This window comes from Paroedura picta, chromosome 1 (genome assembly GCF_049243985.1).
Source record: "Paroedura picta isolate Pp20150507F chromosome 1, Ppicta_v3.0, whole genome shotgun sequence".
In the NCBI taxonomy this organism is placed as follows: domain Eukaryota; kingdom Metazoa; phylum Chordata; class Lepidosauria; order Squamata; family Gekkonidae; genus Paroedura; species Paroedura picta.
The window spans coordinates 140,679,157-140,823,335 of NC_135369.1; the positions used below are offsets into that span (position 1 = coordinate 140,679,157).

Here is a 144,179-nt window from a genome sequence, read left to right on the forward strand (position 1 = left end):
GGAGGCTGCCATGCGAGGACCGGCGATCCGGAAGGGACCCCCCCCCCCCGCGGAACTCAGGGGAACCCCCTCCCGTGTAAACACGCACAGGGCGGAAAGATCCCTTGGATTAGATCTTGGGAACCGCTGGGATATGCCAAATGATTAGATAGATAGATAGATAGATAGATAGATAGATAGATAGATAGATAGATAGATAGATAGATAGATAGATAGATAGATAGATAGATAGATAGATAGATAGATAGATAGATAGATAGATAGATTCAGTGATGCCTCTCCAGCCCAAATATTAGGTGTGTTTACTCAGAAGGGGGCTTCATCGGGAGAGATGGCCTGGGGCGGCAAGCGAGCAAGGTTTGGTCACTTTTCTTATTCTGCACAGGCTGGGGAAAGCACTTTCCCTGGACTTTCGAAATAGATTTTCCTGTTCCGCACAGGAACCTCCAGCGGCAAAAGCACATCGAAAGGGGATGATTAAACTACGTGCGGCGAAGCAGCGCCGCTGCAGGGCGACGGGAGCGCCGCTGAGCCCCCAGAGCGTCTTTTCCAGCAAGCAGGCAACGAATTTCCCGGCGCGTCAGTTCATTCTCGTCGGAGCTGACCGGCCGCAGCCCAGGAGATCGACTCGCTTTCTCTCCCAGGAGGGTGGCGCACGAAAGAGGGCGAGGAGGCCACTTATTTCACACATACACCCCCCCCCCACCTCTGGCTGCCCCCCATTCTTGCCTCAGCCGTCCTCCGTGGCAAAGCATTCCCAGGTCTCTCTTTTCTTTTGAACAGCCGGCGACGACGAAGCCGCCAATGACAGCGACAGGAGGGGAGGAGGGGTTGGAGGGGAGAGTCCGGCTCGGGGGGCCGAAGTCTCAGGTAGGCGTTCCACGTGAGATCCGGCGCTAGGACCCGGCGGGACGCCGGCGGGGGCAGGCAGAGGCGGGGCGGTGGCGAAGGGCCGGGAGTCGGCGCTGGGAGAGTGCCGCCACGAGTTGCCGCCTCGGGCTCGCGCAGAGCAGAGGGGAAGCCGAGCGGGCGGTATATATAGCCCCGGCAGGAGCCGCGCGCCGGGCAGTCGCTTGCCTTCCCCGGGAGCCACGCTGTGCGGAGGCACGCGCGCACGCTTCTCCCGCCGCGCGGCTGCTTACCTGGGCGCAGTCCAGACGTCCGGCGGCCGCAAAAGTTACTCGCGTCGGCGGCTCGCGCAAAGCTAAGCGGAGGTTCGCCCGCTCGCCGGCACTGATCTCTCCTGCCGAGAAAGGGAGGCGCGCCCTGCAGCTCCTCAGGCAGACTTTGCTCGAGGAGCCCGCGGTGCCGCCGCCGCCGCCGCCTCTTGTAACTTCTACCGAAGCCGCCTCCTTGGGAGGAAAGCGGGAAGATGCGTCGTCGCTTGGACCACGGTATTGGCGGCTTCCACTGCAGGTCGCCTGGCCGGGAAGTCCGCACGTGCTGAGGCGCCGGCTTGGTTTTGGCAAAGGGCGGGGGGCTGGCGGCGCGAGCCATGGTCCGTCGGGACGCGGGAGGCGTCCCCATTGGATGAGCACATGCCCGCCCCCCCCCTGCCCGCACCGCTTTTGCGCGGGCTGCTCGTGAGAGGCGGCGCGCTCTAGGGGCGCCGCCCGCCTGGGGTTGCTGAGCCTGGCAGCCCTCTGGAAGCAGCCCTGGGAGGGATGGAGCAGCCCAGACCCTGCCCAGAAAGTCTGGACAGCCTGAACGCCTTCCATACTAATGACTCCTACCCTGCCCCCAACTGCAGCGAAGAAGGGGCTGCCTACCAAGATGCCACCCCTCTCTCCTGGAAGGTGGTCCTGACCATCATCTTGGCCCTCATCACTCTGGCCACCATGCTGTCCAACGCTTTTGTCATTGCCACCGTCTACCAGACTCGAAAGCTCCACACGCCAGCCAACTATCTCATTGCTTCTTTGGCTGTCACTGACCTTCTGGTGTCCATCCTCGTCATGCCAATCAGCACCATGTACACTGTGACAGGGAAATGGACCTTGGGCCAGGTAGTCTGTGACATCTGGCTCTCTTCAGACATCACGTGTTGCACTGCTTCCATTCTCCACTTGTGTGTCATTGCCCTGGACAGATACTGGGCCATAACTGATGCCGTTGAATACTCGACCAAAAGGACTCCTAAGAGGGCAGCTGGCATGATTGCTTTGGTGTGGGTCTTCTCCATCTCCATTTCGATGCCCCCCTTGTTCTGGCGCCAGTCGAAAGCTGAAGAGGTGGCTGACTGTGTGGTAAACACAGATCATATCTTGTATACAATCTATTCCACGGTGGGAGCCTTCTACTTTCCCACCCTGTTACTGATCATCTTGTATGGAAGGATCTACGTGGAAGCCAGATCTCGAATTTTGAAACAGACACCAAAGAACATGGGCAAAAGGTTAACCCGAGCTCACTTAATAACTGATTCTCCTGGGTCAACTTCATCGGTCACTTCCATAAACTGCAAAGCCTCAGAGGCATCCAGTGAAACAGGATCTCCGGTATATATGAATCAAGTCAAAGTGAAGGTCTCGGATGCCCTGCTGGAAAAAAAGAAGCTGACGGCTGCTAGAGAACGGAAAGCTACCAAGACTTTGGGGATTATTTTAGGAGCTTTCATTGTGTGCTGGCTGCCCTTCTTCATCATCACCTTGGTGTTGCCTATTTGTAAAGATGCTTGCTGGTTTCACATGGCCATCTTTGACTTTTTCACTTGGTTGGGATACCTTAACTCATTGATCAACCCCATCATCTATACCATGTCCAATGAAGACTTCAAACAGGCGTTTCATAAATTGATACGGTTTCGATGCACAAGCTGAATTTTTGAATGCAGTTAAGTGTAATTCTCCAGGGCAGGAGGCTTAACTGCATTCTGTGCATCTGTTTCTGCAGGTAGGTGGATCCTTCTTACCCTGTTACTGTCTCTCTGGAAAGCGATACTGTAATGGTAAAAAGGAGCTCCGTGCAGAGGAGAGCCATGCAAATCCTGCATAGCTTCTTTCTGGAAGTAGCTCTAAAGCAGTGTCTCTCTCTGCACCTTGGTTTAAAAATGCTGCTGCATCTTGCTATGCTCCCACTAATGTTGCAAAAGGAAGTAGTTTTGGCCTTAACGTTATAGTGTCTCCTGGATTTTGCCTCATAAAGCCACTGTGGTAGGAATTGGAAAGCTTTCAGACAACACCTTTGGGGAGTCCTCCATCCAGCGTGACTGCTCATGAACTAAAGTTTGCTATCCACACTCCTCTGCTAGGAGATCTTTGCCTCTCAACCATCTGTATTTTGAAAGCCCTTTGCTGATGTTTCACAACTCTTCCCCCCCCCACACTAGCTTGTTTTAAAGACTATGCAGAGTGGACTATAAATGAATTGTGCATGCTGCTCAAATCTTTAGTAGTTCTACAGAGCAGAGACCCAGAAGAATTAGCATTGGTAGTCTGATTATAATGGCTCCTTGACATGTATAATACATGGGTTTCCTGGGTGTTGGTAAAGTTGGGAAGGGATGCTCAGATAAGAAACCAGCATGAGAAAAGCAACTCATTCCTGTATGGGATATTTTTTGTACAGATGTGTGCCACCTGTTTTGTTTAACAACTTGTCAAACTGCAACTAACAAATCAAAGAAAGTGTGTGTGTGTACGTGTGTGTCTGCCCTCACACTCTGGTGCCAAAGCTTGCAAGCTGCTTTCCATTTTCTTTTGCGCTGTATGTTCTTGACATTTTTGCATATTTAAATAAGTGACTCATTTTGATCTGCTGTTATTTCACATATTGGATGCATATAGTATAGTTGGTGTTAAACAAATCTTGTTCTCTCCCTCCTTTCTTAAAAGCTGTTTGTGCTCACAAGCTAATATTGTACGTCTGTCCTGGGAATGAAAAGTTGATGTCTGATTGGCATCAACAAAGAATAAATTGCCACTGTTGTGACTAAAAAGAAACATTAAATGAGCCTTAGTATTTTCTTTTGGATGGTAATTTTCTGTTGCACAGATTTTATATGCAGATACTTTCCATTTTAAAAATCTGTGTCATATTAGTCACTTTTGGGGACATAGTCTTATTAAAATGCCGTATTGTAAGAAATTATATATACAATTTTCTCTGATTCTCCATCTCCTCTCCCCCCTCCACTTTCCTCCATAAGTTTGATAAATTTGGGGAAAATGTTTAAGTGTCATATACGATTTTCCTTATAGGTAGCTGTGTTATCACTTAGAAAACTGTGAAACTTGTCCTCTCCTTTTTAAATACTGTGATGAAAAGGTCCAGTTTTGTACAGTATTCGTTGCCTAGGATCAACCGTGCATTTTGCAAGCCCTGTTACATTCTGCACTGTGCCATCCCTGGGAGTCTGGTGATTCCACTCATTGCCACTTTTTCAAAGAGAGTGACATTCTTCTTACAATAGGATTGACTATGCAGGAAGGCCCTAATCCCAGACACCTTTTGAAATAAAGCCTTTCATTTTGTCTCCATTAGGCTTTGATTCTGATCTCACATTTAAGAGTAGCTTCAACTCTGCCTTTCTCACTGCTTGAGCCTAAGCCATATCTTTGTGTAATCTGAAAGATTCACTTTTAATACTTTCATCTATCAATTGCTATAGATGGGAATAAAGCTAAAAATAAAAGGAGCCTTAGAAATGGAAAGTTTGTTGAAGAGCACGAACCATATAGTGACAAAGCTTTCCAACAGAGGTATAATTAATGCTGTTTAAAATTTGGTTGCAAAATACTTATGTCAAGTACTCAGTATTTCTACGAATCTTTTCCTTTTCTTGTCTGCAGAATCGAGTTGTTGATGCAAACATTTGCTTCCTGTCACTTCTCTTATCTAATGTCCATGATGCTGCAGAAACATCCGTGCCACCAGATCGTGCTGCCACAAACTCAGTAGAGTGACTCACTAAGATTCTGTTCTAGTCATGATAAATATCAGATGCAATAAGAGCGAGCTTGTGGGGTTTGTGTTTTGGCTGGGGGTGGGGAAAACCTATACAATTCCGAGTGTGGAATGTTATGCCAGTGTTGACCCACCTGGCGCTAGACTAGACATTATTTTTTTAGCCTAATAGACAGAAGCAATAGATAGAGGTAACTGAGGTAGAAAACTCAAGCGATATTTCCTATGATGGTAAGCATAGTACTGCAAACTGAATATCTTGCAATCTGCCATTAAATCATGCTATCACATTTGTCACCTATCGAGGCAAAAGTGGACCAATGGGAACAGGGTATCTACTTATTTCTCCTGCCCTGTTCACCATCTAACAGGGAGTTTCACTGTCCTTTTCTCATAGAAGCAAAAACAGCAAAAGGGTTGTTCAGAATTGTATTACTGTACTACCATTAATGAATGTAGTGCTTCACAAATTAGTTTAAAAAGAGTGGAAAGTGGTATGTTCCTTGGAATAGGAACTTATCTACATTTTGATGAGTAAAGGCAAGAGTACTGAACTGAGGGGAGCAACAGAAAGGCGAAACAACAAACATGAACAAATGTTTTGGGTCAGGAACTAAAACATAATTGAAGCTCATTTGATTTTTCAAGGTTGTTATGGCATCCCTTGTTTAAAACAATTGTGTCCTCAGTTGAAAAGGAAATGGATAGCAAATATTTTATTGATATTGCAGGCTTCATTTTTATATTTTTTTTCTCCCCTGATCTGCATGGGTGTATAAACAACATTCAGGTGTCTGTGTATTACCATGTTTGTTTAATTTTTTATCCCTTTTACTTGAAAGAGTTGCTAATCTCAATCTAAAGGGCAGAAATGAAAATCGGCACACTTAAAATAACCATATGCTAAATGGTGTCTCTTCACCAAGTGAAAAGCTGAGATGAAATATATACACACATTCATGTTTCAGAGTGGCAAATGCTGGAGCAATGAGATCTAGATTATATACAACTACACTTGCACACATGGCTGAGTTTGCAGCAGAGTATGCAATGGACAGTCTGTTCCTGAATAATTGGTACTGCTTGTACTACAGATTCCTTCAAAAATGAAGTACCTTGCACTCCTCCTTTGGGAACATAAGAGGAGAAACATGAAAAACATATCCATGCCCCCTCAATGAAAGAACACGGAATAAAAATAGCCATTTAATGTTGTGACTTTGTAGGGTCTTTTTTCCATATTGGCCTCAGCTGCACATCCTTACCTCACCAGACACTGAGGAATCCAGCAGCATTGGAAATGCCAGTCCTGTGTTCTGATGCTGTAGAATACTAATGGAGGGTTTTTTCCTCTGCTACATCATCTGCAAAGTAAACAATAGAATCGGAATAAACTGATGTTACTGAAGTTTGATCCTGCACCCTTATATATTTTTACTCATTATTTTTCTAAGGTTAGATATATGATCTCTACATAAAGCCAGCAGTCAGTATTAAAATTCAGAACATGTTCCATCTGCTTTGATAGGATTGCGTTTTGAGTGCTCTCCCTAAATGTAACTGAAAATCAACCAATAAAAAAAGCTTTGCTGAGTTATTTGATGAAAAGTGTGTTACTAATGATGGGGATATTTACCTGCTAACTTTTTTCACCATATTGTCTGTTTAAGCAAGGCTTATTTGGTGATGATGATTCATAGAAAAAAGCTGGTGATTTCAGTAGTGATCAATCAGATTTTGTTTGCTGTGGTTTTGTGTGTTTCAGGGAGATTATTTTGAGTCTTGAGCAATGCTCTATTTACAATGCAACTTTAATTTTTATTATGTTCATTGTGAAATACAGCTGAATCAGACTAAGATCAACACTTAACAAAAGAGTATTGTATTACTGAGCAGAAAAATGCCTTTTTAATTACATACAAGAAGAATTCTCACAGTACTTCACTGAAAATGCTAAATTATCTCAGGGTTATTGACAACTATGATAAGACTTTTTTCCCCCTCCTGACTTTTAATTACTTAAATACCAGGGTTTTTCCCCCCTCAGTAGTGGGGATTTCTTAAGCAACATTGACATTTACTGCTCTGGCCTGCCAAATGAAAATTGGAGAATTCATTCTTGTGCACTGAAGATTTCTGCTGGTAGCTACTGTGTTACTGTTTTATTTTTTTACAAGCATTGGGGTGGGCAGCTTCCTAGCACTGAGATTCACCCAAATAATAATACATTCACAATTTTGAATAGTAGGCATTCTTGTTATCTAAAGCTCAATACTGACATTACAGCTTCAGTCCAGATAAAATTATTCCTGCTTAAGTACTGCTTGGAATCAGTTGAAACCACTATTTCTGAACTGTAGCCTACAAACTGAAGTTCTCTGCTTACAGCTTGGCATAGTAGTTAAGAGCACTGACTTCTAATCTGGTGAGCTGGGTTTGATTCTGCACTCCCTGTTCCTCCTCCACATGCAGCCAGCTGGGTGACCTTGGGCTCGCCACAGCACTGATAACGCTGTTCTGACGGAGCAGTAATATCAGGGCTCTCTCAGCCTCACCCACCTCACAGGGTGTCTGTTGTAGGGAGAGGAAAGGGAAGGCGAATGTAAGCTGCGTTGAGACTCCTTCTGGTAGAAAAAAGCGGTATATAAGAACCAATTCTTCTTCTGCATATAGTGAAGGAAAGCACTATCAATTCACAGCCAATTTAGGCCAGCTCCATAGGATTTTCAGGGTAAGAGATGTTTAGAGGTGATTTGCCATTGTTGCAACCCTGGACTTCTTGGTGTTCTCCCATCCAAGTACTAACCAGGGTCTACCCTGCTTAGCTTCATATATGGGATAAGCCTGGGCCATCCCATTCAGATACACTGCTTACACAGGAGAAGTTTATATACTTCTGTCTGTGAGAATCATAAGGATGTAAGCCACCCTGAGCTCCTTGGAAGGGCAGTATAAAAATGCAATAATAAAAATTAAAATAAAATGCCACCTGTTTCTTTCTGCAGGAACACCCTCCTATACAAATAACACCTTATCCCTGCTAGAATACTGGGATAAATGAGTGTATGTCAAAGAATTTATGTGATTTTTAGTGTAGTCTTTTGCCAATACAATCTTGATGGAGGTGTCCTGTTTATCCTAATGTTTGAGTGTCCACATATATTCAATCATGCCATATCATTCACATAAAGGAGACAGTTCACACGTAAAATTTAGAATCCATAAGTGATTTCTCAAATAGCCAATAAATAAAGTATCTTCAAATGTTATTAGAGACAAGCAGAGTTGTTGAACATTTGTTTGAGTTTTCCTGTTAGAAAAAATGCACATATTCTGAAAGTCAAAAACAAGCTTACAGTGAATTAGTTAAAACATATGTCCTTTTCAGACTTTTTTATCAGTTTTATATATATGTCAAGCAAATTCATAATTTGAATTGGTGTCTAGCTCCTGCTTATGCTAGGAAGATAAAATCACAAATGTGAGAATAATCATAATCTGTCTACTAAGAGAAAATAAAAGGTAATAATTTAAGTGAAACCATAGAACATATGCCTTGTCCTAATGCATCCAGTTACCATTTACTTGCTTTGCTACCCTTTTGTGCACAGCTGAGGACCAAAATAGATGTGACAGCATCCTCATGGCAGCCACAAAGATGCCACCACTTCAAAATCATTTAAAAGTGCCATAAGGACTTGATCCTGATCAGGCCCACAATATGGTGGGCTGAGGTACTCCTATTCCCTCCACCCCCAGTAGGCCTTATAAACAGCCACAATGGCTACCCTCCCTGCCCCCTTTGAGATACATGGAGATAGATGCAAATGTTCTGTACTCTGGAATCAGGATTGGTACTTCGGCATTTTTGAATGACTTTGAAATGGTGGTGGCAACCTCATGGCAGCCATAAGGCTGCCATCACACCTAGTTTGGCTTGAGTGCTGATTATTAAGGAGAAGTAGTTGAAATAGAAATGGCTTCTCCAGTAGTTCATATCTAGTATGGGAAGTAATATTGTTTAAATGTGGTGTGGCCTATTTAAAAGAAAAGCAAATTCCTTTTCCTTACCCATTAAAAATGGTTGTGTTTAGCAAAGGAAGACAGTTTGCCAGTACACCAGTATAAATCTTGCTTGATACACTGACTAAACTGCCAAATATTTTAAGTCTAGATAAGTACAACTGATTTTCACTATAGGATTTTAGCATTGGGGCCTTATGTGCATAATGCAAATAAGAATTGTACAGAGAAGAGGACTTATGCAGCATGAAAGAGAAGTTTGGCAGATTCAGCTTTTCACTCTGCATCACTGTGATACCACAAGCAGCACTTGTTGAAATGTCATCTACATAAGCACTAAAGATTGCATACAAGAGGCCTCTTGCATCTGGGCACCTTGTGAAGCTTATGAAGTACTGTATATACTGCCCCTTTGAGGGTAATGTAAGGAATGCTGCAGAATACTGTGTCAGTTCTATCAGACATTCTGTATTTTTCTGGCACTACGGGTTGATTCCTGGATCTTCAGCTTTGTGTCTATTGTATGTACATTTGTATAATCAGAGACTGTTTTTTTATCTTAAATATAAGCATTTTTACTTGCTATTTTTTTAAGTTGCAAAGAAATGCACAACAAAATTTGAGTCCAATGGCACCTTTAAGACCAACAAAGATTTATTCAAGGATGAGCTTTGATGTGCATGCCCACTTCGTCAGGCAATGGAACAGGGATCATAAGAGTACAAATCACTTTTAATTCTTTTCACAACTGGGGAAGTGTCTGCCATTAATCACTAACTTTACATTTTTTTTGCCCCAATGTTTTTGTGAATGACAATTGAACCCAAAGGACTGCTTTTCTAGCAAAGAATTACCAAACTGATATTTCACATGGGCTGGAAACCACCAGCTTATTCGTTCCCACAGAGTGGGTACTCCAACTTTCTCATAACAGGGACCCAAAGCAACTTACATCAATGTCCTCTATTCCATTTTATCCTCACAATAACCTCGTAAATTAGGCTTTGTTGTTGTTAGGTGCAAAGTCGTGTCCAACCCATTGTGACTGCATGGACAATGATCCTCCAGGCCTTCCTGTCCTCTACCATTCCCCGGAGTCCATTTAAGTTTGCACCAACTGCTTCAGTGACTCCATCCATCCACCTCATTCTCTGTCGTCCCCTTCTTCTTTTGCCCTCGATCGCTCCCAGCATTAGGCTCTTCTCCAGGGAGTCCTTCCTTCTCATGAGGTGGCCAAAGTATTGAATATTTCATCAAAGTATTTCATCTTCAGGATCTGGCCTTCTAAGGAGCAGTCAGGGCTGATCTCCTCTAGGACTGACCAGTTTGTTCACCTTGCAGTCCAAGGGACTCGCAAGAGTCTTCTCCAGCACCAGAGTTCAAAAGCCTCAATTCTTTGGTGCTCGGCCTTCCTTATGGTCCAACTTTCACAGCCATACATTGCAACTGGGAAGACCATAGCCTTGGTCTTAGGCTAAGATTGTGTAACTGGCCTAAGGCCATCCATTGAGCTTCCCCAGTAGAATGGTGATTTGAATCTGGATCTCCCATATCCTTGTCTGAAGCCCTAATCACTATACCACACTGGCTTTTTTAAATTTTTCTCTGTGTGTGAGATGGAGGGAGGGGGAGTTGCTGAGGAACAGAAGTCAGTCATGGGTGATTAATACTACTTGTGTGATTTTGAGTTGCCCAATGTGTACTGCCAGGCCTAGCCACATGAGTCCTCCCTTAAATGCCAAAACAGCTCTGGAAAGGGCCTTGTCCCTACCCCTGTCTTTTACTGAAGGAGGGCATTACTGTTGTTGCTGCATAGCAATGGTCATTGAAGGTATACGTTTATTAGAGCAACAGGAGCAGCTTCTGTCCTTTTGGAGGGTTTTAAGGCCCAGTGTATTTTTCTTTTAAGTTCACATTTTCCTAAGTAAATTTTGCCATTGAATTGTCACCTTTTCTAAGCTGTTTGTACAGTACAATCCTTTGCAGAGTTGGTTCAGTCTAAGCACTTTTGAATCTCTGAATTTATAGTGGAGTAGTTTTGCATAGGCTTGTACCATTGGCTCATAATGTTGTGGATTTCGTTCATGACCTTCACCAATACAATCAGCATAATATTTTATTGATTGTGTTACTGTTAATGCATCTTTTCAGTGCTATAGAATTTCTCATGCTATAGCCCTTCAATTAAGTCTGTCTTTCAAAAGAATTCAATCATATACCATTGAATGACCATAATAGACTTCAATGACCTTTGAGGTCTATTATGATGTATCAAACTAACTTTAGTACAGTTATTGCCACTGATATGCCAAGCATTAACATATATCTAGCATTTCACACAGATCCAGATACTCCATTAGGCAGACAAGAAAGAGAAAATAATTAAAATGAGATAACAAGAGATGAGCATGTATAATTATTAAAAAAAAACCTTTATTGGCAGATTAATTCTATGATCTTATGCTACAAATGGCTGCTATGCCAGAGCTAATTGACTAATAATAACCACAATCCTATGTTCAACTAAGAGCAGAGGTGACATTATAAAACTAAAGTTTGTCAGATACCATACTGATGAAGTGTGCATGCATGCGCATTCCTTTGTTGGTCTTAAAGGTGCCACTGGACTCAATTTTTTTGTGCTGATTCAGACCAACATGGCTATACATTATAAAAATATCCATAGAAACACAATCCAGCACTGGTAATAACACAGGTCAACATGTGCAAAGCATTCCTGGTACCTTTGTTGCCCTCCAACACTTGTCATTTGGAGGAGGGCAGGATGCTGTTTCTGCTGGCTGCTGGCTGCAGAGGAAAGGACACGCAGTAATGGGTTTAAACTTCAAGTACAACGATATAGGCTAGATATCAGGAAAAAGTTTTTCACAGTCAGAGTAGTTCAGCAGTGGAATAGGCTGCCTAAGGAGGTGGTGAGCGCCCCCTCACTGGAAATCTTCAAGCAAAGGTTGGATACACACTTTTCTTGGATGCTTTAGGATGCTTAAGGCTAATCCTGCGTTGAGCAGGGGGTTGGACTAGATGGCCTGTATGGCCCCTTCCAACTCTATAATTCTATGATTCTATGATTCTATAATTACAAAGCCTGTAGCTGATGAAGCCCCTACATTGACTAGGAATGGATCAACTCACTGTGACTATCAGATCTATGATGTCTCCTAATGCCAGTAAAATTTAATTTTCTACATACAGTGGCACAATTGGGCTGTAAATAAGCTGTAAATAAGCTGCAGCCCTCTTTCCTGAAAAGGGTGAAGGGCAGAGGAAACACGTCAGGTGTTTATGCAGCTCAAATATGGCTGTTCTACAATTCATCACTCTTTTGCTAGTGAAACAATTAAGTCCAAATGAGAAAAAGGAGTGCTACTGTAGCCACTATGCCCACAGTGCCCTGTCAGCTCCATAAGCACAGTGAATAGAATATGCAGGGAGAGCTACTGGACTTCCCAGAGAAAGGGTTGTATTCTCACAGGGGGAGAAATGCTACTTCACGAGAAAGTTATCACAAAGTTGTATAAGAGCTCTTATGAGGGAACAAGAGAGAGCGATATGAACAAGGGAGAGTGGAAACTATAACAAGAAATTCACACAAGACCCATTCATTTCCTGAAAACTTGGTGGGGAAAGAATTACAATGGACAACAAGAAATGAAAGTTACATTCTCACCAGGTACTAAAAAGTTATCTCCTTGAGGCTTTGGAGTATTCTTTTAGCTATAATAATAGTAGATGCAAGGTGGAGCAGCTGTACTAGAATGTACACCCCCACTCCACAACTTCCTACCTTGACAACTTTAGGAGTAAAAAGAAAAGAAGCTTATGATATTGTTGGGGTTGCCAACTTCCAGGTGGAAATACACACAGGAAGATGTGACAGGCAGGAAAAAAATCTGTGGTCAATAAATCTTATAGTTAACAAAAGAATTTTCCTGCCTGTCTCATGTTCCAGGAGGTGGCTGCAGATCTACTGTGATTACATCTGATCTCCAGATAACAAAAACCAGTTCACCTTGATAAGCCTCCTTTGGAAGGTAGACTCTATGGCATTATACCCCACTGAAATCCCTCTCATACCCAAATTGCACCCTTCTTAGGCTCCACCCCTCAAATCTCCAGGTATTTCCCAACATGGAGCTGGCAACCCTAGATAGGCTTCCATAGTTTCCTAAGGCCCAGCCTCTTACTGTCTGTCATCCAATGGCCAGCCATATAGATCAGGGTGGCCAAACTGAGTTTTCAGATGTTCCTGGACTACAGTTACCATGAGTCCCTGCTAACTGGCCATGCTGACTCATGGGAATTGTAGTCTATGGACATTTGGAGAGCCACAATGGCCAACCCTGATATAGCTCAAAAAGACCCCAATATGCCTCTGTATTACACTAGAAAAACTCATACGAAGTACACAAGGAAGCTTAGGCCATGGTCTCTCTGGAGAAAGACTTTGATCAAAGGCATTGATCAATGACAGGCTCTCAGAAGGAGTACAGCAGGGGTAGTCAAACTGCGGCCCTCCAGATGTCCGTGGACTACAATTCATTCGCTGGCAGGGGCTCCTGGGAATTGTAGTCCACGGACATCTGGAGGGCCGCAGTTTGACTACCCCTGGAGTAGAGCAAGGACCAATGGTCTCATTAGGTAATCCAGGAATGCCTTTCTTTGTGTCCAGCACTGTTGATCTTTCATACAGCTAGAGGGGATGAAATTCATGTTTTTTGGTTGATGGACAGTGCTGCTGAGGTTTTTTCTAAAGAAAAAAATAGCAGATGTTTTTAGCTATCTCCTCTATCCACATTATAGTGACTATGCTGCTTGGTTTATTTATTTAATATTTTATACTGCTCTCCCCAAGGGCTCAGGACAGTTTACATCACAGGAAAAACAATAGATGAACATAGTGATTGATAAAACATAGTCAGAAATTCAATGCAGTAAGTTTAAAATCATTAAATATTTAAAATAGATTTAAACCATTTCCTACAATGCTATCCCTCAAGGCCTAGGAGCATTCTGCCTTCCTCAACGAGTGCGGAGAGGGGATAAAGTGCTAGAACAGGATGTTTTTACGCATGTATGTGTGAATGCATAGGGAGGGCAGTTTTGTTGGTGGAATATGGGCCTCAATCATAGACCCAGTGGAACAATGTTTGTCTTGCAGGCCAAGAAGAACTGTGTATAGTCCTGTAGATCCCTGATCTCATTTGGGTAATTGTTCCACCAGACCAGATCCAGGTCTGAGAAGGTCTTGGCTCTGGTTGAGGTCAGCTTTACTTCTCTGGGGCTGGGGATCTTTAGCAGATTTTGAGTGCTGGAACATGGGCTCCTTTGAGGGGCATAGTAGAAAATGACATTGGGTGAGTCAGGAGGACACTGAGCTGATTAGACCTCTCCCTCCTATCTTGCTGGTGCTCTAAGTCAGTGGTCCCCAACCTTTTTATCACCGAGGACCGGTCAGCACTTCACAATTTTACTGAGGCCCGGACGGGGGTAGTCTTTTGCCGAGGGATGTTGCTGCCGCTTGAGTCCCTGCTCCACTTGCTTTCCCGCTGTCCGCTGGGGGGCGGTGCCTGCAGCAGCTGAGCAGTGCTACGCCGAGAGGGAGCCCCAGCCATGGTGGCTGCCAGAGAGCACCAAAGGTGAGCTGGCGGCAGAGTGGCAGGGCAGCCTCCCAGGCAGCAGCCAGGAAGGAGGACAAGGAGGAGTCGCGGAACGGTACCAACTGATCCGTGGACCGGCACCGGTCCCCGGACCGGGGGTTGGGGACCACTGCTCTAAGTGGCCAAGATCATAGCTGAGAGACAGTGCTCCAGGACTGATAGGGCACTGCAGTGAACCCGTTGCCCCTGCTTCCTGAGTGCATGCCCTATCAAAAGACTGCTAAGCTGAGCAATTAGCTGTTTGCTGCCATAAGAACAGATGCAGCTGAAAAAGTCAGAGATGATAATTGATGGAAAAGGTCTTGGGTGAAGTGAATTTTGCAAGGATCATCAACAGACAGGATCACAAGCATTTCTGTTCATGCAGTGTCACTCACCATGCAGCTGATGAGGGCATGGATAAAGCAGGGTTATATGTTCAGAGTTTTTCCTTGGTGTATTCTTATGCTTGGAAATGTTGAGGTTCTTAGGTATCTTTCATGCAATCTGGAAAGGCTGAGATCTCTTAATGGAAAATGATTGTATTCCCACAGGACAAGAAACCTGGCTTCCTATTGTTAATTGCTACTTCTACAGAGAATTATCCAGATGCTGACAGACAAGAAAGACATGAAAAACGAGATGTGTGAAATTTAGCAGCTGAGGATAGGTTGAGTGAAGATGGGTGCTGCAACCATTAGCGTTCCCAAGACTACGCTCCTCTTCCCCAATAACAATGATCTCTGTGAAGTCAATAGCTGAGAATTCTTCTGTTGGGGGCTAGGGAATGTGGTCATTAGGACAATAATCTATATCATACCATAGTTGAGTTGGAACACTGTCTCAAGTGACTGTATGATTTGTTCCCTCTATAACTGTAGAACTGTATTTATCCAGATTGCATATCCAGAGAGAACAAGGGGAACAGAGATGATCTGCTCATTCTTTAACTTTTGATATTACAGGGAAAGATGAGTCATGATACTTGACTGGCAATACTAATCAGTAGAATGCTTCCAGCTCTCCAGCAAAGGCAGCTATACACTTCATTGCTGTCATCGATACACTGTGCACCAGTCCAGGACACTAGGAAATTATCTGTATTTGGAGATAGGTGAGCAACAGTCCCCCTTGTGTAAAATTCACATTTATCTGGTGTCCCTCATAAGTAATGGATGTTGCTGAGTCAGTCCATACTTTCCCTATATAAAGGGGTGGGGGCTAGAAAGAAAGGCACTGTATGATCCTGTGTGTATGAGTACTCTTTGTACTTTTGAAGGGAATTAAGAGTTCCCTTATGATGTATGACTCCTCTGTCCCTTGTCTATCTGTGTGGGATACCAGGCTGGTTGCAGTTCCAGGTGAAAAGTGGAGCTGAGAAGCCTAGTGGCTATTTGTCACATGAATCATCAGGCAGGGTACCTGCTGATATGTAAAATCTCCCTTGGACATGTTTTAAAAGTCACTGGTGGTATACGGTAATTGCAGTTAGCTACAATCACAGGGATCATACAGCATGGCAGCGACAGACAGGAGAACCATCCAAGCACAGGGAGGCAGTCACAGGGTGCCAATCACAGGGAGATATGAGCAGAAGGATGGAGAGGTATAAGGCCACTCACTGCTGGTAGGGTTCCTAGTGCCCCAGTGAGGGTGGGCATTTCCACCCTCAGTTTGCATTTCTTATCACCACTCATCACCCTGGTCTCTCAATGTCCTGACCTGGCAACCCTACTGCTAGGCCATGTTCACAGCTCACACCATGCTCCCATAAAGGCACAGACCTGGCAACTCTACCACTGGGTCATGCCCATGGCACACACCCTACTGTGTAAAGCCTTCATCAAATATACTGGAGGCAGCAACACATAACCCTCCATGGGCCTCAACATCCTGCATGCAAGGAACAACCCCAAGCAAGCCTATCCAGGAGTGAGCCCTAAACTAAGCCATGGAGTTAACTCTCCAGAAAAGTAGCACATAAGCAGCAGAAGTAATACAGAATGGGCCATAGATTCTGGGTGCCAGGGGCATGGCATAGCTCCACATTACCAGCCCCACCTTGGACTGCAGTGGCTGTACCATCAAGGACCAGGTCAGGGCACATCACAACTCCTCCTATCTCCTGCAGTTCCACCCCAATACCATTTGAGGACAGGGATTCCCCCTGTTGCAGCAATTTGTCCATGACTGCCCTCCCTGGAGAGTCCCTGATGCTCAGAATCAGAGCAAGACCATCCTGGCCTCTACAGCCTGTCTTAAATGTGTGAGGGAACAAAAATGTCACTAGAGGAAAATGCCAGAGCAAAGGAGGTTAAGGTAGCAAGAGAAAGCAACACATCAGTTGGCAAGCAGACCCATGCCATGTACAGGCCCCTGGATATGCCCTACACCCCTTGGCCACTTCTATCTCTATCCACCCCTGTATGTGGTGGATAGAAATAGAAGTTCTGCATAATGGATGGCAGGTGTATCACCTGCTTGAAGGCCTGATGACAGATATTCTGTGGTGGTTGGTTGATTGGCCCATAATGGCAAAAACTTTTATCAAGGACTGAACTGAACCCATGCCATGAGCACTTCAGCATCTGCAGTTCCCCCAAGAGCACCTAGCTGGAGTGGTTTTGCCTCTGTGGGGAGTTGGGCCAAGTGCTACAGATAACAAAAAGGGAAACAAAAACCCAACCTGAAATACAGACAATAACCAAAAAGGTTAGGGATAAGGAGCTCAGATATTTAAAAAAGCATAAAATAATGTCTATTTGGCGTACGTAAAACATCAAAGTGTGTGCACCAATAATACCAAATAATTTTTTTACCTTGACCTAATGAGTTTTGATCAAATAGATCTTCACCAGAGGACAATTGTACAAATACACACAGATACAATTAGCACATTTTTAATTTTCAACAGAGGGTGAAAAACTTATTTAGTCTGTTCTGGTCCTGCAAGGTATTCATAACATCAGAATCTTCAGCCAGCAAATATTTCTTGTTCCCCCTCTGGATATCGGTGAATCCTATTGTGTACCGCTGTAAGACAGGTAAAAAATGATTACGATTCTCCAATATCCAGGGGAAGAACTCGAATGGCCTTAGACCGGACTAACTCAGCCTAGGACTACACTGCTAGTATCTTAGTGCAGTTTTAATTAATAAAATCATGACTGGTCTGATCTTAAAACTATTTCACATGGGTGATTTTGTGTTAAATTTTATTTTCTATTACTTGCTGTACTATTTACTTATACTGTGACGTTATTGCAAGGTAACCTTTTCAATTAGATTCTGATATTTGAATTTCAAGGACCATTGCTTATAAGAAATCAGATGAGTATGCTTAAGTAACTAGATTTAGAAAAATAAGAGCAAAACAAGTGGGCCAAAAAAATTGTTCCTCATGGTGGCTCTTGACAGGAAAGAAGAAATATTTCTCCAAGCGAACACAGAACATTTTGCAGATGTAGAAAGGGAGTATGATAAAAGGCTGATCTACTAGGAAATTGCTTCTCCCAATGACAAAGAGGCAAATAATTAAATCCTAACAGGGGTACTGTAACAATTTATTTTTAGTATTGTTAGATGATATTAAGAGCCATTTCAATATGTGGTTGCTGAAGTTCCATGACTACCTACAGATGTTTTTCTCTATGGAAAGAAGAGAAATCTTTTAAAAAGATGTAAGAGAATGCTTCAGAAACAACATGGAAGAAAGTGGAGTATTACATTGAAAAGAAGGGAGAATAGACATTTTCCTAGCTGAATGCGTAGGAATACAGCACAAAATGAACAATGAAATTATAGAATGGGGAAAAATCTATCCGTCTCTTAATTCAACCAATTCATTTTGCTGCTATAAAATTCAGGGCTTCTTTTGAGATAGAAGATCCCCAGTGCTTAGTCTGTTGTCCTTTTTTTATTGCCAGAGCACAGCACTTCCATAAAAGGGACCCCTCTGGGCATGTTACTTTCTTAACCCTGAGTTGGCATGTCTGGGCTGAGGAGGCAAACCTCCAGGTAAAAGGTGCCTAAAAATTAATCTCTTGAAAAGTTAAGCAGGCCACTTTAAGATTACCTGCACTAGTAGCAAGTTATTGAAGACTCAGTGACCACTTTCCAGATTACTCAATTGAGAGGAAGCCAAGAATTGCTTTTTTTCAAGGAGAAATTGGAGAAAGTTAATTGGCAGGAAGTGCTGGAGGACTTTACAAGAAATATCTTGTACCTTCCTCTTTGGCAGGTGGAAGATTTCATTCTCCAAGGCATTCAATATTAGTTCACCACTTCTAAGGAGTAATGCATTCACTTAACATTTAATGTCAAAAAAGTCTTGTATCTTTTAAAGTAGTGACTTTATTTCCTGTTGTCCACTTTGGTTCTGCAGCTTTGGAGTTTCACAACTGCTTATAAAAATCCAAGGTAGAAATTGCTGCAAAAGTCAAAGATGTATTAACAATGATTCACTGCAAATAATAGATGTCATAACTTTACCCAATTGATACTTTTATCAAACAAAAAGCTTATCAATTATCTCTTCGAAAAGTCTATAGAACTTTAGAACATACATTTACTTTAGTCTATTTTTGCTGTCCCAAAGGATGGGAGGGGCTGTGGTTTAGTAGCAGAGCATCTGCTTGATGTGCTGAAGACCCAGGTTCAGGCCCTGGCATCTCCAATTAGAAAGGGACCAGGCAGTAGGTGATGTGAAACACTTCTCCTTAAGAACCCAGAGAGCCAGTCTGAGTAGGCAATACTGACTTAGATGGACCAAGGGTCTGAATTAGTATAACGCAGCTTCATGGGTGTTGATTTTAAACATTTGGAAAATACACTGACTGAAACAAAATATGAAAGCATGTTATATTTTATGGGTAGTTTGTGAAACCAGGATTCAGCTTGCAGATAATGGTTCAGTTCTGCATTTTACCCACAAGTGCATTTCCTACTTCCCGCAGAGAGACGTGTAAGAGAGCACTGGGGAACAATGTGAGATTAAACTAGGATGCTCACATTCCTAATCATATAAAACCTTAATCAAGACAAACTGTGGTTAGCAAACCACCCTAGAATTCATGTTTTTAGATCCTGCTATGATGTATCCTAACCACCAGGCATTTGGTTGAGACCAGGCACAACCAACAGCGAATGAAGGGCCCCCGCTCCCCCCGCTCCCCCCCTCCCCCCATCTCCCCCCTCTCTCCCCCCTTCCTCCCAGAACTCCACCAGAGCGCTCTGGACCTGTTGTGGTATTGCACCGTTCCATCGTTATATTATTTTATTATACTGTTATACTGTTACATTATTCTGTTATATGGTTACAACCACTGTTATTATTTACTGTATGTTTTAACGAAGACTGTTTCATGTTTCATGTATCGTTGATTAGTTTTAATGTAAACCGCCCTGAGCCTTCGGGGAGGGCGGTATATAAATCTAAATAAATAAATAAAATAAATAAATAAATAACTAGTGGCTTTATTCAGTGACTAGATTTAAAGCCCATTTTAAAATGAAATAAAATGGGTGCTAGATGGCTTCCCCCTCCCCCCCGAGAGTTCAAAGGGCTCCAGGGTAGGCAGGGATTGCGTGGGGTGGGTGAGCGAGGCGGTCCGCAACGTCCATGGGGCCGGAGAAGCCTTGCCCCTCCCGGAGGGCAGAAGGCTTCTGCGGGTGCGGCCGGGGAAGTTGAGAAGTAGGCCTACCTGCATGCTCGTGGCGCGGCTCCGGAGCGGCCGTGAGCTGCGGAGATGGTGGGCTGCGGTCGGCTGCGAGGCGGGCAAGCATGTGGACCGGTGTTGCAGTGGCGGAGCAGGTGCGGCGCTGGTGGGAGCAGCTCAGGCGTGTTGGTGGCACCGGCGGCATAGCGAGTGCGGGGCAAGTGCAGGAATCCACGCAGCAAGGAGGTCGGCGGCGGGGCAGGGGGCGAGGGCACCATCTTGGGTGGAGTCCAGCGGGCGGGTCGTGTGGGTGGCGGAGCGGCTTGGGCTTAGAGAGGCTGGGCAGGGATTGGGCCGTCGACATTCCTGCCGTGGCGCATCGAGTCGGCGGCGGAGGAGGTCAGTGTTGGTCGGCGGAAATGGGGGGAAGCGGCTTGGCATGCCTCTTCGACGCGGCCGCCCTGCTCCTTTCCCGGCAGCGAACCATATGGGGGCGGAGTGTGGGCAGGGAGTCTGGGGCGGGCCAAGTGACCAATAGGGAGGCACGCTACATGCACCTCCCAATTGGCCACTTGGCCCTTGAGTGGCACTCAGAGAGGGCCAATCAGGAGCCACTTCACGGCTCCTGATTGGCCCTCTCCGAGTTTTTATCCCGGATGGGTCCCGCTCTAACTCCTCCCCACAAGCCCTTACTGCTTTATTTAGTCCGCGGCACCCGTGGCGTCGCGGGACGTTTAAAGATATTTATTTTAGTTATCACAATGAGCCACTGCCCCAGTCCACACTCTGAAATGAGTCTCACATTGACTTCAGGAAGGTTTGGATCTATATGGTTATGCTTGAGATCAAAGCGAAGAGTAATACACATATGAGCTAACCAACAGCAAAAATCTGAAGCTGAGTCCACATTTTCAGTAACTCATAACATGGAAAGAGATCTGATGAGAACTGAGTGTGAGGAATGCCTTTTGTCATTTCTTTTGCTCCCTGATGGGACAAGGACATACCTTTCATGTTTCCTGGGGAGAACCTTCAAACATTTATTCAAACAATTCCATATCCCACTTATGCTGGAGATAAGAAAATGCCAGTTACTTTGTCCTTATCTGACACACCGTCCTAGATGAATTCTGGCCTTTGCCAGACAATTTTTTTTAACTACATAAACCCCTTATTTATTTATTTATTTATTTGTGTAAAGAGTGTATGGAATTGCAGCCAGAGGCATCAGAACAAACTGAAAACTGAAGCCTAACATTGTTTCAAAGATAAATGAGGGAGACAGAGCCAGAGACAGTTTGGTGCAGCATACAGTTTTGCAATTACACTGGAGAGACCTGGGTGTATTATGCAAGGCAGGAAACCTTGCAAAAAGTCTGTCCAAAAGGCATTGGTGTTTTTATTTCTGCATGTGGAGCTGGTTTCGCTACAGAAAAGCCACCACAGTATTTTGGATTATACCTGGCATTCTCCTCTCATAGCAGCCACTGAGTCTTTTGATGCAGTATTTAAAACTCGCTTTACCACAACTTTCAAATCCCTGTTTTTGAATGCATTAATGCCAATGTGTTTTTAATCTCTTCTCCTGTGCCACCATACGCCAATGGGTGAAGAGACAGCCTCTAGTCCTTCATTCACCGATGGGAGTTTAAGGTGCCCCTTGTTCGATGCAGACCCTCCCACCTCTGCTATGGCAATATCACAGAAATTAATTAATTCATTCATTCCCTCAGAGGCATTTGTAAGCATTATAATCAACTATGAGGAACAGCCTACCTCTGAGGGGGAAAGATAGTGTTTTCAAAAGGCTGTGTGCCTCACCAAAAATTTCTTGTTGAAGGCTCCGTGTCCATAAAGTACAATTCCCATAAGGCCTTGCCAGTAGCATATGCCAGAGCAGCCATCATGTAATACTGTAGCTGACCATGGCTTGCCAATGAGCATCTAGCACAATGGAGGAATCCCCCCCCCCCGTATTTGCTGTTGTAAATCCGTCTTTCAGATGCATAATCCTTGCAGAAAAGCATGACCTTTTTTAAAAATGACAATTTAAAAGGGTCAGAGTGCTGACTTTGGTAAAACCCTTTACATGCAAAACCCACCCTGGACTCAAAGCCCTACTCTGCCATAAAGATCTGTAAGTTAGACTAGCCTATTTGCAGGACTGCTGTAGAAGCCCTTTATATGTAGAAGCCCTTTCAATCATCAGAAAGGCCAAAGCTGAGAGTGAGCTAAGATTGGCCAGGGAAGCCCATTGTAACAAGAAAAGATTTTTCAGTTATGTGAGGAGCAAACGTAAAGTAAAGGAAGCAATAGGCCCACTGTGGGGTGCGGATGGACAAACTCTAACGGAGGATGCAGAGAAAGCAGAAAGGCTTAGTGCCTATTTTACATCTGTTTTTTCCCACAGGTCAAAGTGTTTAGGCACATCTAGAGATGGCCGTAGCCAAAGGATAGTGTCTGGGTGGCAGGTTAACATGGATAGAGAGGTTGTCGAGAGGCATTTAGCTGCACTGGATGAGTTCAAATCCCCTGGTCCAGATGAAATGCACCCGAGAGTACTCAAAGAACTTTCCAGAGAACTTGCACAGCCCTTGTCCATCATCTTCGGAACCTCTTTAAGGACTGGAGATGTCTCGGAGGACTGGAAGAGAGCAAACGTTATTCCGATCTTCAAAAAAGGGAGGAAGGATGACCCGGGAAAACACAGACCAGTGAGTCTGACCTCTGTTGTGGGGAAGATAATGGAGCAGATATTAAAGGGAGCGATCTGCAAACATCTGGAGGACAATTTGGTGATCCAAGGAAGTCAGCATGGATTTGTCTCCAACAGGTCCTGCCAGACCAACCTGGTTTCATTTTTTGACCAAGTAACAGGTTTGCTGGATCAGGGAAATTCGGCTGATGTCATTTACTTGGATTTTAGTAAAGCTTTTGACAAGGTTCCCCATGATGTTCTGATGGATAAGTTGAAGGACTGCAATCTGGATTTTCAAATAGTTAAGTGGATAGGGAATTGGTTAGAGAACCACACTCAAAGAGTTGTTGTCAATGGTGTTTCATCAGACTGGAGAGAGGTGAGTAGCAGGGTACCTCAGGGCTCGGTGCTCGGCCCGGTACTTTTTAACATATTTATTAATGATCTAGATGAGGGGGTGGAGGGACTACTCATCAAGTTTGCAGATGACACCAAATTGGGAGGACTGGCAAATACTCTGGAAGATAGAGACAGAGTTCAACGAGATCTGAAAACAATGGAAAAATGGGCAAATGAGAACAAGATGCAATTTAATAAAGATAAATGTAAAGTTCTGCATCTGGGTCAGAAAAATGAAAAGCATGCCTACTGGATGGGGGATACGCTTCTAGGTAACACTGTGTGTGAACGAGACCTTGGGGTACTTGTGGATTGTAAACTAAACATGAGCAGGCAGTGTGATGCAGCGGTAAAAAAGGCAAATGCCATTTTGGGCTGTATCAACAGGGGCATCACATCAAAATCACAAGATGTCATAGTCCCATTGTATACGGCACTGGTCAGACCACACCTGGAGTACTGTGTGCAGTTCTGGAGGCCTCTCTTCAAGAAGGACGTAGATAAAATTGAAAGGGTACAGAGGAGAGCGACGAAGATGATCTGGGGCCAATGGACCAAGCCCTATGAAGATAGGTTGAGGGACTTGGGAATGTTCAGCCTGGAGAAAAGGAGGTTGAGAGGGGACATGATAGCCCTCTTTAAGTATTTGAAAGGTTGTCACTTGGAGGAGGGCAGGATGCTGTTTCTGTTGGCTGCAGAGGAGAGGACACGCAGTAATGGGTTTAAACTTCAAGTACAATGATATAGGCTAGATATCAAGAAAAAATTTTTCACAGTCAGAGTAGTTCAGCAGTGGAATAGGCTGCCTAAGGAGGTGGTGAGCTCCCCCTCACTGGCAGTCTTCAAGCAAAGGTTGGATACACACTTTTCTTGGATGCTTTAGGATGCTTAGGGCTGATCCTGCGTTGAGCAGGGGGTTGGACTAGATGGCCTGTATGGCCCCTTCCAACTCTATGATTCTATGATTCTATGATTCTATGATATGCTCTCTTTCTGCTTTCTACCAGTGATCCAACAGTCATTGTTAAAATGAAATAATAATGCTCAAATAAAAAAAGAAAACAGCACTTTGCATGTCCACTGCTGTACCCTAGCAAGACAGTGTAAAGTCCCCAAACCTCCCACCCCCAAGAGGTATATAAGGTAAATTTAAATATATTATAAGACTTCATGATCTTTATTGGGAAAGGGAGGAAAGAAAATGTGATGAACCCCAAAAAGCTGAGACCAAGGAGTGTTGAGTACATAGTCCAATCCCCGCTCCCAAATCAACTTTCACTTTAAGGAGAGGTAAGGCTGGATGGTATGTATAGGAGTGGTTCAAGAATTCATGGGGCCTGGGTGCACCATAATCAGTTTAAGAATTTGTGGGGTCCTAGCAGAATACAGTTGTGGCAAGAGCAGTCAGATCCCAGAGGGCCCCCAGAGTGGAAAGAGGTGTCATGCTGAGTGTCCTTAAAGCGGGAAAAGGAGAGAGGAGAGAGGCTACAGCCCTGGTCCATGGGGGGAAGGCACTACACGGGGCACATGAAAATGCAGGGCCCATAGCACATGCTACATATGCTACATGGATAAAATTATCACAGGCATGTGTGCCTCTGTGTATCTGTATAGATAGGCTGGGAACAACTGGGTTCAGCTTCTGTCCCTCCTCTGTTGCAGGTATATGGCGAGGCTGTGTGGGTCAAAGAGTTTTTTTGGCAATCCGGGATAATATCACTGTCACTGGCCCAGGTCATTGGTGTATTGTGGTATAGATATCTTTGGTTTTTTTCCACAAGTTGTTTTGACTCCCCAAATATAGCACATAAAAAGGGTATAAATTGCCAGTAAATCTTATGAAATCCAAAATGACTACTCACCCACTATCTGGCTGGCCCTCCCTGCGGGCGTGCCACCAATAGAGATGGAGCACTCTGCCAATCAGTTCAAATTGCATTCTCCCAATGAGAGCCAATCAGTTAAAAATTGCACTCTGCCCATGAGGGCCAATCAGTATAAATTGCACTCTGTCAATGCAGGCCAATTAGCTCAAATTGCATGCAGATAAGTCACTCCTTACCTGATTCCCCCCCCCCTGGAAATATTCCCCCAATAGGAGATATGAGATGGCCATCATCCAGGTAGTTTAACTTTAATCAGGAGGGAGCCAGGAAAGGCTAATGACTGGTTAACCCTCCAACTTCCTGCCAGTTTCAGAAGTTTGCTGGGTGGAAGAGGATCCAGTCTCACAATATGCCCTGCTGCCAATAAATTGCCCTGTCCTCTTCCAGCTTGGAGGAAATGGGGCTCTGGGAGATGTGGGGGTGGGAGGGAAGGAGGAGCCCCCTATGGACTTAGCCTGGCCTTTGGGAGACATGGAGAAAGGGGTAGGAAGGAGGCACCCCCCCTTGGGCCTTCCCTGCCTAGATTTTGGGAAATGTGGGGGGGGAGTGGAGAAAGGTGGCAGCCCCTCCTCCATGGCCTTCCTGGACAGACCTTTGGAAGATGTAGATTGTAGGAAGGTGGCAGCTCACCCCTCCACAGCCTCATCGGCCTGGCCTTTGGAAAATGTGGGGTTGGATGGGAAGGTGGGGACAATGGTGACCTATGTAGACACTGTTGTAGGGGTTGGGGGTAGGAGGGCTAGTTCCCCGCCAGATGCGCTGTTTTTTCCAAGAGAACTGAGCCCTTCCTTCCCTTTTCCCTTCCCTCCTCCCTCTTCCTTTCTCTTTCTGTCTCTTCTCTCTCTTTCATCTTGTCTTTCATTCATCTTCCTGAAGGTTTCAGGCCCCCACCTGGAAGTTGGCAGCCCAGCTGACTGCATATGGAGGAGGAGTCAGGAAACAATCCCAGTTCTTGAGATTAGAGTCTGCTACTCTTTAACCACTTCACCACACTGGATCTCATGATCAAGCAGGGAGTGGGAGGGAGAGCCAGAACCCAGGAAGGTCACAGTACAGGTGTACATGGCCTTTTTGATGCTTCATAGAATTACAAAGCATTCCACACAAAAATCTCATTATTCCGGTGCAGCACTGAATGTGCTCCGTGTCTGCCCTGTATTTTGGGAAAACTGCTAAAACCGGTTTCCCCCCTGTCCCTGGGGGTGAATTCGCAGTAACCTAAAGTGTTAGGTCAAAAGAGTTGTTTTGACTTCCTCTACTGTTTCCTGCCTCAAAATGATGACATTTGAAATCCAACCATTGTTGTGTCTCTGCCAGTCCATCTCCCCTCCCTTCCGTATTTTTAATTTTTTAAAATCATGATTGCATTTCAATGCTGATGTGCAGTCTCCTGCAGCCTGCCTTCTTGATACTGCAGTGAATCCCCTCCGCCAGCCACCTCCTCCTTCAATTCCTGGTTGCACTCAGTGCCCCGTCCCCTCCTTGCTGAACTCTCTCTCCAAGCAGAGCAGCTCCTTTGGACTCCTTCAGTCAAAAGTAATCTCCAGAGAGTTATGTGGGCCATGCTTACACAGGTTATCTTCCACAAAATGCTGAAGTGTTTGATTGTTCTGGAGTTACAGTCAGAGGCTGCAGAAACTCTAGATTCAGAAGAAACAATTTCCTTTTACAAACTAGGGTTTCCTCGGTTTTAGAGGGCAATGTAGCAACGTGTTTATATTGTGATTTAATTAGATAGCTTGCCATCAATGGAACAGCTAAGGGGGAAGGAGAAATTGTAACAACTGAATTATTTTGTAAAGCCCCAGCAGCCAACTTTTGCAGGGGGGGGGGGCTTTCCCCCAGCAGTTCCTGTTCAGGTTTGCAAATCCTTCCCAATCCCTTATAGAGTCAGCAGGCAGCTCCAACATGGGGGGGGGGGGGGTGGCATGGGGGGGGGAATCCAGCAGAAGAGCTCATGTTCTGGTCTGCAACGGGTTGGGAAATTCCTCCCAGTTGCTTACAGAGCCAGGAGCCAGCTCCAGGATTGATGATCCCGGCCAGCCAACTCTCTGGCCAGTAGAGCAACAGCTGCCTTTGTTTTGAAACTCACCTGACATCATTTTTCCCAAGCTATCTTTGACCAGAGAAGGTTTTTTTTGGGGGGTGGTGAGCCACACAAATTTATGAAACAGGGGAACATTTGGGTACTTTTCCCATTGGAAGGGGAGGAAGGGAGAGAGAATGGCAATGAGAGCAAAATATGAGAAGAAGTGGGGGTGAAGGGGGGCATTTTCCTGTTTAGATTGCATTAGGACACATTTGCATGTGTCAGATTTTTTTTAGAAAGAGAGAAGGGAGGCAAGGCAGGAGCCAGGGCTGCCCACTCTCCTGAAAGAAGTGCAAAATGCAAGACAGGAATGGTGTCTAAGAAAACCACAAATGTAGAGAGCCAGATGCAAATTTGAGGTCTGCATCCAGAATTCAATGTGGTGAGAAGGTATCAACAAATAAAAACTGGAGAAATGGTGCTACTGTTCTCACCAATGAATGAGACAAAGACAGGCAGGTTGTGCAGCAGAACTGGCTGAAAATTATGAAATAGGGTGAAGAACATGCTACCTGCTCTGCCAGGTGACTCTGAGGGCCATTCCGCACTCAAGTTATAATGTGAAATCCTAACCGTATGCAGATGCTTTTTTTTTAACCTTTTACACAACATCATCTGCACCCAGCATCCCAGCAGCAAACCAGGAGCTACATCCTCCATTTAAAAGAGATAATTGGGGAATCCCAAAACGTGGATTCAGCCAACCATCTAGCGCTAGCAGGAGGAGAGGAAGCAGCAAGCCACACACCAAGGACAGGTGCATAACCAATGTGGGCAAAGCAGAGTGATCTCCATTTCCAGCGCCCACCCTCGAGCCCACCTCCCTCTCCCTTCTACCCAAATGGGGACTCTCTGCTGCCTTCATTACACCACAGCAGTTGTTCCCTTCCCCAGTTAGGAAACACAGAAAACACACCCGGGACTGCAAACTCAAGCTTTCTTCCAGGCTGGTTGGAGAGGCAGCCTTCCTGGGTTTGCCTTGGGGATATTTCTACATAGGCAGGAGGCTGCGCCTGAAAGCCCAGGGTGGCTGCCCAAAAGACCCCCTCTTCCTCCAAGGAGCACCTTTGAAGTCCCCCCTGGCATGTGCCTTTGACAGCTACAGAGAGGCAATGCATCCTCCCAGAGCCATGCCCCCTTGCCCCGTCTCTCGCCTCCCTCTCTGCCACACAGGCAAACACAAAATGACAGCTCCTGAGCAGCAGAAAGACTAAAGCCCCTCACCTCACTCCCTGCCTTAATGGCCTGCCTTTGATTCTCTCCGTTAAGCCGCCCTTCCTTGTGCAATCCCCCCCCCCACACACACACCAAGAACAAAAGAAAAAAGCCCCTTCAGGACAAAGGACACAGAAAACACATCCCAAGGAAAATCGCTTTCCCTTTAAAACTGGGAAAAAGTTGATTGACTGGCTGCCATGATTGACAGCTAGGGGGAGACTCACTGGCATTGCAAGTCTCTCTCAGCAGCAATTTTATTCAGCTGTGCGGAGTGCCAAAAAGCGTGAGAAAGTGGAAGGAGAGTGAGGAGTGGGGGAGTGCGTTTTTAATAACATTAAGGAATTTCGGTTGCTTAATGCTAAATTTTTAGAAGTGCAGAATGGCCCTGAAGTTTGGAAAGAGAAATAATGCAGAGGTGGTCGTAGAGACATTTTCCAAACCACGATTCCACTCTAAAGGGTTTGGGCAGGCCTGAGTTGTGAAAGGCTTTAAACAATGGGTGTGTGGGAAATCACTCAATAGTTGCAGAAAGAAGGCTGCAATCATCCTGCAGGCATAATGGGTTGAGCTAAATAAGACTAGATATACAATACAATTTATAACACAAGATTGGAATTTTATCCAGCTTCCACTGAAGGACCAGCAGACAGAAGTGGCTGATAAATTGTGCCATTAAAATATTTTGAAAAGTACACCATTGCAGTTTTCATTATCCAGACAGACCTGCATTCATATTATAATAGTGCCAATGCAGCAATGCTGTCTGTGTGCAGAAAAAAGGTTCAGCACAGATTAGTCCTTGCAGTAGGCATTTTCATGAAAGATGCTAAGCATGTCAGTTAGGAAAGGCTGCGCTTGCAAATGCTGCTAATGCTGAACAGGAAATGCAGATAGGAAATACAAGAGGGACACCATCCAATCCACTAAACATTCAGGTATATGCCAGGATTCACAACTGAATTACAGATATGGGAAACATAATTTTTATCATTGTGATTATTATTGTTGTTATGTCATCACGTTCCTATTCCAAACTCCTATTCCAAGCTCACATAAAAGCCACAATAGGGGCCATTCCGTATGCCATAAATGTAACGTTATACTTACTCCCTGAAGATGCTATATTCCGGGCGCTCTACATGACATCACGAACCTCCTGCATCCAGCCAGCAAACTTCATGCTAAATCCGTCATTTTAAAGCGCAAGTTGGTGAATCTCAAAATTCACCAACCGAAGAAGCCATTTCCCCCAGCAGATAACCAGCACACTACACACCAAAGAAATGTCTGGAGGCGAAGAAGCACTATCTCCACCTCCAATGCCCTGCCCACATACCCACCTCCCTCTCCCTTCTCCCAGGGCCGTTTTTTTTTTAAGCAATCTGCCTGGAGCAACAAATAGGCTAGTACAAAAATGTGTAGCCATAGAGCACGAAACCTCCATGAAACACTGAGCCTGAGGGACTATTTATATGATAAAAACCACTGAGGAAGAAAACAACTTTGAAAACAGGCTATTGAAAAAAGAAAAATAATTGTGTTTATCAAGAACCCATTTTGGTTTATGTTTGTACAGCATATATATGAAGGCAATATCTACAGAATAAATTGGAACAAATATAAACGAAAAAGATTACACTTTTGTACTAGCCAATTGGTCGAACTTTTCTAGTTTGGACTACTCCATTCAGTCAGCCCTCTTTTGCATGGAGCAATGAATAGGCATAAAGGCATTCAGGCAAAGCCAAAAATAATTTTTTCCAAAGTTATCACCCAAAGCATGCCTCTTTATATGTCCCCCCCCCCCAAATGAGGAACGAGATTAATTTTTTAAAGATTCAAGACTCAGGATCCCAAAAGGGCTGATGTTATAAAAAGCACTATGCATCTATGATTAGATGCATAGGTGTTTCAACAGAGAACTATTAATTAAAAAAAAATGGTGGGCATTACGGGACCTTTAAAAAAAGGACAAAGGAGATTGGCTGCCTGGCTTGATTGACAGGTGGAAGAGAGTCATGGATAAACCGCGTTGCTCTCTTCCACCATTTCCAGCAGTGCTTGTGGAGGGTGAGAAGCACAAAAAGGCGTCAGACTATAGTGAGATGGCAAGAAGGTGAGGAATGGCCAGAAGTACGATAATATTTAGCGCTATGCCATTCAGCTGGCATAATGCTATTTTTTGCGATGTGCAGAAATGCTGTAGATGCCCCCATATTGTTCTTCATAACAACTCCGTGAAGTAAGTTAGGCTGAGATGGGGTGGCTGGCCTAAGATCCCCCAGTGAAAGTCATGGCTGAATAGGATCATGATCCTCCGGGTTCTAGTTCTAACCACTATACCACACCTATACAAGAGCAAATGAAGAGGTCAGTGAGCAGATGCCTCATTTTTAAAAAATGAGTGTTTCTGTGAATCACATTAGAGCCCAGGATGGAGCTTTTCCCTTACCCTTTTCCAGTTAATTGAGTCTGCCTATGCTGCTTTCTGTCCTGTAAAGGAATAGAAACTAGTACAATATGATATTGATATTTAAAGCAGGAGAGTTGAAGGCAGCTAAAAATAATGGAATGGGGGTATGAAAGATTAAGGTGGGTGGCCGCATTGGTCTGAAGCAGCAGAGCAAAGTTTGAGCCCATTGGCACCTTTCAGACCGACAAAGTTTTGTTCGACACAGTTTTATTGAATAAATATTGAATAAAACTGTGCTGTTCTTAAAGGTGCCAATGGACTCAGACTTTATTCTGGGGAACAGAAGGTTGTAGGTAAGGACATGGTTGGCAAAGAGAATGAAAAGTTAGGGAGGAAAGTGCATTGCCGTATCTGACTGACATGTAAAATGCATAGTCCAGCTGGTGGATTTTTTAGTCAGAGGACTGCAGTGTGATGAACATAAGATGTTTCTGTGCGGAAGAAATACATGTATTGGGCATCTCGGGGCTGGTTCCTCCTTCCTTCAGCAATGGACAGGTGAGTTACATTGTCACTGTCGGGTATGTTTGCATGCAGTGGAGTCCCATTGCTTATAAAGTACCAAATAGCCTGGGTCAAGCTTTAAAAGACTGCCTGTTCCCTGTTCCCATATTTTTTTTAAAAAAGACTGCCAAAGTATTGCTCACAAGGTGGGATAATTGTAGGAAGGGCCACGATTCCATAGACAGAAGCCATAATAATTATGTCAGTAACAAAGTTACTTGTTTTTAACAGTTAAAGGAAATATTTGGCCTCGTTCCAGCACAAATTTGTTTTTAGTGAGCTGAAGCTTGCATTACTCTGTACTAGATCGGGAACTTAGTATTTCCTTTGTATTTTCAAAGTACCAAACGTACTTTTCAACAAGGAATTCTGGATTCTTTCCCAGTTAAATGATCTTGCTTTAAACCCATAATGTCTAATCTGAATTATGACATTTTGTTATTATACCATTAAACCACAGATTATGAATTCATTAAAACCCAAGTTGGGGGGGGATGAAAAAAGATGGAAAAGGCTTATTACAAGCACCAGAGTCTCGATCATCTATTAAAATGCTTAGCAAAAATTATATGTAAAACAAAGTACTTTAGCAGAGTTCACTGTTTGCATATATTATAATTAAAATTCAACACAAATCCTAATATAAGGTGGTAGTATGTAACTTTTCTAAATGGCACCCCAAACCATCATATTGCCTGTTCACAGAGCGGGGTGGTCTGCAAATTTAAGATTAAAAAATAAATAAAAATAAATGTAATAAGAAAATTAGAAAATTTAGAAAATCTGAATACTTCCTTCTCGCAATATATGGGCAGAATGGTTGTAACTAAGCAGGTGAACATCATCTGTTCCTTTCCACCTGGAAAAACAGTGAAAATTGTTCTGGTCAATTTCTGTATAGTCTAAAACTGACTGAAGTTGGGGCTCCATTTTGATTTCCAGGGAGGATCAGGGATGCCAGCCTCCAGCTGGGACTTGGGGATCCCTTGTAATTACAGCTCGTCTCCAGACTGCAAAGATCAATTGCCCTGGAGGAAGGGGCTGCTTGGGATGTGGATGTGAAGCATGGCTGTGTGGCACTCCCTTCCTCACACACCCACACACACCAACAGAGAGAGAGAAGGAAAAGGAAAAGGAAAAGGGTCCCATAACAATCCGTGAGCAAAAAAGACACCATCCTCCTGCAACAGCTTGTTCTGTCTGTGCTCAAGCTACATCTCTTTAAGGCAATGACAACTTGTACATCTTGGTGTAGTGTTTAAGCATAGCAGCTTCTAATGTAGTGAGCTGGATTTGATTCCCTGCTCCTCCACATGCTGGGTGACCTTGGGACAGTCACAGTCCTATTAAAATCTGTTCTCACAGAGAAGTTTCAGATCTCACTCAGCCTCACCTGCCTCATAGGATGCATGTTGTAGGGAGAGAAAAGGATGGAAGCCACTCTCACTTATTATGCATAGGCTGGAATGCCCACACTGACATTGGGGAAAATCCCCGATTATACACACCCCTGCTGCCAGTGCGGACATGGCCCAGCCCAGGGCCATGGAAGGCCTGCATTATCAGAACACGGGAACTTCCACAGTCCCTGGAGTACCTCAGGTGCCGGCAGGGGCTGGGGCGGGCCGACGCTGTGCATAATTGACAGCACCGGGCTATTTGGTCCACCAGGTGTCCCTGTAGGAACACCGCATGCCCCTGCAAGCTCTGCAGAGCCGAGGAGCTGGCAGGGGTGTCCCCCTGCCCCCACCGTAGCATATGGTGAGGGTCTGGCCCCTCCCCACTCCCCCCCCCTTCTGCTTCCACTTACACTGCCTGGCAGCATCCCAGGCTTCTTGGCCCCGGTGCACAGTGCATGTGCGCACGCTACACCGGGGCATTCCCGTATGCCGGGGGAGCTCTGCCCCCATGCATACACGGGGAATGGCGGGGCATCCTGCCCTGCTGCAACGGCATAGTGGCCATCTGGTGTAGTGTCCACCGTGCATAATGGGTCCCTGAGATTCCTTTGGCCAGTCAAAAGCAGTCCCAACCACATCACTATTATTTCCCCTGCTTCAATTGCCTGTGGTGGCAAACTTCACATGACTTACTCATGAGTAGACATTCACAGGGCTGCCCTGGGTCTGAGAGGGTCAGCAGGGGGTGTTTCTGGCTCCCACTTCCCAAAGGTGCACAGAGGTTGTCCCAGGTCCCCCTGCCCCCATGTCTTCTGAGTTGAAAGAAGCCAGTCCAGAGCAACTTATTGGCAGTTTGGCATGCTCCGAGGCCTGCTCCTCTTCCACCCAGCAAACCTCTGAAACTGGCAGGAAGTTGAAGGCAGAGAGCTGACTCCTTCCTGGCTGAGGGCTGCCTTCTGATTGGGTCTAAACTACCATGGCAGGCCATTCCTGGCCGAGGGCCAATTAGATACTGGGTGAGCAGTCAGTTTGGTCATTATTAAAGTTTACTGATAATGATATGCAATTTAAAAATCTGTAGGGGACTGGAACAGGAAAATTGTGAGGTAAGTATGCATATCTATCCCTATGTGGAAAACACTTGGGCAACAATAAAACAACCTTTATTAAGTTCATTTTGAGAGCGCTTTTTTTTTTGTAATTTACAAACTGTGTGGGCCTCTATTGCAATTTAGAAGGTTGCCAATAGGGTTTGGCGCTTTGGCCTGAAGCAGCCAGCACTGCAACATGGGGGGGAGGGGCAGTGCACGGCCCCTGTGCCGCCCCTCCCACCCACACTGTGGTGCTGGCTGCTTCAGGTGTAAATGGCTGCTTCGGCAGCCAAAGCACCCAACCCTAATTGCCAGCTCTGGATTGAGAAAACTTGGAGATTTTAGGGGTGGAGCCTGGGAAGGGTGGGGTTTAGGGAGCAGAGGCTCATAAGAGTACGCTACCATAGAGTTCACTCTCCAAAGCAGCCAGTTTTTCCAGTCTGGAGATCAATTGTGAAAGCAGATCTCCAGGCTCTACCTGGTGTTTGGCAACCCTCATTTAAAAGACTATCTTTACACATCTGTTCAGGATCCTACTGAAATCTACTTCAGTATGGTTTACTTCAACAAAGGATTGCATAGTGTATGATTCTCATGGTCTCCATTTCAGTGTTGCAAGACACGAAACCTCTCAAAATTCATGGTAGGGAAAATGGGCATTACATGCACTGGAGACTAATACATGAGGCAAGCAAATGACATATTTTCAAATAATCTCATGTTATCTGTAGGAGTCACAAAGGATTTGTAGTCAAGGAATGGTATTGTTGCTTTTTCTGAAAATGATGGATGAAGTACCATGACAAACATCAATTTGATGTTCCATACTACAGGTGTTAGATGTATGGTTCATATTCAGAATATATCAAAAGGATAACATATGTCAGTGCAAGTATTGAAAACATTACATTACTATGATTTTGAGATGCAAAATATTAGAAAGTTATACCAACTAACACCATTTCATGCACATTATTTGTAATAAATATTTAATGTTTCTGACATAATGCTTTGAAAAAGCCAACTATATCACAATAAAACTCTTCCAATTTATTTGACCCAAAAAGGTGTTTTTTTAAAAAAAGGTTTTAGCAGGTGGCGAGGGGAGACAACCCTTTCTTGAACCACATAACTGGTATTGGTCTGTGCTGATCTTCATAGCTGCAATTTCTTTGGCATTTGTTGTCTGTAAATAAATATTAAAAAGGGGCCATGATGCCTAATAAGGATAGAGAACATAAGGTGTGGGGGAAGCATAGGAGCTCTTGTATGGTCCCTGGGGACTTGAGAGGTTAAAAACAATCATGGCATAAAATATGAAGAAGGATTTTGCATTCTAGTTATGGATGCTTGCATACGGGATAGGCACATCAATGAAATAGCAAGGGTATATTCTAGAAATGAAAGGCATTATTACACTGGTGTACATGAAATGTCATTCTCCATCGAGATTCAAGAATTATTATTTAAAAGTCCACTGATTGCAGCCAGCTCATACATACTAGTGTAAACAAAATAAATGAAACATAATGCTGGAAACGTTAAAAATCATAAGTTATAAATATGAAAAATAGATTTGTATTCAGTAAGCTAGTGTGGTGTAGCAGTTAGACCACTGAACTAGGATCTGGGAGACTCAGATTTGAATCCCCACTCTGCCCTGGAAGCTTGTTAGGTGATCTTGGGCCAGTCACACACACATTTAAACAATCTCATAGAGTAGTGGAGAGGATAAACTAAAGAAGAGAACTCGGCAAACCCCTTTGGGTCCACATTGGGGACAAAAGTAGGGCTTGTTTATTTTAGTCAAACTAGGTAAAATAATCCATAAGTTCTTTTGGACCAAGCCTTTCTTCTGAAAGAGCAGGTTGCTGTAGCTGACAGGTTTTTTGGGTACTTTTGCTTAACCATATCCACATGGTTTGTAAATTGTCTCAGTTGATGTATTGTTGATGTATTTTGGGTACTTTGATGTATTTTGGGTACTTTTGGTTAACCATGTCCACATGGTTTGTAAGTTGTCTCAGTAGATGTATTGTTCTAGATATAATCTCGATATGTTCTAGATAATAATAAACTCAGAGACATGATAAGTGTCATACCATGGACGAGAATGTTGGAAGGGAAGGGAGCATGTGAAGGGTGGGCGCTACTCAAACAAGAGCTATTGCATGCTCAATCAATGACTATCCCAGAAAGATGAAAACACTGCAGGAGCTCTAAGATTATTTGGATGAACAGAGAACTTCAAGATGAACTAAGAAAGAAAAGGGAAATGTTCAGGAAATGGAGGGAAGGACAGAGCTCTAAAGAAGATTACCTACAGGTTACTAGGCACTGTAGATCAATCATCAGAAAGGCCAAAGCTGAGAGTGAGCTAAGATTGGCCAGGGAAGCCCACTGTAACAAGAAAAGATTTGTCAGTTATGTGAAGAGCAAACATAAAGTAAAGGAGGCAATAGGGCCACTGTTGGGTGCGGATGGACAAACTCTAACGGAGGATGCAGAGAAAGCAGAAAGGCTCAGCGCCTATTTTACATCTGTTTTTCCCACAGGTCAAAGGGTTTAGGCACAGCTAGAGAAGACAGTAGCCAAGAGATAGTGTCTGGGTGGCAGGTTGACATGGACAGAGAGGTAGTTGAGAGACATTTATCTGCACTGGATGAGTTCAAATCCCCTGGGCCAGATGAAATGAACCCGAGAGTGCTCAAAGAACTTTCTGGAGAACTTGCACAACCCTTGTCCATCTTCAGGACCTCTTTAAGGACTGGAGATGTCCCAGAGGACTGGAAGAGAGCAAACGTTATTCCGATCTTCAAAAAAGGGAGGAAGGATGACTTGGGAAACTACAAACCAGTGAGTCTGACCTCTGTTGTGGGTAAGATAATGCAGCAGATATTAAAGGGAATGATCTGCAAACATCTGGAGGACAATTTGGTGATCCAAGGAAGTCAGCATGGATTTGTCTCCAACAGGTCCTGTCAGACCAACCTGGTTTCCTTTTTTGACCAACATGTTTGCTGGATCATAGAAATTCGGTTGATGTCGTTTACTTGGATTTTAGTAAAGCTTTTTAATAAGGTTCCCCATGATGTTCTGATGGATAAATTGAAGGACTGCAATCTGGATTTTCAGATAGTTAGGTGGATAGAGAATTGGTTAGAGAACCTCACTCAGACAGTTATTGTAAATGGTGTTTCATCAGATTGGAGGGAGGTGAGTAGTGGGCTCGGTGCTCGGTGCTCGGTCCGGTACTTTTTAACATATTTATTAATGATCTAGATGTGGGGGTGGAGGGACTACTCATCAAGTTTGCAGATGACACCAAATTGGGAGGACTGGCAAATACTCCAGAAGATAGAGACAGAGTTCAACGAGATCTGAACACAATGGAAAAATGGGCAAATGAGAACATGATGCAATTTAATAAAGACTAGTAATCAAGCCCGCTGCAGGGGAATGCAGCGGTTGCTAGGTCCTGACCTCAGGCGGCGGCGGCAGGCTGGTCGGCGGCGGGCTGGTCGGCGGCGGCGAGCTTGTTTCGTTGGCGGCGGCCTGACGCGGCGAGATGCGCTTTGCGCCTCTCGCCGCATCAGCCTGCCAGGCAGGGAACCCCCGGCAGCCGCGCTTCGCGTGACTGCCGGGGGCTCCCGCGGGCGGCGGCCTGACGCGGTGAGAGGCGCTTCGCGTCTCTCGGCGCATCAGGCTGGGAGGAACTGCGAGCCGCGCTGTGCGCGGCTCGCAGTTCCTGGAGCTGGGAATCGGGGGCTCCCTGGGTCGGCGGCCTGACGCGGCGAGAGGTGCTTTGCGCCTCACGCGCGTCAGGCCGGGAAGAACTGTGAGCCGCGCTGCGCGCGGCTCGCAGTTCCTGGAGCTGGGAATCGGAGGGACCAATCGGTAGGCGCTTCGCGCCTGCCGATTGGTCCCTCCGATTGTCTGTCGTTAGGAAGGGTCCAATCCGGACCCTTCCTCATCACGGACTAATCCCACCTCTACCCCCCTTACCGAATTATATAGTCCGTGGCGCCCGTGGCGCCATGGGCGGTTTAAAGATAAGTGTAAAGTTCTGCATCTGGGTCAGAAAATGGGGGATACGCTTCTAGGTAACACTGTGTGTGAACGAGACCTTGGAGTACTTGTGGATTGTAAACTAAACACGAGCAGGCAGTGTGATGCAGGGGTAAAAAAGGCAAATGCTATTTTGGGCTGTATCAACAGGGGCATCACATCAAAATCACAAGATATCATAGTCCCATTGTATACGGCACTGGTCAGACCACATCTGGAGTACTGTGTGCAGTTCTGGAGGCCTCTCTTCAAGAAGGATGTAGATAAAATTGAAAGGGTACAGAGGATTTTTTTTTTGCAAGCCCTACAGAACTGGTGCAATGTGTCCAGCAGAACCAGTGCCACTATGGCAGTGCAAACCCAACAGGACTAAGGTCAAGCTAGAGAGTCACTGCAGTAGAAACTGAAGACAGGAGCATTTTTGCAAGCCCAGAACTAGTGATATCAAAAAGTTCCCAGAAGAATCCAGTGCCATTGTGCTCCCCCCCCCCCTAAATCAGAATCCCTGACCAGTCTGGCCTGGAAGATATTCACCTCCTGACCACAAAGTGGTGATAGGCATTTCCCTGGACATGCAAAGAAGGACCAGAAGAGCCAAGTACTGACAGAATCCCTTCTGTCCATCCATTCACAATCTGCATAAGTTCACTGCCTAAGTACAAAACTATGGTCATCTTCTGGGACTGTTCTTCATGTTGCCCTACCTTCTGAGATGAGGTGGGTAGCAGCCAAGGAGAAGGTAACAAAACTCTGGGCTCTCTCCCCAGGGAAATTAGTTTGTTTCTGTTGCCATCCTCTGCAAGTATGTCAAGTCTTTTTTGTTTTGTTTGGCATACTCCCAGTGATTTTTCCTTCTTGTCCCATGTTTTTTTAATGTTTCTATATGTATTTTATCTCTTTTTAATTCTTTAATGGTTTTTAAGATGTGATTGTTATGATATATATATATTTACATTTGTTATTTCTCTTGGTTGCCCTTGTGAGGCCAGAAAGGCAAATTATATATTTTTTTCTAAAATAGATGAATAAATAAAATGTTAGATGCAAACAGTACTGGCAATGTAATAATTTCTCCCAATTTCATTTGATTCTATGACCTTTTGATTAGGGCCTGCTGCTCTGCAGATGGAGGGAAGAGAAGCTTCATGTAATAAGGTCTGGAAAATAATCACTTGGATCCAAGGATGGAGTTCTTAGGGGAGAGTAAATTTTATTTCAGCCGCAGTCGATTGCAACAACCTTATTAACATGCAATTAATAGAAATAAATACTTTAATTAGGTAGGAAAATAAAGAAATCTTCACATAAGAGAATTACTGCCCCTGCATCTACTAATCCTCAAATGTTGCTGTTTCCTACTACATTTAGTTTTTTATGGTGAAATCAGCTCATTCTTCAGTTGCTGTGCCTTTCTTCTTGAACTGCTCTCCCAAGGAAGTACAGAATGTGTGACCTTGTGCACATTTAAAAATGATACAAGGCAATGTTATTTCAGAGGATATCTAAAAGGTCTCTCTTTCCCCACAAATGTTTAGCCACCATCTGTTTAATAAATGGAGATCTTCTATTGACTTCAGTGTGATATGGGTCTGGTTCAAAATAGTACTCAGAAACTCAAGAAAGAAACAAGAACAGAAGGACTTTGGTGAAGAGGTGACAAAGGATTGCCTTTAACTCCATGGCATCTTCTCCATTCTTTCTCCTTATTGTGTGCCCTGATCTGGATAGCCCAAGCAAGCTCAACCCCATCTGATCTTGGAAGTTAAGCAGGGCTGACCCTGGCTCATCTTTGGATGGGAGACTTCCAAGAATTTGGGTGGTAGTTCCTCTAAAGACCACTAGGGGGCATGATTTGGAGCCATGAAATGGCAAACCATCCCTGAGTATCCCTTGCCAGTTTGCTAAGCAGTCCTTGGATCTCATTGCTATACTACACATACCATATGATAAATAATAAATAAATAAATCCTTTAATGTGTAGCAATGCACAAAATGTCATCACATTGTATATTTTCCCCACATTGTTGTGTATTCCATTCTCACTGCTGCTAAAACGAAAGATGAATCAACATATTGCCATTCATTTGAATACGCATGAGCTGGAATGATTTACCGCTGGAGAAGATATCTTCAGTATTGAAAAATCTTAGTCCTACATTTTTACCAATAAATAATAAAGCAAAAACTGCTTTAATTTTCATATTGTTTCATGAGCTTGCTAATCAAAACGTCATAGTTATTTTCAGACAAGAGCATGATGTGCTGTGATTGAGTCACATCTAGCCTCATTTCACATCAGGGAATTCTTGATTAAAGCATGATTTGCTGAGGAAAATATTTTTTGTTCAGTCTCTGGTCCCCTCTTCTGTGAAGCCTTTAAATTCACAGGAGCTCATAACAAAGACATGTCTTCAATAAGAATTTCCCCCCAAAGTTATCGTTTTTCTAAGCCAATGTAATTTCAAGAGTCATGTTTTGTATTGTTAACAGAATGCCACCTGTAACTCCCATGTTTCTATTGTTTCCTTTGCAATGAGATCACAGGCAAGAAAATGTTCTTAAGGATGATTCCTTGGAGGACAAAAATTCCCCTTCTTTCTCACATTTTTAAAGACCACCATGAATTATGAGTTCAGATTTTACAAGACCAAGTACATCCAATATGCTAAAGAAAGCTTCACCTGGCCTTTCCCTTATTAGCAAATAAAAAGTGGGAGACCCACAAGGACATCTAATTTCCCTTCCCCCACTATTTCTTCTTTCCCTTTCCTGAAAGTCCCTATAACCTCTTCTCTTTTCCTGCTTGTTTCTCTCTTTCTCTCCTACCATTATCTGCCCCCAGCTTTCCTTCCTTCCTTTAGAAAACTCTTTTTGGTTCAAGCCTCCACATGGTGCCAGCCCCTGGCCCAGTTGCAGATTACCAGGTGCCAGGCTAGGTCCAGTTGTGTATGGGGGAACCCTCAAAGCTTCGTAGGGTCCATTTCAGAAGTAACTCAGTTCCCACATTATTTCCTCTTTTCTTCTGGAAACCACAATGTCCTCATCTTTCCATGCTTTCTCTTTTCCTTCACTCACCCACCAATTTTTTTCTCCCCCCAAAAGCTATGTTCATTATTTTTTACTTTGCTTATACCCCAACCGTTCTCCACAATGTAAGGGCAAAAGTATAGGTTTAAATTTAGTAGATAAGTGGGATCCCTGCAGCCAGCCCTCATCCATCAGCTGGCAGCTGAGGAACCCTTGCCTGGTGACAGAGATGTTGCTGATGATGCCACTTCCAGCCACACCAGAAGAGATGTCATTGTGTTGCTGGCTATATGGGATGCTCTGCTATGTGAACAAGTTGACTCAGCTTCCATCCTTCCGAGGTCGGTAAAATGAGTACCCAGCTTGCTGGGGGGTAAACGGTAATGACTGGGGAAGGCACTGGCAAACCACCCCGTATTGAGTCTGCCATGAAAACGCTGGAGGGCGTCACCCCAAGGGTCAGACATGACTCGGTGCTTGCACAGGGGATACCTTTACCTTTTATGGTGAAAATGGCTTCTAAGCCCAAGATCACCCCGTGATCGTCCATGGCAGTATGAGGATTCATTTAGATCTTAGTCTGAAACTGTAACCAGTAAACCGCACTGGCTTTTTGAGATGGCTGCTGTTAAATAGTAGCAAGCAGCCAGGCCTGTGTGAGTCAGTGGAGTCAGGGGGCAGCAAGTTGGCAAGTGGTTGTTATGGGGTTCCTGATTAAGGTTGCCATGTTCCCCTCAAAGCCACCAGATGTAGATGGGGGGGGGGGATAGGGTTGCCATACTGGGAAAATCCTAGAGATTCAGAAATTCACACTGGAAAATTCAGGGACCTCTGGGCGGGGGGGGGGGTACAGTGCCATAGAGATCATGCTCCAAAGCATTTATATTCTCCATTGGAGCTGATTTCTGTAATCTGGAGGTGAGGTTTAATTCCAGAGGATTCTCAGGTCCCATCTGGAGGCTGGCATCCCTACTCAAGATTTCTCTTACAAGGTCAAATCAGTCCTGAAAGGAGCCCTGCTCCCTTCTTCTGCCTTTTCCTGGGAAAAACCAAGGCTTGACAATAATATGATTGCTTAGCAATGTCCACTGAGACAGTTTCTTAAAGCTACCACTACTGCTTCTATTGGTAGGCACTCTACCCCCTAACATATTACTATTGATGCTGTGGGGGTTTTCTTCACATTTGTTGAAAGATCTTGTGTGTTCATGGCTCCAGGCTCCAGATTTTGTAGCTATAGATACACCTTCAGATATATTGAAAGTGTAAGTGCCTTTTAGACATTCTTCCAGGCAGAAGTACATTTAAATGACTGAACCATGTAAGTGAGGCCACTTGCATGAAGGGTTTTTTTGCCTACCAAAGGTCAGCATCCTCTCACTTGAGTATCCCAGGATAGAACTTGTTTTATTGAATTGTTTTGCTTTATAAGCCACCTGGTTTGAAAAAGCAGCATACAAATGTTCTAAATCATAGATCTCCTTGCCACTGCACAAACATTATAGCATGGCCATCTACAGTCCAACAATTTGGTAACATTTTTTACCTTCCTCTCAGGCCCAGATTCCAAGGGGCATGATGTGAGGTCCTCAGTCACACGTTTTTGCAGGCAAAGCACAGTGTCTGCATCGTGCAACGTACCTGACTGCCAGTGAGTGATGAAAGTGAATTGCATGTTTCTTGACTGCTTTAAGCTGAGTGATGAATGTGGGTGAAATCTTTAGTTAGGGCCTATAAGGTTTTGCCAGAAATCTGTTCCAGTTCAGTTTCCCTGCCAAATTATTTCATTTGAAGAAACACATCTGGTTATTCAGTGGCCAAAAATATTGCTTATTTTTAATTTGGTTTAAACAACAAATATCTTCCTGCACCTTATGGACTGGCCTGTGTAGTCCAATTTAAGGTTTTGTCAGCAAAAGTATGTGTTCTTAGGTACATGAAGTTTTATTTTCAGTATGCAGTCATATATCTACATAAGTACAGGCAGGGATAGGGGGAGAGGAAATGGTATTACAAAGCCCAGTAATTCAAAAGAGAACATGGTTTATTCTAAGCTCCCCCCTCCCAGATGTCCCTCTGCATAACCAGCTTGCACATCTCCTGATCTCTGCTTCTGAACATTTTGGAATCGAAAGGGAACAAGAATAAAGGAAGGGAAAAGGGAGAATTAATTGGGAAAGACAAACAGGTTGACAGATGAAGGATGATGGATGAAAGGGAACTAGTGGACATTCTTGATTTGAAACTAATGGATAATCTGCAAGCCATCAAAAGAGTTATGATGTTTAAAGCAGGTGGGCAAAATTCCCCAACTTCTTTTTTTCTCTGTGGGTAGATGGAATTTCAGACTGGTAGGTGAGCATCTATTTGATCTTATTTTCTGGCCTCAACCATGGACCTTGCAGAACAGCTCTGGCTTACAGTACCTTTGGATATGTTTAAAGCCCCAGAGGGCCCCTGATCTCATCAAGAAGGGTGTTCCACTAGGCTGAAAAGGCCTTGGCCCTGGTTGAGGCCAGTTTTAGTTCTTAAGAGCTGTGGATCCTGAGCAGATTATGACTATTCGGTCTTAATGCTTTTTGGGGGACATGTAAGAAGAGGCAGTCCAATAGATAGGGTCCCAGACTGTTTAATCAGAATCTTGAATCTGATTTGGTTTCCAACCTAGAACAGTGAAGTTGGGAGAACATGGGTGTAATATGTGCTCTCCGTTGGTAAGGACCCAAACTGCTGTATTCTGGACCAGTTGGAGTCTCCGGAGCAGCTTCAAAGGCATCCCTGCATAGAGTGTGTTACAGAAGTCTTGTCTGGAGGTGACATTGCATGGATCACTGTGGCTAGATCTGGGCAGTCTGCACTTACTTTGTTTATTCCATTGTCAATCCTGTTGAATTCAGATGGATTTGAACTCGGGTCTTCCTCTTTCCTCCCCTCCCCATTGAAACAGGAAAGTGTTCTGCATGTGGTTAGGGTAACTCAGGGGGGGGGGGGAGCCAAGCCTCTTTCTTTCTTTTCTTGAAGGGGGGGGGAGAGGAGCCAAGCATGGAGCCTCTTTCTTTTCTTGGAGGGGGGACAGAGGATCGAAGAAGGCAGAGAAAGCAGAAAAAATCCGACAGAAGTTGAGAGAAATTTGTGGCTTCTCCTTTAAGGCAAGCTTGTCACATGAGCAGTTTTGGCCAATCAGGGCGTCTCTACCACGGAGAGTCAAAACAGCCTGCTTTCCCAATCCTAATCTTGAAATATTGAGCATTAAAAGCACTCTATCGCACAATAAAGGTAGGGTCACTCTGGATCAATCCTTCTTGCTGCAGAAGGAAAATTTAAATCACCCCAAATCAAAATGGAAATCGCATTCTGTGTAGACGGCAGGGACTGAATCGACCTGGGATTGGAATAAAAGCTCCATGCAGTTTACACCCAGGTGTCAAGAGATAGGGTGCAAATTATCCCTGGCAAAAGTAATAAAGCACCAAATGAACAACATTCATGACATGGCCCTCCACAGATAAGGAGGCATCCAGAATCAAGCTCAGACTCCTGACTGGTAAGCAGCTGCGAAGCCCTGCGTTTCATATTGCCAAGCACTAGGAGATTCTCTGCTGTCTTACTGGTTAGTGTAAAAATGGGAAAGTCACGCAAGGAAGATCTACAAGGTCCCTGAGCACCTGCCCTGAGGTGCTGGGCCAAATTATTAGGATTTGGTGGGAAGAGGGGATGGCTGGCTTGTTGAGTTTTGTGGTTTTATGGCATTTATTCTATTGTTGTAAACCACCAATTGGCCCAAGAGTGGCAGTGAATAAACCAAACAAATAAATAAGTAAAATATGAACCATCTCATAATATGGACAAACACTGTACAGAGAACTGCCCTCTTATACAAATTGTAGTCCTATGCAAAGCGTGGTAGAGTTTGAACTGATTTTGCACAGTCGCGCATGGACACACGCACAGACATATGTTGCCAATGATCAAAGCAAGTGTAGTTGCCATGAACTCTCTAGGGCCTGTTTACTTCTATATCTTCCTTTGGTGACTCTTGTCCAGGTTTCCAGTACTTCATCTATCTTTCAGAGCACCCTGCATACACATTCTTCTCTTCTCCTAAGCCTGGCATAAGTAAATAAAGAGCTTCTTTAGGCTGTACAAAATGGCTGAATGACAAAGTGATGACGGTTCTTCGTGACACTGGAGCTGCTGAACAAGTATCTATTGCTAAGCAACATAGGCTCATGGCAAGGAGTTTTGCCCATTGCAGATGGTGAGTAGGTTTGCAAAAACTTTGAATTCCTTTTGGTATAATTCTTTCAAATTGTGTTTAAAATAATAGTTATGAAGTACAGGCAACAGATCAGCATGAAGGGCCACGTGGAGGGGAAAGAGAGGGGGGAAGGTTAATTTAATAACCTTCTCTTTCTGCATGATTGTTCTCATTTTTAGAGCTACTTTAAGGAGAGATTACCCACGTTGCTATAACTATGGGAAGTGTCCTCAAATGAAAACTTAACTGAACCATTGAGTGGGCTGGAAAGAAGAGAGGCTGTCTCCTCGGAGTTGCTAGTATCGTGCAGGAGATGTCTTGTTTTGCTCTTTTTTTTAAAGCAGTGAAGAAAGCCTGGTTCTTGCCAGCCAGATCATGCCATCTCTAGAACAAACTCAGAGACAGAAAACTGGTGAGAGTTGAAGAGGGCACAGGAAGGGATCGAGATCAATTCATATTGGCCTTCTTCTTTGCACATACCAAGAAAAACAGCCCTAAAGATAAAGAGATGAAGAGATGTATGGCCATACCAACCATACACTGTTCCACTTTAATAGAAGAAAATTTCTACAATGAATCATATATATGGGCATTAGTGACTCACGGCTGAGTGTGTGAAGTGGCCTCATTGAAATGCATTGTGCCTGAAGAGGGGATTCCATTTATTAATTAGCTCTTACTTGCCTTTTCTTTTTCACTCCCCTCCCCTATCCATGGCTTCCTGCCTCAATCCTCCAATTTTCCCACCTACTTTTTCCTATCAAACTCCTGATTCTCAGTCTTTTAACAAATTATACTTGTTTCTGTAACTAACCTTGGCTTCTCTAACTTCTCAGTTGCCTGAAGGAGAATGCAGATGAGAGAAAGTAATTGTCTTAGTAAGGGAGAAGGCAATTGTGTGTAGCTCTGCCTGGTAAAGTGGCACAGTGGTTAACTTTAGGTCTGGGAGAGGAAAAAGTTATGAGGCCTGTCTCTGGTGATAAGCAAACCTGGTAACTGCAAGCTTTGGTGAGAATTCAACATATAACCTCTATATAAGTAAATATTTGTTGTTTTATTGAATCTCTTGCTTCAGTGATCTTTGTGCTCTTTATTTCAATACAAAACTCACCTCACAGCAGTGACCCAAAGCCTTTACACTTGCTACTCTAAGAACATCTTGTAACTGAGGGGAACTCTTATGACACAAAGCCAACCAGGTCCTGTCAATTCATTGATGAGGCAGTGTGGGTCTCCTTGATTTAAGGAACTGGCCTGTCACAGGAACAACTAAATTGAGTCCTGTATATTTAATATAAATATCATATTGTAGTCATATTGTATAAGACTACTACTGCTGAACTATGTATGTTACAAATAAAAATGAAGGACTATTAATCAGATTATTTAAACAGAAGAACTGAAAAGGAAGAAAAACCACTTCTGAAAAAAATAATAGTATTAATGATCATTTGTCTCACATATAGGGACTTAAAAAATGGATATAATTTAAAACAGAATTTTAAATCCCTGAAAACAATACCATCCTATTATTGTATCATTTATGAAACCAAAACTGTATTTCAAAACTCAAATGCACATTTGAAACTATCAGATATTTGTTTCTATATTGCTATATTGCTAGCTCACTGTCAGAAGTAATTGCCCCCTGCTTAGAGACTGATGTGCTCGAGGAATATTTGCCACAACAATGATTGTTTAATTCCATGTTGGAAAGTTGAGGAGGGCATGGTTAAAATTTTCATTATCTATGTTACTGTTCTGGAAATCCATGTTGGGAATGGGAAACATTTTAATCAATATCAGAACAATACTGCAAGTTTATAAATTTTTATGAAAAAAAAATTAAATCAGTTTTTGAAGTGTTGCCCTTGAGGCTGCAGCTGCAAAGAGAGAGGGCAAGGAAGCACACACTGTTCCAAAACCTAAGAGGTTCCCCAAGTTTGCAGAAAAATCTGTGTCATTGTGGCTCTGGTCCATTGATTTAGATGTCTGCAGACTTCATTGTTAGATATGTAGAAGGTTAAAGAATACAGTGAAATAAAAAGTCATGGTTGCCTGAGTCACTGCTTTTGTTACTTAAACAAACTTTAACTACTTGTTACTTAACTTTAACTACTTGTTACTTGTTACTTAAACAAACGTTAACAAAAAGAATTTGGTGAGCACAGTAGGTCTATGGCCAAAAAAGTACAGAGCTAATGATACTATTCAAGAATCTACATGTGTGAATTGGTCCAATTCCAATCTGTTCAGTTACCTTTGCTACTAAATGATTGCCAAAGTTATACATACAAGTTATATATATATATATATACACACACACACACATACAATTGCCTTTTTGCACAATTCAATGTACGAAGTGTTCAAATCCAGACAAACAGTTTGCTAAACATTCAACTGTGTTGACTACAACAGACAAATACATTGTGACTGAACCTGTGTGTAAGCATTCCCATGACAACATTATTTTCATGGACTATTCTATTTTATTGATTTACACAATTTGTATTTTACCTTTCTGCCCTTACAAGGGCCACCAAGGCAAGTTACAATGCAAAAACATACAAGATAAAATTACATCACAAAACCATTAACATCCCTCCCCCAACATTAATCATTAAACATTTTTAAAAGCAGAGTTAAAATTGATGCAAAATATAAGAAAACATAGGTTAGGAAGAAGGGATTGTTGAGGGAATGCAAACAAAACAAAATTGTCTTCACATGCTAAAAAGGTAAAGGTATCCCCTGTGCAAGCACCGAGTCATGTCTGACGCCCTCTAGCGTTTTCATGGCAGACTCAATACGGGGTGGTTTGCCAGTGCCTTCCCCAGTCATTACCGTTTACCCCCCAGCAAGCTGGGTACTCATTTTACCGACCTCGGAAGGATGGAAGGCTGAGTTGACCTTGAGCCGGCTGCTGGGATTGAACTCCCAACCTCATGAGCAAAGCTTTCAGGCGGCTGCCTTACCACTCTGCGCCACAAGAGGCTCCTTCACATGCTAGCAGAAGACAAAAATTGAGGCAAAAATTCCAGAGTCTTGGTTCCATTACCAAGAAGACCCTCTTCCTGGTTTGCCACCAGCCTGATCTCAGAAGGCACCTGAAGATGACTGTAACTTCATGGAGGTTCATAAGGGAGTTGGGATGACCCTTTAAATGTCTCATTCCCAAACCCATAGAGTGTTGAGAAAATCAAAAGCAGCAGCTTTATTTGTGCCATAAACAAACTGGAAGCCACTGTAGTTGAGCACTGACTGGAATATGTTCCCTTCAGTCCTATCCAGTCTACATCCTGGTTGCAGCATTCTGTACCAGCTGACATTTTCAAGGGCAGTCCCTTGTACAGCACACTGTAGTAATCTAATCTGGATGCAACCAGAGCATGCACCTCAGTGGCCAGATCTTTACTGCTCAGGAAAGCCTGCAGTTGGCTAGGTAAGCTGGTAAAAGGCAGTCCTGGCCACAGCTGCCATCTGCTTATCCAACAGTAGGTCTGGGACAAAGACTATCCTCAGGCTAAGGACATGTTTCTTCAATGAGAGAGCAATCCCTTACAGAATGGATGGAATCTTAAATTCCAGGTGAGGCATTCTGTCCACCAGTAGCATTCAGCTACTTGTCAGCTTCAGTTTATCAGCTATAACTGCCTCCTGGCATTCATTCAGGGTTTATATAGCTTTGCCAGGATCATCTGGAAGTGCAAGATTAGAGCTGTCATATTGGTGACATTCTTAGACACAATTTAAATGTTAACTTGGTCATATGCCTGCTGCTTAAAAAATACACTTTTTGTGAGGGCAGATATGAGGACACACATTATGATTACATTTTTATATATCACTAAACCTTAAATATCCAAACTGACTGCCCTGGCCTCCTGACCTCTTTCAACTTGGATGACATGGGGGGAGCTAGGACAGCCTCTGTGTGCTTTCTGGAGGTAGGGAGCTGCAAGAGAAATGGCTCCCTTGCTGGCCCTCTGGGGCCCAGCATGCCCAGGAAAAGCCTCTGCCCTAGGAATGTTTACTCATGAGTAAGTTGTGAAGTTTGCATTGGTGGAATCCATCACAAGCAAATGCAGCAGGGAAAATAATGGTGATGTGTGTGGGACTTGGAAGATGTACACTTTCCCTTTCCATATGGATACCACCTTGGTTTTACTGCAGTCTTTCCAAGACCATCACAAAAAAAACAAGTTTGAGACCAGTGGCATGGAAGATGGGGAAACTGTAAATGGGGCACAGAAGCACCATGAGGCCATTGGGACATGTGCAGAGGGGAGATGCTGTTCCCAGTAGCAACTTCCCAGTAGAAGAAGGTTTCTATACCCTTATAGAGTGGCTTATAATCACTTTCTCTCCCTCTTCCCACAATAAACACCCTGTGAGATAAGTGAGTCTGGGAGAGCTCTGAAACTGCTCTGTGAGAACAGTTTCTAATAGGACTGTGAGTAGCCCAAGGTCACCTCACACGTGGAGGAGCAGGGAATCAAATCCAGCTCACCACATTAGAAGCTGTTGCTCTTAACCACTACACCAAGCTATACAAATTGCCATTGCATTACAGAGATGTAGCTAGAGCACAGGCAGAAGATGGTGTAAGACTTTTTTACTTGCTCATTGACTATAATGGGATTATTTTCCTTTAAATTTGAACCTTCTGACCAATGGCTTTTCAGAGCAGTCCAAGCAAGAAAACACTCTGGTATTTCTTAAATTGAGAGGTAATTGTGTGATCAATCAATTTTGAAATTTCAGAAGAAAGGAATATGTTTGTCTTCTGTGTGTGTGTGTGTGTGGAGGAGGGGAGAGCTACACCCCCCCCCCCATCCCAAGCAGCCCTTTCCTTCAGAGGAATTGATCTCTGCAGTCTGGAGAGGAGCTTTCATTCTAGGGATTCATCTCCATGTGATCCAAAGCTAGAGAGTTTCTCCTCCCAAGTAATTTATTTGTCCAGTGGGACTGATCTCTGCAGCCTGGAAAAGGCCTTCAATTGCAGCAAATCACCTATTCCCAACTGGAGATAGGCATCCCACAACCTCTCTGGGGCCCAGTGCCAAAGATTTCCCACTTCCCAAGCAGCCCTTTCATCTCTAGGAGCCTGGAGATGAATTGTCATTGCAGAGTCCCCCCTCCAGAACAGCCATTTTCCTGGAGAGCTGATCTCTATAGTCTGCAGATGACCTCCAATTCCAGGAGATTCCCAGGCTACACCCAGAGATTGGTGACCTCAGGGTTAGGAATGTTCCTTGAGATTTGGAGGCAAGACTTCAAGGGTCTATAGGGGAGGGGGCAGGATATAATGAGGCTGTCTACCAGCCCCATGGGGCCCAGCTTGGCCTCTGAGTTATGTCCTTCCTTTTTTTCTTCTTTCCTTCTTTTCTTCTCCCCCCCCCCCCCCATGATTTACACTTTTGCCATGTAGCCAGCCCCCAGAAAGGCCACAGTTCAGTTGTGCATCCTAGTGCCTGTTGTTTCCCTGGGGCCCAACTTATATATTATCAATGATATGTAAGTCCTTAAATTGGAAATGGTTTGCAGTCCCATATAAAAGTTGCTCTGAGGTTCCCAGAGGAACAGTGGTATACACATGAGATGAAGTAAACTTAAAAGGAACATCCTTTAGAGAACAATCCTAAGAAGGTTTACTAAGAACCCTATTCAACAGAATTCATTTCCAGGGAAGTGTTCTTAGAATTGAGCTGCTTAAGTGTTTACTATATAATCTTTTAGTGTGCTATGTCCTTTTCTTCCTGTGAGGAGAACATGTTCAGCAAATATTTGCAGCAATTGACTTGTTGATTCCATTTAAAGTATAAGGCTGTATGTTTCCTTCATAATAATTCCATTCAAATATGTACAAAATGAAAACTAAACTGGTAGTAATAGGGCTATAAAGAGAGATTAAGCACACCTACTTCTGTTTGAGCACTGGACCATTTTGTTCATATTACTATGGTTCGGATATGTATTAGACATAAAAATACATAAAAAGAGCCAAGGAGATGGGGGAAACAATGTACTTTATAATGAATTGGTTATATTTTATTACATGAATCTTCCTTGTTTTTGTTTGCAAAATGTACAAAAAGATAGAAGGCCATCTTCCCTTTGGCTGGCTACAATTCTAAAATGAGACTGAGAAATATAGTAAATATTTTTAAACTTTATTCTGTAGCTCTCCGTTTCCTTTTACTTTTCCCCATTTTTTATAGATAGAACAATTATTTCTACAAGGAAGATATCACGAAAAAAATATTTTCTCTGAGTAAGTTCTTTCTTCGGATCCTTCTGAACTTTGCTGCCAGTGGAAGAATATGTGCATGTATTTCCCAACTTTTTTACCATTGAGAAACCTCTGAAACATACTTCAGGCTTTGTGAAACCCCCGAAGTAGTGCAATCATGCAGAATATAGTTGGGAAGCATAGCTGTGTACATGCCCATTTGGGGCCTCTCTCCTTTCCACCCCCTCTAGGACCATCATTGGCCATTTTGGGAGGGGGGGTCAGGTCATCATGACCATATATGGTCATATCACCTGATAAATGTTTTTTTTTTTTTTTTTTTTTAATAGAAAGTTTTTATTTTATTTTCCAGAATTGAAGAGTTGAAGACAGTAAGATACATGCAATCTACATTGTTAATACAGAAAAGGAGAGCTATACTCTTCATTTGATACACTTGGTTCCCCATTTTTAATCCCTTTTGTAAATAGTTCAGGTAAGGGCCCCATTGTTCTTGAAAGACCTCTTAGTGTCAGTTTGACTATCTTGGTAAGATCAGCTAGTTTATTCACCCAGTCTTCTGTCGAGGGTAGTTCTTACGTTTTCCATTTCTTGGCCAATTCTAGTTTTTCTGCCGTCGTCGCATAGAAGAAGAAGCTCTGTATGTGGGTTAGGAAGCACTGTGGAAAAACATTTTGGTTCCCTGTTTCAATCTTAAAAACCCTCTTCTCTCCATTTAAGATTATAAACTGGCTACAATATTATGGACTTTTACCCAAAGCTTATAGACTTTTTATAGACTTTTTCACGTTTGCACCACATTTAAAAAGAGAAGTCTACCTTGTTACCATCATTTCAACATTTGTTTGCATAGTTTCTGATAGTTTTAACAATCATAAACAGTTTATACTTAACGTAGTCCTAGAGCCCTCCACATTTTCACTAGAAAAAGGGAAAAAGGAAAAAAAAGAATAAGCCTGCTTAATTGTACAGAAAGAAGAGAAACAAATATGTATAGGTATACATTGTTAATACCAGAAATAATAAAATGGAGTCTTCATTAATTAATAGAATAGATTTTTCGTTAGTTATATTTACACCTCCTCAGTTAAAAACCTTCTTTTAGTTATGCATTAAGTTTAGGCTGAAAGTCACTACAGAGATATGCTAGATAATTCAAATTCAGCTATCATAGGAAATCTAAAACCCCACACTATAATATAAGCCCATTCCATTAGGTGTCTCCTTTTAGTTATGCTTTGATTTTGAGCTAGTAGGCAGTGCGAAATTAGATTTAATAATACAGATTCAGCTTACTTAAAAGATCTTAGACCCCAGATTAACTTCTTAACTAGTTATATTGCCTATATGGCTACATACAGGAGGTAAAAGAGGAAAGGAATTTCGACCACTGTGTTGCATTTCCATTCCCCAAGCTTCTTAAGGAGGTCTCATTTCGAGGCTTATTACGTCTTGTAGCTCCCGTTGACTAATGTTCTGTCCTATTGGTCTTTGGCTGGGAAAGTACAGTTGTAGTCTTTCCCTCGAAGTATACATCGATAAATCTTGAAGCAGTTGTACCTCCTGGACTCCAATATCAGTACAGATGTTTTTCCATGAAGCTTCTTTCAATCGATTGCTTTCACCGCAGATCCATATGTCTTTCTTGTGTATTGTTGCTTTGGAGTGGCTATATATCTTCTCAGGTAGGGTGTCCTTATCTGAGCTGCAAGACTCTGACATCCCCTTTTCCATCTCCATAATTTCAGATTCCTCTTCTGCTGGTAATTTTCCATCTTGTTTAAAGCTATCATCAGCCACTACCATTGGTTCATCATTCCTGTTAGAGACTTCTTCCTTAATGCCTTTAAACTCCATGAGCATATTTTTAAGTGAACCATTTAGAGATTCTTTCAGGTCTTGTGTTTGTTTATCTAGAAGATATGCAAATTTTTTAAACGAAAACATGTTCCAGGTTTGGAATTTTGTTAATCAATTATGCATATGTTGTTTCCAAAATATATTTGCAATTTTGCAGATAGCCAGTAGAGGTCCTACAGAGTCCTAACGAAAGCAACAGTCTGTTTTGAATTAAAGGAATGTTTCTAGAGCTTAGTTCTCGCGAGATTCCACGGCTCTAATCTCTCTTATCTTCGAAGACCAAAAACAGATATAATACTTATTAGTTTGAGTTGATTTAAGTCCTTCTTCGCTTAGAAAAGAAAATTAGCCTGCCTCATGATGAGGTGGCATCAAGCAGAGCCAGAAACGGGGGGAAAAGTAAAGACGGAGAAGCGGAAAAGCACTTGCATCTCTGCGTTGATTAATGACTCAATATCTTGGAATTTGGCTGCTTCACCCCCTCAGTGGTAATAAATCCTGTCACTCTGGCTTGTTTGGATTAGCGAGAGCAACTCTCCACGCCGAGAGTTCATTCCAGGGAAGAAGGTGCCGAGGGAAACCCCACTCACTGTTTGTAGGCTCGATCTGATGTCTGCCAGATGTTTTCGCTCCGGAGTTGTGGTGAGTTGAAGGTCTTGCTGGGAGGTGTCCAATTATCTTGGAAGATTAAAATAAGCTTTGTAGATTGCAGAGTTGAAAAAAGAAGAAAAGGAAAAAAGATTTTAAGATGGCGGACGGCGCTTGCTGGACCCTGTGCACACTGAGCTTACGTTCCAGTGGGAGATTAATTTCCCTGCGGAACAGAGAGGCCCCAGAGATTCACAAGGAATTCCTGAGAAGATTTATGGTTGGGTTAGCGTACCCAAAACCCGATTCTGTCAATCACAGCAGTGATTGACCCTCAGTGGAACAGGAGCTCGAAGTAATCGAGCTATCCAAGTGCCATGGCTCCGCCACCTGATAAATGTTTAACACATTAAAATATATATTAAAAACTAATTAACTCCAACCCATTTGGGAAATGCTTCCAGGGCTGACAAGAAATCCCAAGGTTTCATGAAACTCTGATTGATAAACCCTGATGTAAGAATTAAACTATTCAAAACATATATAGTATATATAAGCCACCTATTTTATAAAGATAACTAGCTTCAAAGCCCGTTCCTAAGAACTGGCCTTGAAAGGGTCCCCTCCCCTGGCCAGACAACTTAAGGTAGCTTTGGGTCACAGCTCGCAGCTGGATCAAGTGGGGCAGGCAGGGGCTGGCCAGCTTGTTAGCAGTCCTGGGACAGAGCTCCTTAGCAGGCAGGCAGCAGGCTGAGAGGCTGTCATTAGCAGGCCCAGCCTAGCAGGCCAACCCTTTGCCCAGGGCCCTCTCACCTTACTGCTGCTGGCTCCAGGCACTGAGGTGTGTCTGAGAGAAAAGAGGCTAGAGTCCAGGGACAGAGGGCAGGAGCTGCAGGGGCAGGGCTAAACAGGGTGCAGCCAGCTGCACCCTGATTGGCCCTATTCCAACTTGGGCAGCTGGACACATTCCTCCCCCCAGCCTGTTTCACAAATATTTAGAGGAACCATGGATAAGGATTGGAAGTATACACACTTGCTAAAAGTCCAGAATGGCTCAAAGGTGAATATGATATTTGGCATGTCAACCAGTTTTTGTTTTGTTTTGTTTTTAAGACCAGTTCTAAGACATTTCTGGCATGTCAATGAATATAGACAAATTATGCTTGATTCATAATAAAATATAAGAGGTATTTTTATAATGGTTTTATCTCTAAGATTATAAGTACACTGGAATTGGGAGTGCCATGAATGGAGCTCCCAGCAATGTCATTTCCTATGAAAATTAAATGTGCTGGCATTCATTTTCAATTCGGATATGGTACAAGGAAAGGGAAGGTACGTAAGCTTTTCCCAACCATAAATATTCCTCTGGAGCTAATATTTGCCCTTTGGGATGTATTTCCCCCCCACCCCCCCACCCTCCCAGGTACTGGTGCTATATGTTTATCCCAAAGGAGTAAAGAATGCTTTCTTTTTAGGAGAACAGGACTTTAGGATGGGTTAAATCTGTCTTTCCCTTGTACTAAAGTCCAAATTGTTATTAGGTTTGCTACTTCTAAGTTTTTAAAAGGAAAAGTACCCAAAACATACAACAGTACAATGAAGGGACCCTTAGAAGTCAGGAACACAGCAAGGGTGGTTTGATTATGTAACTGATGTGTAACTGGTTTCCATTCTATATAATAAGAGCATTAAATAGGAACTTAACTTTCATTTGCAAGAGTTTTAGTCTCACCACTTCTTCACAGAGCTCAGGGAGGCATGTATGGTTCAGCCCCTTCTAATTACTCATCATAAAACACCTGTATGATAGGTAGGCTTCCAGAATACTCAGGGAACTACATGCCAGGGTAGAGATTGTAGCCCAAATCTCCACCATTCTAGTATGATACTTTTAGCACCGTAAAGTCATAAATAGCAAAGGATATTTATAGCGATGTGATGCTTAGATATTCCACTACCAATGGATATAAAGGAAAGGCTAATTTGTTTTTAAGTCTAGAACAGGCTTTATCAACCTGGAAAGGTTTCCCAAATAGGTGGGAGTTAGTGAATTTTTAAATATATTTTTTAAATTTGTTAAATATTTATCGGGTGATATGACCATGTATAGCTGTGAAAGTTGGACCATAAGGAAGGCCGAGCGTCAAAGAATTGAGGCTTTTGAACTCTGGTGCTGGAGAAGACTCTTGCGAGTCCCTTGGACTGCAAGGCGAACAAACCGGTCAGTCCTAGAGGAGATCAGCCCTGATTGCTCTTTAGAAGGCCAGATCCTGAAGATGAAACTCAAATACTTTGGCCACCTCATGAGAAGGAAGGACTCCCTGGAGAAGAGCCTAATGCTGGGAGCGATCGAGGGCAAAAGAAGAAGGGGACGACAGAGAATGAGGTGGCTGGATGGAATCACTGAAGCAGTAGGTGCAAACTTAAATGGACTCCGGGGAATGGTAGAGGACAGGAAGGCCTGGAGGATCATTGTCCATGGGGTCGCGATGGGTCGGACACGACTTCGCACATAACAACAACAAATGACCATGTATGATCATGTTAACCTGTCCCCCCCCAAATGACCAATGATGGGCCTGGAGGGGGTGGGAAGGGGAGGGGCTATGCTTTCCAACCATATTCTGCATGATCATGCCACTTCTGGGATTTCTCAAAGTCTGAAAAATGTTTCAGGGGTATCTCAATGGTAAAAAAAAAAGATTGTAAAAGGCTGGTCTAGAATCAGAACATGATTTAAAAAGAACAGTGATTTTAAAAGAACAGTGCTTGGTGAATTGTATCCTTTATGAAGAAAATTGTAACAAAAGATAAGCATAGGAAAGGAGCCCAAAATCAGGGGATGGGCATAAACCTAAAAATTCCAGTTCAGTTTGTTTTGGGGAAGCCTTTGAACTGAACCCCAAATCAAACCAAAATGCTCCAAACATGCCATAGCCTGTAGAAAGGGGGGGGGGGGGTTGGCAGGGAAGGGTTAAATGGCTGGCTGCCATTTAATGCATCCATTTAGTTTCTCCCTGCTTTGAAGTGAGGGGAGTGAAACTGATGGGCAGACCCACCCCACTGTTAAGTTTAAATGGCTAGCAGTGGGGGCAAGCAAAGTGGATGGATTAAATGGCTGCCAGCCATTTCAGCTTAACAACAGGTGGTTGCAACAGGTGGCTATTAGGTTTAAGTGACTGCAAGCCAGTTCACCACTCTGTTTCACTTCCCCCTGCTTAAACCTAACAGGTCAGTTATAGACTTCTGCTGCTCAGCTGTTAGGTTTAAATAACCCGAACAACTGAACTGAAAAGTTTGGTAGATGTTTGGGGAAGGTGCTGTCCCCAAACTTCAGTTTGGGGGTTCCAAACTGGGCCATGTCCATGCTGAATTTTGGCTCATGAACTGGTTTGTGCCCATCCCTATCCAAAATACTGTAAGGCATGAATTTATTTCTACTCCAGATTGCAGTTTTACTTTGAAATACTGAATTGGTTACTTGACTTCTCGCACCATGCTGAATGTAGCTGGAATAGTGGTGGGAATTAGATAAATGCCCACTGTTATGGAACAGTACAGAATAAAGCAGCAACAAAATAATTTTGCAAGAAATAGATGTTTTCTAAAAGGCTGAGCTTGCTAAATGCTACGTTGAAATGTTTGTTACAAGCCCCGTTAGTCATTCGTCCTTAGCCCATGAATACAATTATTGTCAAAGTTACTGATGTAAAAACAGTTGGAAATAACCATTTAGTAATTATGGTTTTAACAGACCGAATGCTGGTCATGTTAAATCCCAACTCAGTAAAGCACCCCTAATAAGTACTGCAGCTCTCGAGAGCCATTTAAAAGTAAAAGTAAAGATTCAAGGCAAGAAAACCCTGAACTGATTATGGGATCCAAGTGCTTGATATTGGGAGGCTGTAATTCATAATGTGATCCTCTATCTGAGAAAATACTCTGATAAGTGATAAAGACAACAAGGCATACTAATGGCTGAAAGAAATGCTTAAATGGATAGGCTGGTTAAAACAGATTTGTCAGTTTGGAAAGGGAGGAACCACCTGCCAGAGCGATGATAAGTATCATTTGATTAATATGCCAAAGATCTTCCTTTCAGTCTGGATGAGCCATATGGCTGTTGGGGGTATCGCTCCTAGAAGAACATGCTGCAGGGATCAATTTTGACACGTCATAATGGAAATATTTTCATCTCCCTGCCTGATTTAGAGAGTCAGTCAGAAGAGAGATTTAGTTAGATTAGCCACGGATCCCAAGAGATCCCTTTGATCCATAATGCGCAGTGTCTAGTCTGCTATTTAATCCATGTAGGCACTAATCTCTTGCTTCCTCTCCATGGACTGTTCCCCCCCCACACACACTTTTTTGCTGGCATATGCCAATATATATTGCTTGTTTATGTGAAGTCTCTCTTCAGCCATGGGCTCATCAGGAGTCATGGATTTCTTGCTCTGCTGCAAAGAGAGCCAGTTTGGTGTAGTGGTTAGGAGTGTGGACTTCTAATCTGGCATGCCAGGTTCGATTCCACACTCCCCCACATGCAACCAGCTGGGTGACCTTGGGCTCGCCACGGCACTGATAAAGCTGTTCTGACTGGGCAGTGATATCAGCACTCTCTCAGCCTCACCTACCTCACAGGGTGTCTGTTGTGGGGAGAGGAAAGGGAAGGCGACTGCAAGCCGTTTTGAGCCTCCTTCAGGTAGGGGAAAGCGGCATATAAGGACCACCTCTTCTTCTTCTTCAAAGAGGCTCACACGTCATTTTAATCATGACCCAGGCAGAATTTGATAAAGCTGCTGAAGAGGTAAAAAAGATGAAGGCTTATCCAACTGACCAAGAAATGCTCGATGTCTATAACCAATTAAAACAGGCTACTATTGGAAATGTAAATACAGACCATATCAGGATGTTTGACTTTAAAGGAAAAGCCAAGTGAGATACTTGGAATGCACTGAAAGGAATGCCCCAAGAAGATGCAAGGAATGCTTATATAGCAAAAGTGGAAGAACTGAAAGGCAAATATGGAATGCAATACATGCTGCCTTAAATTAAAACATACTTTGCTAATATTGTGGTAGCTCTAAGCAAGCCACTTGGGGATCACCTTAACACTCAAACTTCATTCACCTGCAATAGTATGGTAATAATATTGGCCTGCCTTACATGAATGTTGTAATATTATTAGATAGTTGAACACTTAGACTGGTGCTAATTTTGACTCTGGCAATTTCTGTACATTAGCAAAAATAGTGTTATGCCAGCTGAATGGAAAAGCGCTACATTTTATCCTGCTTCCCAGCCCCTCCTCACCTTTTTGCTGTCTTGCCTTTGTCTGCCTTCTTTTCACACATCTTACCCTCCACATCTGCTGCTGGAAATGGTAAAGAGATCAAAGCACCTTATACGTGTCACACTTCTGCCTGTCAATCAATCCAGGCAACTAATCCCCTTTCTCCATATTTTAAAGGTCCCACAATCCCTGCTATTTTGTAAAATTCATACTTTGTTGAAATGCCTATGCATAGCTTTGTGAATGCCATCCCTTATGGGATCACAAGTCCTTTGATATTTTTAGAAATTAATCTTGTTCCTTATTGAGGTGGTGGGGAGAAAACATGAGAGAGGCATGCTTTGTGTTACAACTTTTGGGGAAAATATTTTATTTCTGGAATTGCCTGCACGCTTGTCCACCTATTTATTGCTCCAGGCAGTTATCCATTTTTAAAAAGAAATTCCTATCCCCGGGAACAAGGGAGAGGGAGGCAGGTGCGAGGATGGAACGAGGCAGGCAACTTTAGTGCATTTGAGCCTCCATACCTTCCCTCTGCTGGTTGCCTGCTGTTGCTCTCCAGTAGCTCGTGCTAAATAGGTTGGTGAATCCACTTTATGCGATTCTGAACTTGAACTTTAAAATGGAGGCTGTAGCCAGATGGTTACTGCCCAAATGCTGGCTGTATATAAATAATGTATATAATTTTGTGTGAATAATGTGTACACCACTGCAGGTCAGTAAGAGTAGAAAGGTTGTGACTGCACACTTTCTCTAGCCAAATCGGATAAGAATTATCCCTAATATTACTAGAATTTTAAAGAAATCATATCAAAAATTACCATCAGCTATGTTCTAGAAATTGCACTAAAACAAAGGTAAACTGTTTATTCTACAGTGGGCCAAGAGAGGTTTCTATATATTTTATCATGTAATAACATTAGAGAGAGCTGGGTGTATGTAATTTAACTATGGCTGTGCAGCTAAATGGAAAAAACAATCAATTATAATTTAATTATTTCTCAGATTCAGTTCCCATTAAGTAAACTAGAAACAAATATTTCAGGATTTTAAAAGGAGACTTTGAAATCCACAAAAGTTTGTTAGAACCATAAAAGACAGATTCAGCAAACTGCAAACATTTCCATAAGTAGAAATAAACATTTACACAATCTAGCCAAAGTTCAGCAATTTCAAGCCTCATTGATTCCCAAAAACTGTAAACATGAAATGAGAAACATTTATTGTGACTGAGAAGTACAAAAATGTTGGAGGAGAGTACTAGCCCCCTTCCCTACTAACAATTTTTTATCTGCTTTGTTTTCCAGTCACAAGGGATGTTGACATCAAGGTAATAAACTGGTAACAATATAAAGTAAGAGTGAGGCAATAGATGGAAGTAAGGAAGGAAACAATTCTGTATACTATATTTATACTGAGGCAATGAGATAGTAAAGTTGAGAAATTGTGCTGAATGATACTGTACTTAATTCAATGGAAGGAATACCACGCTGAAAAGGGAACGGGTTAAATGAAATAATGAAAGTGTGTGGAACCAGCAAAGATATTATAAGAAAAGGCTGGTTGTAATGTATCTAAAATATAATAGGCTTTTACCTTGAACCCTACAGGTCCTCAACACACACACAGACACAGTCCACTCTAAAAACTATACAGGTTTATATCTTATCTATCAGACTCGACTCTTGTCATGGGAAGACTTCCTAATTTGAGTCAGAAAGCTTGCTATGGAAGTCCACATGTGCTCTTGGGCCAAGTTAAAGTAAAATATCCATTGGTGTGAGCATGTTACAGATACGGGCATTTGTTTTACTTACATTTCCTTTTCTCTGGGTATGTGGTAGTTGAATTAAAGGGGAATATTTCCACAAGGTAATCCATGAGCTCTTTGGTTTCCCTGCCAGTTCCCATGCTTTTTTTCTCCTTGAGTGCTAAAGCAGTGCAGAAGCATGTTGAAAGAATTTGTGCTACAAAACACTCAGTGAAAATAATTGACTGAATGAATAATTTATCGAATTTACTGAAAATACTGACCTAGATTTATGCTTCCATATTAAGAATGTGGGACATGTATAATAACATGTGGTTGTAAATGGTGTGTCAAGTTATGTTAAGGGAAGATTGTCTCACAATGATTAATTTAAAAGGATACTGTGCAAGAAAGGCAGCTTGACAGTAGATTGCTTATGCTGTGCAGCCATTGTTTGTCACACACAAAAAGCACTTTGTTATGCCACTAAGACTGGGCTATCTTTGAAAGATTTTTAAAAAGCCAGAAATATTTTATTTATGAGAGTGGGACAGCTGTAGATAAATATGTCAGTCTGTGATGTACCACATGGCAGGGAGGAGGGGAGAAGAACCTATGCCAGTCCCTGTTCTTTACTCAAGTGGAACATCCAGACCATTTCCGCATGGAAGGCCCAAATGTGAGTGGCTTCCTGCTTGCAAATGCAGGATGGTAAATCTCGCATTTGCAGCCCTCCTCATGGGGAGATCCCTCCAACATTTTCACTCTGCCCTGTCATGAATTTTTGCCTCTTGATGAGGCTGCAAATGAGTAAAATTACTCTTGATGAATAAAAGATGCTGAACGTCTCCCTATGCTCCTTAGCTTGTCAATCACAGCAAGCCACCAATCACAGCACAGCAGTTTTCTCATGGACTAAAACTTTCTCTCCCCGCCCTGCCCCACCCCAATTTTTTTTAAAGGCACTTGCACATTGTTATGCGGTAATGCCACAACACAGATGCATTTTAAATAAAAATCAACACTGCTGTGCTGCTATGGTGAAATGGCAGAATGATACAGCACTCCTCCCCCCCCCCCTTTTTAGCATTTGTATTTTTTTGGCATTTTATATTTATTTTTGTCTGGGTGGATTTCTGAGAGAATGAACATGGTCCCTATAGCCCAAAAAGACATTTTGTGTTAATGGTTGGCTTAAAAACAAGGTGCCCTGTATGATTAGGAGAAGGCTGCCTGATTACCCGTCCCCCTCTTTCCCAGCTCATCCCCCACATCCAGAAAACAGAAAAGGGCTGTGTTTTGCCTGCCTGATCCCAAAAAGCCCATGAACACTTTAAAGAAGATTTTATTTTGTCTTTGACAATGTAGCTAGGTGGACTGTGCCATTTTTTTAAAAAAATTACTTGGAGCAGGAAATGGAGAGGGTGGGACAAAGCTGCCAAGACTATCACACATTTCCCCCTCCATATGGGTTTATCCCTTGTTGCTCACTGGTTGCTCACCAATGGGACATGCGATTTAGGGATGTAAATCCAGTTTTGGCAATTCCCAAAATTCTGAGTTAAAAATGCCCAAAACTCGACCCAGCTACTGGGCAGCCTTGGGTTACAGGCAATATCATGCCTGTAACCCAAGGGGCCTCTAAAACCCACCAACTTTCGAAGGCTTTCCAGGAACAAATTCCTCATGTGGAAATTGTCCTGTTTTCACACCAAGAAATAGGATGGCTACTTGATAGGACATGGATCCTCTGTCCTTAAATGTGGACAGACTGCCTTGGCATTTGATTATATTCCAAGAATAGTATCTGGAGAAACCTAACGATGTGTGAAAAAAACAGGTGTGAAAAGGCTTCTATGGGATCCTGAGAACATTTCAGTTATTTTCTTGCAACTGGGGCTGCAGGTATTAATAATACCAGAGTTATTTCATAGAGAAGTAAAATGTTGTGGGAAATGCTGCCTTTGGTTTGATTACTCTGGTTTTTGACAGTCTCTCTCTCATGCATGCATGCACACACATGGCAAATGCACCAAACACCAACCTTGAATCGGCTCCCACCTTTCCAAATGCACCCTCTCAAAGGATACCAAAGAAACCAGCAGCTCCCAGCTGACTGCAGTATGGCTCAAGAGTAGGATTGGCTGGCTTAGGAGGCACCTTTCATTCCTTCAGAGTAAGAGAGTTATTCCTCTCCCTCCAGCCTCTGCAAATAAGACTTCACTCTAAGTCAAACAGAGAAGACATTTAAATGGGCATTCCAGCATTGAGAAAATGCTCACCTTGAAGCATTTAAAGGGACCGAGATTCCTCTAAATGCCTTCTCCAAGTTGCATTATGAGGCACTTAAAGAGATCTTGGTCCCTTTAAATGTCTCAGATTCATGCAGCTGGAAATATTCTCCATGTTTGAATATTGAATGAATCTGAATACCTTATTAATATTGGGATTCATGAATATTGGAAAATGCCAACCCCCCCCCCCAATTCCTACTCACTACCATACCTTGACTCAGAACACAATACTCCAGAACTCCATGATGCTCTGACTGGCCTTGATTTGGCAGGGGATGTCCACAGTTTCTTGTTTTTCAACCTTTTGATCATGGAGGACTCCCAAAAGTATTCTTCAGGCTTTGAGGGCCCCTGGACACCCCCAAAAGACATGTGCCACCAGAAGTGACATCACTCAGACACTCCCACTGGATGTGACATCAACAGATTACTCCCACATTGCAGGAACAGCTGTTACCCGGCGTCTTCCTGGGTCACCAGAATTTACATATTAGACCCATTCCACCCCACCTAAATTTGACTTTCATACACTGAGAGCGATGCCAGCTGGGGGGGGGGTCTGGCCCAAACCCAGGGGCCATCAAGAGGTCCACCATCAAGGCCAGAATTCTAGAAGCACTTTCCCATTGGTTGGTTTCTGGCACAAAGACTTTGGGGCTTGTAATTCACACAGCCTTCCCTGTGTGGTGCAAGAGCTCTTGATGGCCATCAAGATTTGGCCACTGTGTGACACAGACTGTTGGACTGGATGGGCCATTGGCCTGATCTGACATGGCATGTGATTTGTTCTTATGAAAGGGACAGTGATGGTCTTATTCTTGGTACTTGGGGTGCAATAGTGGGAGAGCTGTTAGCATTTAATTTTTTTCTTCTGAGTTTATGTTGCTGAGATAAAGTCCATCTGTTTTACTATTCTATTGTTTTATTATTTTATTATGTCATCCTAAGAATCGTTCTGGTTAGTAAATCTTAAATAAATTTTGCTAAGTGAAGAGAAATTTCTCCTACAGGGTACCAGAAACTTGCAAAGCACAGTTTACTTATTGTAGCATAAATGGACAGCAAGCCCCGGCGCTGCTTCATTCCATAAAACATTCTTCGTTTATATTTTGGGAGAGGACAGTTTTGCTTTTTCTGTCCCTTTTCTCATGATGGAAAGGTCCATGAGATTGGGCCAGGAGAAGTTTTTAACCTGGAAACCATTTGTTAAACTTGCATAACAAAACAGATCACCCCCATCAATCTTTGTAACTCTGGCCATTCACAGATCTGTTTTCTAAGCTGCTAGGTAGTGAATGGGGGACTATCTGCCCGTACAGCATGCACACTACCTTATTCAGGGGCTAGCATGAGAACAAAGTCCTGTACACATTAGAGAACAGAGATTGGGGTGTGAATTCGTTATCTAAGCTGTTTGCTGTTCCATGAGTCATTTTAGAAATGTACTATCGCACTCCAAAATGTATTTATGAGTCAGTATGTGCCCAGGTTTGTGTGTTGAGGTATTTGGCATGGCAAGCCCCAGCTCTATCTATATAGCTCTATATATTAATTGTCAATATTTCTATTCCTTTGTCATTTTCCCTGTCAATTCGCAGCAGATTGCAAATATCAACCATGTTGTGACTCATTCTTCTTAATGAACCCTCTAAGGGAGCCATATGTTAAATAAAGGTCAAGATACATTGCTTTTCCTACTAGTAGTACTAGGCATTTTAAAAAATGAATGACTTCATCAAAAAATCAAATATGAAGACTCGGACTGTTCAGTTAAAAAATTCCATTGCTAAAAAAAGAGGGCATGTAACTCTGTAAAACACTCTTTAGTTGCATCTTCCAAACCTACAAGATAAAAATGCATGGCATTTTAATGCAATCATTCATTGCAGGGATCCCCAACCTTTGGCAATCTAACACAGGATGGTGGGTCCAGTCACAAAATGGCTGCCCTGGGAGGCACAGACAACCATAAAATGAACATATTGATGAATAATATTTTTTGCACACACACAAAATAAGTATACATATTGATCTAGCTTACAAACGTTCATCTGGTTGTCTGTCTTCATTTTGCAGACATCTAATATATTTACACAGAACTAAAAAGACCCAAAAATGCTTCTTGTCCATGACATGGGACCTTCTTTCATTAGCCTAGCTATTTTTAACCTGTACTAGTAACAGTGGCAATTGGTGTTGAAGGGCTGGTGAGAGCTTCACATGTGTACAATGAGAGGTAAGTCAAGAGGGAAGCAGTAACCTTTACTTCCTGAGATGGGGAGGTGGCACCCATCCCACTACAAGCAAGTTGAAGAAGAAGCAATGCCTTACCTGCCCATGGGAGAGTCAGTGCCTGGTCCATCTCCAAGGGGAGACTAAAGATATGCCTATTCTGTCTGAGATGAATTGTGAAGGAGGTGGTGTCCAGCCCACCCAAACCAAGGATTGAGACAGTACCTGGCTTGGTCCATCTTAGGTAACAGCCTGTCCCCAGCTTGGGCCATCCAAACCCTATGCAGGGAAATAGCACCAAACTCACCCGAGGCATGGGCAATGATGCCCAGCCTGCCCCAACCCCATGTGAGATGAGGAGAGTGGCACCCCACCAATTGGGTAGACACCCATCTCTTCCTTTCCCCTCTCTCATTTCTTGCCTTGGTGAGGGTGGGACAAAGACAAGCAGTCTTTGCTCTTCTACCCTTCCTTTGGGGGACTGGGGAAGGCCCTTTCCATGTTTTTTCTCTCCCTGTGTGACCCTGCTCACAGCATTGTTCTGAAGATAAAATGGAAAAAAGGAGAATGATGTTTTGGGTCCACTTTTTGGAGAAAAAGTTGAATATAAATGAAGTAAATAAATAGTAATGAGGATGGGGCCAGATAAAGATGTGAAGATGGGAACAGAGAAATGATAGGTTGTTGTGTGGATGGAAAGGAGAGAAGGAAGCAGAGAAGAGTGAAGATAAGGGGAGGACAGAAAGAGGAAATAGTATAGAGAAGGTGATAGAAGATAAAATGAGGTCTGCCTTGCAAGTACTTGCAGGTTGCCATCTATGCCTCTGAGCCAAGTCTATCCACTAGTATGGTATAACTGGACAATAGTTGAAATTAGTAGAGGCTACCAGGGGTGCGGAAGGAGCAAAAACGTAAGACAGAGAAAGGTTGGCAAAAGGTCAGCAAAACTGATCCATACTATGTATAGGGAAAGGGGTGGGGGAGGAAGGAAAGCTGAAGTTGGGGGCATATATAGATACATTGGCTGCTGGGTGGGAAGGAGAGAAAAAAGCACGAAAAGAGGAGAGGCTATAGGGAATACTAAGGAAGGGAAATAATGCAGGAACCCACTCTATCCCCCCCTCCCAGCTTTTCAATACTGTTTGGTCCATCCATACTTTACATCTTTCTGTTGTATACATAAAGATAAATATTTAAAAGTAATGTACAAAATCACCCATTTTGATACCAATTAAGCCATGTTAAAATCGCTGATGCTCTGACATTTGCATCTGGTTATTCTTTCAGTTAGAATAGGCAGAAATTACCCAGGGCTTCATGTACTGTGTGAATGATACATGATACCCCTAGGCATCAGTTTGTCTATCAAAGAGCTCTGATAACAGCAGCGGTTCCACCTTTTAAAAAGCTGAGATGTTTATCCAGCTATGCATGAGAACAAAAGGGTGGAGTATGCGTATTGTCACTCACCGGCAGCACAGGTAGGTGTAGCAATTTGATTTTCTTGAAGCAAATAGCTCAGATACATTTTTCTTTTTCTTTCTTTCTTTCTTGGAGTTTTGCAACACTAGCTTCTAAACATGTTCCTTTTGTGGCAGTTTTTGTAGCGGATAAGTTACTAGCTTTTTGCTGAGAAGGCTTTCTTCTTACATAAGAGAAAATTACATGCTGCTTTCTACCAAATGATTATGGCTCTCAAAATACACCAACATTTATTTTAGTGCTCCAACACTATTAAATGTGGTTTGTAGGGGGGGGGGGGGGACACTCAAAACAACACAAAACCCAGCTATACTAAATCTATTGCTAACCTTCTCAGAGCTGTGGTCTCAGTCCTTGGGCCTTGTCTGAATGCTCTGGAGAACGAACTAAAATTGGGTCTTGACAAGGAAGATGTGATGTTGGTTAGATTCAGGTGGGTAGCTGTGTTGGTCTGAAGCAACAGAACATGCACACTTCTTCAGATACATTGAAACAGGCTTTCTCAAGCCTTCAAAACAGGCTTAAAAACAGATATCAGTTTGCTTCGGAGGGTGGACTCATAGCATTATACCCCACTGAGGTCTCACCCACTCCCAGCTCCACCCCAATAATCTCCAGGTATTTCCCCACACAGATCGGGCAACCCTAAGCACACATACAATAGCTTATACCCAGAATTAAACTGTGTTGGTTTTAAAGGTGCCACTGGACTCAAGCTTTGAGATGTTGGTTAGGGAGACTAGCATCCTAGAGAGAATGACACTGGCCAGTTACCAGGACTTGCTTACTGTTACCATCATCAGATGAGTCCCCCAAATGAGATCTCCACTGTCACCACTGGTGGTCTGCAGCCACTCAAAGCTCCCCTTGGTACACTGGAAGGCTGGGGGGGGGGTTGGTGATTGTTTGCCACTGGGGGTAAAATGTTTAGTGGGGTTGTATTATATGTTTTTAATGTGGGGTTTTATTTGTAACCCACTGTGAGACAGCTTGCTGGGAGTAGCATGGAATATATCGGATAATAAACAAACAATTTTTCTGGCAGCTTAAAGCAGCCTAAGCCCATAAGAGTGCTTCCTTTGGCAGCTCCTTCGTAATGGAATGGGCTGCCAAGTGAGGGGAGGGCTGTGCATCTCCTCTGTAGTTCCAGGGGGGAGGGGAAGTAAGAGAGCTTTTTAAGAAGGGCCTTTGGCAGGATGCAATTATTATATTGGTTCTTGTAATGGTTTGCAGGATATTTATTCTAAATTTTACTCTTTTTTTAGTGTACTTTAAGCTAATATTAGCAAAAGAAATATATGAATGAATGAATTGATGAACAGAATAAGATACAATCTACCATAACAATGCACATTATTGCAGTTGGTAGTTTATATTACAAAACTTTAAGTAAGCCACATTCCTGACCAATTTGCAATAGAATTAGAAATGAAATTTGAAACAAAAGAGGGGGAAATTTAAGCCACGCTGACTCATAATCAGGAATATTTTATTCGCTTCCTAAGGATGATCTGCTTTTTAAAAAAGACAAGTTACTATTTCTGTCACCTGTTCGGCCTCTTGCATGACAAAGGCCACAGACATCTACTTAGCAATTCCCACTTCTGCGCCTGAAAGCAGAATGGAGGTCCTTAGAATGACTACAGACCATACTTGAGAGACTTCTAACACTGGAAAATCATTTCCATCCCCATACCCGTGCTAAATTTTGTCCCAGAAGTTGCTCTTCTTCACCATTAAAAATGTCCATGGCAAATGTTTACCTTCAGATTTGTGACAAATCTTTCCATGCTTTTGCTTCTCATAGCAGTTTTTGACCTCATGAAGACAGAGGCAGGGGTCAGTCTCAGTTTTGGGACAGTCATTAAAAAGTCACTGTAAATGCACCACAGAAAAAAATATAGGACTTATTCTACCTGAGATACCTTTTAAAACCCAAGACTTCTTATTCCTGTTGAATTAGCATAACATGGGGAGAAATCCAGGCACTTGTTCCCATCTTCTCCCTCACACAGAGCTAAATGCAGCTCCGGAAGGCTGCTAATTAGTTTCTAATAAGTCTTGTAGCATTCATGCCATGGCTGCTTGAGCTCTAGATCGTACTTTCGATATGTGGATTTCTCCTCTCAGAAAGCCACAGCACTTAATTATGTTATTGATGCACCCACTTATGGATGGTAAGTTATTCTTCAGTTATGTAAATACCACATTAGAAGCAGAGTCCAGTAGCACCTTTAAGACCAACAAAGATTTATTCAGGGCATGAGCTTTCGAGTGCTTCGTCTGACGAAGAGTGCTTGCACTCGAAAGCTCACGTCCTGAATAAATCATTGTTGGTCTTAAAGGTGCTACTGGACTCTGCTTCTATTGTGCTACTTCAGACCAACACGGCTACCCATTTGAATCTATCATAAATACCACATAACTTTATGCAAGATGGTTGCTGAATGAATCCCAAATTCATACAAGGAGAAAACAGCTCTTGAGCAATAGTTCAGATTCACTTATGCTAACCTTCAGTTTGGTCATTTTTCTGCAGTGTGTGACTTTTTTCCTTTGGCTAGGTGGAAAATTAAATACTTATCTAATCATTTGCCCCTACTGTTTGCCCCTTGGATTTGTCCTATAAGATGTTGGGAGGACATTGCTTTGGCGGTGAAAACTCATGATGTTGAGCAAATCTTAACACAGCCCGCGTCGCCACGGGCGCTGCAGACTAAATAAAAGGGTAAGGGCTTGGGAGGCGAGATGTGTCCGTGACGAGGAAGGGTGCCGATAGGCCCCTTCCTCTGGACAGACTACTGGAGGGACCAATCGGCATGCGCGAAGCCCGAGTCCCCGCCAGAGCAAGTCCCTCCGAGTCCCCGCCAGAGCAAGTCCCTCCGAGTCCCCGCCAGAGCAAGTGCTGTTTGGCTGTTTTGACAAAGGATTATCATTGGCTGTATCTGGTTGTGACACAGATGTAACAGAACTGATTTTTGCTATATATTCCCTGTCATGCAAGAAGATCATAGTCTGACAAAGAGTACTTGCACTCGAAAGCTCACGCCTTGAATAAATCTTTGTTGGTCTTAAAGGTGCTACTGGACTCTGATTTTATCATTAATTTTTTGTAATTCAATGTTAACTAATAACTGATTCTTTTCTCATGATGTTTTTCTTGTCAAACCATTTCCTTTCTTTACATTTTTGTAGAAAAATTAGTATTATTGAGAAACTCTCTTCATTCCTTTTCACCCAATTTCTCCCTGAAAGCTGACAATTCATTTATTTTCCTCTTTTTAAGGATTTTGGAGCCCTCTTTGGATCAATTCCTTTTTTGATCCAAAGAAAAATTTTAAGAGAAGGAGGGAGAAGAAGAGAGGTTCTGCAGAATTTCATAATTTCATTCAGAAAATGCACGCAAACATTCCCCATATCTTCTGATTCTTCTGTTAAAGCACCACCTTTGGTGTTTTATGTCCCCAAAAGGTCAATGGCTGAATTTACAAAATTGTGCAAATGTCGTATAGCAGGCTATAAAAAGACATTTTTAAAACATCCGCTCTTGAAAGAATAATCATTCCTGTTTTTAAAAGGCTGTCTTGGAAAATTCTATTCTATTCCCTACAATGCTAACAAAAATGCAATGTTCCTTTCCAAATACAAACTTTCAATTAATGCACTAAAAAAACCAGTATAGTTTAATACATTTCTGTATGTTGTAATATGTGTATTTCCCCCCTTTTCTTATGGTCTCATAGTATGTTCATTATTCAGGAGCTTTTCAAGGCAGCTGTACTAGTCATGCAACATGTATTACCGACAAGATGTGTTCCAGGTTCTTTCCTGGTGTTATCTGAGCTCCCAGAAACAGCCATGTTGGCAAGATGAATATCTGACTGTACTACGAAATCATTTACAAAACCTTTGGATGACAGCATTGTGCTTTTCTTCCTTTGCAGGGCTGAATCTCTTGATCTCTCTATGAATTTAAAAGAAAGCAGATTAAGATCAGAAACCACAGATGACATTTAAGCCTTCTTTTGGTCATTTTTCCAGTTTTTTTTTCCAGAAAAGAAAATCATTGACCATAGACAATAGCTTCTTGATCTCCCTTGGCAAACTGGACCTGCAGCTGCTTGATCTTCTTAATCCACTTGATAAAGTTTGCTGTTGCTATAAAAGGTCACAGTGGGACAGACCACATAGTTACAGCATTTTCTTTTTTTCTCTTGCTGCCATAAGACTAAAAGACCAAATCACACATTATCTTTTTAATGCAGGGAATGTGGTTCAGCTCCCCAGAAGCCAAGTAATGGCTAAGAATTTCTTTTACCTTGCATAACCCTCCCACAAAAGTGTGAGCTCAATACAGTCACAACCTAGCCATGTACCAGATTAACATTTTACCAGCTCAGTAAAGTGATATGTTCCTACATGAACCGTTCCTTGAACCCTTGTGTGCATCACTGTGCCCTGGATCAGCAGGGAGAAGGGCATCCATATGTTTGATTGCTCTGAGAAGAAAATAATCACCATTCCATCATAGTAGACTGCTTCCTGATGTAGGATTTGAGAAGTCAATGGACAAATGTTTTTAAAACGTGTTTCCTGTTTAAATGAGTAATATGTAAATAGATTTAAACACAATTGCTTTTCTTTCTTTACTTGTTAATGAACATAGCTATTGCAACCAGTTATTTAATACTAACATTACAGTTATGGATAGAAAAATTATTGGGTCATGTATTGAATAAAGTTGCAACAGTTAGGAAAGTGTGGAATCACATAGGCCCATTATGCACGGCCGCCGAAATGGCGATTTCGGGTCACATGGAAAACGCGGAGGGGGAAGACGCGACGCACACCGGTTATGTACGGGGCGGGGCGCGACGGTGGCAAAACCCAGAGTAATCGATTATGCACGCGGCGATCCGGGCACCGCTTCTGGTTGCACCCCGGTCACCCGGAAGCTGCGCTTTCTTCCGCGTTTCACTGACGCGGCTTTTTCGGCGGCATGCACTGAAGCTGCGGCCGGTTGCAGTCGGCTCCGTGCGTTATCGGTGATTTTAGTCGCCGCCATTCCACCCCGAATGTGCGTTATTTCCCCCGTGCATAATGGGTCATTAAGTGTATTTCAAGTTAACATATTGGAGCAAATATAAAATTTACTTTTATTGAAATGTATCTGCATTCACACACATTTTGTAGTAGTAGGAGAAAATGAAGACTATTCCAAATAATGCTATTCCCTATTATAAGTGGCTAGCTAATCCAGTAGCATGTGTTTACAAGCATGAGATCATGGGTCTGTCCCTGGCTTGGTTGCACAGCACAGTTCGGCAGAAACATATTGCCCATTGCAAGACCAGTGGATATTATGCACTGGGGAAAACCTGGCAAATACTGTGCAGAAAACAACATTGTTTTTCTAGTTTCTGCATGTGAGACCATTTTCTCCATGCAAGCCCCACCATTGTATTTTTGATTCTGGATGTTACTCACTCTGCATGTGAGACCATTTCCCCAATGCAAGCCCCACCGTTGTATTTTTGATTCTGCATGTTACTCCTCAGAGCAGTAAACATTCCTTTTCCATGTCATATCCTCACAGTATTGTAAACATGCTTTGCTACAATATTTCCTTCAAGATGGTTCCTAGGACACGTTTTTTTACATGCATAAATGTGACCGTGTTTTTTGTCTTACCCCAATGGCTGAATGGAAAGCCCATGAACTACAGTTCCCAGGATGCTATGCCAGCAACATGTGTCAGTCAGATGACAGTGCTGCTGACTGTAACCTACCAACGAGCTCCAAGTACAATAGAGGACATTCCCCTCCCACTTGGAAATAACTCTCTCAAATGCATAATTGTTTACTTATGTTTACTATTTAACAGGGTCAGAGAACTGACTTTGATGAAAATTGCATAATAGCCTCAGGCAGAGTGAGAAAGCAAGGGCACAGAAAGTGTTGTGGCCTAGGATCACTGTAGGGGTAGTCCATAAACACCTAGTTTCTTTAAATGAAACCAAATCTTCTGGGTCAGATGAATTGCTTCCAAGAGTAATAAAACAAGTTGCAGATGTAATTTTCTGAGCCTCTGCCCATTATTTTTGACAATTCTTGGAGAATAGGTAAAGTGCCAGAAGATTGGAGGCTGGCAAATGTTATCCCCACCTTCAAGAAGGGGAAAAAGGAGGATCTGGGTAACAACCCACCCATCAGCTTGATGTTTACAGCTGGCAAAATTTTAGAACAAATCATCAAACAGTTGGTCCTTGAGCAGCTATACTAAGAGTCAGTATGGCTTTCTCAAGAAAATGCCAGACTAGCCTTCTGTCTTTTTAAAGAAAGTTACTACCTTGCTAGATCAAGGGAATGCCGTGGACATGGTTTACCTTGATTTCAGTAAGGCTTTTGATAAGGTCCCACATGAAACTCTAATTGACAAATTGGTAAAATGAGGTATGGATCCTATTACTGTTAGGTGAATTGAGAACTTGTAGTACTAAAACTATCAAGGATATTTCTGCAATTGATGAGATTAACTGAGGTGGACTTGCACACAAAAAGAAATATCCTGAGAATGAGGCTTTTTTGTGAAGTCTGTTTTTTGCATTGTACTTCTCTGCTGATGATCATACAAAGTTATGTCAACAAAATGCAAGGCCAAAATTGGGAGAAACGTATCTGCAAAGAAAGAAGTAGTAGTCTTGGAGATTTCCTGAAGTACTAGAAAACAAAAGGAAGCACAGCAGGAAACCTGCCACTCAAGACCAACACAAACACTTGGTCAGACACTTACTCATGTGGTATATGTTTCATAAAAAGGTTAAAGGAAACGCCCTGTCAGATACTGAATTAGACTAATATTGTAGGTGTGGGTGTTTTACTTGGTTCTCTATTTGTATTGGAATATCCTGTCTCAGCTGGTTTCCAACAAATGTATTTTATACATTTTACATGATCGTTAGACACCTTAGAGTTTCTTTTATTCATAACACCCAGAATGGTCTTTTAACCTAGTAATGTGCAATCAAGGTTTTTTTTGCCATTCAAACATTATTATTACAAATCTACAAATTTAATAGCTTTGACAACCTGTATAATAGGATGGGTCTCATAAATGTATTACTTGAGACAATGTACTTTTTCTGCACAAGTCCTGGTTGAAATTAATAAAGTGGTGCATGGCTATCCTATATTAAGATGAGAGTAGTTGAGCAGCGCTTTCAGGCAGACTTTAGTGGGCAATAGCTTCTCTTCTGAAATGAACACCAAATTTGCCAAAAATTATTTATTTAAAATCTTTGAACACCATCCACTCACCAATATATGCCCAAGGATATTCACAATACTTTAATTTAAATTCATAATTTTTAAAAATTGAATCAATAGCCACTAATAATATAAAAACAAAACACATCTGTACACTAAATAATTCGCTAAGGGGGGTGGGTTGTCTGGGATAGAAACCCTCAGGAGCCAATCAGAAGGTGCACACAGTGTGCCTTCCAATTGGCCCCTTGACCCCACACCACAGGCCCCAGACTCGCCCGGCTGCCTCCATGCCAGGAGTGACAGCTGCAGTGGGCTGTGCCCCCGCCTCCTCGCCTGAGGTGGAGACTGCGCCCAGGAGTGGTGGGCTGGCCCCAAGGTGACACCACCGTGGCCAAGGCCGCCGCTTGTCACTATCCCAGGCCGGATGATGCTGCGCGGGTCTGCTCCATCGCTGGGAGCGCCCGGGGCTGCGGCAGCACACACTGCCGCTTGGAGGGCAGAGGACGCCCTGTGACAATGGGCAGCTGCCTGGCCACACACAGATTGCCCTGCGGAGGAATGCGTACCTGCCTACTCACCACCACACAGCCCCAGGTAAGGGGCTGCTGTCTTGCCGCAACGCCAGGGGCCCGGGGGCCAGCCCATGGGAGGAGCCCTTCGCCCAGCCTGTAGAGCACCCATGCTGACTCTGCACCCCCAGGAACAATGCCACCACCGTGGCAGGGGGGAAGGACTTCCCGCCCCCCTTACAAAGCCCCCATCAGAGTTGCCTGCATGAGCCCCGGCTGACCACAGCCAACATCTGCCCAGCCACCTGCTCGCCTCTACCTCGAGTCCTTTGACTCCAGGCTATATGCCGACATCGCTTGCTATGCCCTGACGCTGTGCGGGGCCCTGCAATTCTTCCTGGAGGGTGCGCCCAGCCAGGAACAGCCAGACCTGGGAGCGGGGAGCCAAGAAGAAGGACAGAGGAGACCCCCAGTCACTGTGGTGGAGAGTGGTCAGAAGCTCTCTCAAAGTCCGCCAGCCCCTGAGGCATGTCCCCCCTCCCGCCCATTCCTCTTTGTCAACCCACCGTCTGCATGAACCCTCTGACCTCCCAACCCTTTTCAAAGCCCATTTTTAAAATGGGCTTTGAAGCTAGTCAATAATCTAAAACAGTAACAGTAATAAAAAGCAGCACTGTCATTAAATCAGAATAAGCACCTAGATCATCACAAGGAGGCAGGCAATCCTCCTTGCTGAAGGTTTGCTACAATAAAAATAAAAGTCTTGGCTTGGCACCAAAAAAAACTTGGCCATGTGAGGTGTAGTAAGAAAGAGAGTGTATTTCAGGACCATGGAGCCACCATCAAAACACTTCTTGTTCATATAACTCATCTGAAGCAGGAATGAAGAGTATGAATGAATAGCTTCCAAAGCTTCATATTATTGATAGAAATGAGGAGGGGTGCTGTTGGTGGTTGAGCTGGAAAGATGTGCTGCAAAATATACTGTCATCGATTATGATGATGATCTCCAAAGACATGCACTGGCAAATTCCTCTTTTTGTTAATTCCTTTTAAAACTTATTTTTATTTTATAACAAAAAGACCCCCTTACATAAGGTGGTACAGAATCTGAGAATCGCATATCCCAGTGGTCATTTACTATAATCCAATTTCTCACAAATCTATTAGAGCAGGGTTTACTGATTTCCCTTCTGAAATGTGTACTTTTGGTGAAACTGGTACCCATCCATATCTTCATATAGTAGTGGGAAAGTGCCATCAAGTTACAATTGATTTACAGTGAACCAACAGAGTTTTCAATGCAAGAGATGTTCAGAAGCGGTTTGTCATTGCCTGACCCTGTGGACTTCCTTGGGGGTCTCCCATCCAGGTACTAACCAAAGCTGACCACACTTAGCTTCTAAATCTGATGAGATTGGGCTATCGTAGTACATCCAGATCATGGCACATCTTATACCAGCCTCTAGCCTTTACTGGTGTTTTCATTTTCGGTACCTTTACTGTATATATTCTTGTTGCAGTAATCAGAATTGTAACCAACTCTACATCATCAGCACCAACACAGTTTTTAAATATCCTAATAGATTCCAGAAATCTAAGGTTCTAAAGGTAACTTATAATCAATAATTTATTTAATTAGAAGCTATATTTTTTTCCAAAATAAAATATTAATCAGCTTTTTCAGAACATATGCGATAGAACCATTCTTGAACTTTGACAATGCCAACACTTTGATTTAAATCATATATTCTTTAAACTTAACGACACCAGATTCCATCTTATAATTTATACAAGCTTTATTGCATATACTTTAATGATCTTCCTGGAAGCATTTCCCCAAACTCATTTCCACTCCTGTTGTGAGATATATGTCTTACTTTTCTCATTTCTCCTATTTCCCCCCTTAATCTGTCTATTGAGCAGTAGTTGATATATTTGACCAAACTTTACATATTTTACACTCTAACACTTCAAATTTATTCTGAGCCTATAAAACGTTGGAAAATATTATTTCTAGTATAGATTTTAACAGACAGTGCTGGAATAAGGGTGGATGATATCCTTCAATCTTAATACAAATGTCATGTTTCACCCAACCAATCATTAATAGTTAATACACCAAACAGATACTAACAAGTTATTTTTCCAAGCAGTTCAGGAGAAGAGTCTTTTGAATGATAAATCAGAGTGAAGTTAATTTTCTTTGTATATATGGAATTGTGTACTGACCTAAAGGATTGGAACCTTCATGCTATCCAGCCCCTCAGTTATGATCTTCCTCACTAGTTCTGCTCTCCATGCTCCTGCAGTCACAGCTGAGGTGGGTGGCAACTAGACATAGACTTTTCAGTGAAGCTACCTCACTTTTGGAATGCTCTCCCTCCTGAAGCTTGCCTGACGTCGACCTTACTGTCTTTTATGTGCAAAAGCAAAGCATTTCTATTTACTCAAGCTTGTAACTAAGTTTAAAAAAAAAACACTTTTGTTCAGTTTTATGGTCAACTTGTTGCCTGTGGACAGTATTATAGATTTTTTTTAGGGAGCTCAAAGGTTATTTTAAGCTGTTTTATGCCCACAGTAAGTTTTCAATGGGTTGTTTTTATATTATTAGTGACCTTTTATGATTTTATTATATTGGTTTTAGTTGCAATCTGTTTCAAGCAGGACTCTAGAGAGGATGTATATACATTCTCTAAATAGTGATCCTGGAATCTACAGTAGAATGTTTTAAGAGGAGATAATCACATGGAATCCTTCCATTACTGTATTAAGCTAAAAGCCCATTTATTTATTTTTTAAACCCTGTTCTTTAACTCCACTTTAAACTTCTTCCTACAAAGAAGGTAGAAAGTCACATGTTATTAGATCCATTTATTTAATATTACCAATCCTATTTTTGGATGCCATTCCTTCATCCACAAAATTTAGCCATCCATCATCCTTGTTTATATGGAGAATGCAATCCTGGGAAGGAAGCATTTATGGAGCCAGGGTCCATGCTGGCATGGACCTGGACAGGCTGTGGGGCTTGGTGGGAGTTAGTCAGCTCTCTAAGTTGCTTAGCCCCCAAGGCTAAATAGCAGAAAGTTACACTAGTAAAAAAATGCAGGATCGCCCATAGGTGCCAATGCACCTGATTAGAGCCAAGCACATCTCCCAGGCCAGGCCCCAATTAAAAGCCTTGACAGAGCACAGAATGCAACTACAGCCACAACAAATCAACTCCCTTCCCAGTAGCAGACAAACCCCTTCCCCAGCACTACATAAACCCTAGCCAGGACACCCTGGAAATCTTTAGACCAGTACATTATAACATGGAAAAAGAGACATTAAAATAAATCAGCAATAACACATTTGAAAAAGCCCAAGCGATTGCCATTCAAAATTAGAGTGAAAAATCCACTTTGTGTAAGTCAAAAGCCCTTCTAAAAGGTTCCATGTTACATCCCCTTATGAATTCCTGTTTTTCCCTTGTGAACTTCCTGTAAGAATATTGTTTGTGATGCTTTAGAAAAGAAAGGAGAGAGAAGAGCGGGAGCTTTTTAATATGCCACTTTTCACTACCTGAAGGACTCCCAAAGTGACAAACGTTTTTCACTTCTTCCCCCTATAACAGACACCCTGCAAGAACAGTTCTAACAAAACTATGACTAGGCCAAGGTCGCACAACTGGCTGCTTTTATATTGAATCGGAATTTAGTATTACAGAATTTTCAAGGTCTCAGCCACCAGTGCAAAGTATACCAGAAAGCTAAGGACATGGTGGAGACTAAGGGCACCTGAATCCTCGGTGAAGGGGCTTTTGCCGCGGCGGGTCTGAGAGCGCCGGGAAGAACGCTGTTGGGGAGTTTGGGACTGCAAGTCCCAGAATCCCTAGCGTAAGGGCGCCCGTGCGACAGAGCAGAGGGGAGGGGCTAGGAGTGGCTCTTTAGACGGAGCCGACTCAGAGAGCCCTGCCTCTTTCCCCTCTTGGCGCGAAGGCGAACAGACGCGCGCCAAGAGAGAAGGCCGATTTGCAGCCTCGGAGTTTTTGGGCCTAGGGCTTTTACCGAGGCAGCGGTGGGTCTTCTGTTTCCAGCGGCAACCCCCCCCCCCCACGCGGTTGTTTGTTAGGAATAGTAGTTCTGCCGCTGGTTTTTGACTGGGAAAAGGGGGGGAATTATGGCCCCGAAGAGGAGAGGGAAAGAGACCAGCGGGGGGCGGGCGGATCAGAGTAGCGGCCTAGCAAGGCCGCAACTTACCGCCGTCGAAGTAGGCCCTGGGGGAGGGAGTTTCGACCCGGGGGTGGGTGGAGCTCCTTCGGCAGCGGGCCCTTCACTGCCTCAAGGTGGAGTGGGACCTTATGGAACCCGGTCTGCCAGGCGGCGGGCAGCGGCTGCGGCTGCAGCTGCAGCTGCTTCTGCGGGCCCCTCTGAGGTGACTCAAGCAAGTCAAGGGGAGTTGGGTGGGGCGAGTCCAGTGCCAGTTGCCACGTTGCAGCAGGGAGGGATGACGCCTCAGGTCCCAGGACAAACCCAGGCTTCGTTGAATGCCAATTATATGGCATCCATGGGGCTTGTGGGACAGGCTTCTGGGAGTCTAAGTTCCAACTCACTGCCAGGACCTCCTCCATGGTCGGGGGCAGGAGCGTATATGGACAATGGGTTAGGCTTGCCTGTTGGGGGTTATGGTCAGCAGGGACTGCAGCCCCCATGGGTATCAACCCCAACGGGCTTTGCAAGTCCTTCGTTGGCCAGGAGCCAAGATATGCAAGCCTGGCCTCCAGTAGGCATTTTACAACCTGGGGCTGAAATTGGATCCCAGTATGTCGGGCGCTCATTAGGGTTCCCTCAAACTGCACATGAGCCACAAGGGGGAGTGCAGTGGTCAGCGGGAATGATGCAATTTAATGAGCGTCCTACAGGGCACGGACCAGTAGGTCAGGGAATCGGCGATAGAAGGGATAATGACACCCGAGGGTGGCAGCAGCCTCAGCTTCAACGGATGTGGAATGCTCCTGGTCAGGGACAATGGCAGCAGCCTGGTTTCCCGGGTGCGGGGTTTAGACAGCAAGGGATGCCCCAGGGATGGTGCCAACAGGTACCTCAGGCAGGGGGAGGACAATGGGGTCACGGGTATTGGCCAGTGACAAGAGGCAATATACAGTATACCCCTCCTGCACCAGGGAGTTACCAGGGCACTTCATCAATGGGTGGTAATCAAGGAACAGAGAACAACGGGCAGCAATTAGCAGCTGCAATGCCAACAAGTACAATGGAAGTCAGGCCTCCGGTGCATGGAGGTTCTGGACAACTGGGAGTCCAGCCAGTTTTGGAGGCAACCACCAATTCTGCGGATAACCCTGAGGCATCACAGGGAACCTCAACACAGGGAGAGGGAAATGAGCAGCAGGATGCCCAGAAGAAAAAACGAACAAGGAAAGGAGGGACGAAGCGTGCAAGGGCGAGACACGGGTCTAGCGTATCGGGTGAGTCTTCCACTTCGGAGGATGAGGCTGTGGATCAAAAACGGGATCGCGACTTTTGGTTGCATGGGGCATTGGTCCCAGGAATCCCTTCATGGTGGGCGAATCGTCGGGAATCGACCAAGGATTATTATAAAGAAAGGGGGGGGACAGCCAGGGAGCCTCCGGTTGGGGTTGTCACGGGGGAGCACCCTCCCGGGACACATCTTACCCCAAAGATTAGGGAGAGGGCCATGGATGGCTGTTATGTTGATGTTTTTAAAATGGTACCCCCGGATGATGAAACTCCCAATACAGGATCTAGTAAAGATAGGAGACGTAAGGAGGTGGAAAAAGGGGACCACTCCTTTACAGCCTGGATGAGGGGCTATGGCCAATACATGGGGTTGGTAGTAGGTGCATACCCTGAAAGAGGATGGCACATGGTCAACCACATGAATAATGTATTGGAAGCCAAGGCACTAGCAGGTGATGCGGCCGCCATCGCCTACGACAAGCTAATGAGAGAACGGGCATCGAACAACGAACAGACCAGGTGGGATAGGAAAGACCACGATGCTTGGATCGTTAAAGTGGGTCCATTTGTTAGGAGGTTCGAACAAGAAAAACGAAAACAATTTGGGAGGCGAGACGTTCGAGGCGTGTGCTGGGAATTTAACAGGGGCTCATGCCAAAGGCGAAAATGCCGCTACGAGCATTGCTGCGAGGCATGTGGTGGCAGTCATTCGAAACAAGACTGTGAAAAACCGGCAGGAAGTCAAACGCCCTTTCGAGGGGTCCGGCCCTCTTCCAAAAAAGGAAGTGGGTCGGGAAATGGCTCTGCTGGCAAAAGCAATTGAAATCCCTCAGGAGTTGTTAACATTGGCTCCATCGCCTATTAAGTTATCGACACTTATGACCATGTTGAGTCGCTACCCAAATAAACAGATGGCGGCTTATCTGGCTTCCGGGTTTTCGAAAGGTTTTAGAATACCTTTTACTGGACTGAGGATACCAACGATGAGTCCCAATTTAAAATCTGCGCTTCAGTTACCGGAAGTTCTTGCTGAAAAGATTGGTAAGGAATGCGCGGTGGGGCGAATGGTGGGTCCCTATTTGAGCCCTCCGATTCCTAATCTTCGGGTATCACCTTTGGGGGTTGTGCCAAAAAAGACCCCAGGCCAGTTTCGAATGATTCAGCATTTATCATATCCTAAAGGGTCCTCAGTTAACGATGCTATTGCGCCGGAACTTTGTTCGGTAAAATATGCGTCTTTGGATCATGCTGTGTCAATCATTCGGGCGTGCGGCAGGGGTGCTTTTTTGGCCAAGTGTGATATCCAGTCTGCATTTCGTTTGCTCCCTGTTCACCCAGATGATTTTTGTTTGTTGGGGTGTCATTTTAAGGGGTGTTGGTATGTGGACAAGGCTATGCCCATGGGTTGTTCTATCTCATGTGCGGCTTTCGAAGCATTCAGTACCTTTTTGGAGTGGGAGGCCAAGGAGCGGACCCAGTGTCCACATATCACCCATTATTTGGATGATTTTTTGATTGTGGGCCCCCCGGACTCCCCAACATGCATGGATCGGTTACAAATCTTTCAGGGCTTGGCCGCTGAGCTGGGAGTTCCCTTAGCTGAAGAAAAAACAGAAGGCCCTCTAACCAGATTGACGTATTTGGGAATTCAGCTAGACTCAGTGGCGGGTTTATCACAACTCCCTATCGAAAAATTGTCTGCCCTGTTGGATTTGTTGGACACCATGTTGTTAAAAAACAAATGTACACTTCGGGAATTACAGGTTATATTGGGACACCTTAATTTCGCATGTAAGGCAGTGTCTCCTGGAAGGGCCTTTTGTGCAAGATTGGCCAGAGCTACTGCAGGAGTGCTTTCCCCTCATCATCATATCCGACTGACCAGGGCCATTAAGGAAGATTTAAGGGTATGGCAGGAATTCTTAAGGAGTTTTAATGGGGTTGCCATTTGGCAAACGCCAGTAACACCAGAGAATTCCTTACAGGTACATTCGGATGCAGCGGGCAGTTTGGGCTTTGGGGTTTTCTATCAAAACCGATGGTCTTCTGGTCGGTGGCCTGAACATTGGGCAGAGACAGGGATTTTGAGGGACCTCACCTTTCTCGAGCTTTTCCCGGTTGTGGTGGCAGTGGTGCTTTGGAAAGATATCTTTAGGGACCATAAGGTCCTTTTTTGGTGCGACAACCAGTCGGTTGTTCGTATTATCAACAGACAGTCCAGCCGCTCCGAGAGAGTTATGAGACTGGTGAGGTACCTGGTTGGGACATGCTTATCCTTTAACATCACCTTTGGCGCACGACACATTCCTGGGGTAAATAACGATGTTGCTGATGCGTTATCTCGATTCCAGGAACATCGTTTTCGGGAACTGGCCCCATCAGCGAATGCTGCGCCGGATCCTTTCCCGGAGGAGCTGTGGAGCCTTGGTGGCGAGACATCCAGCGGGCGGTGACGGGTTCCTTGGCGCCGGCCACGCAGAAGGCATATTCGAGTGCAGTCACAGGATATGTCAACTATATCAATTCATGGGGATGTGGCGCTCCCCTTCCCCCAAAGGAGGAAATGGTGTTGCGTTATCTGGCGCATATGCATTCTCAGGGGACGGCGCCAAGAACTTTGTCAGTGCACTTGGCTGGCTTGTCTTTCTTTTGTAAGACACAAGGCTGGTGGGATCCGGCTTTATCCTTTTTGGCCAAAAAGGCTTTGTTGGGATGGAAACGGTCAGCTCCCATTAACCCAGACTGTAGGAGACCGATATCACTTTATGTGCTCCAGGGTTTGATTAAAAAATTAAGGTTGATATGTGACTCGGACTTTGAGTCGAGTTTATTCACGGCTGCATTTGCGGTAATGTTTTACGGAGCTTTCCGATGCAGCGAGGTGGTGTCCGCCAACAAGAATGGAAAAGGTGGGAGGGCACTAGACTTGCATGACATCAGAATATATGAGAAAGAGTTGCATATTCGTCTTCGCCGTTGCAAGACGGATCAATTTGGACGGGGAAACCACATAGTTCTCACAGAGGTTAGTGGAGAATTTTCCTGCCCAGTTAAAAGTATGAGGGATTACCTTCGTTTGCGACCGTCAGTCCCAGGTCCTCTCTTTATTCATGGGGATGGAAAATGCTTGTCTCGATTTCAATTGATGGCAGTGCTTCGTTCTGCATTGGAAGCTTTGGGGCTTCCATCAGGACAATTTGGGACACACTCTTTTCGTATCGGAGCTGCAACGCAGGCGGCAGTGGGAGGTTGCGATGAAGATCGAATCAAGTCGGTGGGTCGCTGGCGTTCTGGGGCATACCGGAGATATGTAAGGCCGGAACTTCTTCTTTCTTAATTTTAATTCCAGAATTGGCGTTGGCGGTCCCGATTGTGTGGATCCTGGGACACAGTGTCGTTTTTTGGGCCTCCCGCTATGCTTTGAATTCGGGCTGGGGAAACTGCCTCGGAATGGAGGGAAGCGTTCGTTTACTGTGGAATGGAAGACGAGGAATGCGTTGGTCAGCTCTTTTGGAGACACTCGCTGCAATGATACGTCGGAAAAGATGCCCGGATGTCCTGGTACTACAATTAGGCGAGAACGACTTACCTGAGATGTCTGGACGACTCCTGTCAAGGGCTATTATATCTGACCTGATCGTGATTCAACGTTGGTTTCCGACAGTTTCCATCTTGTGGTCTGCTTTATTGGAGAGGCGCACTTGGAGGGGAGCCGTTGCTCCTGAAAAGGTTGATTTAGCCAGAAGGCGGGTTGTTAAGGCAGTAGCCAAATTTTTACAGTTGAGGGTTAGTAAGGGAGCGGTGATTTGGCATCCCGACATTTCTTACCGGCAGTGGGCACTGTACAGGCCAGATGGGGTACACCTCACAGATTGGGGTATGGATATTTGGTTGCATGACTTGCGCCATGCCATACTGCAATGGCTGCACCATTGAGAGGTGGCGGGAGCACAGGAAATTGTTTCCTGAGCTCTGTGGCGGATGGTAGCTGGAAGCGGTTTTGCCTAGGGGCGCCATGCTTGCGCGCTGGCATCCCTAGTAGGTAGGGGGCCCCCTTAAGGGGCTGTGTGGATGTTGAGCCTATTGGAGGCTCGCATTTCCGGGTGGCGAGCAAAATCCATCAGAGGCAAAAACGCCCAGAGGGTTTTGTCTTATTGTGCCACCTCCCATATTCAGCAGGCTGGATTTCCGGGAAAGGAGCAGGCGTGCGAGCCAGCTGGACCCGTTGAAGGATGCCTGCTTAAAATGGGGCTTACTTGTAGTCGGATGACTGCAGGTAGGCAGGTCCGCTTCCAGTCTGAGCCACTCTCAATCAATAAAGGCTGTGGCCATTTTCTGCCAAGAAAAGGTAAGAGTCAGCGTCTTCCTTCAAGGTGCGAGCTTAAAACCCTGCAAGGCAAGGGCACCTGAATCCTCGGTGAAGGGGCTTTTGCCGCGGCGGGTCTGAGAGCGCCGGGAAGAACGCTGTTGGGGAGTTTGGGACTGCAAGTCCCAGAATCCCTAGCGTAAGGGCGCCCGTGCGACAGAGCAGAGGGGAGGGGCTAGGAGTGGCTCTTTAGACGGAGCCGACTCAGAGAGCCCTGCCTCTTTCCCCTCTTGGCGCGAAGGCGAACACCCACCCTCCCACCCAATTAAAAAAAAAAAAAAAAAAAAATGTTCGCAATGAGTTTTTGAATGTTGGTTTGTTAAAATATTTTGATGGTTATATTTTGTCACAGCATGCGGATGGTAGCTGGAAGCGGTTTTGCCTAGGGGCGCCATGCTTGCGCGCTGGCATCCCTAGTAGGTAGGGGGCCCCCTTAAGGGGCTGTGTGGATGTTGAGCCTATTGGAGGCTCGCATTTCCGGGTGGCGAGCAAAATCCATCAGAGGCAAAAACGCCCAGAGGGTTTTGTCTTATTGTGCCACCTCCCATATTCAGCAGGCTGGATTTCCGGGAAAGGAGCAGGCGTGCGAGCCAGCTGGACCCGTTGAAGGATGCCTGCTTAAAATGGGGCTTACTTGTAGTCGGATGACTGCAGGTAGGCAGGTCCGCTTCCAGTCTGAGCCACTCTCAATCAATAAAGGCTGTGGCCATTTTCTGCCAAGAAAAGGTAAGAGTCAGCGTCTTCCTTCAAGGTGCGAGCTTAAAACCCTGCAAGGCAAAACAAAAACAAAACCTGCATTCTACTGTACCAAGGTATTGCATGTTATAATTCAGTTTTGGAGGGAAAAACCTCTTCCTCAAAGGATTAGTGAAGGACAAGCCTTCACATGATGCCAAAACCTGAGTTCCTAGTGTTGCTTTTCATTGTTACAATGCCATCATTGATCTCAGGAGACGGAGATTAATTTCTTTTTCACTAAAGGCTGTTCAATGGGTCTGGGCAAATCCAATTAGGCTTTGTTCCTCAATTCACAATCTGTAAAATGGAGATAATAGTATTCCCTTATTTCACTGAGGTGTGTGAGGACAAATATCTCAAAATCCTGTGAGACATTCAAATATTACAAAGACTGACGAAATATAAATGCGAGACAATCAATCATCCATCCAACAACAGAAGGTGGAGGCATCAGAAACAGAACAGGAGAAAACAGCAAGACTGAGGCATGAGGGTCTCTGAATGATGCTCAAGAAACCTGTTTTTCCTGGGTCATATTTAAGACATGAGGATCTAAAGTTTTAATATAGGAGAACATTGCTTACTGAAGAATAGGTACTTTTCATTATTTTTCCAACTCCCAGAGCAGCAAAATCATGAGGAGCATTATAAGATGTAAGAGGCAGAATCCAAGGAAATGAAAAACATATTAGAATTGTTATTATCATGCTTACAATAGAGGTAGTGTGAAGTGAATAAGAGACCAGGAAGGGCTTTCCCTCCCCCGCCCCGCCCCTATCTTGGATTATATCTCTTGAACAAAACCAATGTGTAGACAACAGAAACTAGCTCTAATAACAAAAATGCTGCCTGAAATGAAATTCTTGACATTCCAATCACTCTCTCTATGTAGCAAAGCATTTTTCATATAAAATGCATTTTGGAGGTGGATCTAATGAATGTTTTAAACTGACTCATCTACTCTATGTTCACAGTGAAGGGAGTATTTTAATAGCCATACAAATGGTGCCATTCTTGAGAGATTCAGGTGGGGACAGGGGTAGAGAAGAAATCAAACAGTCTGTTTTTAAAGGGTAAGAGATTAGTTGTTACCTAAAGGAATATTTCAGTTCCAGTTATTTATCTAGAATTGGTATTGCAATCGACTGAGAGATCATCTATATCACGTGTCTTTCACTTGTGTGAATCAAACCCATGTTCTTTTATTTTCATGTCATTCTGTTCTCACTTCAGTTCTTTACAGACATGGTATAACCTTTTCAACATTCAATTGAAAAGCATTATGTAATATACTACAAATGATGTATACTTTACCAAAGGTCCCCAAACTTTTTGAGTGTGTGGTCACAAAATGCCCCTTGTAGAAGGTGGAGCCAACCACAAAGTGTCAGGGAGCGATGCTATGCATGACTCAAATAGTAATTCTTCATCATTTAAGGCAGAAGTTCTGTTTAACAGAATCCCTTTTAAAATGAAGATACTTTTCTGAAATATTTTCTTGCATATACACTGCCTATCTATCAGTGAAAATCCTTGTGTTGAGAAGGCAGCTACTCCAAAAGCAACATTTTAAAATATCTGTTTAACCCACACTTTCTCAGCTTTTTTACCATTGAGAAACCCCTTGAAACATTCTTCAGGCTAGAAGTGGCACAATAGTGCAGAATATGGTTAGGAAGCATAGCTGTGTACATGCCCATCCAGGGTCCCTCGCCTTCCTGCCCTTTCCAGGCCCATCATTGGCCATTTTGAAGAAGCCTTCTCCTGAACATCCAGATGTGCATGCACTTTGTTCACACACAATCACTCATCAGGGTGCAGTTACCATTTCCAGCCTCTCACACATTTACCCAGATGTAAATAGAGTCCGAAACAGCACAAATCCTAAAATTTAAATTTAATTTTTAAATTAAAAAAGCTTCTGCATTGTGGCATTACCACATAGCAATGTGGAAGTGCCTTAAAAAAATAATTTTGGGGCTCGGAGGGGGAAGAAAGTTTCATCCACAAGAGAACCGCTGTGCTGTGATTGGTGGCTTGCTATGATTGACAAGCCAAGGAATGGGGGAGGGGGGGAGAAGTCCAGCTTGTTTTCTCTTGCAGCCTCATCGAGTAGAGGGAAAATGTGGGAAGGGGACTTCTGTGGAGGGCTGCAAACGCGAGTTTTACCATCCCATATTTGCAAGCAGGAGGCCACGCATGTTTTACCTCTCCATGCAGAAATGGTTTGAGATCTTTCACTCATACATAGGCTTAAGTTGCTAAGGTATAAAGATGTGAAATTGATAGTGTAGATATTCCTTCATCACTCTGCCTACCATCCTATAATCTTTTCAAAGGTAAATGCTGAACCCAGATTGACATCTATTTGGTTGTACGATCGCCAAGAATGTTGCCTCACCAAATTTACCCTTGGTTGAATTCCTGGATTACGTGTGCATGGAGCCATTTTACCTATCATTTATGATTCTGCAAGACTTTCTCCAAACCTGAAGAATTATCTATCTGAACTACTGATACAGAAAAGGGTTCTTTTTGTTTTAAAGATGAACACAAAGTGTTTTATAATCTTGCTCTGAACGGCTGAATCTCATTTTAGAAACAAAAAAGAGAAGCCCCATTAGTCAGAAATTCCATTAGACTAGTTGAGAGTGTGAATGACAGATATAAATCAAAAGATACATCGTTACAACTTTTTACACAACATCTAGTTTATATAAAGCTCATTTAATTCAAAATATGCAAATTAAACTGCCCAATGTGACCTCATAACTCTGCTCAATCATGCTTGATGTATCATGGTTGAGGAAACTCCTAGATGCATATTCTGCTGTCCAACACTGAGGTAAAGATTTAGGAGGAAACAGAATCACTGTTCTCCCTGATGCACTCCACAGAAGTCAATAGAATTCCATCAAAGGTTCAGTTTTTAAAACAAATACTCCTAGACACTGGAATCAACAGAGGTATACATTTTCCTTCTCTGGCTGCCACAGAAGGTATTTTTATTATTCAGGCAAGATGAATATGTCAAATGTTTTTCAAAGGTGGCAGCTTTCTTCTAGATGTTATCTAGTACATCAAATTGATTCTGAAGGCTGGCTGCTGGCTTGTGCCTTCATCTTTTCTATAGTATTTTTCTATACATTAAGTGCTTAAGAAATGTAGTCAAAGTCATTTTGGCTTCACAGTCACTTCATGAGAAGAGTCTGTATGCTAGCATTGGATTGTGAGCTGCACATTTGTAGTGTGGAGGACCTCTGCTACATCCCTAACTCAAAAGGCTCACAAAAACTGAGGCCAATAGCACCTTTAAGACCAACAAAGATTTATTTAAGGCACACTTCCTCAGACAAAATGAGACAAGGATAATGAGAGCACATGTTTATAGAAAAGATAAATTAGTGGCAAATTAATAAATATAGAATCCAAATTATGCCATACTAGAGGTAAAGCCTGTTGTAGCCAGGAATACAACTGACACTAGAGCTTGTCTTGACCTTAGTCAGGTTTATGCACACCTAGGTAGTGTGGAATTCCAGAAGATTAATCTACACCAATCTGGCAACCTTACCTCCTCTCTGCAGTGTTTTCTTGACATAAAATAGGTCAGGGGGTGCTAGATAGCTATGGGGGCCTTACACACTTTTGAGGCCCCACTTTCAGACTTCAAGAATATGTTCAGACCAGAGACAGCCAACCTCCAGGTGGGGCCTGGAATTGCTGCTCATCTCCAGAGTATACAGACCAGCTCTGCAGGCAAAAATGGCTATTTTGGAAGGGTGACTGTGTAGCATTGTATCTCCCTGAGGTTTAGGATGGCAGCCCCCAGGTGGGGTCTGAGAATCCCCTGGAAGTACAGGTCATCTCTAGGCAGTTAGGCTGAAGGGAAAGCTCTCTCCCCTCACATGCATCCCTTCAAAAGGAATGCACGTGACCCCAGAATCCACTTGGTTGCTTGGCTGGTGATGTCTGCCCTTCTATAGCCTGAGACTTACTGCTGGCAACTACAGTCCCTGTAGTTGTCTGCAAGGCCAAGTCATTGCCTAATAAAAGTGGATCACCTAGTTCCCCCCAGTCTCACTGTCTACTTTCCTGTAAAGTTAACAACACTTGAAATTCTGGGCCACTTATGTCTTTGAGTTCATAGAGTTTGTATTTACCAGGCCAAGCTTGAAAAAAGTCACTTCAGTTCCTGTGTCTCTCAAACCATTTACTTGTTCACTATTTACAGTTTCAGGCTGTAAATATTCTTTATTTAGATCTTCCTGAACTTTCCAGACTCACAGGATTGATATTGGTCTGTCTGTCTCTCTGCACCACAAAATACAAACAGTTGCTGGTAAGGGCTGGCCAAAGCCCATAGCCCAGGAGGGACACACCCACAACCACTCCACCCCAACCACAGTATGTGAGAGCCTCTACCATCTTCTGTAGATTGCTGCTCATCTCTAGATTGTAATGATCAGCTCTGCAGGCAACAATGGTTACTTTGGAGGCCGGACTCTGAGGCATTGTATGATTTTAAGGCCCTCCTCCAAACCTCCAGGAATATCTCCAACCCAGGAGTAGCCAACCTCCAGGTGGGGCCTGGAGAGCTGCTGGAATTACAGCTCATCTGCAGAGTATAAAGATCAGCTGTCCAGGCAGAAAGGGCTCCTATTGAATTTGGACACGGTTGAGGAGAAGAAACATTTAAGGTCTCCCACGCAGGTTGTTGTTGAGAAAAACAGGAGGCAAAAGAACCTCTGCAACAGCTTCCAGTTTCACCTGCACAACAACCCTGTGTGGTTGGTCTCAAATCTGCAGAGAGTTGCTTGGCTATTTCTTCCCTCCAGCAGCATGGCCAGCCACAGCAGTATTTTAAGTGAGAGGGGCTTTTCTGTGACCTCCCAGGAGTGGAAAGCTCCCCCCTCAAAAGGAATGCCTACCCCCATGCCATCAGACTCCCCTGCATTGCTCTTGGAAACCCCTCCCTCCCCTCAGTCAGGGGCCATCAGAGGCTCCTTCACAGCAGGCCTGAAGGGAGGGGGAGGGGGAGGGAGCGCACTCTCCAGCCTCCTGCCAACTCTGTCAGTGTTTTGAGGCAATTTACAATTGGACATGACAGTTAGGGCAGCGTTGGAGCGAAAAGGGCTGGCACAGCCTGTCCAAGCCTCTGTTCTCACCCCCCTTGGCAGCCCTACTGACCTCCTCTCCCTGTGGTGGTCAGGAGCAGACTCACAGCCATGTCTCCAGATTGCCCCTGGCTGTGCTGGGAACTCTTGTTGGTCCTGGTGAGGGCCCAATTAGAAGGTGCTTTGCGCCTTCCGATTGGCCCCTCGCCTGGACTGGTCCCGCCCACTCTCCGCCCTCTTACCCCTTAGCCTTTTATGTTTATACAGCAACAGCTGTATAAAGATTATGCCATATGATAATTCTTTGCTAAAACAGCTAATCAGTCCTTTTGAATTCAGTTTTAATTCACAAAAACTACAGAAATCAAAAGGACTGATAAACTGTTTTAGCAAAGAATTATGGCATAATTTGGATACTATGACACAGTTTATTAATTTGCCACTTCTATATATCTGTGCTCTCATGAGCCTTGTTCCATTTTGTCTGAGGAAGTCTGCCTGCACTCCAAAGCTCATTCCTTGAATACATCTTTGTTGGTCTTAAAGGTCTCAATTTTTGTTGTGCTACTTCAGACCAACATGGCTACCTACTTGAATCTATCAAAAGGCTCACAATTCACTTCCCCGGGGAAAAAAATCACTCTCAGTAACTCCACCTATATAAAGTAGTGCTATGGATGATTTAATAGTTTCATTGACATTTAATTTTATAACATTTATCCATATTCGCCCACTAGAGCTTCCTGTTCAGAGAAATAATGGGTCTGTAAGTGGTTTGTGTATTCAGAAAGCATTTCTAGAGGAGACATGTAAAGAACAGCTGTTCAAGTGCTGTAGCCTCTCAATTATCAAGAATATACTGAGGCTTAAGGCGACTTGAGCAACCAAAGTCAAACACATTTGCTATCTTCTCATCTCATTCAGTGTGACAGGGACAGGACTTTGGATTGTACTTCAACTAGACAGAAATGATTTCACAAAACTAAATTGCTGTCCAGCAACTCTCAAGAATGGGTAAATTGAAAAGACTACCTTTACATTAGCTTGTAATGGTCTGAAAAATAAAAGTGTAGCCTTTGTTCCAGTCCTATAGATTCTCATTTTTTTTGTACAGAATTGACAAGTGAGATTGATAATTTATGTTATTTACAGATTTATACAGCAATTATTTCTTGCAAGTATGAACATTACAACTTCATGTTTCATTCCTGAAAGCTAGTTCACCAAGTTATGCTGTCAGTCTTTTTAAACATACAAAACTATACTCTATCGCATCAGACCACAGGGGCATGTAACCAAATCATATCTCCTCAAACTGACAGCGCTCTGTTAACAAAAGCACTGGGTTTCCAATCCTGTGCTGGCACATGCTGGGAAAGTTTTGACAGTCAGTGCCTAGGAAGGATAAAGTTTCAACAAAATATGATGTCACCTCCTGGTGATATTCTAGGAATGTCCCCTAATCTGTATGGTAAAGACTGTAGATAATAGGAGAAATTCCTAGAGTATTAATTGATGCCACATCCCTTCTGTTTCCTCCTCTATTTCCCAAGGGTTGGGAATTAAGGGTGGGGGCAGGGGAAATGTCAAGCCTAACTGCATCTAAGTCAAAGAAGTAATAGCTCCATTCTATTCTACACTGGTTGAACCTTACTTGGAATACTGCATCTATTTCTATGCACCACATTGTATCTGGACATATTAGAATAGGTTTAGAGGATAGTAAAGATCAGCTCAATATAGCTCACAGACAAGTTCTAGATGAATTTTGGCCAGTTCATGGTTTGCAAAGTGAAGTTCATGGCAGGTCAATCATCACAAACTTTCCACAAACGTTCAAGCTGTTTGTGGAGGTTTGCATTGGTTTGTGAATGGATACATTTCTTGACTATTCAATCAAAATGTTGGCCAAACCTCAAAGCAACGGGGAGGGCAGTTGCAAACTAGTTACAAAGGGTCCCCCACCTTTGCCATATTCCTTTGTGTTCTCTTCCAGTTTTCTTGCAAAGAAGTCGTAAAATCAGTCCTTTTAAGGTTGCAGCGCCCTAGTAGCACTGAGTTCTGCTGGGTATTCTGTACACTGAACTGGTTGTGCTGGGCTTGTAACTCCCCTTGCTTGGAGTATGATTTTGTGCTAGATACCAGGTCTGTTGACTTGGCATTGCCACAATGGCACTGGATTCTGCTGGGCAGTCTTTGATTAAACAGTTAGATTGTTAATTTCGCCATTACTGGATAGCTGGCAAAATTATTTTCCCATGCAATCGCTCAACCACCATTCTTCGGGCACGCCACCTCACGGACTCACTGACAGCTGCAGGACCACCCACACCAGCAGCATTGAAGCCTGACAACCGCCCAAAACACACATATTAGCAGGAGGGCTGAGATGAGCCACAGCAGAGCGAAACTGTCGGGTGATCCCAGCCCCGACAGGACTTTAGGGAGAACAAGACACCGGATATGAGTCCAGCCAAGACCCATCTAAGCCCAGCAAGACCAGACTGCGGGGAAAGTGAGATGCTGAGCACAAGGAAAGAGCCACACAAATGCTAACAAGCTTGGCCTGACTACTCTCAGACTGCAGGAAGAAATCCCACCAGAAGCCAGTCACCACTGACTATCTGGGCAATAACTGTGAACTATGAAAATGGAGGAAAGGGGTGGGAGAGAGGGAGAAACTAAGGAAGAGCCCAACAGAGGGAGAGGGCCCAGGAAAAAGTTATTTTGACATTCCTTTTGACACAGAAAAGGAGAGGCCCCTATACCCCTGACCCTCATGGCTAATCAAATGATCGGATGTGAGGATAGGGGACTCTCCCTCTCAACCAGAGAATTCCCAGAGGGGCTGAAGGAAGCAGTGGTTCAGCCTCTGGTGAAGAAACCATCCCTAGATCTGTGGGAGCCTAGTGTTCCTAGGGAAAGTGGTAGAACGAGCTGCCACGGACCAACTGACAGCATTCCTGGAGGAAGCTAAGTTCCTAGACCTAGCCTGAGCTTCCTGCCTGGCCATGGGGTTGAGACAGCACTGGTTGCCCTGATGGATGACCTCTGCTGTCAGCTGGACTGAGGCGGGTCAGCTCTGCTAGTACTACTTGACCTCTCAGCAGCATTTGACACAGTAGACCATGAGTGACTAGTTTGCCGCCTTACGAGAGAGAGCCCATAAAATGCTGATCTCTTTTCTTCGGAGTCACAGACAGAGAGAAGACCTATCACGTTGCTGGCAACTCCCATACAGAGTGCCACAAGGTGCAGTTATCTTCCCAATCCTATTCAATATCTCCATGTGTCCTCTTGCCCAGCTGATAAGAAGGTTTGGACTGGGTGGCCATCAATATGCTCATGACACCCCGCTTTTCCTCATGATGGATGGGCACCCTGACTCACCCCCAGACTCATTAGTGAGATGTCTGGAAGTGGTGTAGGGCTGGCTCAAGTAGAACTGCCTGTGGGTCAGTCCTTCAAAGACAGAGGTCCTATGGTTTGGTAGGGAAGCTGACCTGCCCTACCTGGATGGGACAGCTTATTCTCACTGTCATGAGACTGTCATAGTCTGAGGAAGAGACTTGAATAAATCTTTGTTGGTCTTAAAGGTGCTACTAGAATCTGATTTTGTTTTGCTAAGTAATTATGTTTGGATAGTAAAGGAGCAAACTTGTGAGTTGTCCAGGAATCCTAAAATCTAGATAATAACACCTTCATTGTAATACAGACGTAAGAATGTAGGTATGATGAATGTGTTCCATATACAAGAATTCCATATGGAAATCAGAATACATCTAAAGCTCTGTCAGTAAATGTAAGTAACTCCCCTCAGTCCTCTGATTCCCTAAATGTTAAGAAATATGTTAACGTTTGCTTGTTCAGCTTGTAAATAGAACTATTTTAAAAAGTTTTTTGCCTTATGCTGGATTTTTTTCACTATTCCATTTCAGTAGAGAAAGTTTGACATGAACATTAACATTCTGCTTTAGTTTATTCTTTCCCTTAGGAAGATCAGTTCATTTCCATACACCTTAAACAATCTCTTACATGTCCCTCCTAGGATAGAAAATTTACCAAATTTGAATGTAATTGAAAAGAGAAAAAAAATTAGAAAGTCATGTTTCTTTAAGTTTATGTGCAAATTTTTTTGCTAGCCTCAAGCATTAGGACTCATTACTGGGGCCATTTCGCACGGCTTCAAAGTAGCAGAATGGTTGCTATTTGGAAACGCTACTAATTTGCCATAACCCACGACGTCGTAGACAATCTGCAACAATCCTGAAACCAATCAGCAAAAAGTGCTTCGTTGTGGCGCTTTCAGGGGAATCCAGAAAAGTGGATTCACCCTCCGGATAGCGATACACTCCTGCAACCAATCTGCAACAGTAGCGCTAAAGACCTGTGCGTTACCATTGTTGCTGGTTCTTCAAAGTCCCTCCCCCTGGCTCTCTCCTCCAAACTTCCGGCGAAGCGATCGCCATTTTTTTTTCTCCAAGCGAGCGGGGATAAACGCACCGGCGAGCCTCTTTCTGTTTAGAGGCTTCCCTGGCTTCAGTCCTTCACCTTTAGTCACTAAGCACAAACCACTGAAAAGCCCGTTTGCTGAAATAAAGTCCCTTTATTTTTTACAAATAAATTCAGCCGAAAATGGGGCCCGTGAGAGGGGGGGGATTTTTTTTTTTATCACTCGAGGCAGCGTGCAAACGATCATACAAACGATCATACAATCAAACGACAGCTCACATTAGGCAGCTGGATGGGTCTCTCCGTAGCAACGAATCTACCTAGATTCGTTGCTATGGGTCGTTTTTTTTTTAAAAAAACCTTTCTTAAAGGGAAAGGGGCTGTTTGGGAGCATGCTAACGGCTGCCCATTGGCTGCTTGACGGCCAGGGGCGGGACGAGCTTGGCAATAGCGCTTCCTTTCTAGCGATTTCTGCCGAGACCGGAAGCCTGTGGGAAACGCTAAAAAACGCAACTGATTCCACTACAAAGGCAGGTATGCATAACGACGAATTCCACTATTTTAAATGGCGATTTTTCATTCCGCAAACAATTTGCAACAAAGATCCCTGTGCGAAAAGGCCCCTGGAGTTCCACCTTGCAATGAAAAATGTGATAGCTGAAGATATTTTTGCCAAGGTCGGATCAGGAAGATAATGACTGAGGATATTCACCAATAAGTTAAAATATGACACCAACTTTTATGCTAAACATGCCTCTTTTGAGGGATGAAATTAAAAATAAACCCTAGACTATTTACATATTAAGTAATAAGTATGGTCTGCCTTTAACAATTTTAGTACAGAGCTGTCACTGGAATCAATGCACCATCACTAACAGGCTAATCATGAACTCAGAAGAGTATTAGCTTAGAGCATCTCATTTTTCCTTCCCCTACTATTCCCTCTTCTCTGAAAGCCCTTATAGCCTCCTTTCCTTCCCACCAGAAGAAGAAGAGTTGGTTTTTATACCCTACTTTTCACTACCAGTAATCATAGCAGCTTACAATCACCTTCCATTCCTCTCCCCACAACATACGCCATGTGAGATAGGTGGGAGTAAGAGAACTCTGACAGGACTGCTTTGTGAGAGCAGCACTATCAGGAGTGTGACTAGACCAAAGTCATCCAGTCGGCTGCAAGTGGAGGAATGGGGAGTCAAGCCCAGGTCACCAGATTAGAAGCTTATCCACTACAGCAGCCATGTTTACCTGTTCTCCCATTTTCATTTTCCATCCTTCCTTTCTTTTGGGAGTCTCTCCCTGGAAAGAAATGAAGCTGGCTTCTGGGTAAGACCTGGTTGTGCCAAGGGGACTCACAAGGGGCTGGACAGTAGTGTGCCAGCATGACCTTCTAAAATCTATCCTCCAGGTAGGGTGGGCACCACTAAAAATTGGTATCAACCTGCCCTAAACCTCAAAAGGCAGTTCAAAAGGACACCATGACTGATGGTATTGAAAGTTGCTGACATGTCAATAGGATGTTATGCAAAATATGATCAGATCACAAATATTTAACAAATATGCCTATGGGCCACCATTCACCAGGCCTATGTTGTTTAATCACTGAGTTACCTGGGGGGGGGAGGACAGTTGGATGAAATTAGCCCCTCGTACAATGAAGTTTCTGTGATACATAACAAGTCAGTCCTCTTATCCACAATTCAATCTTGGACAGCTGCTGCTTTGTCTGTGACTGAACTAGAAGTCAACAACAAGATTTTATAGTTGAGCAGGTTATTGATATGATCATTAACATCACCCCAAACTGGAAGAAGAACCAGAAAACACAACAGCCCATCTTTTCATCAGTATGCAGGACAAGGGTGGCACAGTTTCCCTCATGAGCAACAGGTTTTCTCTCAAAATGCATGATTGTCTATTTTGCACAATTGAACACATACAAACTGTTCAAATAAAGGTTCAAAATCTGGCAAACGCTCAGTGCTACTGATCAAAGGCTGACCAACAGACGATGAGCTGAAGCAGCAGATGACGGAACATTCCTGCCAAAGATCCAGCTCTCATTTCAGAGTACTTTTCATTTGGAGAATCCTCAATTCATCTCCAGTGTGTGCTTATTTGTAATTATTTTATCTCCTTGATTTTCAGCAATCAACTTGATAGGCTGAAGAGAGGCAAATACTGAAATCAAAAGCTACAGAATCAGGCAGAAACATTCTAATCCCTCACTTGAAGTAGAAGAGTTGGTTCTTATATGCCGCTTTTCTCTATCCGAAGGAGTCTCAAAATGGCTTACATTTGCTTTCCCTTTCCTCTCCCCATAGGAGACACCCTCACCTATGAGGTAGGTGAGGCTGAGACCATTTACGCACTGGAGGTTTCATGCCGGGCTGCAGGCTGGAGTTTTAGCTGCGGCAGGTTGCCCCACCTCTTTCTGGACACACACAGGGGAGCATTTGGCCCGGCGCACCTCATCCACCCCCGATTTCTGCTCCTGAAGTTCCCAGTGCATAAACGGTCTGAGAGAGTCCGGATATTATTGCTTGGTCAGAACAGCTTTATCAGTGCTATCAGGATCCCTAGGTCACCCAGCTGGCTGCATGTGGAGGAGGAGCAGGGACTCAAACCCAGCTTGCCAGATTAGAAATTGATGCTCTTAACCACTACACCAAGCCAAGTCCAGCATTGCTGCTGATCATGTGGCTTGCTGCTGAGACCTGACTAGTTAGAGAGCATTAGAACAACTCATGGGTGACAACATGACCAGAGAAACTGCCTTGGGAATGACAGAGCCTTGATCCAGGGTGACCAGAAAAGGCTGATGAATAACTGCATATTCTTTGAGTTGCCTTTAAGTGTATAGACATGAAAAGTCTCTAATTCACTGGGACAACAAAGTGTAATTGAATCATGTAGCAATTAGAAGAGCTCCCCGGCTGCATCTGTGTACTCGGCTTATATATATATTGTTTTGTATCTCCTCTTTGTACACTTGACTTATTTTTCAAATAAACTTCATTTAGGGAGCTTGAAATCAGATAATTGTCATCATTAAAAGGGTTTGGTTACATTTCCAAAGTCATTTTCAGCAAAATTGAAAATAAACACAGCAAAAAAATATTGTAGTCCATCGTTCTAAAATTTGTCACTCCTTCAGTGCTTTAGATAAAATGAATGCCTAATTTTCTATCCTAATATTCATTTTTAAATAAGCATTTTTACAATTGAAAGGCATAAATCATCCTGTGCAACAAGAAATAACTTGTAGTTGGTGCTTTGAAGAGGAGGTGTATATATATGGTTAACTAGGTTCCCTCCCCATTGGCTAGTGTGAGATGTGTAAAATGTATTACATCTTCCTTGAACGGCCAGTGTTGGGGCTATTTGCTTTTGAAAGTCTCCTTCCTTCTAAATGTTCTCTGGTTTATAGTTAGAGGGATGTTTCTAATGCTCACTGGTTCAGCATGTCTTCTGCTAGCCAGTCATAAGCAGTGAGCTGATTTCTGATGGGTTCTTGGGATGTTTGCATGTAGGTCACCCTGTTTATTGAAAGAGCAGCCATGATTTAGAAGCAGAGGGCTCGGCAAAAGAAGAAGACGCAATGGTGGCAGATCCCAGCTTTGGGCACACACGGCAGCAACGTGGAAGGTGGGGCACGGGCACCTTATATAAGGTGCCATGTGAGGTAGTCAGCCTCTCCGCTGCATTTGCCACCTGAACAGCTTGCTACAGATTTGGAAATCCTTAGAAAGTGAAAGCATGTGGCCACAAAACTTCCTGCTCCTCCTTCTCTGGCTGGTTGGCTGGCTTGAGGAGCAAGTCTGAGGAGGTCCCCAGTCTTCTTGTAACAACAGTGTTGTATAACAGCTGAAATCCATAGATTCTGAGACTCCCACTATTGGGCATGATAGATGCTGACATGGGCAAGGATCCTATGACCTGTTGTTTTTTTTATATACTTTGCTTTTCACTACTTGAAGAAGTCCCAAAGTGGTTTACAAATGCCTTTCCCTTCCTCTCCCCACAACAGGCACCCTGAGAGGTGGGCCTCAGAGAGATCTAAGAGAACTGCTCTGTTAAAAATAGCTCAGAGTGAACTGTGACTAGGCTCAAGGTCACCCATCAAGTTGGTTCTTACGGTCACCCAATTGGCCACATGTGGAGGAATGGTGAATCAATCCCAGCTCTCCATATTAGAGTCCACTGCTCTTAACCTCTATACCACACTGGCTCTCACAGTTGGCTTAGGAGGGAATAAGGAAAGTCATCCACTCTGAGGAGTTGGGCAAGTTTGAGCTACTTTGGTCTATGGAAAATTAGAAGCTATATTTGAAGCTATATTACCAAGAGGACAAACCCCCTGACTTTTGGGGTTGAAAGGATCTGTCCTCATCATAATGGAAAGATGGTGTCTGCGTGTGATAGATTGGGCAGAGATAATTTTCTGGTCCAGGTGCTCCTGCAATGTGCAGGACCTCTCCCAACTCTTCTTTCTCATTCCCTTCATAATGGTGGGCATTTATTTTGCTAGTAATGATGAAAATTGGCTGCTATTTCTGTTTTTAGACACTTGAAAAGCATTCAGCAGCTAAGTGCAGAACAGAGGGGCACCACTCAAAGTTGATAGTTTCTTTGCTTTATGATGGGGAGAAAACAATTTGTCATGATGGGATATAAAAACAACAGCCACTATTTTACTGACAACTGCATGACAAATATAAAACTAAAAGGATGCGTGATTCTTCGAATGTGGAAGCTGAGCCCAAGGGAGATGGTGCCATTTAGAACAGGGCTGCTGCAGTTTGCGTGTGGTCTCTGCTAGGCAGTATCTATTCAATAATTGAATTGTTCGAACACAAAGAATTTTGCTCCAAGGAAGAAGCTTCATGTTGTTCAAAAATAAAACAAGGCATTGAACTCCTCCATTGTCTATTTGTTCTGTTGGAAACGTATAAAGTGTCCCGGGTTGCCTGGGCCACTTTCTTGAGTGATTGAGATTATCCCATAACCAACAACAAGTTGGCTATCCTTCAAACAGACAGACATTCAGGGCAGTCAATCCAATCAAAGCTAGCAGGAAAACCATCTCCTCCTATTAAAATGCATAAATAAAATCAACTGTAATTATGAAATCAGGAGCAAAGGAAAACCAACATCGCTAATTAAAATATTAACTCATCAGTAGAAACAGAATGTTTTTTAGAATCAAAAGGCCTTTGCAGAATTCCAGAAAGTAGCAGGAGGGTGGGGGGGGGGGGCTAATGAGGCAGAGAGTTCCGTAGTCCAGGGGGCATGGCTGAAAAAGCTCCTGTGCCCAAGTATTTATGTTACAGCTGAATTTGGAGTCTCAAAGCAGCTTACAATCGCCTTCCCTTTCCTCTCCCCACAACAGACACCCTGTGAGGTGGGTGAGGCTGAGAGAGTCCTGATATTATTGCTCAGTCAGAACAGCTTTATCAGTTCTGTGGCGAGCCCAAAGTCATCCAGCTGGCTGCATGTTGGGGGGCCAGATTAGAAGCTGCTGCTTTTAACCACTGTACCACGCTGGCTCTCGACACCAGCAGAAACATATCGCTTCTCGGCCTTTTGGCTAAGATCAAGTGTAGTATAGCCATGTGGGAGGAAGTGGGCAGCCTTCTATAAAGGGAGTGGCTGGTATTTAGCTTCAGAGCTTCAAAAATAAATACCGTCACTATGAACTGGCTTGAGAAAGGCCAAGTGAAATTAGGCTAAGCGTGGTACAATGCGGTGTCCACAGCCAAACTGTAAACTCTAAAGCAGGGGTAGTCAAACTGCGGCCCTCCAGATGTCCATGACTACAATTCCCAGGAGCCCCCTGCCAGCGTTCGCTGGCAGGGGCTCCTGGGAATTGTAGTCCACGGACATCTGGAGGGCCGCAGTTTGACTACCCCTGCTCTAAGGTGCGCAGATGGAGGCCAAGCTCTTAAGAGAAGGGTGTGGGGAATTAGCCCATTTTACACATTGCTTCGGTCAACATCAGTGTAAATGCATGAGAATCATTGGTACACAGACTTTAGCTACTCAGCTTTCAGGTCATATTGTCTTCCTATCCCATATACCACATACTTAGAAGTGTCCCAAGAACTGCCCCTTCCATGCTGTCTCTGAGGAATATGTGCAACCATTTTGTTCATGTTTGTTCATAGCGTTGGTGTTATTTAGAGAAACAAGACATTTCAGACTGCACTTACAGATCCATTTTCATTAGTTAACCTTTGCATACTTACATTTCATATTTCCATTGAACTTCTAAAAGACTTTTTAGGGGGATAGCTGCCTGCAGCTGAAAGTCTGGATTTTAATTACCTGCAAACATGGATTAACAAACTTCTTCCAGTAATTCAACTCCTGCCTCCTGTATAAGATTAAGGAGACTGTCCTTTAAAACTTTAATATTTGTTAGCACTTTCCTCCCCCCGTCTTTTCCAAAAGTGTTCTGTTTTTATAACCATCCATTGCATAATGTCAGGGTAGTATGGAGAAATAACTACCGACTTGTAAATGTCATGAAATATTTGTTAGCTTAGTTATATAATGCCATCCTTATAGAATGTATATCCTGGTCACGTTTCTAAAGGGTGTTCAGCTGCAACAATAGCTAGGAATTTGAAATCAGTAGATCTGATTTCCAAGTAATGGGTTTAGGATTGACAGCACAATCCTGGGGGTGGGGGAGTGAAAAATGCACAGGAACCAAGTAAGGCACTACACTGGCATATCTCAGGAAATAAAGCTGTTTTTAGACCCCACTTTTCACTACTCATAGGAGTTTCAAAGCAGCTTATAATTGTTTTACATTCCTCTCTCCACAACAGACACCCTCTGAGGTAGGTGGGTCTGGGAGAGCTCTTGAGAGAACTGCTCTTTAAAAACAGTGCTAATAGGACTGTGACTAGCCCAAGGTCACCCAATTGCCACATGTGGAGAAATGGTGAATCAATCCTGGCTCTCCAGATTAGAGACTACCACTCTTAACCATTAGACCAAGCTGGCTCTCGCTGGCATATGCTGTCATATCTCTGAGATGCACCAGCAAAGCATCCTGGAGGTGCTGCAGCCTGATTGTGCACCATCACGGCAATACTGGGGGCCATTCTGTAAAATATAGTGTGCAGCTTACCATTCGCAGATGCTATACTTCTGTCATTTTAAATGACATCATCCTCATCCCGCCTCCTTCCAGCAAAACTCTCACGACATCCACTGATGTGTGGCGAGAGTTCGGGAATCCAAAAGGAGACAACCATAGTTTGGGGGGGGGGTGTCTGACAGCTGCCATGTTGTGCCCGGTGGATCAGCTGGCCAAGTGATGTGGGGACCCATTGCTTTGCAGGATGGCACCCTCAGTGGCAGAAGCAACAGCAGTGCGCAGAGCAGTCATAGAGCCCTTCTTCACAGGATCTGTAAGGGTCATGCATGCCAGGGGGATTCCCCAGAAAATGGAGCCTTGATGACACTGGAACCACTGGCCCTGCTGGGCCTACAGCATTGGCTGTGGCCAGTTTGGCACTTGTTCTGTTTGCCATCAGTGCATATTTAACATCTCTGTAGGTGGTCATTTAACAGGGAGGTCAGTGGACTTCCTGCCACTGTGCTCAGTCACCAGTTCCTGCCTGGCTCCTGGGGCAGCCTGCTTCACCCAGATGTTCAGCCAGCCAGTCTGCCTCATGCACTGTGCTAGGGACAACTCAGACTGTTCTTGCATGGCCTCTGAGGGCAGCTCACAAAGGTGCCATAATAGACAGACCTTTTCACAATCTGGTGTTCAGCAAAGACTGGGGACTTCTGAAACAGTCTCTTGGTGGATAAGACTCACTCCACACCCATTCTTGCCCCACCTCTCCCACATTGGTGACTTCCCCACACCTCTGTTGGGTTTGTATGCTGGCTCTTTGTGATGGCAGTGGGGTTGCTGGGGAGCAATGGCTGGATCTGCTGGCAATAATTGGCTAGACCTATGTGTGCTGTTCACAGGGTCATCATCAGCTACTCTTATCTGATTGGTGGGCAATACCACCGTTGCATGTTTGCTATCCTGATTGTGAGTTGCAAAGTGGGAACCATGTTGTTATTTCTCTTTGCAGGATCTCCAAAGGGAACAGACAAATAATGATGCTATTGCACTTGCAGCTGACCTCTCTGCCTTGGCAGCCTTTAGGACTGCTCTGCCCATCCAAGAAGAAGAGGAAGAGGAGGAGGAGGAGGAGTTTTTTATACCTTGCTTTTCACTTACTGAAGGAGTCTCAGTGGCTTCCCTTTCCTCTCCCCTTCCCTTTCCTCTCCCCACAACAGACATCCTGTGAGGTGGGTGAGGCTGAGGGAGCCCTGATATTACTGCTAGGTCAGAACAGCTTTATCAGGGCTGTGGTGAGCCCAAGATCACCTGGCTGGTTGCATGTGGGGGAGCAGGGAATCAAACCTGGCTTGTCAGATTAGAAGCTGCCGCTCTTAACCACTATACCACGCTGGCCTCTTTTTTTTTTAAGCAAGACTTTTCTGAGTTGCAGGATTTAATACACAGGAAGAATCCCCTTGTGGTTCATTTCTCCTGGTTTTGGGGATGAGTGACTCCTAGTGGGTGAAGAAGTCAACGATTATCATCGGGGATGCTTCCTCACTGAGCTGAAGGACCAGCCATAGGGTAGATAAAGATCAAAGTGGAGATAATGGTTTTTCAGAGGACTTTTTAGATTACTACAGAGACGATTTTTAAAAATGGAACACCAGGGAGTTCAAATTATTGGAATATCAAATATGAGTATATATCAAATAGTGGAGAGATGGAGAACATACCTGACCCCTAGTGGAGAGTAGCCTGCCTCTTGGAACTATAATTTTTCAGACTGGAACGTTCTGGTTCATGCGGAAACAAGAAGGACTGAGAACTGGCCATCCCGTTATATAGAGTAGAATTTTGGTCTTCTACCTTGAACTTGAAGTCATGAGACTCAGACAAATTTGGGATGCTTAAACACTACCAGTTTGGTTTGCATTCTGCTTGCTTTTTTAACAGCCAGCTCAGTAGTTCATTGATCTGTCTGTTGATATTGGACAGGTTGCTTCACCGCATTCCTTCACTTCACCGACTGGCTCTTTGTGTCCCTGGCATTGAGCAGGGGATTGAACTAGATTATGGCCCCTTCCAACTCTATGATTCTATGTTTTAGGATATGAATAAATGGTGACAGAATGTGACTGGAACAGTGTACCCCAATAACTCAGTGAAGTGTTTCAATGAGAGCCAGTTATAAAAGTTAACTCAGCTACCCAGTCCGCTCTTATATTTGGGAGTGTGAAAGAAGACATGATAGGTAAAAAAGACCATGACTTTCTAGAGATTTTAAACAAGGTGAAAAGTGTAGTGACCTGTGACAGCCTGATGTACTTGTAACCTGGAACTGGAGAGAGGTTGCTGAGGTGGCAGACATTCTGTGTGAGTGGGAAAAGGTGCCACAATGGAATATTCAGGTAGTGCTGCGATAGTGCACTTGTGTTTAACTAATGCACAAGTTGAGAAGCAGCCTCAGGTTCAGCAACAAGCACAGTTATTAGCAAGGTAGAATCCATGCAGCACCCACAGTCCAAGAAAGCAGTGTAACATAGAAATGGACATACCATTTGTATTTTTTTTTTTTGTATGCACTTACATCTGACTCCCTGATCACCACTAGGGAACAAAATGGGAGTCAAAGAAACAGGATATCATGCATTGAACAAAGCTGTTCATTTCATTGTAATCATGCATCAGGTTTTAGCTAAATGGCATATGCATAAGACACTACTGAGTTAAACTGATCAGTGGCCATTAGTGTTTCTAGAGACTATTTAGATGATCCATGAAGTGTAAGATTTTACTGAAACATGGCATTTATTGATAAATGAACTAAGCATTTTGTGAATAATCTTATTGCCTATTTCACCTGTTACCTGCTGAGCAGAGCAGTTGCCCATCAAGGATGCAGTGGGGTGGGGATTAGAACTTGATCAGGTTGTGTGAGAATGACCAAAGACATGGTGACACACCTGAAACCAAGATGCTCTTCTGACACAGCTTCCACTCAGCCAAACTCACTCCCAATTCACCTAATGGCTGTTTCCAATTGTCCCTTTCTCCATCATTCTATCAACCCCCATTGGCTACTTAGGGAACCATCCTGTCCATTCCCACCTTGTTTTTCTGTACTATTGAGTGCTGGATAACATTCTAGGAAACAGGTATGATACGAGAAAGTTTTGGTGATAATGTGCTTGCAATGGAAAATGACAATATTTTACTTTGATTTATGTCCTACTTTTGGACAAATGCCCTGGAAATGATTCACAATAAATCAGTCTATTTTACATTATTTAAAGAAAACAGTAAAGTAGTTCTTCCAGAATAGTACCATTTTTCTTTAGTGAAGGAATAAGAAATTGCCTAGGGGGTTCTTCATAATAGGAATGCCAGGTCCCTCCAGGCAACTGGTGGAGGATTGGGGGGACTTGCTGAGTCCAGAAAGGAGGCCCAGGTGACATGCAGTGACATGCCCACATCATTGCTCATGTGACCTACAAGTGACATCATCATGTCTGGTAGTTGGGCAAAAAAATCTATGGTAAACTTGGTTTCTATCCTGGATGTTTTCCCCAAATATCAGATGACATTGGTGGGCAGTGAGGTAGATGTGTTGCTGGATCTCCCTGGCAACCCTACTCCATAATGACCTTGTGCTTTGTAAAGAAAATGTAGACATTTGCAGGGATAGTGCAAATTTATCCATTACTAAAAAGGGTGATGGTATATTAATAGAGATAAGGGTCAAGGACAAAAGAAGATGAACCATGATTACTGCTGCCAATTGGCACAACCATGAAATTTGAAGTAAACTTAATATCCATTACATTTAGCAAGTTTTATTTGCTAGAATTTGGATACAAAGTCACATTTAATTTGGTGTCATTTGCCATGAAGTTGTCATGAGGATTTAATAAATCTATAAAATAAGTAGACAAGTAAGATATGATACTGAGACCTTTTCCACATGGGCAGCACCACTCCCTGCTGCCAGGTTTTTCTGCCAGGGCAGGTTGCCCCACCTCTTCCTGAGTCCATACGGGGGAGCACTTTCCCTGCTGGACCCGGTCTACCCCAGATTTGTGCCTCCAGACGAGTCTGCCAGGGTAGCAAGATTCTACCACCCTGTAGGGTGGCAGGGGCCTGATTTTCATTTTTCAGAATGGGGTATTGCATTACAATACAATACCTTCCTCTTGGAAATTAAAATAAAATGCCCAGGTGACTCCACAGCACTGCACAGAAACATGGAACTGCCTGGGGCATTTTTTGTCCCTTCCAGTTTGCTGTAGGTTGTGGGAGGAGCTGGGCTTGGATGGCCCAACTCTTTCCTGCCAGACAGGCCTGGCCTGACATAGGCCCCGGTGGCACCTGTGGCAAAGCAAATAAGGGCCTGAGTCAGGCCAGCCCTGGGCTGGTCCCAACATTAACTGAAAGTGGGCACTAGCCCTGTAACTGGACGAGCGCCAGCCCGGGACGAATTCCCTATGAGGACAAAGTTTGGGAGAGAAGAAACAAATGGAAATAACATAAATTATGACCTTGTCACATTGTAATGTTCTCATTTGCTAGGAAACAACTCAAGACAAATGAGACAAAATGAATTCAAGAAGTTCTCAGGGTGACAAAACTCAACCCTGGAGATTTGGCATGATTTACTAAGCAAATAAGAGCCTCTTGTGGCACAGAGTGGTAAGGCAGCAGAAATGCAGTCTGAAAGCTCTGCCCATGAGGCTGGGAGTTCGATCCCAGCAGCCATCTCAAAGTTGACTCAGCCTTCCATCCTTCTGAGGTCGGTAAAATGAGTACCCAGCTTGCTGGGTGGTAAACGGTAATGACTGGGGAAGGCACTGGGAAACCACCCCGTATTGAGTCTGCCATGAAAACGCTGGAGGGCGTCACCCCAAGGGTCAGACATGACTCGGTGCTTGCACAGGGATACTTTTACCTTTACCTTTTACTGAGCATATTCTGTTTATGGACTCGAAAATCCTATTCATTTTATTCCTGTATCAATTCCTGCTGCCAGCAACAATTCCCTCCAAACATTCCTTACATCTCAGTTTGCTACACCTTTCTTGTTATATGCCCTCTTCTAATTATCTTTCTGTGTGTCTGTCTCCATTGGCTGAGCAATGTCTGTTGGCTGAACAAGATCAAAGACTGGATTAAGAAATAATTATTTTATTTCATCAGCATTCAAAGAGCACTTTGTTAATTAATATGCAATGTTCCTCCATTTAACATAGCTTTTTTCCCTGTGTATCTACATAGGTGTAGTCTGCATGGGGCTTTTTACTCACTCCCAGCTCAAATAAATCCCTCTCATCTACACTGAATTTGATTTCCATTTTTAATTTGGGCACTTTAAATTTTCCCTCTGCAGCATGCATGGTTGATCCTGAGTGACTCTACCTTTCCCCTGCGATATTCAGAAGTGGATATAAGCCTTAATATTTGAAAAAAGTCACCATCAGTAAGTGTGCAAATTTCTGCTTTTTGCAAATTAAATTCCGTCTCTCAAAGCAGTCTTCCCTGATTGGCCAGGGTGTCAGTTTAAAGACTTCCTGGTTCCCAGTTGCAAGGCTTGGCTTAAAGTGACTGCACTTCAGAAGCCCTAACTTCTCTCAGCAGAGATTTGCCTGCTGTCTCCAATCCTTCCCCCCCCCCCCACCCATTCAAGAAAAGAGATTCCTGCTGCGCTTGGCTCCCCTCCCTGCTCTGAGCTTCCCCAATCAAGTGCAGAACACTTTCTGTTTCAGTTCAGCAGGGGAGAATAGAGGAAGACCCAAATTCAAATCAATCTTAATTCAGCAGGATCCACAATGGAAAAAACAAAGCAAGTGCAAAATCAGCTCTAGATTCCATACAACTTTTTATCTAGATCAAATTATTTATTACCTTATGCTTAGGCATTTCAGAAGGAAGCATATTCATTTGATGGTGCCTAAAAACAATTAAAGTGTGTTCATCTTAACAAAGAACAGAAAATGAACTTATTAGTAGCCTCATCAACCCTCAAAAACATAGTTTCATCATAACAAGACTAGGAAATACCCAAGCAGCTATAAAATGCTAGTGTTTGAATGTTAACATTACCAAACTCAGTTGAGAATATATATTTTACATAAACCAACACCTAGCACAAGTCATTTGTGAAAATATTGTAACTAGGATTATAAAAAAGAAATAGCTAAGATGGAGGCTGGGGAATCATAATTCCAGTGAGCAACTTTAAAATACTGTAGCTACACTTCACTTCTAATAGATCATCATTTCTTTGTTCATTTGCTGTGTGACATTTACTACACCCAATGGAATCATTAAGGTTGTATTTCTTCCACAGTCTGCATGGCATTCATAGTTTCTACATGGGAGGTTTTCTGGCAACTTGAGCCCTTGGAAATATTTTTTAAAATGACTGTAACTGAACCATACAGTTTTCAGTAGGCAGGGCATCCTAGAAGGGTGTGTAGTAGATCAGGCTACTGTCAGATTACTGCTAGGAGTGGAATACAGGGATCAGTACCACCCCTGTGCTGAAAGATCTACCCTTGGCTATGGGTCTCTTTCTGGACACCGCCCAGACCACCAAGTCTTCTAACCAGGAAGTCACTATAAAATGATTAAGAATACCCTGTGCCGGGTTCTAAAAAGACGTCTGCCAGATGTATTAGCAAAAATAATGAACTAGAAGGGGTGGGTTCCAGTGAAGAGACAAATATAGAATAGTACAGGCGCACTGGGAAACCAATATGGTAATAAAAATATTCAAATTGGACTTATATAGAGTCGTCTCTCTTAAGAAGAAGAAGAAGAGTTGGTTCTTATATGCCGCTTTTCCCTACCCGAAGGAGGCTCAAAGCGGCTTACAGTCGCCTTCTCATTCCTCTCCCCACAACAGACACCCTGTGAGGTGGGTGAGGCTGAGAGAGCCCTGATATCACTGCTCAGTCAGAACAGCTTTATCAGTGCCGTGGCAAGCCCAAGGTCATCCAGCTGGTTGCATGTGGGGGAGTGCAGAGTCGAACCCGGCATGCCAGATTAGAAGTCCGCACTCCTAACCACTACACCAAACTGGCTCTTTAGTTTCAGTAATTCTTTTATTCTTATTTCACACAAGTCCCGACGTGTTTCGCCTACAGCTTTTTCAAGGGACCGTTTTTATATTTAAGGACCAACTTATTAAGAAATCTCCTGGCAGAGTATAAGGTCATACAATAGCTAAACTTAGCTTGTGGCATTTCAGACGCCTATATAAGTCCAATTTGGATATTTTTTATTGCCATATTGGTTTCCCAGTGTGTCTGTACTATGCCAGATGTATTAGCATGTGCAAGAGGTATTTATTCAATGAGGAAGACAGTAATGCATTTCAATTATATTTGGATGCTGTGAGAGGTGGACTTTTTTTTCCAAAGAGAATTGGTCTTGGTGACTTTTTAATTGGAGAGTTGTAGGGAGAGAATGAACCCAAACTCTGTGCCCATGCAGATTTGGATCACAATAACCTAATCAAGGAATTTCTCCACAGGTTTGACAGAAGTTCATTTAAACCAGCCAGTGAGGTTCAATTTTTTATATTGGATTAATCATGTTCCTGGGTAAGTAGGTTCCTGCATCCAGCTATAGGATGCTTCCCCATAAAAAGACCATCCCATTTCAGTGAAAGGTGTGCCAGGTTGCCCATCATCTGAACACCCCTGCAATTGAGTCAGCCTCCCCCCCCCCCCCGCCACTTTGCTCCTTGGACCTCTCCAGACCTCATATGCAGGATTTCAAGGTGTAAACTGCACAGAGCTTTTATTCCAACCCCAGATCGATTCAGTCCCTACCCTCGACACAGATTTGAAATTTCCTTCTGCAGCAAGAAGGATTGATCTGGAGTGACCCTACCTTTATTGTGCGATATCTTAGAGTGCTTTTAAGCCTCAATATCCGGATTGGGATGAGCCTCTTGTGGCGCAGAGTGGTAAGGCAGCGATATGCTGTCTGGAGCTGTCTGCCCATGAGGTTGGGAGTTCGATCCCAGCAGCCGGCTCAAGGTTGACTCAGCCTTCCATCCTTCCGAGGTCGGTAAAATGAGTACCCAGCTTGCTGGGGGGTAAGCGGTAATGACTGGGGAAGGCACTGGCAAACCACCCCGTATTGAGTCTGCCATGAAAACGCTAGAGGGCGTCACCCCAAGGGTCAGACATGACTCGGTGCTTGCACAGGGGATACCTTTACCTTTACCTTTATCCGGATTGGGAAACCAAGCTCCATGGTAGAGAACATCTGATAGGCCACACCTGGTCATGTGACAAACTTGCCTTAAAGGAGAAGCCCCTAATTTCTCTCAACTTCTGTCGGTCCTTGATTTTTCCTCCCTCCTCTGCCTTTTTCGATCTTCTCCCCCACCCCTCCAAGAAAAGAAAGAGGCTCCCTGCCTGGCTCCTCTCCCTCACCTTCAAGAAAAGAAAGAAAGAGGCTTGGCTCCCCCCCCCCTTCTGAACTACCCTAACCACATGCAGAAGACTTTCCTGTTTCAATGGGGAGGGGGGGGACAGGAAGACCCGAGTTCAAAGCGATCTGAATTCAACAGGATTGACAATGGAATAAAGAAAGTAAGTGCAGACGCTGCCCAGGTTGTGTGTCCTTCCCTAAAAGCTCCAGTTTCCTCCCTCCTGCCTTTTAAAAGTGTACCCTCTTGGTATGTGCATGGGTGGTCTTTGGGGAATTAGTTCTCATGTGTCCAGTGTAGGTTCTTTACAGTTTTTACTTATTTTAATTTATTGGTATGCAATAAAGTTTTTTTTTATACTTTAAACCATGCTGTCTCTCACTCTTTTTCTTTGTCATTTTATTTTGGGGTATCACTAACAAGTTCAATCCTGATATACATAGGTGAAAGTCCAGCATTATTCCTATCTGGAACCATTTTCAAAGCCTTCTAATTTTAATTTATCCTTTCAGTTTCCCCTTCCCTGGGTCCACTTTGGTTAACAAAACATGGTAAGGATGTGGTTGCTGCTGACATCTTGTTAGAAAATGATGGCAAGAATGACAAGGCTAATGTGAGGGGGCGTGACGTTCTACAGTTGTGGGGATTAAAACAATTTGATTTGATCATGCAGCCTTAGAAATCAGTCTTCATGAAACCTTGTCCAAGGGCTCTGTATAAGCACAGTAGTCCTTAGGATCTGGACTGAGATTCTAGCAATTGTGCACTTTGAGTCTGAAAATAATGGTGAGATGCTAAAGACACTCAGTATAAACTACAGAGAGTGTAAAATAGGATGTGGAGAGAGTGCATTCCTTTGACATGGACATTCATTATTCTTCAGAAGAATCCCTTAAATCAATAACTCAAACAATAGCACTTTACAATGTGCCTTATCATGTCCCTTTCCCCCTCCCCCTCCCAATGATTATTAAGTTTAGCAACAGAGTTGACAGGGAGACCAAAAAAAAAACAACCAACAACAACCACCAAAAAAAAAAGCTCCACGGAAATTAAAAGCTGTAGAAACCTTATCCTGTTTTCTTATCTCTTCTGCCCTTATTCTTATCAGGATTCCAATCCTTTGTTGTTGCATATATGGATGACTGTTATGTGATGTCACTGCAGGCACTCCCTTTCTGTTCCCCCTTACAAAATCCGTGTGCACGAAAGCATTAAGGTCTCACAATAATTAGGTTTTGTCAGCTTTTTCCCCCTTGATGAACCTAATGTAGCAGGTATCAAGGATAGTTTTTAGCTTGCTTCTTGAATTTCCTTTCTTATATCATTCATACATATAGTTCTAAATATAACAACTTTTAAACAGAAACCTATTGTTCTAATTTCTAAGGTAATCAAGCACAAGGATGATATCAAATGCTACAGGTTTGTTTTGGCAATTCATCTTTATTGTTGGACCATTTTTAAAGTTTATTTATGCATCAAGATAAGGGGGAAACCTTCAAGAACATGCTGGGGGCATCTAATTTCCCCCTTCTCCACCATTTCCTCCAGTCTGTCCCCTAAAGCCCCCTTGGCCTCTTCCCTTTTCCTGCTTCCTTTCCTCCTACCAGCCAATGTTTATCTACACCTGCCTTCTGCTTTCCTCATTCCCTTATTCAAGCAATCTCTGAGAGAAGTATGGCCTGGTTGCATAGTGAGAAACATGCAAGGATGCATGTTCCTTCTCCCGGGCTTCCCTCCCCACACTATTTCCTCATATCTGCTTTCTGGCAACCGCTATATCTACACTTTTTATGCTTCCTTCTGTCCTTCCTGAACACCAACCAACCTGCCTTCTACCCACTCCTCCCATCTTCAGCTATATTGTGTATTCATTTATATCCCCACCATCCTCCACAATGAGAACTTAAAGCAGTTTGCATCATTAGTCACTCCTCCATTTTGCCTTCACAAAAATCCTGTGAAATAGATTAGATTGAGAACATGTAACTGGCCCAAGATCACCCAGTGAGCCTTCATAATAGAGTGGAGACTCTTGTCTGAAGCTCTAAACACAACACAGCACTGATTTTTGTGGTGTAGCTGCCATTGGAGTTGGATCTGGGTGAGTCTTGCAAGTCATGTAACAACAAGTCTTCTGATGGCAGCTGGGGGGCCTGGTCCTGATGAGTATTCCCTGAAAAGCCAAAACAGGCCTGGGAGGTTCTGAGTCAGTCCAGGCAGCTGAAGGTTTAAAGAATAGGAGTGAGATGGATTGATTGAGTTGCCTGCTAGATACAACGTTCATCGGTGAAGGCAAACCTCAGTGATGTCAAGTGCTAGTCACGTCTGGCTGGCTTCATGCTTCTATCATGTTTTAGGGTTATGCAATTCGGCTGCTTCGGAGGCCACATCGCACAACCCTAGAACTTGGAATTGTGCTGAAGGTCATTCCACAAAGGTTCGATAATGCACTTTAGAAGTAGGTTTTCCTGTTTGGCACAGAAAAATTTAGCTGCACAAGTACATTGAGAGTGTATCATCCAATGTGAGTGAACTAAATATCATCAAACCATCATATTTAAGCTGTTTAATTCATTATTACTTTAAAACTATCTATCCCATGTATTTTGAGATGTACCTTTTGTTTTCATGTCAGGAATAGGATACTTAGACTCACTAACATGGTTAAGAAGAGATCTCCAGAAGAATATGATGAACAGTGGAGTGATTATCTGGACTTTCTTAAGAAAGACAGCAGTAACTGTTAGATTAGGACCAATATGTAATGGGAACTGACTATATATCTCTTGAGATAATATCAGACTACACTAAGTATGATATACGTGTATTGATGATACTTATCAGCTGGTCGCTTTTTTGGTGTTTTTTTTTTTTTGCCTTTACCTTTCTGTAAATGCTTTTTATAAGAACAAATAATAATAAAAAATTATAATAATAATAAAAAAAAGGAATAGGATACTTAGGTTCCTGCTGGTAGGTTCATATAGCAGAGGTGAGTGTGTTCATAATAGTATCCTAACCACCATTTACCAACAAGAATGCGCAGTCTCTGATTTCAGGACAAGGGAGCTCATGCTGCTTACATTTCTAATTAGCACCAAGACTAAGGAGCAGCCCATGAGACTAAACTAATGTATGCAAACAGCAGAGGGAGGAAACAAGCTGTTCCATTGTAGTGCACATCTCCTTATTTACATTGGGGTGCTCACAAAGGCTCAGTTATGAAAGTTTACTGTGAACTTACACATCATTCTGATGCCAAAGATTTATTATCACATTAAAATAGATTTTGAAAATAACTATAACTTAAATGTGTTAAAAAGGAGAAAGATAAGGCCCAATCATATGAACCACAGGATGTCTGCATCAATCATTAGCAAAACTAACTGAAAGGAATGACGGAAATATGACAAATATAAAAGGCAAACTGTCAATTTGAGAAGAATGCGCTACACAGGAAAACTGTCTATTTCACATTTTTACATCCCAATTAGAAGAGGAATGTCAAAGCTGTTGAAGGAAATGTAACTAAATATCATTTGGAAACACATACCAAGCCATTGGCAATAGTGACATCCCCAAGATTTGGGAGCGTCACCCTTGGAGTACTGTTTGTCCAGAATCTGTACCAAATACCATTCACTCAAGATTTTCTCTATAATTCAAATCATAATCTGGGAAGGACAAGACTTCTTTCCTTTTTCCCTAGTTCCTGGAATTCTAAAAAACTTTGTGTCCATAGTGTCAGGAAATTCCAAAAATATTTTTGAAATCTAGACACAGAAGTTTGACCTAGCAATACACTATTAAATATCTGCATATAACTACTCTTTGAAAGTATGTGACAATATAGTGGCCATGACAGTTTTGCTCCTGTTTAGAAAAGGCAGACACAACACATATGTTCCATATATTTATGTGCCTGAAGACTGTTAACTGCTGGCTGTTCCTCTACCTATGGTGGTACAACTGCTGTCAACCCAACCCTGGACCTTTTCCAAACTGCCTTCCACTATGTTGTCCGGGCAGGATGGGCACAGCCGGAGAGAAAAACTCCACAGTGTATTCGGGATATCAAGGGAGGTCCGGGGAACAGGGAAATGGGGGAAGACAACCCTCTGGGAATAGTCCAGACCCAGAAAAAGTAAGTAGTAAAGAGGAACAAACCTGGCAGGTCCCACGAGACGCAGCGACTGTACCATCAGGAGAAACAAGCCGGGACCATGCAAGCAGGGAAAGACAAGCCGGGGGAAAAGATGCTGAGCCAATAGAAATTAAAGGGAAAGCCGTGGGGAGCCAGAAGAAGCTCCCAAGCCCGCCCGGACTTTAAGAGACAGATAGAGGGGAAGATAGGAAGACTAAGAGGGAGAAAGAAGGGGAGAGAGATAAAGGAAGGGCAGAGGATACTTACCAGGGGCGAAGGGCCATTCCAGAGAGCTGTAGGAAGGCTTGGGGAGAGGTTTCTCAGCCAGCCCGCAAGCAGGGTGAAGAGCTGGAGAAAACTACAGTAGACCCCCCAGCTCTGCCATTCCTATGAAGGGCTAGACCAAGGTCCAGAATGCGATGGAACCTACAAGAGAGTAAAATTAACGTACCTGAATGCTCAGAAGAGGAGAGAAGACTGCTAAAGGGAAAAGAAAAGGTGAACACAGCTGGGGAGAAGACAAAATGAGGCTTAGAGCCAGGTGAGGCAAGGCTAGAATGGAGTGAGGGTTACTAAATAAGGGGGTGGAGTCAGCACAGGGGAATATAAGGAGGAGGAAAAGGAAGGGGAGTTGGCTGGTGTATGTCGGAGGTAACACTTGTGTGGAGGAGCTGATGCTGAATAAACTGTTGCTGTGGAGAGCTGTGTGAGCTTGTGTATCTTTGCCAAAAGTGATGGGGGAAGGTTCACATCACAGCGGAGAAAGGGGAAGCCGGGAGTGGGAACCAAGAGCGCCTCACATGTGGGTTATAGGCATCCTGAAGAGGGCATTGACGATGCTCCAAGGTTTGTTTGGGGTATTTTATGGGCTTTGAATAGGCAGCATTGTTTATGAGGGGGAGATATTTGGGGTGGAGTTAAAATCATAATATCATAGAGTTGGAAGGAACTTCCAGGTTCATCTATTCAAACCCCTTGCCCAATGCAGGAACACACAACTACTTGCCCACCCACAGTGACCCCCAATCTCATGCTCCATCAAAAATCTCCAGAATCCAACTTGGCCTGGAGGAAATTCACCTACCATCCCACAGTGGTGATTAGCAATTCCCTGGGTATGCAAGGAAGGGCCACAAGAGATAAGCACTGGCACATCCCTTCCTGCCCACCCACTCACAGTATGCCTAAGTTCATAAAATCAGCATTTCTGTCAGATGACTATATAGCTTCTGATTAAAAACTTCCAAAGAAGGAGAATTTACCACCTCCTGAGGAAGCCTTTTCCACTGAAGAAGTGCTCTAAATGCCAAGAATTTCTTCCAGATATTTAGCTGAAAATTCTTTTGAATTAATTTCAAGATTAATTTCTGGTCTGACCCTATGGGGCAACAGAAAACAACTCCTTTTCATCTTCTATATGACAGCCCTCCAAATATTTGAAGATGGTTATCATATCAACTTAGTCATCTTCTCTCCAGGCTAAACAGACCAAGCTCCCTCAACCTTTTCTCATATGAATTGGTCTTGACAGCAAGACTGTTAAGTTGTTGTTGTTGATGATGATGATGATGATGATGATGTTAGCCATTCAGTCGAGTCCAACTCTTGGCGATTCTATGTTGAGGGGTTTAACCCCTCAACATAGGATCGCCAAGTGTTGGACAAGACTGACTGGCTAACATTAATCATCAACAACTTGGCAGTCTTGCTGAAATAATAATTTTAGCCTTTGAATTTCTTAGATAATGCAAAATCTTCTTTCATGGTGACTAATGAAAGGAAAATTAGTGTCAAGGAATAAAGCTGGATTACACTTCATTTTTATCTGGGCAAATGATTGTAAATATTTCCTGACATAATGCTATATATATTGAATTCCCACCCAGTCAGAGTCATCGAGAACCCCCAGGATTTCAAGAAACCCCTCATGAGAAAAGCCTGCTCTTCAGCTTCTAAGGACAGCATCACAGTTGCAATACATAAGCTGGTAACCAAGGAAATGGCTGCTATTGCATTTCAAAAAGGTTTGGAGGCCAGGCTCTAAATGGAGATTACTTTCAGCGGCCAGAGCAGCAGTCAGTTGGTGGCATAAACTGACTTTGATGTTCATGACTTTTGCCGTCCATGGAACCTACAGAAGCTTTCTCCAACACCAGAGTTCAAATAAATGGATTCTTCTCTTGTCTGATTTTTTCATTGTCCAACTTTCACAGCCATAAGTGGCTATTGAAAATATGTTAGATCTAACTAATCTATGTTTGGTAGTAAGGTTTACATCCTTGCTTTCCCAAGTTCAGTTCAAGCTTGTCATTGCTGAGAGACCCAGAGCAATCCTGTGTTTTATTTCCATACTGCAATCGCCACTCACATCAGTTTGAATGAATTCTTGACTGCACTCAAACTTTTCACTCTTCAATTGTTATTTTTATATGTCTGTTTTTTCAGTGGTCAATATTTTTGTCTTTTTAGTGTTTAAGAAAAAGCCAAAGTTCTTGCTTACTTCATAGACCTTTGTAATCAAGTGTTCTAGGCCTTCATTTCTGATTGGAGGGTAATGTCATCAGCATACTGAAGTTCATTTATATCCCTTCTCCTAAACTTAATTTGTGGTGGATTCTTTGAGTTCAGTCTCTCTCATCATGGTCTCAGCAAACAAGTTACACAGAAAGGGGGAAAGAATACAATCTTGGCACACCCCGTTCTCTATTTTGAACCAGTCAGTGTGACCAAATGGTGTAGGTACAGTGGCTCCTAGGTTTGTATAGAGTGACTGCATCAGATAATAAGTACACACAGTGAATACAAAATTTCTGACCATAAAAATTCAAGTATATAAAAGTGAATAAAATTCTAGTTTGATATTCCCTTGACATTTACTTCAATTAATTTCTTCTTTAGTTTAGTGGATAAATGTTTAAATGTGGCAACTGTAAGGGTGATAGCCTGAGAAACATAAGCCAAAAGAAAAACATGGTGCAGCTTTTCTGAGTAAGGGACATTTGATATAACCTGACTCAGCTTACTACAGATGGAACCATAAATCACGCAGTGCAACACAATGAACAAAGTCTTCAATCTCACTGAGATCACATGGACAGAGTTGAAGATATAATGGAGAGTTACTAAATCTGACCTGTAGATAAGCAAAGGACGTTGTTTGGAATTGAGCACTCAAGTACTCAAGCAACAAAGAAAAAGATCTGTCGGAAAATGTGAAACTTAAGAGTATTTTGAATTCTGGATGAGAGAAATATCACAAGATGCCTCCTTAGCAATTATCCATTTATTAATTTGGTTGAAATCTCATGATTTAATAACCTCAAGAGAGGGTAAAGAATATAATTGTAGAATCGGAGACAAGATAGTATTCCACAAATTCTCTTTTGTATATAAAAAACCAAATTTAACCAAATGGGTATCAGGGATTAATATAGTTCTTAAGCAGCTTCAGGTGTACTCTCATTGAAACTGAGAGCAAGCCTACTTCAGTTCTCAGATATGCAGCTGGGGCTCCCCGGGGAAGTTCCAGGATTTCCCTAATATAAGTATTTTGGACAGAGTCCAATTTATCCAAGATCTTATCGTTCCACCCCCAGATCTCAGTACCATATAATAACTGGAACAACCTTCCTCAAAAAAGCTTTAATAGCTGGGCCAAGAAGTTGTCCACCTTTAGAAAAAAAGAATTTTAAAATGGTTCCTGTAGTGCAAAGGGTTGCCAAAAGGCTGGTATCAAGTTGGGCCCATAAGGAAAGAGAAGCCTGGAATATGATACCTAAATGTTTGTATGAATGACATTGCTTGATTTCATGGCTGCTGATAACTCAGCAAAATAGGGATCTAAACAACTATTTTTGTCTTCTTGTAATTTATTTTCAAATACTGTTTGTTGCAGAACTTGGCTAAAGCTGATAGCATCTTGCTAAGACCAGCTTTAGTAAGGGAAATAATTGTCATATTGTCAGCATAGACTAATGTGATAATTTTATCACCATCCAGAGATGGAGAGGGTTGGTCCAAGGTATTCATAACCTGTACTACATCATTTATAGACATCTCCGCTTAACCCCTTTCATAAAAGGGAATGGGTCCATAATCTGGCCATAGACATCAATTCTAACCCTAACAGACTTCAATGGTGTTCCTGCAATAGTTTGAGTATTAATCAATCCATGCTGGAGTCATGAAGTTTAAACAGTAGCCCAGAGTGCTCAGAATCAGCCAACACAAGATCAACATAAGCTACAAAGAGCCTGACCCTAAATTTTACTGAGTATTTCTGAATTAGGGCTGCCAAGGTTAAGCAGTGATTTATAATGCTATGCTTATTGCTAAACAGCTTACTTAGGGTTTAAAAGGTTAGAGTAGTCAGCCCAGGCTTCCAATTTAGCAAGGAGATGGCAAGTATATAATTTAGAGGCTACATCCAGCAGGATAATGGGATGATAATTTGCAGGGTCAGAGCAGTCACATTTTTAAAAAAAAGTTACTATAATATTTTGTTTCCAGATGGGCAGCACATTAGAGGTATTCTGAATTTCTGTAAACAATATAGGAAAAACAGGAGACCACCAGTACACATTCAATTTTTATAACTCGGAGGGAATTAAATCATCCCCTGGGGCTTTGCCAGAGGACAGAGAGTTAATTAACTGAGTACATTCAGAAGATGTAACAGAATCCCAAGCAGGAAGAGACTCCTGTTCCAGGATGTTAAACTTAGAGGAGGGCTCTCTTAAAGAAGAACTAAGGGATTTTATTTCACCTCTGTTGAAATAAATGATTTCTTGCCTGAGTACTCAAGCAACAAAGAAAAAAATACACATAGCTAAATATTACATCAGATAACAAACAGCTTATTGGGCTCTATCATGTGTTATGAACAACAGAGTGTTTCTGGAATGGAAATGTGATTTTTATTTAATTTGCCAGATAAATATATATCTAAATGTGTATACATACTCTTAAGGGTTGCCTGTGCATACACTCCCCCAAACAACCACTGCTTTGTTATTCATCACTTTGTTTCATGTTTTATTCCTCCCATTCTGGTTTTGGAAATTACTAGCCAAATTACTAAAGAATAAAATACATTCAAAAAGAATGTGATACGGGACCCAGACATTCAAGTATTTGAGGGATTACCTCTCTGCCTACACCCCTGAAGTGGTCTGATTGCTTCAGGATCACATCTGACAACATAAACATTTTTCATTTGGGGAAAATATTTCTACGGCATTAAAAAAAATTAGTATATCACAAGGATGTTAACATTATTTTTATGCTGTATTGTGGAACATCTTATGCTACATGACAGAGTAATAATATTGTATTCAGTGCATTGCCACTTCACTTCTAATTGTTATTATAAATATATTGTGTGAGAAACACATTCTTTGTTTTTGTGCCTTAGTGTTTCACAGAATACTTTGTTCTCATTCTGTGATACTTTATTTCATGTACCCTATATAACCTATGTTTTTTTAAAAAGATAACGCACATTCAGAAGGAATAATTGACCAAGAATGAACTGAGATACAATTAAGAGCGCTTTATTCTCCATGGCTTCTTTGGACACTACTCCTGTCATTTGAATCTATATTGATAGAGACCCCATTGTATGCCTTCTTGGGCCGAGTCGCCTCACCACCCTGTTCTCAATTGTAAATCCCCTATGCAAGAAATGAGGATTGTATATCAGTGTATATTCAAAATATTAGGCATGCAAACAAAGTGCAGAAATGTCCTGAGACTTGAACAGCTGCTCACATTATTACTTTTAATTAGCTATATCTTTTGCTGTTTTCAATGAGGCTTAATCACAAATACTTTTTGTTGAATTGTGTCCAGCAGCTGAGCACCACTTTCAAACATTTTTAGTGGTGCTTTGCCATGTCAGGATCTCATCCTAGACCCACATATAACGAGGTCTCACTTTTTCTTCATTTAATTAACCTCTCATCAGCATTTTGATCAATTCACAATCACTTTTGCATTTTAGAATGAGAACACAGTAAAACTGAAGGGGAGGAAATTTTATTTCTTATTAAATTTTGACTCTGAGGCCAATGGCACGGGGGTGGATGGAAGTGAACATTCATTAATTAGTAATTAACTGACATTAAGTCATCATGATTATAAGCCCGTAGACTTCTTTGAGCACTACGAAGGCACTTTAGTTCACCTCTGTTCACTCATTTTTACTTTCACTCTTGATGTACAACTCATTGTATCCTTGATGCTGTCTAGATAAGAATACATTTTACACAACAGTGTAAATACTGTATATCATATAAAAGATGTATGCAATATGAAGAAAAGTGTATGAAGCTGACCCTGAGGAAGTATTATCAATGAGCATCCTCAGGGAACTGCAGGGGCGTAGGAGAATTCTACTCTGACCTCAAGGTTCTCCCCGATATTATTGTACTTTTAGGAGCTTGAGTAGAGCAAGTGCTCTATTCCTTATCTTTCAGTTTTTCACTTTTAGCTGATGTACTGTTGTCCTCAACTTCTCATGATCCAGAGAAGTCAAAGAATGTGCTCAGATCTTCCAAGCCCATGAGAAGAATGTTTTCTTCTCATATTTGCAAAATAATTTCCCTGGCAAGGTCTCCAACTATGCCAAAACATTTATTGTGTCTGTGAGTGGGCATGTTTCATTACCCTAGTCTCAGGCAACAAAATTTAGAGAGAAAACTAAGAAGCTGCAAGAAAATCGTGAGGTATATAAATAATTTAGCACACCCTAAATCTCTCTTTTAGTGGCTTCAGCTAGCCAATTCTCCCCATTCTGCCCAACTAACTTTTAACAATTTTCAACATTCCATAAATACTGGATGATACTTAGCTCACTCCTTATCAGAACAGTTTGTCCCCCCCTCTCTTTAGGTTATTTTTTCTAAGTAGTTAGGGTGTTCTCCAGTTTCATAGACATTCCTTCCATGTCTGCTGCCAGCCCAGTTTAGTATTAGAGATATCATGGTTTACTACTAGAGACAATGACAATACATTTGTGAACATCATGGTGAAACTGAATATGCAAATAAGTGCCATAAAATCACAATGAACTTATGGTAAACCCAGCAAGGGAATTTCAACGCAACAGAGAAGCAGAAGTATTATCACAGAATTATCACAAAATTATGTCCAACTATCCCCCCAACAAATGATATATCAGAACAGGATTCCAAGGAAGGCAATTTCAGTTATCAATTTTATATGCATATTAGAGGAAAAGCCCATTGCACCCAGGGAAACATTGGGTGCTAGGATGCACACTAGCATTGTGGCCTTCCTAAGGCCTGGCTACATGGCAAACCCTAGACTCTTGAAGCCCCACCTCCAAATCTCAAAGAACATTCCTGAACCAGGGGTCACCAGGCTGGAAATATCCTGAAATTGGAGATTATCTGCAGAGTATAGAGACAATTCTCCAGGCAAAAATGGCTGTTTTTGAGGGGGGGGGACTCTGCAATGACAACAAAGGGCTTGCTTGGGAGGGGGTAACTCTTTGACACTGTGCCCCAGAGAGGCTGCAGGATGCTAGTCTCCAGTTGGGACCTGGGGATTTGCTGGAATTGCAGGTCATTTCCAAGCAACAGAAATCAGTCCCCTGGGGAAAAAGGGCTACTTGGTAGGAGGGACTCTCTGGCTTTTGATCCCATGGAAGTGCAGGGATGCCAGGCTCTAGGTGGAAAACAAAGAGAAATGCTATATGGCAGCAATTGTTAATAACAACAAATATCAACAAATAATTCATAAACTTGCCACATTCTTCCTTCAATGAAAATATTTAATTCATAGCAAAATTTGGTTGAAGAACTGAAAACCTTTCAGTCTGTACCTTCTTCAGTATCAAAGTAAATCAAAAACAGTTGTATGTTACAATCAAACATGAAAACATTGGACTCTAAATTTATCCTGTGAGGTAGATGAGGCTGAGAGAGTGCTGAGAGAACTGCTATATGAGAACAGTCTCTAACAGGACTGTGACTGGCTCAAGATCACCTAGCATGTGGAGGAGCAGGGATTCAAATCCAGCTCACCACATTATAAGCCACTGCTCTTAATCACTATACCAAGCTGCACAAATTGCCATTGCTGCACAAATTGCCATAAAAAGATGTAGCTAGAGCACAGGCAGAAGAAGCTGTTGCAAGAGGATGGTGTAAGTCATGTTTTACTTGCTCATTGACTATTATAGGATTCTTTTCCTTTAAATTTAGACCTGGCCAATGGCTTCTTGGAGCAATTCAATGAGGCTCCCTCCTGATTGGGGCTAAATTACCAGAGAGGGCCATTCCTGGATGATGGCCATCTCTTACTGGGGGAATATCTCTAGGGGGGCAATCAGGCAGGGAGAGAGTTGTCTAAATGCGATTTGAGCTGATTGGCCCTCATTGGTAGACTGCTTTGTCCCTATTGGGAGCACACACTAAGGGAGGGCCAATCAGGTATGGATTGTGTTGCCTGCCTGCAATTTTACCTGATTTGCCCTCTTTGGCAGAGTGAAATTTGAACTTATTGGCCCTCATTGGCAGAACACTCTCTCTCCCAGTGGCATACCCCCAGGGATGCCCAATCAGGTTGGGAATGAGTTGTCAACTTGAGCTTTGTTATGTTTATAGTGATGATAGTACCTAAGGAAACCATACAATACCCTTGTGCCTGATGTGGGGTGCTACAATTTGCAGTGTGCTACAATTTTAAAGACCTGAAGTAGATTCTAGAATTTGAGATTTATCTTCAGGATAGAGGATAGTTTGCCTAGAAAAAATTAAAATACTACCCAAGTTTTGGAGATCACCCTGGGAACATATAATTCCTATAGGAATCACTGGTTCAAGTCAGACATTATGTCATGAACATTAAGGGGTTTGTACTTCTTGTAGCCTACATGTCTTTATTACACCATGTAATAACAATTAGTAATAAATATCCATGTTTAGATCTTATATGTTCTTCTAGGATCAGAATTACAGGTTCTTAATACAGATTCAACAGATATAAAAGTTGAAGTTTAGAGATTACAAAGATTTTAAAAAGAGAACACACAAATCACATGTATTTCCTTTATACTCTGTGCCGTGTGCCATTGAAGTTACATTCAGAATCCAAACCCATAAAGTAACCTATATGTTAAAAATTATTATACCTTTCTCGGATAACAAGATTCTGTAGGATGAACTTCATGGGTAACAACCTTCATAATACATGCTTGTGAGCTTCCCAAGGACAAATGATTAGCTACCGTTTCAGACCAAAATTAGATGGACCGAATCTGACCAATTTACCCAACAAGGCAGTTCTTGTGTTCTTCTTTTAATGTTTGCAACACCAGGAGTTTCAGTACATCTATTATTGACATGAAGGATTATGGCAACAAGTCAATGTGGTAAAACCATCACTGTAGGAGAACATATGAAATACTGTAAGTCAGTATATATGAGAACAAAAATGAACACATTCACATAAAATATATTTTGGATTATTCTTGATATTTCATGTGATTGCTTGGTGAAGGCTAGGGTTGAGAAAATTTAAGATAAGTGGCATTGGGAGGGCATTAAGATAAGAACAAAAGGGCAGCACCAATCAATCAAAAATTCAGAAGGCAAAATACAAAAGTGCTGCACATAAGATTTACTGCAAAAATATTAAACTCTTATAAAAATCTCATAAACTTTTCGTCTGGGGAATTAAAGCTTTCATTACTATTCTACAGTTCTACAGAAGGAGAGCTTAGGTTCAAAACACACAGGGATTCCTGGGATTTTTATGAGCAACTCACTTCTAAGCCTTTTATAAAACTTTAATAATTTTACTATAAATCCATAACTCCTCCATTTGGTTCATCTTTCCTTCTTGCAGGGATGAATTTGGATAGAGACAGAAGGGCTATAGCTCTTTCCCTAAACATACCACAAATGTCTATTACCCATACCTGGAAACAAGGGACTATCTTAAAATCAAGCATATTTAAGCCTGCTGGCTTCAACAGAATTGTGTGCTTAATTCTGTGTTGGACTGAGTTGTTAACTTCCAGGAGGAAGGCTGGTATAGTGTAGTGGTTAAGAGAACTGGGTTTGATCCCTCACTCCTCCATGTGCAGCCAGCTAGGTGACCTAGGGTTAGTCATAGTTCTCTTAGGGCTGTTCTTGCAGATCAGTTCTGGTAGAACTCTTTAAGCTCCACCTACCTCACAAGGTGTCTGTTGTGGGGAGATGAAGGGAAAGGTGTATGTAAGCCACTTTGGTACTCCTTTGAAAAGTGAAAAGTGGGGTTAAAACCCCAGCTTTTATTATTTTCCCAGCTTAGAACCTGTTATTTCTTCCATATTCGATTAACTACAAAGTGCAGGAATGTGTCTTTACTGGTTTTATTGACATCAGCAGCCAAAAGCACATTTTCTAATAATAGATAGCTGAAATTATAGTTTATCAAACAGTTATCTGTAGTAGTTGTTTATCTCGGAGTAAAGGGCTAGTGCGCCATAGAGCAGGCCCCTTTGACCGTTTATGCACTGGGAACTTCATTGCCCCAGCTCCCATGCAGGAGCAAAAATCGGGGCAGATGAGACACACTGGGCCAAATGTTCCCCCATGTGGGTGCAGGAAGAGGTGGGGCAACCTGTCATGACTAAAACTCCAGCCTGCAGCCAGGCATGAAACCTCCAGTGCATAAACAGTCTTAGTGAGGTAACTAGAGTGGTTACTTCCTGTATGACTTCTTAAAGGAGCTGTAGCTCTGAAAGACTGTCACAAAATGGAAGTGGCTCAGTGAAAGGTCTGTCTGAGCCAGGACAGTAAACACATCCCCTTCCCCTGCAAGTGTTATTTGGTTAACAAGGCATTGGTTTTGAAATGTTGGGATCATATTCTGCCCAAGCCAATTGCAGGAGACCAAGATGGAGGTTGGTTCCAAAAGAACAGAAGTTTATTTGGCCAAGCAAACATCTGGGCTGGCAGCTTGGAGAAGAGAGTCTCAGGGTGCTGTGACCAATGCTCAGAGACGACAGTTTTTATGCAATGGTTACATAGTCATAAAGGTAAAGGTAAAGGTATCCCCTGTGCAAGCACCGAGTCATGTCTGACCCTTGGGGTGACGCCCTCCAGCGTTTTCATGGCAGACTCAATACGGGGTGGTTTGCCAGTGCCTTCCCCAGTCATTACCGTTTACCCCCCAGCAAGCTGGGTACTCATTTTACCGACCTCGGAAGGATGGAAGGCTGAGTCAACCTTGAGCCGGCTGCTGGGATTGAACTCCCAGCCTCATGGGCAAAGCTTTCAGACGGCTGCCTTACCACTCTGCGCCACAAGAGGCCTGTTACATAGTCATATTAGGCGATAAATCAGTCGAACAAAACATCTTCCCCTTTGTTCCTGCAGGTGCATGCACACTCCTGCTTACAATTATGAGTAAGTGAAAGTGAAGCTCCTCGCTTTGGCAGCATATGTACTAAAATTGGAACAATACAGAGAAGTTCAGCATGGCCTCTGTACAAAATCTTTCCATATCCTTGCATGCAATTCTTAGGACTACATTTCCCACTCCAATCATTACTATGAATACCTTCTTTCTTAATTGCATTTTCAGGCATTAGTTAAAATTCTCTGATTTTCAAAAAAGAATGGAAATCATAATGAACAAATCTTATTTTAATAAAATCAGAGTCCAGTTTTTGTGCTACTTCAGACCAACATGGCTACCCATTTGAATCAAATCTTATTTTATTTATCATAATTTAAGATTTGGGATCAAACAAATCTAGAAAACATTAGTTCAAACGAGTAATAACAAATTTTCCAAAACTTTTCAGGAGATTTATAACCCAGAAATTCAAGTAACAGCATTCAGACCCTTTTGAGGGAGTTCATGAAAAGATTTCTTGTCCCAAGTTTGGCAGGATTTGCAGCTGCACTGATAATGCATGTTCTAATTAGGTCATCCAGCTGCCGTACACTAATTAAGTTAGATTAACATTTCAGAACCTGTTACTTCCTCATATTTCTTCATAATGTTCAGGAAATACAAATGGTTTGTAAACGACATAATGAGCTGCAGCTTTATCCAATGTTCTCCATCAGAATTGCCCAAAGGTAAGATGCTTCAAGGCATTCTTTGGATCATGCTCATGTACCTTTCCTGCAGCTTAACACATGCTCTGGCTTGGAGCAGCTTCTGTGACTACTCTATTAGTAATCACTTTTGCCATGTTTATTCCTTTGCTTCCCATTATCACATGACCACACAGAACCACTTTAGGCTCATCTTGCCCATAAAAATTGAATCTTCAGATGAGGTTTTTGAATTAAAATATGGTCTTTACTACACTGTGCAGCAAAGTAGAAAGAGGTTTTCTGTACACTGAGAACAATACAGAATTCTGAGCAGCTCTTCAAACTGTGCAGCATCTTCCGGAACTGTATTGTCTCAGTCCAAACTTGTGTTTCTATGGTAACGTTTGTTTTATAAAAAAGTATGCTGCTTGCACTTCATTCCTGAAGAGATAAGTTACATGATTCTGTATTCTAAAGAAACTCTAAGCTTGACAGAAAACTAATAAAGAGAACAGTTCTTGACATACTAGCACCAACAAAATATATGCTAGTAATTTTCATATGGAGAAAGGCATGGAATCAAAATTTTCCATTTCTGTCTCCTTTAGGCACTTTATGCAACAAATTTCTTTAAAAAGTGATTCATAATTCCAGAGCAAAATGTTTACTCTGAACAAGTTTTATCAACTTATCCAAATAGGTGCTTGCATGATAGAGCCAGTTTGGTGTAGTGGTTAGGAGTGCGGACTTCTAATCTGGTATGCTGGGTTCGATTCTGCACTCCCCCACATGAAGCCAGCTGGGTGACCTTGGGCTCACCACAGCACTGCTAAAACTATTCTGACTGAGCAGTGATATCATGGCTCTCTTAGCCTCAACCACCTCACAGGGTGTCTGTTCTGGGGAGAGGAATGGGAAGGCGACTGTAAGCCACTTTGAGCCTCCTTCGAGTAGAAAAAAGCGGCATATAAGAACCAACTCTTCTTCTTCTAGGTTCTTTCTATCAACTGAGGAAACCCATAGAGTCAAATGATTTTTGGTAGCCAGTTTTGTTTCGAACTGTAAACCTTCTCCTTGGTTACAAAATATTCTTAGAGTGGCAAGTGTGTGGGTTCACTGCCATGATGGAAGTTCTGTGGTTGGCAAGAAAACGAAGATTGCTGAGTCAGGAGTTGTATTAAAGATTTATTTATTCACAGCCTTTAAAGAATAGATCAGTAGTACAGTTCTCCAGGCAAAGGAGAAACTTGATTGAGGAACATAAATGTAAGCTTCTTAAGGCTTTGAATTCTCTTTAATTTCTGCAGGTACGAACAGGGTTTGGGTTGGATCAGTTCACTCTCACAGGAATCCAGCCACACCAGCCTGCCCTTTCCAAAGACAAGGTCTGCTCATCAGCATGGTATAAGTGGATAAGAGCAGGATAGTGGTTAAGGCCAGCAGCCTCTAATCTGGAGAATCAGGTTTGATTCCTCATTCCTCTACATGCAGCCATCTGGGTGGCTTTGGGCCAGTCACAGTTCTCAGAACTCTTCCAGCTCCGCCTGCCTCACAGGGTGTCCGTTGTGTGGAGAGTAAGGGAAGACGATAGCAAGCTGTTATGAGACTCCTTTGCGTAGTGAAAAAAAACAACTCTTTTTCTTCATCATTTGAGCTGAGACAGGCCTAACAACTGGATAGAGCCAAACCACTTTGCCATGCTTCTAGACAAAGCTACCTTTCTACTCTTTTTCCGAAGTAAACCAAAAGGAGTCTCCTTTGCTTCCTTCCAACATTCCATCCTCCCTTTGAAAGACGATTGGATGCTGGAAATAGCACTCCCACAGGCTCAGGGTTGAAACAGCCAAGTGGCTTTGGGGCAGTGCAGCCTTTTTTTTGTCACAGTGCTTGAAGAGGATGGTGTGAGGACCGGAAAGACCCTGGGAGATCAATGGAAGAATGTAATTGGCTGCCACCAATATGCAGATGACACCCAGCTCTTCCTCCTGATGGATGACCACCCTGACTCTCCCCCAGAACCCTTAGCCAGATGTCTGGAAGCAGTGACAAAATGGATCAAGCAGAGTTGCCTGAAGGTCAGCCCTACAAAGATGGAGGTCCTATGGTAGGTAGGGCCCATGTGAGGAAGCGTGTCCACCCACCCTGGATGGTGTGCAGCTCTCAACAATGCACTCCACCAGGAACCTGGGTGTGATCCTGGATGCTTCCCTTACAATGGAAGTCCAGGTCACAAAGGTAGCACGGCTGGTATCACCTCTGCCAAGCCAAGCTACTAGCGTCTTACCTGGACCCAGAGCACCTAGCCACAGAGATCCATGCAATGGTCACCTCTAGCCTGGACTTCTGCAATTCGTTCTACGCAGGCCTACCCACATCCTTGATCCGGAAACTACAACTGGTGCAGAATGCTGCGACCAGGATTCTCACTAAAACTTCATGGAGATCCCACATCCAGCTGGTACTCCAACAACTTGGCTGACTCCCAGTTGAATTCTGGATTAAGCTTAAGGTTCTGGTAATCACCTTTAAGGCCATACGTGGTTTGGGCCCAGTGTGTTTAAGAGACCGCCTCCCTGTCTATACCCCCAAAAGAGTCTTACACTCTGCCACCTCCAACAGACTCCGGATTCCTGGCCCCAGAGATGCGCATTGGACCTCAACAAGGGCCAGGGCCCTCTCGGTCCTGGCCCCCACCTGGCGGAACGAGCTCCCTGAGGAGATCAGAGCCCTGCCTGAACTTCCACAGTTCCGCAGGACCTGCAAGAGGGAGCTCTTCTACCAGGCTTTCACTCGAGGCCGACCGACTCAGAATACATGCTAGTCCCCCCAGACGACCCCCCTTGACTGAAAGAATTAACCTCCCAATGTTACTGTTAATTGTTGTATATTAAAATTGTGTATTATAAATGTGGTTTTGTAATCTTTTTGATGCTTTATGAAAGTTGCTTTGATGTTACAGTCTGTATAATGTTCCATGTAAGTTATATAATGTTCAGTGTAAACCTCCCAGAGCAGCAAAGAAATGGGCGGTATAAAAATCTAAATAAATAAAAATAAAATAAATAAAATTGCTTCAAAATAATATTTTTTTCTGTCTTACTATAATTTCAAAACAGGGAAGAAAATGCAACCTAGAAGGCATTCAGATTCACACTCACCTCTGAAGTTGGCCAAACATCCATGCATCAATGAACCTTTATTGAAAGACCTAGCAAGCAACATTTCTTCTTATTTCTCTTCAAATAAATTTAACGTGCTGCATTTAGAGGAGGAACCATTAATGCATCTATCTCTAGATTACTGTACATCTATAGACACCTGAAGCCTCTTATCCTAGGTTCTATTTGATCTGGCTTTCTCAGGTGGGCCACTGCCATTTGCTCTCCCACATTAGAATCCCCGTGTTGGATGTCCCCTTCCCCTTGAGGCTTCAGTTTCAAGGTTTTCCGATGAATCTCCACATCTTTCTGCCAAGCACATTCTTCTACAGCTTTGACAAGTGAAGTCCATTGTGTGCTAGTAGGCCGCCTTCTAGAAAACCTGTTGTGAGTTAACTCACACACATTTGGACTGCTCTCTTCATCCCTATGCAGGTTTGTACAACTCCTGTTAATGAAATCCTCTCCTTCCTTGATTTCATGCAATGTTAAAATCCTTTCCTCCAGGCCCGTATCAATTTACACTTATGACAAGTGTAGTCCATCCTGTCTGCAGGGACGAAAACAACCATGGCACTGGAAATGGGGGGCTTTTTGCACGGCTTCAAAATCGCACAATGGTTGCCAATTGGAAACGCTATTGATTTGCCATAACGCACGACGTCGTAGACAATCTGCAACACTCCTGAAACCGATCAGCAAAAAGCGCTTCGTTGTAGCGCTTTCAGGGGAATCCCAAAAAGTGGATTCACCCTCCGGAAAGCGCTACACTCTTGCAAACAATCTGCAACACTAGCGATAAAGACCTGTGCGTTAACATTGTTGCGGTTTCTTCAAAGTCCCTCCTCCTGAGCCTGTCCTCCAAACTTCCGGCGAAGCGATCGCCATTTTTTTTTTCTCTGAGCGAGCGGGGATAAACGCACCAGCGAGCCTCTTTCTGTTTAGAGGCTTCCCTGGCTTCAGTCCTTCACCTTTAGTCACTAAGCACAAACCACATAAAAGCCCGTTTGCTGAAATAAAGTCCCTTTATTTTTTACACATTAATTCAGCCGAAAATCGGGCCCGTGAGAGGGGGGGGGGATTTTTTTTTTTATCACTCGAGGCAGCGTGGCAACGATCATACGATCAAACGACAGCTCACATTAGGCAGCTGGATGGGTCTCTCCGTTGCAACGAATCTACCCAGATTCGTTGCTATGGGTCTGTTTTTTTTTTTTTAAACCTTTCTTAAAGGGAAAGGGGCTGTTTGGGAGCATGCTAACGGCTGCCCATTGGCTGCTTGACAGCCAGGGGCGGGACGAGCTTGGCAATAGCGCTTCCTTTTCTGCCGAGACCGGAAGCTGTGGGAAACGCTACAAAACGCAACTGGATTCCACTACAAAGGCAGGTATGCATAACGACGAATCCCACTATTTTAAATGGCGATTTTTCATTCAGTGACCAATTTGCAACAAAAATCCCGGTGCGTAAAGCCCCTGGGTCTTGAGTATACATTATTATCTTCCAAACAGTTCATTCACTCTAGAATCATTGCCTTTAGGATAAAGATGTTAGGCTGATTCCCAGGCCAAGAGGCCTTTGGCTTGTACCTCTGATGACGTGGAGCCTTTGAACTCACATGGTCACAGTCCAGCATAGGGTGAGGCTTGCAATCCCTCTGCTGAACTCCAACTCCAGCACATCCTGAAACTCTGTCAACCCACCATCCAGATACTTTCCTATGCCTACTATGAAGGTTCGCACAAACTGCTTGTAAGCTTACATAGAATTCTCTGTATCTTGGAGATAATCAGTTAGTGGTGCCCTTATAATCAACATAAAATTAAACCCAAAAACATTGCCAAAAGGCTTGTAATCCTGAACTTGTTGTTGGAAACAATATGGCTGCAAATGCATTAAAACTTCTAAGTAGATTCCAGAAGGTTGGGTTGTGTAGAATAGTAATCAGTTTGCACACAGAAGATCACAGCTTCATCACATGACATTTTCTCTCAAGGGGGTAGTAAGCAGTGTAAAGATCTTTTTCTGTCTTAGTTTGTGCCACTGGTAGAGTAGAGTGCGTTGGCTTGAGAAACACAAATCACATATAGACTGACTTGGTACAAAGCAGCTTTATATTATTCCTGTTTATCTATATGTATCCTGTATATTTATCTCATGAATTACGGCCAGCAGTTTTCTTGAAGTAGATTGTGGCTGAATTTGAAGATGACCATCCTTCCAAACAAGAGCTTGTTAATGAAAAGAAGTGCCTTTCTTCTACTAAGCTGCAATTAGCTTTGTCTTTGAAAGCACCTTCTCACGAGCAGGTGAAAAGGGCTAAGAAGCCATTTTATTCTCCAGTCTGAAATTATAAACAGTATCAGTGTTACAATCAGACTTCTTTCAGAAGAAAGAGTGCTTGAATGTGATGGAGGCTCATCGCAATTGGATAAGGCTAAGGCAGGCATTATTTTGGATTAAGTTGCTTTAGCTTCTGAACTTTATCCATCACCCACTCATGTAGCATATGTCAGTTTCACAGCTTTTGGCTTCATAGACTTCAAAGGGGCCTCTGCAGGCAGTTGCTATAAAAAATATTTTTAAAAAAACAACAAAATGGATGCATTTCCTTTCAGTTTCACACCACCCATATTGGCCACTGGCAGCAATTATTGACAGATTTTTGAATGGGTTTCCTTAGTCATTTAATTTTTAACATGACGCTGAAGTTTTGCTTCAGAACCCCCCTCCCCCAAGCAAACATTCACTCTTTAACATTAAATAGTTGCTATTTTACATTGCTTTCTGTAGATTCACGGTTAAATGTTATCATTTTTGAAATTATTGTTATAAGAGACAACTGGGTCACATCTTGAATTATACAGAGAGTGATGTTCAAGCCATCTCCTAATAGTCTAATGCCTGTGGTGAAGAGCTGTTTGGGAGGGCCAAAGAGGGTAATGTGGCCATGACATTTTCAAGTTAGGTTAACCCCTCTTTCTATACCTTCTGATAAATGTTGTCATGAAAGTATGTTAATGAACCACAATGGACCAGCTTCCAAATCAGCTAGATAATGCATAGATTTGATCCACCTAGACCAAGAAAAATTTAAGCGACATTTTCATTGAAACCATGCAGTACAAATAAGGGTCACTAATAATTACAGCAATATACTTGCTACGCTGTCAAATAAATTACATGTTAGAATACAGAAACAATGAAGACAGATGAAGCAGATGTTTATCACAAACATTCCAACTAACTTATATGCTGGCATATATTTTCAAATGTAAAAAAATTCTCTATTAGACTGGTGGATTTAGTGAGAAACAGACACATGGGGAGAAAGTTCAGCACTGCTAGAAGAGTAAATAAGGTCTTATTAAAATCTACAGAAACAAAACCCAAAATGTAGTTCAAGAACTGAGAAAAAAATGATTTAGGAAGCAATCTACATGCAGAATAAGCATACCTCACTTAGAAGTAAATGCATCAGAAGAAAGTACAAAATGTTGTGTGATAATTAGAATCTGTGATTAGTTATAAAAGAGAGAAAAGGTATAAGGGTAGATGCAGAACTTGCTGTATCCATAATAACCCCACAGAGCCCCATCCTTTAATATGACTAAATTTTTATACAGATAAATAATGCAACATTTGGATGCTGTATGTCTAAACCAGGCTTTCTGAACCAGGATTTCCTGAAACTCTGAGGCTTCTTGGACCTGGAAGGGTTTTCTGAATGGGTGGGTTAATTAATTTTGAATATATTTTATATATTTTAATATATTTGTTAAACATTTATTGGCTATGACTATATATGGTCATATTAACCTACCCACCCCTCCCAAAATGGCTAATAATGACCCTGGAGGGGGTGGAAAGGGGAGGGACTCAGGGTGGGCACTTACAGAGCTAAGCTTTCCAACCATATTCCACATGATCATGCCACTTCTGGGGTTTCTTAAAGCCTGAAGAATGTTTGAGGGTTTCTCAAGAGTAAAAAGTTGAAATATATGATTTAATTTAATTCTATGAGTCTTATTCCCCTAACAATTTCCTAAGACCCCCAAAAATCCAATAGTAGAAGCCAAGGGAGCATTGTGAACATATGAATGTTGTATTATCTGTATAAAAATGTAGTTCTCAGATTGGGGAACGAAACTATAGAAGGAAACTTAGAAAGGAGAGTAAAGTCAAAACAAAATTATGCCAATAAAGGTACTCTGAATCTGAATCTGAAAATTATTGGTAAAATATCAACATGAGGTCAAGGTCTGACACCAAAGAGAGTGTCCTCATTAAGCAGTTTAGACAGAATACCTTTTATGCCTGTCCAGCCAGAATACAGATGTGATTGCAAATGTCAGCAACTGATGAAAGTGTAAATTACTTCTTAAGACAGCAGGAGACATCTTGAAGAATAAGATCCTTGATATGCTGAGTCTCTAATGAGGAATGTAGCATTAAAGAGATCATAAGAGTGCTTTATGTTGGAAGTGACCCATCTCCATCCATTGATACATAACAGCATGATCTAACACTGCAGCGGTTTTCTTGCCATATCTTAGGTTAACATGTTCATTCGAACCTTGAGGCTGAATTGGTTAAGAACAGTTATCATCATCTCTAATAACTGTCCTCCTGATAATTGTTATACATAGTTAGGAATTCACTAAACATGCTTTTCTTTCCACTTGTCTTTTCTTAAGTGAGACAGAGATTGGAGTGGGAAGAAATGAATACAATTAGCCTGGTTAGAAGAAAACAGGATCAGGAAAGTTCTTCATCAAATTTGACGAACTGTCCAATCTTTAGAGACTATTTCCCTAATGTTCCATTTCCCAGGTAGCACTATATCACAGCACAGCTACTTCCCTCCTGTCTTGTGAGTATTGCACTAATGACTTACACAAACTGTTCTTTGCTCCAACATTTTGCTGTAAGATTTTCCTTCAGCTGGTGCTGTTTGACTGTGGCTCTGCAAATTCCATCTAGAATATATCCATGACCCTTGTTCAGAAGCCTTTGACCCAAACGTATGATTTCATCCAGGAATGCCTCTTCCCCCTATTGTACATAAAAAATTGTTTGACTTCTGTATTACCTGATCATCTGATTTTGTAATACATCACAGAGGTGCAAGAATACACAGGTTGCATTATTGCAGCTGTGGCAGCATTTAACGTCACAATCTCCTCCTGTCTGTGAGCCAGCAAAAAAGAGACATTACGCTATTGTAGCTCCATGAGGGAGTTGATTCCACTGTAAATTCAAGAGTATTTCTGCATCAGTGTCTTGCTGCCAATTGCCCCTGTTTTACTTCTTTCTTTCTCACATGCCACCATTTTGAAGGCACCTTTATACATTTCCTTCTCTCGTCATGATTGGGCTGCTCTGATGATTAAAGCAGGGAGACTATATAACTATTAACGCCTTATTTGTATAACAATTTTTTCTCTCTGACAATTTAAATGGAAAAACTGCCAGAAGGGATGACCTGTGAGTATCTAAGGGTCTCGAGGGGGAGTTTTTTAGAGAGAGGCACTAAATTTGCAACATAGAACCCCCAGAGTGTCCAATACTATGGGTCCACAAAGAAAGTGCCCTATCCTCCATTGCTTTCAATGGAGGGGAGAAGCAAGGGACAAAAGCAGGGGCAATAGAAGCTCAGCAAAACAGTATCAAAGTCACAGATAATCTCTGCAATAGAAATTGAAGGAGGCCAAGATTGCAAAACCAGTGCAATCTTCCCAGCAGAACCAGAGCCACTGTGGAAGTGAAAACTCACAGGATCCAAAAGCATTTTTGAAAGAGCAGCAGAACCAGTGAAATGCACAGAGTGCTCAGCAGAACCCTGCGCCATTGTGGCAGCATCATCTCCACAACTTATCCAAACAAGGAGGGGTTAGAAGCCCAGCAGAATTAGTAAACTGCCCAGCAAAACCCAATTCCAGTGAAACAATGCTAACTCAACACGCCTGTTTTAAGCACAGAATCACAATCCAAACAGTGGAGTGATGTTGCAGAACCAGAACAATGTGCTAGTTAACAGCAAAAAACCAACAGTATTATTGGCACTGCAAGCCCTTCTGATCTTATTGAAAATCCTGACTATATCCAAGATTTTTTTCCTAATTGTTTTCCCGTTTCCAGAAAAATCCCAGATATCTTTGGGCTATTTGCTGAAATATACTTGCAATATACTGATAAGGTATTTTTCAGGTATATTTTTGGCTCACTTGTATCTGAATATATACCCTTAGTGTGCATGTAGTTGCTCAATGATATAAAAGTGTTTGCTCAATTTTATAAAATATTCAGTACCCGGATATGGTTTTACTATAGAGCTTCTGGATTCAGTAGCACCTTTAAGACCAACAAAGATTTATTCAGGGCATGAGCTTTTGAATGCAAGCACTCTTCGTCAGAGTGCTTGCACTCGAAAGCTCACGCCCTGAATAAATCTTTGTTGGTCTTAAAGGTGCTACTGGACTCTGATTCTATTGTGCTACTTCAGACCAACATGGCTACCCATTTGAATCTATAGAGTTTCTCGTTATTTCTAGAGCTACTATTGTTACTTATGGGTTTTCTTTGAAAGTGACATCATCACACTCAGGATGCTGTCCCCACATTATGTACCCACCCCAGCTCTCCTGCCAGTTGTTATACCTGGCAACCCTAATATGTACTGAAAACCTATGTGCCTCACTAAGTCATCCAAAAGGCTACTAAGGTACCAATTCAGATTTTAAATTGGTCATACAGAGGACCAAAGGAACCATTTAAGCTTGCTCATGGTCATGTTTAAAACAGATTTTTGTCACATGGACTAAGTATAGGAAAGGGATATCATGGCAGTTGGACCATGTTTTGACTAGAAAATTGATTTAAGCCTTGATGTAAGGGAATTATTTGGGGCTTTGGAACAGCAGTAGGACCCAAATGCTCAATAATGTAAGTTGAACACTGCTGGAAAATCACACTATCAAGCCATAAGAAGACCTTAACTTTTATTATGGGAAATGCCAACAGAAGCAAAAAACAGGACAATGAAAAAGATGGTGTTTGGAAGATACAGCGAAGGAAGGCAGCTGGTGAAGCAATCCTCTCTGAAAGAACAGGAATGTCACTTGATAATACTAAGAAGGTTATAAGTACTATGTTATCTAGACTTCTGGCAGGAGAAAGAGCTGGCATGGATTGAGAGGCCAACACAACCTTAGAAACAGCCCTGTCCCTTCCGTCTTCCTTTTACTGGCAGAAACCAAGGTTTAAAGGTCAGCAATATTGTTGTGGCTGCTTACCAGACCCCACAATGGGAAAATAAATCTCATATGAATCCTATTTCTTAAGAATACATGAGCTGTTTCTCTTATTTTAAGGGGTTAATTCCTTTGAATGAATATTTCAGATTCTTCTGCTACCCCTGGATTTATCACAGGTTGGTAGAAACATTAGCCTTGTGTTTTCATGGTTACATTCTCTAGATTTAGGCATCCACAGATGGGGTTATGTTGAGAATCAGATATATTGATGATAACCATGAAATTAATGATATTTAATCCCCTTTGTTTTCTTTTAAAATCTTCAGTAGTGCCATAGGCTGCAATGTCTAATTGGAGACTAGCAAGAAGGGGAGAATCTTAACTCTGATTTCTCACCTTTGTATTGGTCCACTGGTTGCATCCAACCCATGGACAAAGGGAAACATTTATTGGCCTTCCTGCCCAAACCCACCCATTTACATACACATCTACTGAAACTCATAGTTTCCCATCCCCGAGAAATAAGAGATGTTCAAGACTGAACTTTTATCATAAATTACTGTTATTTTATTTACATTTTAAATGTTATATTATTCATATTATATGTTACGTATTTGAATCTTGTGAGCTGCCCTGAGCCATTAATGCAATAATAATATTATAATCTGTAAACCGCTCCGCGGTTATTAATAAAAGGCTAACGGCAAGTTGGGAGGAGTTAGGGCGGGCCCTGTCTGGGATAAAAACTCGGAGGGGTGAATCAGGAGCCGCAAAGCGCCCCTCTGAGTGTCAATCCTGAGTGTCAATCCTGGACCAAGGAGGCAATGGGGAGGTGCGCAAAGCCATAGAATGCGCATTGATGCGGGGAAAGGAGCAAAGACGCAGCGGCCCTGCTCCTTTCCAGCTGCACACCCTCCACACTTCGACGGGGAGCCGGCACGGAATAACACAGCTCCCACGACGCCTTCTGCCTCCTAGCTACCCGCTGCCAACCTTCAAAACCCTGCCGCCGCCACCAGAATCAGGTCAGCCGCCACCTGCCTGTAACCGCCGCCCGCCGGTTCAACCCCCCCCTCCCCTGACTACCCCCCCAACATCTCCCCCTTCGGCCCTCCTTCCCCGCACCTGTCACCACCACGCGATGACCCACACTCCCCAACATCCAGCCCTCCTCCGTCGCGAACCGTGCCAACACCCCCCACTACAAGCACCCCCCACTCCGCCACGCTTCCCCCCACACCACCCTTCACCCCGCCACCCACCCATACACACTCACAGAACACCTTACTCACCCCCTCGAAGACTGGCCCATTCTCCCCCGCCGCGCTCCGCCCCACGGCAATGGCGCTGGCAGACCACGCAACCCGCGCAGCTGCCGCACCGCCAACAAACTGAACCATGCATGCACGGAGTTTTTGTGAACAGGTTTCTCACAGAGCTGAAGTTGAGCTACATATTACAGTTTTATTCCCACAGATATCCATTCATTGGCAAATCATTAACTGTGCCTTAGAACTGCTGTCTAAGACAAAATATGAGGAATTAACTATATTTTTTTCCTACAGTGTTGTTTTCCCTGGCCTTGCATTTCAACACCAGCTTTTTTCTGTCTCTCTGAATTGGATGGAATAACATTAGACAGTCTTTCCCTGTAACCTAACCAAGGTGGTTAATAATTCTGAGAGAAAGCAGTCCTTGGAGTTGTTGACTGTGTCATTGTAACTACAAATCCTGAATGGGTGCAACCTGCCGGATAGCTTCACTGGGGACTGAGCTTTCTTGTTTTGTCAAAGAAAAGAGAATAACTGCTAACAAGATAATAGTTGTGGGCATTATTGAAATTGTTCAGTTTAAAATGTCCTTTCTCTGATACCCATTCCCTCCACGGCTTGCTAGATATGCTGTTTGTATACATATGCTGTTCATGTGATTGGTGAAACTGCTACAGTTCATTTCCAGGTGCTACATGGCTTACCTACAGGAATTCGAACTGACCAACAATGAAATTGTTCAGTGTGTTTTAATCCAAAATAAAATCCAAGAAGTCCCAAAATTAAATTGGTTAAAGATTGGCCTAGCAGACTGTTAACAATTTGCCAGTGGTGCAAAACCATATAGAAGACCACAGAACATTAACACACCCATGGGAGCTGATGCCCAATTCTTCAGACAGAAGGTTTCAGAAGATGGTGTTCAACCAGAATTGCTCTGAGGAGTTTAGAGAAGGGGATGATGCCACAAGAGAATGTACCTTGAAAGGATGGGGCAGATATAGGATTTGGTGGGCAAGTGATGAAGATGCAAATTGGCACTCTGACTTTGCAGATGCTCTGCTTGTGCTTAAATTCAAACTTGGGGAAAGGGTGATGTCTTGGAAGCTATTCAAAGACATTTCTGATAAAGAATTAAGGAAAATTGGTTTATATATTCTGCTAGTTCTTCTTTGATTTTTTTTTTCACTTAAAATGTCTAAGGAGGCATTCTGAAGCATTTTTCTCCAATTCCAGAGGCATCATTTTTCAGCTGCCTAGAGCTGCTCCCAGACCCCTTAAGGATTTATCTCACAAAGTAGACTGCTAGAAATCTAATCTACCATCTACCCATCTCCTGGTCAGTGCTGGCAGGCATAATCCACTATTGTCACCCAGGTAAATCCATCATACAAGCCAGGGACATTTCCACATTCCAGTCTTCTAACATCGGCTTAGATAATGGTATTTCCCTCAATGAGAACACATAACCAAACATTTCTTCAGTCACAGGTCATCCCTAAATTCCCCAATCACAAGCCAGATCCTGAAATTTGGACTGGTAGCAAAGAGGTACATTTGGTACTAGTATGCCCAGGTAAAAAGAATATAAGAATAGCTCCCGAAATGGGCAAATTACTTTCCACCTCAGACTCCTCCTTCACCATATTTGGATGTGAGACAAGGCTTAGTGGTATATTCCTCCAGGAATATTCCTCCAGCATTTCATCAGGATATTTCAGCCTGGATCATACCCACACCATTAAGTGACATCCAAGAATAACTAAAACTTGATGAAAGCATATGATTCATTGGAGTACACTTACACTCTTGCTGTGGCACATCTGAAAAGCAGTGGGGGGAAAAAGAAAGAGATTCAGGGATTCACAGTATGCTATATGGCCAGCAGGCAAGCCAAGAGGTTGCAATCAAAACAAGAAGCAGCACAGAACAGAAGTTCAAAGGAATTGGAATATGATTAGGGGTAGTTGTAGTGTGCTGGCAGTCTGGCTCCCTAGCAATTTGAGATGCTGACTGAGAAAGCAAAAGGAGCTTATGAAATTGTGACTCCTTGTCCTAGACTGTCTTGATAGGCCTGCCTCAGAGTTTGAGAAGCACTAATGTATTCTGAATTGTTTTCATGCAAAAATATTGGAACATGCAAGATTTGTATTGTACAAATTGAACAGAATAGGGAGAGTGTCCTACAGGGGTCATTGGCAGAGATGTGTACTTATCATAGTTATATTAGGAACTTAGTGGAATTTTTCAAATGTTCTCCTAGAGAGTGTCCTGATAGGCTTATGGGAGACTTCCTGCTCCTTTGAGCATGCCTGTTCCCTGCTTGCCTCCAGAACAACAGTCAGTTAGCTAGTTAGACTGCTAGAACTCCCTCTCTCCTCTTTTTCTATACAGAGTTGTTTATCTTCATAATGAAGCTATTTTATGCTTTTAAGCAGCCTGGTTGAAAGCTTCTCTTTGCAAATTTAAACTCTGCCAACAACAAGCAGATTATTCATTACATATAAACTTGACTCCCAAACCTATAATTATTAATGTGTATAATCATAAATGATTTAGTACATGTTGTTTCCCCATAAATGTCCTGGGAAGATGAAGCTGTAAACTCGGTCTTTAAGTACAGCACTAAGAGAAGTTTCATACTGTGAGACTGTTATGTTTACAGAGGCATGCTAGTTTACAGAGGCATTTTCAGTAGCAGACACTAATGTGCAAAAGAATGACAAATGTATATCTTTAAACACCTGTGAGCACATTCCTATGAAGCTTGGTGTGTTCTCAGGCTCATATACACAGATGCTTCAAGACATTGTTTACCCCACATGCTTACATGCTTATCAAGCTACCAGTGTTTCATTTCATTGCTATGCAACATGTGCAATTGGGTGCTAGGTGGTTCATCAAACGTGTTCAGGAGCTGGATTGTGAGGCATTTGCTGATATGATAAAAGGAGATAATTGGTTCTATTTGTTTTCCTAAACAGGCATCATGAATGCTGAACTTTAGTTCCAAAAGGACACCAAATCCACAGAGAAGATACAGGAATCATAAAGGGAAATGGAGCAGAACTAGTAACCACACAAAATATATTCTAAATTATCTTGTACTTAGGGAGTGCATCCATTTAAACCTGTTCATAAGATACCTGTGCTGATTTCATAAATCTTGAAAACATGATGTTTCTGATTCCCAATATTAAATTTAGTGAGTGTCATAACTAAGCCAAGTAGCAGAGTCAATATATTTAACTGTGTCATTCTTATAGAACCCTTTCCATACTGAAACACTAGGTTTAAATTTGCTCCATTTTCCCTATCTCAATAGGGAATAGCCTATAGGATGTCACTTTGGTAATTTTTTACTGACAATACAATTTTATTGGCAATTGATTAATCTCCTTGATCCCTAGCTGAACTCAGCAATATAGTGTAGGAAAGGAGGAAGCTTATTGGGAACCTGTTCCATCACTGTGGAGGTGATACTAGATAAGGGCCAGCTTGATACAAGAATAGTAGATTTGGAAGGAGGCATACAGGCCATCTAGTCCAACCCCCTGCTCAACGCAGGATCAGCCTAAACTAAAGCATTCAGGATAAGTATCTGTCTAGCCGCTGTTTGAAGACTGTCAGTGAGCTCACCACCTCCTTAGGGCAGCTGATTCCACTGCTGAACTACTCTGATTTTCCCCCTGATTTCTATCATCATCATCATCATCATCATCATCATCATCATCATCATCATCATCATCAATTTATTTCCCACCACTCCATTAAAACCCCATTAAAAGACATAAAAGCACTCCCAAACATGGTGGAAAAAGTTAAGTAAAAACCCAACTCCCACCCCGCACTATGAGCCGTAAGGGAGTGGCGGGCAATAAATCGAAAGATAATAATAATAATAATAATAATAATAATAATAATAATAATAATAATAATAATAATAATAATAATAATAATAATAATAATAATAATAGTGGGGAGGAGAAGGAGGTTCTGATGATGTTTGCTTCAAGACCCTGGAGGGGGGGGGTAGATCTATCTTGCCAACCCTAGCCTCAACCGTAGACCTGGTGAAAGAGCTCCATTTTACAGGCCCTGCAGAACGTTGAAAGATCCTGCAGGGCCCGCAGCTCTCCCGGGAGCTCATTCCACCAGGTTGGGGCCAGGACTGAGAAGGTGTTGGTCGAGGCCAGGCGTGTTTCCCTGGGGCCGGGAATGACCAGTACAGGGAAAAGAAATAACCTAGCAGTGTTTTTACCCTAAAGCAGTATCGATTGTGAAACAATTTGCCCATATGAATATCAGACAAGGCACTTGAAGTGTGAACATCAATCTAACTGAAATTGAATGATGCACATTGCATGTGTCCGGGGCTTTATGGTTGATTACCTTGTTTATATACTGAATGTTTCAGATTCAATATGCACATAAACAGTGTTCAAATTTTTCAAAATGGAATAATGTAGAATTCCATTCTACATTTGAAAGAATGTTGTATCAGTCTAAACTTTAATTTGGAAGATACAAATTGTGGAGAAATGCGATATTTTGTTAACTGGGGCTACAGTCTGCATAAACTGCAGAGGCTACAATGCATTCCTAAATCTAGCAATGGACTGGCAGAAGGAAAACTACGGAAGATCTCACCTCCCTCTTTTAAGCACTGAGTTCTCCATTAGTTATGCTAATGGGTCTGGCTAAAGTAAGAACAAAAGGTTTATCATTCTACACCAGGCCTTCTCAACCAGGGTTTTGTGAAACCCTGGGGTTTCTTGACGGCCCTGGAAAGGTTTCCTGAATGGGTGGGAATTAATTAGTAGGTATTTTTTAATTTGTTAAACATTTATTTGGGTGATATGACCATATGTGGTCACATCAACTCCCTTCCACCAAAATGGCCAATGATGGGCCTGGAGGGGATGGGAAGGGAAGGGGCCCCAGGTGGACATGTACTTCCTAACTATGTTTCCCAACCATATACTGCACAACTGTGCACTTCTGGGATTTCTTGAAGCCTGAAGAATATTTCAGGGGTTTCTCAATAGTAAAAAAGGTGAGAAATGCTGTTCTGCTTCTTGCTAGCATGTCACATCTAAATGGGACACAGACTGGTACAACCAAAAGGCAAGATGGTAAATTTCTTCTTGAAGCAGGAAAACTAAAACTATCCTAAAGGGATAAGGGCTCTTTAAGGATAATTTAAATATTCTCAAGGTATGAAGAAATATCTTTTTGATCTTTCAGCTATGCAGAGTTAAGCCAAGAAAGACTAAAACTTTATCTAAAAATTCTACTTTGTCTACCTGGAGAGGGACAATTGGGGAGAATTCTCAGTTCTGAGAATCAAGGCAATGTAGAACTGTGATTTCAAGTTTTACTAGCCTATCCAAATTAAGCTACTAGAACGCTGTATCTGCAAATACATCTAGCAAGGGGTAGTCTTAGATTTGCTTGTGGCATTGGTTATTAGGAAGAAGTTTGGTGCCCCCTGAGAGTAATGGAAAGAGGAAGTGGAAAGATCAAGTGGAAACTTGGGACAATTGTTGGGGTTTCCCGGTCTCCCGGGACCAAAGGAACCTTGTGAGTCAGTTCTTTCACACAGATTTGGGAAGCAGCCTTAATTCTTTGGAGTGGAAAAATGGGCAAATGAGAACAAGATGCAATTTAATAAAGATAGGTGTAAAGTTCTGCATCTGGGTCAGAAAAATGAAAAGCA

General features: G+C 43.0%; 1 protein-coding gene, 1 long non-coding RNA gene and 2 pseudogenes across 3 annotated transcripts; 3 read left to right on the top strand and 1 right to left on the bottom strand.

Annotated features, from left to right (window-relative positions):
- Positions 1–945: 945 nt before the first annotated feature.
- HTR1B (5-hydroxytryptamine receptor 1B) lies at positions 946–116,709 on the top strand. 2 transcript variants are annotated; one of them, XM_077306323.1, is made up of 2 exons: positions 946–2,892; positions 116,600–116,709. In XM_077306323.1, the coding sequence occupies exon 1, from the start codon at positions 1,665–1,667 to the stop codon at positions 2,817–2,819; it is 1,155 nt and encodes a 384-aa protein (XP_077162438.1). In that variant the 5' UTR covers positions 946–1,664; the 3' UTR covers positions 2,820–2,892; positions 116,600–116,709. The 2 variants fall into 2 exon arrangements, with proteins under 2 accessions (XP_077162438.1, XP_077162428.1); XM_077306313.1 differs by lacking the exon at positions 116,600–116,709 and adding an exon at positions 4,791–6,481.
- Positions 6,133–61,267, bottom strand: LOC143821864 (uncharacterized). The gene is made up of 3 exons (XR_013225943.1): positions 61,171–61,267; positions 11,673–11,736; positions 6,133–6,269 (listed from the first exon to the last, which is right to left on the bottom strand). It is a non-coding gene; the product is annotated as an uncharacterized LOC143821864 (long non-coding RNA).
- Positions 58,529–59,110, top strand: LOC143838743 (acyl-CoA-binding protein pseudogene; annotated as a pseudogene).
- A 9,444-nt stretch (positions 116,710–126,153) lies between the features above and the next one.
- LOC143828086 (U6 spliceosomal RNA) lies at positions 126,154–126,249 on the top strand (annotated as a pseudogene).
- The last annotated feature ends 17,930 nt before the right edge of the window (positions 126,250–144,179 follow it).

Excerpts from the sequence above, each read along its gene's own strand:
- HTR1B (XM_077306323.1), top strand. The coding sequence starts at position 1,665 with ATGGAGCAGCCCAGACCCTGCCCAGAAAGTCTGGACAGCCTGAACGCC.